At 34.9% G+C, this 144,179-nt stretch overlaps 13 protein-coding genes and 1 long non-coding RNA gene across 14 annotated transcripts; 8 read left to right on the forward strand and 6 right to left on the reverse strand.

Annotated features, from left to right (window-relative positions):
- Positions 1-18,445: 18,445 nt before the first annotated feature.
- On the forward strand, positions 18,446-20,810 carry LOC122581363 (nucleoside diphosphate kinase B). Its single transcript, XM_043753584.1, has 4 exons — positions 18,446-18,566; positions 19,069-19,117; positions 20,148-20,379; positions 20,545-20,810. The coding sequence occupies exons 1-4, from the start codon at positions 18,516-18,518 to the stop codon at positions 20,657-20,659; spliced, it is 447 nt and encodes a 148-aa protein (XP_043609519.1). The 5' UTR covers positions 18,446-18,515; the 3' UTR covers positions 20,660-20,810.
- Positions 20,811-31,829: 11,019 nt separating this feature from the next.
- On the forward strand, positions 31,830-36,106 carry LOC122581863 (ELMO domain-containing protein C-like). The gene is made up of 9 exons (XM_043754173.1): positions 31,830-32,083; positions 32,419-32,528; positions 33,167-33,235; positions 33,388-33,503; positions 33,578-33,632; positions 33,982-34,102; positions 34,416-34,463; positions 34,727-34,821; positions 35,780-36,106. The coding sequence occupies exons 1-9, from the start codon at positions 31,975-31,977 to the stop codon at positions 35,876-35,878; spliced, it is 822 nt and encodes a 273-aa protein (XP_043610108.1). The 5' UTR covers positions 31,830-31,974; the 3' UTR covers positions 35,879-36,106.
- A 3,352-nt stretch (positions 36,107-39,458) lies between these two features.
- LOC122582080 lies at positions 39,459-42,344 on the forward strand. Its single transcript, XM_043754433.1, has 4 exons — positions 39,459-39,518; positions 39,687-39,727; positions 40,510-41,453; positions 42,124-42,344. Exons 3-4 carry the CDS (start codon positions 40,512-40,514, stop codon positions 42,127-42,129), a joined length of 948 nt encoding a protein of 315 aa, XP_043610368.1. The 5' UTR covers positions 39,459-39,518; positions 39,687-39,727; positions 40,510-40,511; the 3' UTR covers positions 42,130-42,344.
- Positions 42,345-45,180: 2,836 nt separating this feature from the next.
- LOC122580813 lies at positions 45,181-45,787 on the forward strand. Its single transcript, XR_006320882.1, has 2 exons — positions 45,181-45,310; positions 45,419-45,787. It is a non-coding gene; the product is annotated as an uncharacterized LOC122580813 (long non-coding RNA).
- A 5,812-nt stretch (positions 45,788-51,599) lies between these two features.
- On the forward strand, positions 51,600-53,707 carry LOC122582000 (ABC transporter G family member 5). Its single transcript, XM_043754338.1, has one exon. It carries the CDS (start codon positions 51,677-51,679, stop codon positions 53,636-53,638), a length of 1,962 nt encoding a protein of 653 aa, XP_043610273.1. The 5' UTR covers positions 51,600-51,676; the 3' UTR covers positions 53,639-53,707.
- A 3,530-nt stretch (positions 53,708-57,237) lies between these two features.
- On the reverse strand, positions 57,238-57,981 carry LOC122582713 (nuclear transcription factor Y subunit B-4-like). Its single transcript, XM_043755136.1, has one exon. The coding sequence runs from the start codon at positions 57,934-57,936 to the stop codon at positions 57,364-57,366; it is 573 nt and encodes a 190-aa protein (XP_043611071.1). The 5' UTR covers positions 57,937-57,981; the 3' UTR covers positions 57,238-57,363.
- Positions 57,982-59,271: 1,290 nt separating this feature from the next.
- LOC122582591 (MACPF domain-containing protein At4g24290-like) lies at positions 59,272-63,439 on the forward strand. The gene is made up of 7 exons (XM_043755005.1): positions 59,272-59,884; positions 60,493-60,731; positions 60,818-61,010; positions 61,227-61,274; positions 61,390-61,576; positions 61,679-61,845; positions 62,617-63,439. The coding sequence occupies exons 1-7, from the start codon at positions 59,606-59,608 to the stop codon at positions 63,298-63,300; spliced, it is 1,797 nt and encodes a 598-aa protein (XP_043610940.1). The 5' UTR covers positions 59,272-59,605; the 3' UTR covers positions 63,301-63,439.
- A 4,252-nt stretch (positions 63,440-67,691) lies between these two features.
- On the forward strand, positions 67,692-76,698 carry LOC122583424 (proline--tRNA ligase, cytoplasmic-like). The gene is made up of 8 exons (XM_043755828.1): positions 67,692-67,697; positions 67,785-67,990; positions 68,139-68,205; positions 68,313-68,435; positions 68,828-68,980; positions 69,059-69,343; positions 73,321-73,536; positions 76,663-76,698. Exons 1-8 carry the CDS (start codon positions 67,692-67,694, stop codon positions 76,696-76,698), a joined length of 1,092 nt encoding a protein of 363 aa, XP_043611763.1.
- A 15-nt stretch (positions 76,699-76,713) lies between these two features.
- On the reverse strand, positions 76,714-77,625 carry LOC122583425. The gene is made up of 2 exons (XM_043755829.1): positions 77,288-77,625; positions 76,714-77,176 (listed from the first exon to the last, which is right to left on the reverse strand). The coding sequence occupies exons 1-2, from the start codon at positions 77,623-77,625 to the stop codon at positions 76,714-76,716; spliced, it is 801 nt and encodes a 266-aa protein (XP_043611764.1).
- Positions 77,626-77,776: 151 nt separating this feature from the next.
- On the reverse strand, positions 77,777-79,791 carry LOC122583426 (craniofacial development protein 2-like). Its single transcript, XM_043755830.1, has 2 exons — positions 79,777-79,791; positions 77,777-78,487 (listed from the first exon to the last, which is right to left on the reverse strand). Exons 1-2 carry the CDS (start codon positions 79,789-79,791, stop codon positions 77,777-77,779), a joined length of 726 nt encoding a protein of 241 aa, XP_043611765.1.
- A 2,378-nt stretch (positions 79,792-82,169) lies between these two features.
- On the forward strand, positions 82,170-83,599 carry LOC122581741 (probable transcription factor At1g11510). Its single transcript, XM_043754010.1, has one exon. It carries the CDS (start codon positions 82,261-82,263, stop codon positions 83,347-83,349), a length of 1,089 nt encoding a protein of 362 aa, XP_043609945.1. The 5' UTR covers positions 82,170-82,260; the 3' UTR covers positions 83,350-83,599.
- A 3,462-nt stretch (positions 83,600-87,061) lies between these two features.
- On the reverse strand, positions 87,062-90,600 carry LOC122581579 (2-oxoisovalerate dehydrogenase subunit alpha 2, mitochondrial-like). Its single transcript, XM_043753813.1, has 9 exons — positions 90,343-90,600; positions 89,831-89,995; positions 89,564-89,746; positions 89,318-89,475; positions 88,737-88,836; positions 88,508-88,619; positions 88,287-88,426; positions 87,431-87,616; positions 87,062-87,300 (listed from the first exon to the last, which is right to left on the reverse strand). The coding sequence occupies exons 1-9, from the start codon at positions 90,580-90,582 to the stop codon at positions 87,133-87,135; spliced, it is 1,452 nt and encodes a 483-aa protein (XP_043609748.1). The 5' UTR covers positions 90,583-90,600; the 3' UTR covers positions 87,062-87,132.
- Positions 90,601-91,538: 938 nt separating this feature from the next.
- LOC122582201 (2-oxoisovalerate dehydrogenase subunit alpha 2, mitochondrial-like) lies at positions 91,539-96,285 on the reverse strand. The gene is made up of 9 exons (XM_043754560.1): positions 95,951-96,285; positions 94,031-94,195; positions 93,751-93,933; positions 93,410-93,567; positions 93,206-93,305; positions 92,765-92,876; positions 92,304-92,443; positions 91,993-92,178; positions 91,539-91,903 (listed from the first exon to the last, which is right to left on the reverse strand). Exons 1-9 carry the CDS (start codon positions 96,224-96,226, stop codon positions 91,736-91,738), a joined length of 1,488 nt encoding a protein of 495 aa, XP_043610495.1. The 5' UTR covers positions 96,227-96,285; the 3' UTR covers positions 91,539-91,735.
- Positions 96,286-129,709: 33,424 nt separating this feature from the next.
- LOC122581959 (dihydroorotate dehydrogenase (quinone), mitochondrial-like) lies at positions 129,710-134,934 on the reverse strand. The gene is made up of 11 exons (XM_043754290.1): positions 134,697-134,934; positions 134,305-134,381; positions 133,263-133,586; positions 132,915-133,107; positions 132,684-132,764; positions 132,490-132,597; positions 132,386-132,415; positions 131,449-131,586; positions 131,257-131,294; positions 131,057-131,156; positions 129,710-129,943 (listed from the first exon to the last, which is right to left on the reverse strand). The coding sequence occupies exons 1-11, from the start codon at positions 134,841-134,843 to the stop codon at positions 129,869-129,871; spliced, it is 1,311 nt and encodes a 436-aa protein (XP_043610225.1). The 5' UTR covers positions 134,844-134,934; the 3' UTR covers positions 129,710-129,868.
- Between the last annotated feature and the right edge of the window lie 9,245 nt (positions 134,935-144,179).

A 144,179-nucleotide genomic window follows, 5' to 3' on the forward strand; every position in this document is an offset into this window, starting at 1 on the left:
CAAAAATCCCCAAATTAGGTCACTCCAAGAACTCTAATTTTAAGAGAAAGATGAAAACTAATAAAGAGGAAATCAATACCTCAACAACAATAAGCTAATTCAAGACTTTAAATTTGAAAATCCTTCTTCCCCTTTTTCTTGAAATTTTCGACCACCACTACCCTTCACCACAAACCCCAACTTTTAAATTTTTGAACGAAGACTATAGGTGATGATGATGATTATTGTGATTTCTATCTTTTACTTGGATGAATTAATCTTTGATTTTGAAAGAAAATGAGAAGGGATGCATGAAGGGAAGAAGAGAAATAGAAGTGGGAAATGACTCATAATCAAATGGATGGTTGGCACTTCTAGGGGATGCCACGACCCAATTCTCAAATTGTGGGTATTTTACCCGCTATCCGCTAAAATTCCAACTAAATTAACCCCATATCCAAAAATAAAATACTAGGAAATTAATTTAATGTCAAAACTATAAAAAGGGGTTAATTTCTTTTACCTTAAAATCTTTGGGGTGTTACACTATCAAAAAGGGTTTTTTTTATATACTTTGTTGATATTATTATTATTATTATTATTATTATTATTATTATTATTATTATTATTATTATTATTTTTATTATTATTATTATTATTATTATTATTATTATTATTATTATTATTATTATTATTATTATTATTATTTAACATTGAATTTTTATGTTATTGTGATTATTATCTCTTTTAATTTAGTTTGTTGTCCATTATAGGTTCATTATGACTTATTCTTCAACAACAAAAAATAAGACCACATTAGTTCATCTTGAGGATCTTAAGCCAACACATGTTAACCATCATCTACGACTCTGTGTTGTGCATGTATGGATTGTTTCGGAGTGGAACAACCCGAAGAAAATCAAAAGGTTCGAGATGGTCTTTGTTGATGAATTGATATGTATTTTTTAAATTATATACTCTACACTTTTTGTTTCTCTTTTTATTTAACTAAAGTTGAAAAAAAAGGGTAAACTGGAATCAATATTTATATGGAGTTAATTTTCATATGTTTCTTCTTTAGCTTTCGTACTGATTAAGTTGTGATATTGGTCATATTTATGGTTGCTCTAATCATACCGATACTGTGTAAATTTTTAATTCGTCTATATTTGATAGAAACCAAAAAAATATTGTTTGCTCTCTAGCTTTTCGTTGCATAAGAAAAGCACTAATGAATTAGCTTTGGCAAAAAAAAAACATCAAAAGTTGTCATTTTACTAAGAATATATATAGAGACTTATGAAGCAAAAAACTTACCCATCAAGAATTAAGAAGCTTTGATTAATATATTTTGAGACTACCCATCCATTGAACGGACCTGAGTACTAGTATATTAATATATTGAAAGAAAATGAGCATTAAAAGGATATATCCCCTTTTCAAACTAAAGGAAACCACACAGGCTATGTCACTTTGGTGTTGTGTCAAGCATTGGAGGGTTCCACAATGGAACTATGACATCTTTGATGACCATTTTGGTGTGTTTTTGATAATGTAAATAGTGTGTGTTGGAGGTGGCTTGGGCGGGAGATGAGCTTATTTTCAAACTATAACTTTGGGCGGGATAAAGGGTGTGACAAAGGGACAGAAAGAAGAGACAGAGGGAGAAAGAAGAGAGACAGAAAAGAGAGAAGGCTTCTCCCATACAAATATTTATTTTCTCCCCAAATTTGATATAAACATATATCTATTCAATCTTTAAATTTATCATCATCTCTCTTAATTCACATATACAAATTCTTGGATTTATCATCGATTCATCATCAGCAGCAACAACAGTTTCTTTTTCTTTCTTTTTTTTTTGTGATTTCAACATCAGATTCATCATGCCATCATAATCGATTCGTCAAAAATGGAGTTTATTGGTAAGTTTTTACTTTTATGATTTTTCAAATAAGGGCGGAGATAAAGATTTGATTAGGATTTATGTTAATCTTTTATACATTATATATATATATTATTTCTATATCTATTTATATTTATATACACACATACACAAAAATCTGTATCTGTCTGAGTACTATTATATTTATTTTTGTAATCATTAGGATATTGATCGGTCAAAGTTAGGGTAAGGTGATGAAAGACTGATATATGAGGTATGTGTGTGTAGATATACATACATATATATGTATATAATAATATGTATATGCAAAATGTGCTTGCTTGAGGTGTTTTTTAGTTAAATAAGTGAGAAAGGAGTGTAATTTGTGGATTTTCTTTGAATATGTAAGGTGAATCAGGGCAGAGAGTAAGCGAATGTGGACTACTTCTCGATTAGTGTTGACGGAGGTGGGAATGATGAATTGCATCTTGATGATATTATGAACCAAAGAGAACATCTTTAGCATTTGAAGTTAATTTGAAACCTAGACTTATTGCTAGATCGAAAGTAATGGGGATGCAGGAACGGTTTGATTCTCAGATGAAAGAGCACATTACTTCAAGTGTGAAACTTCAGGTTTGTATGAATGTTTTCGATTGGCAAAACTGTTTTTTTTTTTTCATGTTTAAGGGTTTTGTGGCTTACTTGAATGTTGGCATGTAAAGGAGCAATTACATGAAAGGGAGAAGGTGATAATGGACTTGCAGAGGACTTTGGAAGATAAAGATAAGGAGCTACATGCAATTAGACTAGATAACTAGCATCCTTTCGGTATATATTTTAAACCCATTACGTGTCTTTCTTTCTCATTCGGTATATATTTTAAACCCATTACATGCAATTAGACTATAAACTGTTTGATTATATGTTTGAGTGGATGAAATGGTACAATTTGTTGTTAAGTTTGTTTTGACATTTGAGTTTTTGGGTTGTTGCATTTAGGAAAAAGGAAATGGGTTATGATCAAATATCTATTTATCGTAGGAAAACAGAGATAAAAGTGAAGTGAAGCCGCCTGTGAAAGATGATGACGCTGACATTAAAGTTCATCCTAATTATTCAAATGTGGAGTTTATGATCACCATCCACTCTTGGAGCTTGTCTTGGTCTCAATGGGAGAAATACAAAACCGAAGAGAAAACTCCATTGGTGATGTTTCTGGTATTGTTTTATATGTTCAGGTTTTTAGTTACTTACTGTAATGTTTAGGCCAATTTTGATGTTGCATCTCGATAGGCCGAATTTGATTAAGGAGCTCACATCAAATTTCTTTTTACCGTAGCTTGAGTCATTAGAAGTAGAAAATCCAGGCAATTGTAAACTGCCGATAGGACTATGTCACAGAAACACATAAACATAGTTGTATGGCTGCTAAGAATGAGAAAGGCGAAAATATATCGCCCATTTGAAAGTTAAAAGGCTTACCAGCATAGACGAAAAAAAGTGTGTATATTGGCTATAGCATATATAACTATTGTTGTCTATTAGAGGTGTAAAATGGGCGGGTCGGGCAAGTTGGGTAATGGGTGGGTCGGGCAAGTTGGGTAATGGGCCTGACGTGCTTGAGCCCAGTGTTGTCAAAGGCGAGCGCCTCATGCGCCTAGGCGCAAAAGGTGGGCGAGGCACACCTCCACCGCCCGAAAGCCTAGGTCCAAGTCGACCATGAAAAAGGCGGTCAACTGTGGCGGTCAACAGCGGTCAAAATGTCAAATGGGTCAAGATTTGACCAAATCATTCAAGATCCGGCCAAATCGTAGCTAGATCTAATGTTTTCCGGCCAAAATGAGTGACCATATATATATTACTTTTATATAATAAATTACGTTTTTTATATATGTTTATTAATAGTCTAATAATTTGACGTTTTTGGTTGAAAAGTTTATATTTTTATAATGATATTTGGTTTTATAAGTGAAATTTGATTTTTTTTACTATTATTTTTCACTATATATAAATATTTTATATTTATTTATTTAGTGCGCTTTTTTTGCGCCTCCCGCCTTCGCCCTACTTGGGGTCTTTGCGTTTTGAGGTCGCCTTCGCTTTTGACAACTATGCTTGAGCCATAAATAGATATGTCAGCGTTGGAGTTGTTTTTTTTTGTTACATTTGCAATTTGCGTAGGTTGCAAGTTCAGGTGCATATTTATTCAAAAGAAATGTGATATCTATGTGTTTGCACCGTGAGACTCACATGAACCACTATAAAGCTAAACTTCTTGGAAATGTGATATCTATGTAATTTGCGTAGGTTGTAATTTTTTTTTTGTTCAATTTGTCAGAGATGTTAAGTACTTATCGGTGTTCTTGGAACTATAAAGCTTCCATATCCGCCGAAATCCTTTGACATGGCTCATTGTTCTCGGTGCTTGATTCCATGGGGCATAAATAGTAATCTAATAAACTCTAATCTTTGTTTTAAATAACGGCATTAAAAATTCATATAATGATTTATATAAATAACCTGATAAAGAAATTTGTGCTAGGTGGAAAGTACAAGAATACAGGATGGAAGTCGATCGAGTTTTCAGACCGGTCTACTAGGTTCTTTTTGGTTCTCCATATAGGAAACGTGAAATCCCAATTCAAAGAGTAGGTCCTCTATTGGTATGGTCCACTTTTAATACCACAACTCGGTGTGGTCCTTTTTTTTATACAATTAGTAATTTTTACCTGACTTTCTTTTGGAGACAGGACTGATTAATGACTTGAAGTTATCATCAATTTGTTTTTGTTCAGGTGTTTATGTCTTTATCTAAGCCTAATGAAGAGACGGATTCCATTATAAAGCTTTACATACTTGGTTGATGAATGGGCATTTTCAGGAATTCTGACATCTGATGTACACACATATATGTAACTAACTAACTATCAACTTGTCAGTGGCTTTTAAAGTCAACTCTATGTGTGCGTGTGTGTATATATATATAAGTGAGAATTTAAAATTTTAGTGTCATCTCGAATATATTTGATCTTGCCGTCCATAACATACTTATGCCACAGGGAGTTGGATGTCGATGTGACAGGAAAGGAAAGATTTTTTTTTTCTATCAAGCTGTTGATCAACAATATATGTCGCGAGCATTGCTTATAGATTGGAGCTGAGAATGATTAATGGAGTTCAACCGGTGACTATAGAGTTCTTTGTAGTTTATATATTGTCTGATGGAGGGTGCAACCGTGCAGGTAATAGTTGGGCCAATGGATATGATCAGGTAAAAAATTGCAAGTTAGTTTTCATTTATTGGTTAGTCCCCTTTAGATAGAAATATAATTGTTAGCTTAGCCCACCAGTTACTTGCCCATTTGGCAACCCACGTCGTTAAATTTACTAGAAAGGATGATGTGCAAAAATCGAGCTTTAAATATATAAACTAAAACTACCCACAAACTCACTAGTACGCACTCACGGGCAGTGGGCCCGATCATTTGTAATTTAGTTAAGAGGTAAGTCTGAGTTCGTTCTCAAGGACTGTGAAATGATTAGTTGCTTGTAAAATGGTTTGGAAAACGGGTGTTGCTTCAAAATTTCCTTTTGACAATTAAATAAATTGGTTTGCAAAATGATTGCATAAATTTAAAAGAAAGTTCAGACAATATAATTAAAAGTCATCCACCTTGACTTCCCTTGACTTCAAATGTGATTGCATTTGATGAAGAACAAATTCTCTAGAGCTTTAAAGATAGTCGTGACAAGATTAAGCTACTCACGTGGTACCACCAACCGTGAACAAAGTATCAAATCACCTAACTACTAGTCGAATTACCCAAGCCGGTACCACCAAGACCAAGACAATTCTTCTAACAATCAGTTTTATTGACTATCAAATTATCAATTGAACTTATGTGACAATAACGTGGTACCACCAACCGATATCAATCACGTTGACAAAATTAATCTTTTCTTAAAATGATATTCACTATCATACCATGAACTAGTGATAATTACTTATAGACAAGTAACCGTTTTAAAATCACATACACATTCAACCGGTACCACCAACGAAGAATCATATGCAACCAATATCGAAATTAATTAATGAGAAGAATTAATATCATCAAGATCACAGAACAACGATAAGTAAATAAACCCTTTTTGAATTAAAAATATTGCAATCACATTATCCGTCTAGTTTCATCAAGGTAGATGATTAAACAGTTAGTCACTCATGATCAATTCACAATAATGAATAAAATAGAAGAGAAACATGATGTACCAATTGTTTGAAGAAAATAAAATGCAAGACAATAATGTAGATACGATCCAGATGGGTGCCCGTAATATCTTCGATGAGTCCGCCTAAGTGAAACACTTGATTGGAGAAGGAAGAATCCTGATAGAGCAGCTCCTAGAAAGAGTTTGGATACCCTAATTTTTGACTTAGGATTTTGCTTAAATACCATCTGAAAATCTGATGCAAAAACCGACCTAGGTTTCTTTTCCCCGTGCACCCACTGCGGCGCAGTGGGTCTTGACTTCTCCTCACTGCGGCGCAGTGAGGTATTGGTTGACTTGACTTTGGCTGACTGCGGCGCAGTAACTTGTGTGACCACCACTGCGGCTCAGTATGAATCCACGGCCTCTTTTCTTCTTCACTTGACTGCGGCGCGGTCCTTCTGTTTCCCTCCCCACTGCGGCGCAGTGGGGGTTTGTCCATTAATTTCCGTGGATCAGGACTGCGGCGCAGTGGGCTTGTGCATCCCCACTGTGGCGCAGTCAAGAGCTTGTATAGAACCAACTTATTTCGGTCTCGATTACTTGCTAAGCTCTGCCGTCTCATCCATTCAAATCAACTCTCATCAACATAACGTACTTTCTGGCCAATAATCACCCAAAAATGTACCAAATGGACGCGTAACCTGTTTAGAGCCTGTAAACAATAACAAACACCATAAACACGCCAAATGCATACAAAAACGACTAAAAACATATATTATAATGGCCAATAACGATGTGGGTAATGGGTATAAATTAGTCACATGAAATCCCCCCACAATTGAGCATTGCTTGTCCTCAAGCAAATCTGGAATTTAAGAAAAAGTAATCCTTGACAACCAAACTATCAAACACATGACAAGTATCAAAAAGAAGCAACACCAAGCATGTCAAATGACAGAAAATGGGTGAAGCAGTTTTAATCTTAATTGAAAACTCGAAATGTTTGACAATACCTGAACAATCCGCAAGCCACGATAATCAACTAAGCATGAATGAAAACAAAAGAACCTATCAATATCATTCTACTCCAACAAACTTACTTTCGGAGTCGAATATATGAAGAATCACTCATAGCTCAGTTGTGATGTATACTCTTTTACCATAGGCTTGAACCAGGATCGTCACTCCACCATTAAGGCGCAAGGATCAAGTACATTGTCGAAATAGGCATTAAGGATGGGTATATAGTTAAACTAAGTCTATGTATATGAATATGTAAAATTGAATTGAGGGATGAAGGTTGATGATAATTGTGAAAAAATGAAAAAGGATATAATGTATATGTTAAGTGTACAAAATAGTCTAATATAAACCCCATACCATTGATTGCCAACAAACCACCATCCCAAAGCTGCCATCCCGCGAACACAACTCCTAATTAGCCAAGCAAATCCCGACACCATTATGGTGTATCAACTTCAAACAACTTTAATCCACTAAGTCTTCCATATAAATATACAACAAATCTTCTAGACATATAAAAATTCGAGAAATACTTACTAGTAGCCCAAGTTCTTTTTCTTCCCTTATTTTTTTTTTATTTTTTTCTTGTTTTTCAATTTTTCTCTCTTTTTATTCTTTTTGAACTACTTTTACTCTACTAGCAAACACCCTCTTACAATGATGAATTATGTCTAATTACTTCACATTCTTTGTTTAAACAATCCAAGATATCTTCAATAACTCGACCAAATGACATATCCTTATAGACAAGAATAACCTTCTAGACAATTCATTGAAGCTCTCCCAAACTAACCAAACAAACCAAGGATGTGTAAGTGTATAAATGTACAAAGAAAAGTGAAAAATTGTATGTATATGTTTATAAGGTTGTATAAGGGTATGGATATACAAAGGAAAATTGAAAAGAAAGAAAGAAAAAGTATGGTCAAACCTAAATGCCAATTCGTCATCCAATGTACTCGTCACGATCACCAGGCCAAGTTCTAGAATCAACACATCACCAGTATACTCTTATCAAGAAAAGAACCCGGAAATGGCTTAGAAATACCTCAAACACGCACATTTTAGTGCAGGGCCTCAAAATGACAACCCTTACCCCTGAATAAATCCAAGAGCCTAAGAGAGGGATGTATTTACGAAGCAAACAAACCAAAACCGTCACCTGACACACTATATATGAAATTATGAAATCTCACAATTGGGTGTTTTGGATATATATGAGTATGCACGTAATGTTATCAATCCCGAAGGACTAGCTAAATAACCGTTCAGGACACACTTCACCAATTAAAAATTTTTGTCAAGGAAACAGTTTGTAGTAAAATTGCTTAATAAGTAATCCATTAAATGTCAAAAGCTCCTGGATCCTGACTGGGAGGCTCCTCAACCACATGCTCGGAAAGTAAAAACCTCCACCAACTCGCTGATGTGGGATAAACATGGCGGGAGGACGATAATCTGGAAGATCCATGGGTGGGCTAAAATCCTGCCCTCTCAACTGCGCCTCCCACATGGGCTGGTAACGGCGCGAATCATACACGACTCTCCCAAGTCCAGAGCCCATCATAGTCATATCCCCGCCAACCTACTCCCTAAAACTATCCATACGACCGTGGAAAGCCTGCTGATCAGCATACATCCTTTCTACCACAGACTGAAGAGACGTAAAATCAATACCTGCTGGAGCCCGTCTCCTAGGCTGCTCCTGTGGAGCATCCCCCATCTCAACATCCCCAGCTCCCTCCATAACTGGAGGCGGTGTAACAAACCCAGTATCATCCAGCAGCCTAGAGTTCTCCGTCTGCGTCATCTTCTTCACAATTTTGGCCCTCACTAACTCGGCCTCAGTCAAAGTGTGCTGAAAGATAGGGGGTGAATGATCGGTCTGGCACTCATCAGTGTCAAAAATGCCCATGCGCCGATAGATCATAGTAACAAAGTGCCCCAAAACCAGCTCCGCGTCGGAGTGGTTCCACATCCTATCTAACACAACAATGGGGGCCAAAGCAAACCTCCTAGGTGCCCCCTCAGCAAACAACTTCATCAACCACAGATCAGTCTGGTACGCCTTGTCCTAGTGAGTGGACCGCTGTACCAGAAACGTGACAATCATGCGATGAAGCATCCTCAACCGCACACTCCTGATCTTAGAAACACTGCTTGACCCCCCAGACGGCCAAGCTTCACCACCAGTAATCCGAGTCTAGTACTGAGGAATGGACTCACCATCAAAGGCCTGCTTAACATATAGGCCCTATCTCAACAAACCCCGAAACTCGCTGCTCTTCAACTGATCCAGAGTGTACATCCCAGTATAATAGCCAAACTGGGCAATAGATATCTTCCTCGCAACACCCGCACAGTGGAAGGTCACACAGCGCACCTCAAATATATCCTTCACCTTATTCAACTCCTTCATCACCTTCAGAGTTGAATAGAACTCCAAACACAATTCCCTATACACAGGCTCCCGGTTGTTGAACACATTCTGCCACATATCACTCACAACCAACCTATCCCCAACCTGAGCCTCTATCCTAAACCACCCATTAATGTCGGCTTGAATGCCGAAATGCTGGGCGGCAATGGGAGCAAGATATCTAGGTGGACAGACCACCTCCTTGAGAAAGTTGTTCTTGTGGGGTTGTTTAACCCTGCTAAATTCCAACCGCGTATGCTTCTCATTCAACTGTCCCGGCCAAAACTTGAGTGTTGGCGCTTCGACTGCCTCCCGAGAAGCTTTGGCTTATTTCTGGGCCGACCTGCTTCCTTGCCCCTCCTCGATTTGCTTCCTCTTGTCGATTCCTGAAGCATCTTACAAGCACAAATCATAAGACAAATAAACATGTTAAACTTGGAATACAAATCAGGAACCGTATTGAAATCAAAGAAAATTCGTTCAGGAATATGCCCCACTGCGGCGCAGTGGGCATCAATACCCCCTTACTGCGGCGCAGTGAGGCTAAGTCCCAAGTTGGCCGAGGTATACTACTGCGCCGCAGTGGTCTGAAGTAACCCTCATTGCGGCGCAGTGAGGTTCTGAACACGTGCAGGTCACAAGCTTTGGACTGCGGTGCAGTGGAACAAACCCACCACCACTGCGGCGCAGTCACCTTGAAGTTCTGGGCAAGTTCTTGGTGTTCATCACGAATTTCCAGAAAAAGTGTGTAATAATCCAACTAAATAGCAATCTTTCAACAATTTAGCATTACAAATACTTCCATTAACCTCCCCCACACTTGTTCATCAAAAAGCCCCAATTTTTTTTCAAAACCCTAGGTTTGATTTAGACTCAAATCCGGATGAACAAGTGTTAGATTCGTGAAATTGAACACTACATTATCATCCTTACCCCTTAATTAACAAAACCCACCAACTAATTCAACAATTACACACAAAAATCTAAAAATCAAAATTAAAAGATTAAAAGGAAAATAGACAAGAAAAACTTACATTCTTTCCCATAGTAGTGATGGATAGTTGATAATCTAAGAAGAGAAAGAAGAAGAATGCAAGAATTTGGTGGATAAGGGGGGAATTTTCGGAGTTTAAATGGTGTTCTTAAGGAGGGTTTGTTTGGTTTTTTTTTTTTTTTTTTTGCCTTTAAAAGAAAGAGATAAGAGATTTGGAAATTTGAATTTGTGGTGAAAAACCATACCTTCTTTCCCTTTTTACTTTAAACTCCCGATCCCTTCTGGCCAGTCAACACGCCCACTGCGGCGCAGTGGGCTAAAGCCTTCCTCACTGCGGTGCAGTGAGGCTTTGAGCAACTTATGCCGAGCATTTTGGCTGCGGCGCAGTGGATTCTTCATACCCCCACTGCAGCGCAGTGGGGTGATGGTCAATATAGGCCGTGGAAACGGACTGCGGCGTAGTCGGTTTTACCACCCCACTGCGGCGCAGTGGGATACTTTTCCAGAAAACAATATTTTTATGGTTTTAAACACTAACTTACCTCAATCCGCTTCACGCCACATTATAACCTGCACATTCTTGACGAAACAAATTAAACCTATCTAACGAAATGAAAATCAATTTGACAAAACAAAATTAGACACGGGTTGCCTCCCGAGAAGCGCTTAATTTATTTATGAGTCGTGAGCTAGACTCGATCACCATTTCAAGTTTGTGAATCAAAAATGGGGATTTCTTCAACCATCCCCTCCTCTTGCTCTTCTTCCAAATACAATTTGAGCCTATGACCATTGACAATGAAAGACCCATTTCCATCCCTTTTAAAAAGTTTGACATACCCGGACGGATACACATGTTTAATTACAAAAGGACCTATCCATCTAGAAGTTAATTTCGGTTGTTTGATTTTAAACTTTGACAAGAATAACAAAACTTTTGCACCAACCTTAAATTCCTTCCTACGGATCCTTTTATCATGGTAAATCTTGGTCTTTTCTTTGTAAAGCTGGGAATTCTCATAAGCTCCCAATCTAAGCTCATCGAGCTCATGAAGTTGCAACAGCCTAAGCTCACCGGCCTCCATCATGTCTAGGTTCAAATTCCTCAATGCCCAATACGCCTTGCGCTCTAATTCAATCGGTAAGTGACAAGTCTTACCATAGAGCAATTTGTATGGCGTAGTGCCAATAGGCGTCTCAAAGCGGTCCTAAATGCCCACAAGGCGTCATCTAACTTTTTTGACCAAACCTTGGGGTTATCCCCGACCGTTTTTTTCCAAAATTCTTTTCAAAGCCCTGTTCATGTTTTCCACTTGACCACTGGTCTGTAGATGATAAGAAGTTGAAAAGTAATGATGAACACCATACTTCTTAAGAACCTTATCTAGTTGATGATTAGCAAAATGTGTTCCATGATCACTAATTAAGGCTCTAGGGCAACCAAACCTACTAAACAACTGTTTCAAGAATTCAATGACTACCCTCGCGTCGTTTGTAGGCAAAGCCTTGGATTCGGCCCACTTAGACACGTAGTCAACAGCAACTAGGATGTACTGAAACTTGTTAGACGGTGGGAATGGTCCCATGAAGTCTATGCCCCAAATATCGAAAACCTCACATACCTGAATCCCTTGTTGTGGCATTTCATCCCTTTTTGTGATGCTTCCTTGGCGTTGGCAAATGTCACAAGTTTCAACCAATGTTTGGGCCTCTTTGAAGATTGTCGGCCAATAGAAACCTGCATCAAAAACCTTTCTACCTGTAACTGACAGACCATAGTGACCTCCGGTTGGCCCGTAATGGCAAGCATCCAAAATCTCTCTAGTTTCAGCTCTCGCAACACATCTTCTGACCATACCATCTGCACAAATTCGAAACAGATATGGATTACCCCAGAAATAATGCTTAGCATCCGAGATGAGCTTCTTCTTCTGTTGACCCGAGAAATCACTTGGTATTTCACCTGCAACCAAATAATTAGCAATGTCAGCAAACCAAGGGCCTTCATCAGAACTAGAAATGACATTCAAATATTCATCGGGGAAGTGATCCTTAATCTCCCTATCCTGAAGCTCCTCCCGGTTTGGGTCCTCCAACCGGCTCAAGTGATCAGCTGCTAAGTTCTCGGCACCTTTCTTATCCTTGATTTCGATATCAAATTCTTGCAACAATAGAATCCATCGAATCAGCCTAGGCTTTGCATCTTGCTTAAAAAACAAATACTTCAAAGCAGAGTGGTCAGTGAAAACAACAGTTTTACTTAGTACTAGATATGACCGAAACTTATCAAATGCAAAGACTACCACAAGTAACTCCTTCTCCGTAGTGGTATAGTTTTGCTAGGCGGGATTCAAGGTTTTACTAGCATAGTAAATTGGCTTGAAATGCTTATCATCCTTTTGCCCAAGCACAGCTCCAATAGCCTAGTCACTCGCGTCACACATCAGCTTATTTCGGTCTCGATTACTTGCTGAAAAGCACTTAAACAAGATTCATCAAAAACAAAAGGAACGTCCTTCTCCAACAAGTGGGTCATCGGACGAGTAATCTTAGAGAAATCCTTAATGAATCTCCGGTAGAAACCGGCATGGCCAAGGAAACTACGTACCCCTTTCACGTTGGAAGGCGGGGGCAACTTAGCTATCACATCAATCTTAGCCCTATCCACTTCTATTCCGGCTATAGACACCTTATGTCCTAGGACAATTCCCTCGGTCACCATGAAGTGACACTTCTCCCAATTCAAAACTAGACGAGCCTTTTCACACCTAGTCAACATCTTATCTAGGTTATGCAAACAAGACCTAAAGGAATCCCCGAATACCGAGAAATCATCCATGAAAACCTCCATTGAGGTTTCAAGCATGTCCTGGAAAATAGCTATCATGCACCTTTGAAAGGTGCCCGGGGCATTACATAAGCCAAAAGGCATTCGCCGGTAAGCAAAGGTACCAAATGGGAATGTAAAAGTGGTCTTTTCTTGGTCTTTCGTGTCGATGGGTATTTGGAAATACCCGGAGAACCCATCCAAGAAACAAAAATATTCATTTCCGGCAAGTCTTTCCAACATTTGATCAATAAATGGGAGGGGAAAATGATCCTTACGGGTGGCATCATTCAACTTACGGTAATCTATGCAAACCCGCCAACCCGTGACAGTCCTAGTGGCCAAAAGTTCATTATTTTCATTTTCAATGACCGTCATGCCCCCCTTTTTGGGAACACAGTGGACGGGACTTACCCAAGAACTATCAGCTATCGGGAAAATGATCCCTGCATCTAAAAGTTTGATCACTTCTTTCTTAACCACCTCCTTCATATTTGGATTAAGCCTCCTTTGTCTCTGGACAACGGGCTTAGCATCATCAACAAAATCTATCTTATGCATGCAAAAATCAGGACTAATACCTGGAATGTCGGTAGTCTTCCAAGGAAAAGCCCGCTTATGAGTTTTGAGCACGGCCAAAAGAAGATTTTTCTCGTCACTCGAAAGTGCGGATGAGATGACAACGGGTAAAGAGGATTTACCTGCCAAGTAAGCAGGCAATGGCTTGAGCTCCAGATCAGTAGGCGGTACATCAACCGAATTTGGCACCCTTGAGCTTCCATCAGCAACAACCCTTTCAAAGCTCTCATTTTCTGGAGGTGTCTCATCCATATCAAGTGCCATCACCTCTGCAAACAAATCTTCATCACCAATATCTCCAGCTCCTAAGCAAACGAGCTCCTCATCAACTTCTGTTTCCATGAATGCCTGAAATTCTTGATCCAAAGCATCATCAATTACGTCAATCCTGAAACAAGATTCATCAGTCGAGTAAGAATGCTTAATAGATCGTTCAATATTAAACATTATTCTATCCGTACCCACACCCAACGAAATTTCCTTATCTTTCACCCGGATGATAGCATCCGCGGTGTTAAGGAATGGTCTTCCTAAAATCAAGGGTACCTTAGTGTCTTCTTCCATTTCTAGGATCACAAAATCAACAAGAAAAACTATATGACCTACTTGGATAGTCATGTTCTCAGCAATCCCAATGGGATACTGAAAAGAGTGGTCAGCTAGTCTTATACTCATACGAGTAGGTCTCAAAATACCGGAAGCCAAGTTACTCCAAACCGAGTAAGGCATCAAATTGATACTTGCACCTAAATCTGCTAATGCCTTACAAGTCAAAGTACGAATGGAACAAGTTATAAGAAAACTCCCTAGATCCTCAAGCTTAGGCGGAATCTGTTGATTCTGCAAGATAGCAGAACACTCAACATTGAGATATGTCGCTTTTACCTCATCCATCTTTCCTTTGTCTGTAACAAGTTCCTTGATAAATTTCGCATAGTTGGGCATTCCCTGTATCAAATCAACTAAAGGCACATTAATATGAACATTTTTAATCATGTTAACAAATTTATCATATTGTTCCTTCAATTTGGCCTTCCTGAATCGCTGTGGAAATGGAACCTTAGGCTTATATAGCTTGGCCTCGGGTGTCATTGCCGGTTCCGGTGGGGTAACCGGAGTCTTCACAGTCGGTTGATCTTCCATCACAATCTCCTCATCAACATCTTCAACTTCTTCATTTCCTGAAAAGCATACAAAAACGCGCCAAATGCATACAAAAACGACTAAAAACATATATTAAAATGGCCAATAACGATGTGGGTAATGGGTATAAATTAGTCACATCAAAGGAATAGACCTTTGTTCAATCTATCGAGGCTAATGATATGACAACACTTCGTTTCAAATGCAAAAATAAAGCTAAGTTCGAAGTAATCGCTTTAAATGCTGATGGCTTGGAAAGTTGCAGCCACCAGCCAAGGCCAAATTCAATCCATGCTTGCTTGATTGAGGCCAATTATGAAGCATGCCATATTTAGGTTACCAACCTATTACTACATAAACAATTTCAATTTTTTCCACCTTATGACAATAACCCGGATACTAATTTTCTTGAATGCATGACATCATAGGAGTTGCCACGCCGTTTCCCCTTAGTTTTGATTAACCATGACAAGACAATTGACAGGACGACATCTAGGATCTTACTAACTAAAGAAGGTAACTTGATAATGAGAACTTAATCTTATGGGGGTTTTTATATAGCTTATTTTTATGGTTTTTAAGAATTTTTAAAGGCTGAAAAATCCGTTGCTACGACTTATGATGCTTATGAGCTCAACTTAGGAGGGGGCGTTTGGGTTAGCTTATTAGCGTATATGAATTATAAGCTTATTATGCAATTTTAGTACACAATAAGCCTCTAAACCAGAAAATAAGCCATAAAATAAGGGACCTGCTTATTTTAGATTAGTTAGCTTTTCAAAATAACTTTGTTTGCAAATGAATATTCGAAAATGGTCAGTTTGATCTGGATTTCATGGATGTCATTTGTTTATCCTTTGTACAAAAATGGCCGGGTTGAGTAACAGGCTGGAATGGGTTGGGTTGGACAGTCATATTTTTGGTCCAAAAATTTTAAACTTCTAGAAGTAGAGAGTGTGGCAGTTATGATCTTCAAAGTTAGATTTCAATGTTGTAATAATCTTAGTACTTGAATCAGAAGTTTTTGAACCATATGACGCTTCTTTTTAAGCTAAAGGATAATTCCAATCGACCCACTCATAAGTATCTAATACTTATTTCATTTTGTTTAGTAGTCCAGGTTGAAACTTGATGAAGCATGAGAAACTTGTGTAGAAGTTGAAGAGTGTGGATGGAAGTAGAATGCTCGACAAATTATGAGCCTTTACACCGAGATGGTTGATGGTTCAACAGTTGAAGATAAAGAAACGGGCCTTGTGTGTGGTTTTATGAAGATACAGACCCTGAATTTGAATATTGTCATGCTAAAGAACTTAATGATCAGCTTGAAAGTGTGTTCGCCAATGGAAATAGGGTAGAGTAATATCTAGGTCAAACCACAGCTATGATTCTGTTCAGTCTGTGCATTTGGTTGGTATATAATGAACTGGAATCGCAAATGGAATTTTATATAATTTTTTATTAGTACAAGTACTTAATTTTTGCCAATATTCACAATTCACTTAGCCTAATATTATACTTTGAACCTGAAAGAATTGGTCATGATGCTTTGATAGTCACTTGATTCAGTTTGTCTTAGTTTTGTAGGTATTGAACACGGTTGATGTGGTTCTTGATGTTCATCGGGTTTATGACTCGAGTTGAGATCGATATGATCATCACTAAAAGTATATGCAGAACTGTCATAGTTAATAAAGGAACTTAATGTAGAAATTAAATACATGCTAAATAAAGAAAAAAAAAGGTGTAAGGATAAAAGAGATTCAATTCATAATAGTTGGATAAAAGGCTAGAAAGACAAAAGAGATTCAGTCAGTTAGCATTTGGAACTAAAAGTATATAAAAAAAGAAATTACAAGTGATTTACATCATAGTAATAGGGTTAGTCAACTAGGTTCCGATTCATTAATACCAAGCCGGGTAATTAATTGCATTTGCGTGTTTGTTCATGATGCAAGAATTCAACCAGGTTGTATTGTAATTTGCATTAATCCCAACAATATCTATCTTCAATAACTGAATGTGGTAAATTATGCCTATGCACGTTAAAGCTATATATTGCTGGTTGAATCGTTAGTCATGACAAGTTTGTTGACATAAATTGACTTCATGGCTGAAGAAGAGTTAGATTACGTAGATAAGGAGCTTAGAGGCTCTTAGAATGCAATAACATGGGGATGTAGCTATTCGCCTATTCCTAGACATATAACGTATCCCTTTCATTGTTGTATTTTAATTTTGAAAGCTCATCAATTTAAGGGTTTTTTTTTCTTTCGTATTGTACATTTTTTGACTAAATAAACAGTGAATAAAAAAACTCATTTATGATCTATTCAATTTTTTTTTTTACATTTTCAAATTTTGTTGTAATTGATATTAATTTTGTAAATAAATTTGTGTTCTTAATAATTCTTTAATTTCTCCTCATATTTCATTACTTTTAATTATCTTACTTAATTGCCCCCAATTGTATTAAAACAATTATACTAAACTAAACCGCGGTTGTTCCGTGGGATAAAAATCTATATATTTGCTAAACATCTAAAATAACCTTTGCTTAATAAATAAACACATGTTTTAATTTCTTATTAGTTATAAGACGCAATTTACACAAAACTTTGGACAACTAAAATTGGTTAATTTAAATTTACAATATCGAATATAACATGAGAGGTAATCAAAATGTTATGCTTTTTACAAGTCCAAATCTGTACAAAATTTAATACACTTCTCATTTTATAACAATTTTTTTTATAACTCTATACTTTCTACTAAAATTCTATTAAACCTAATAACTTTATTTCTTACAAAATTTTATTAAACTAATTTTTTCAAAACAAAACCGCGGTTTCCCACGGGATAAAAATCTAGTATATATACAAAATAATATAAACAATATAAAATTTTGGTTCGGTTCGGTTTTTCATATGAAACCAAAACCGAACCAAAACATTTGGTTTTTAGAAAATGAAAACCGACAGCTATTGGTTTTTTCGGTTTCGGTTTTTTTGGTTCGAACTTTTTTTATTTTTATGTTTTATTCGATTTTCAGTTCGGTTTTTTCACCTCCAATAAACAATTGACCTATATGAAATTTAAGTAGTATAAGAACACAAGGTTTCACTCTTATACGGTGAGGTTTCCCTGATGTTGAATAACGACTGAATGTTTGGAAAAAAAATTTGTGAAAAAATAATAAAAAATTGTGCGGAAAAAAACAAGTTTGTGCAAAACCGTTTTACCATGGCCTAGGTAGAAATGGGTAAGAAAATTTGGGCCAAAAAACCGTAAAAAGAATATTCCTAGTATTTAGGGTTAGGGTTTAGTTTGACCCGCCGTGGACCACTTGGATATATAAATTCATCTTTTTCTCGACACACCACCGTATATCATTCATCCTTGTCAATCTCTGCAAAAAGAAAAAAAACTTAAAACAAAATAATCAAAGATGGAGCAAACTTTTATCATGATTAAGCCTGATGGAGTTCAAAGGGGCCTTGTAAGTCTTCTTCATCTCTCACTTTACTCTACTTTTTTTTTTAACTGTATTTTATTGACTTTTTTTTAATTGTTTTTATAATAGTTTTTGGGAATTTTATTGTAGTTTCTGATGAATCTGTATGTGGGTTTCTTTAAAAATTTAATCTTTTTTGATTTTAGATAGTAAATCCCAAAACCCAGATGCTATTTTCAAATATTTTCATTTACTTACACTCTGTTTCTTGTTTTTTTGGGGTACTTTCTGTGATTATATATATATATATAATGAGAAAAGTGAAAACCCATAAAAAAAATTTGAGTTTTATTTCTGGGTTATAGTTATTTAGTTGATTTCTGTTGTTCGTGTGATTTTTCTTGAAATTTAATCCAATGATTTGAATAATTGTACAAGTTTTACTGCATGATGTACAGGTTATTATGGTTCTAGATGTTGGTCTTGTTTTGAGTTAAAAAGATAATGAGTATGTATATTAATCTTGTAACTATTTTTATGTTTATAGGTTGGTGAAATCATTGGTAGATTTGAGAAGAAAGGTTTCTCTTTGAAAGGTACAATTTTTACTTGATTACATGGTCAAATATCTTTAATATCACACATTTACAATGATTAAAAGTAATTAGGGAATAATGGGCCCTGTTATAATAATGGTTATAAGATGTGATTAATTGTATATGTTATGCTTGTATAGACATTTTAATTATGTTGATTTTATTATATCATTTGAGTTTAAAAGAGATGAATATGAAATTAAGAGATTTATCAGGTCTTTTGATGTGTTTTTGAGGTGATAAAGTTACTTCACCCTTCACATTTTTGGTTTTCAGTGATAGTGATTGTAGTTAAAATAGATGCTTAAACTCACTTTTTCATAAACCGGATTCAGGTGTAACCGTGTTGGGACAATCTTACATCATTTTTTGGTCCTGGAAGTAAGAATAAGAATCACAGTCACTTTTGTGAATCTCTTTGCTTAATACTACATATTCTATTCAAACACTTTCACAATCAAAGTCCTTTACCAGGCTTGCTACTACGTATATAGCCACCCTTTAACCTTTATTTTCCACAGTTTTAGGCTAACAATACACACTTGTCTAGCCACATTGTTACACTTTTAATAACATCGGTCCTGGTTACATATTCAATTCTTTGCTTACTACATAGGAATCATTGACAACTTGAAGTCAAATAGCAATTGGATAATATTAAAATAACTGCCAACTGTTTATTAAAAACTTGGTAGTTTTTTTTATTAACTCAAGTTCATGAGAGTCTTCTGTCATTTGTCTTTGAGTTTTGTTCTTACAAGTGTAAGCTGGAGAGAAAATATATGTCTTATCTCTTAATTTATAATGTTTTGTTGTATTATTAATCTTTTGCTAACCATGAATTTAATGAGCGTTTTTTAGAAGTACCGATGTCTTCTGAAATTAGTACTTTCTTATCACATTTTCCGGAAACAGAACGGATACTGGTATTGTCATGATACATACTCAATGTGCAATATTCATGTGATATTCTGTTGATAAACCACTAAATATTACGATCGTTAACAATCTTTTGTGTGTGGCGATTTAGGATTGAAGCTTTTGACTGTGGACCAAGCTTTTGCCGAGAAGCATTATGCTGATTTGTCCTCAAAGCCTTTCTTCAATGGGCTAGTTGAGTACATTGTTTCTGGACCTGTTGTTGCCATGGTTTGGGAAGGCAAGAATGTTGTCACCACTGGACGCAAGATCATTGGTGCTACAAACCCTGCCGAGTCTGCCCCTGGTACCATCCGTGGTGACTTTGCCATCGACATTGGCAGGTATGCGTCACTTAACATTATGGTCAATGGTCAAATTTACAAAACCATGTTTGAGACCTTTATTGTTGAGGATTGTGTTAAAGCTTGGTGTTTCATCTTTTGGAAGTTGTTAATTACTTGTTTTGCACTTATCAATTTCTACACATTTTATGTTTGGATGTGCAGGAACGTGATTCACGGTAGTGATGCCGTCGAGAGTGCAAGGAAGGAGATTGCTCTGTGGTTCCCCGAGGGTGTTGCTAACTGGTCAAGCAGCCTTCACCCATGGATCTATGAATAAATGTGTGATGTAAGTGTATGTTAAGACCACCCTTTATTTGTGAACTGTGAGGGTGTAATCTATTGTGAACTGCTTTTATTTACGGATTTTATATGGCGTGAGGAACGTTTTGGAATGTTAATCAGTTATATGATCATGTTCTATTATCATACTTGTTTCTGCTTCTTTGACAAATAAGTGTTCATTTGTCAATGCATGGATCAAGATGTGTTGAGTTACGTCGCGTTTATTTTACGATTGATAGGTTAAAGTAAACTGGGCAATAGTCTTGATATTAGTATATGGGGACAGGGCAAACGGAGTTTCTGAACCAACATTATCAAATGTGGTTTGGCAATTGATAACCTTTGTATACCATTCCCAATTTTTGATCACAAGATTGGAGATGGTGATTGGTAAATGTTTGTTTTGTGCATGAGTAATGACATGTGTGATTGATTAGGTATGTCTAAAGGCATGCTTAAAATATGGTGTTGACATATACATTTTATTCTTTTTTCTATTTTAATCTTTTGATCCCCAGATTTTTAGAAATGTTTATAGGCTTTATCATGTTATCAAGTTTATCCTTTTCTTTTTCCGTCTAAAGATGCAATAGCTCTGACGATAAACTCTGATAAAGAATGCTAACTCAAAGATCGGTGGTTGATTCTTTACGGATTTCCAACTTCTGATGACCTATCTTGGAGGGAGGTGGTGCACTGGTACGTTCTATTGTCAATTATGCGGTTCAATGTCTGAATCACCCGATCATCTTATGTTCTAGTATTCGGTGGTGAGGCTTATTTGGTCAAAAGTTCATAGCTGGACTCTTGCAAGGCCTCTAAGTTAAGCTTTCCATGGGATACACATACACTAATCTCTGTTATGGCCAACGTTAGTTACCCGTTATTTTGGGGGTCTTATTATCATAAAAGTCACTCTTCCAAATATATAATAATGAAATAAACATGTTTTTTAATATAAAAATAAGAAGTAAATTATTTCTATATTTTGAGTAAAATATACGTATATTAATGTTTTAGGAAAAACTAATTTTCCTTAAATTATTTTTGAGAATTGTAATAGAAGTACGTGACCGAAAGCCATGCGCCAACAAAAAATATTTACTATCGTAACATTGCACGAGAGCTATAATAGTTGTCAATAACTGAAGTGTCGATGTATATTATACAAGTTTTTTTCAAACTATTTTGTGACATTAGCGGTTAAAGTTATAATAGAGCCTAAAATGTGAACATTTTTTCATTTTCCACTAACATCTTGCTAGCGGTTTCACATTAATAATATTTAATTGACGTTGAAAAAAAAAATATATGCCGTATACGAAGTAAGAGTAACAAATATCAAAAGAATCCACTACAAGCGTACACAAGTATACTTGGTACGAGTGAGACATCACAAGAATCCACCACTCACATACACAACTATATGTAGTAAGGGAGACACATGTAATTGTTGTGCATGAATGCATCACTCACAAAAAGCTTGTTTTGTAAGATGTCATTTCGTTAATCAAATTTGAGGGCCATGTTTAGCCTTCTATACACATTCTAACATTACCATGTTATCCTACAAGAACACATGAAAGTAGTTGAATAAAGAAAAAGTGTTCAATGAGATTGCATACACATGAATAAATGGTCTCAAAGCTAAAAGAAATTAAATCAAACCCATAATCACTTTGGCCATATTGTTTTGGAACCCCATGTTTGTAGGCCATGTAAACAACTATTACTTCAATACATTTTTAAACATCTATGTTGAATAGAAGCTGCTCTCACCATCTAAAGATGGGGGCATACATCAAACGAGGATAATCAATTCTCATAATTAAAGTGAAAGATGTAGTTATCGATTTACCAAAAATTGGCAGGATAATCAATGAAAACATGTTATATGGCCAAACCAATTTATACCAAAAACTTGTTAGGGGTGGTATACCAAAAGATATCACCAACACAAAAAAACTAGATTAATACCCGGTTTGTGACTGTGTTACTAAATAAACTTAAAAGTTTTTTACTCAAAATTAAGTTTAATATGAAATTGAGAATAATGTTATGATAAAGTCTTAAATCTTGTATACTTTTTGATATAACATACATAGAGTGCGTTTGCTATATATTAAGTTTGTCTTGGGAGGATCCACCTGGGTTTGAGTCTCACTTCTCACATTTGTGAGGGTGAATTAATAGAGTTTTTCGAGAGTCTTGGTTTCCAGGCATACGTGTATTTAGGAGTAGGAGTAGAATAGAATGCCGTTCTAAAAAAAAAGTTTGCTAATGCTCGCCCGAAATTCGACTTGAAATTGACACGGAAAACTAGGTTAGGGTTGGAAAATCTTGACCCGGTAACCCGCCAACTTATTGTTTTTGGTCTGGATCGGTTGACCTTTTGGGTTAATAGCTTAACCCGTCAACCTAAAAATATTTAAATTTATATAAAACTTTTTATTAGGTCGACTCACCAACTCATTTCATCCGACAACTCACAAACCTATTTGACTTGAAATCAACAATGCTAATTGCCAACCCATATGACCTCAGATTAACTCACCAAGACGCGTCAACCTACAAACCCATATGACATGTAATCAATCCAACAACCCATTTAACTCACCTACCCGATTTTTTTTTTCTTTTTTTTTGGGGGGGGGGGGGGGGGGGGGGTTGGTTTAGATTTAGCTTGACGGGTTGGTACACTTTGTTTGAGATTTCCAAGTCGATTTTTTTTTTTATGTTCTAAAAATATATATATATATATATATATATGTACATATTTTAGTTATTGTTCTATATAAAGTTATTTACCCGTATAGGTTTTGTTTGAGATTTCCAAGTCAATTTTTTTTTGGCCGTTCTTAGAAAAACTTATATGTATTTTAGTAAATCTGGTTTGCCTTAATGGGCTACAAAGACATTCGGGAAATTAATTATGCCATGAATGTTATCGTACACACATTTGCTTCTACTTTTAGCCAAACAATGTCGAAAATCAACCCACAAATTAGTTAGTGGCTATTTGTTTCAAGTTATATTTCATGTATCTATGTTTTTATTTCAAGCTACATCATTATTTCTTTTAAATAGACTTTATCTACAAATGCCCGGTAAATGTCGAGATATGCATTTTGTTTATATATAAATTCAATTGATAAAATGCACATTGATTTCATTAGTACTCCGTAACTGAACAAACTATGGATGGTGATAATTAAATTAAGAATTTGAAATATGGATTATATTGGACAAAGCTTCGATTGGTACTTCAATTCAAACTTCAAGTCAACTGTTTATATAATTAGCTATAACTTAAATAATAAGAAGTAATCATAATTAAGAAACTGTATTAAATATATAAAAGAGTTACCATTTATAAAATACTTAAAGTTGACTATTAATTTGAAGAGTTAAGATTTATTTGACTATTAATTTGAGTGGTCAAAATCAAAAGATAGACCTATTATTTTCTCTTTGCCATGAGAACCATAAATATATATAATATAATATAATATACACAAGAGCCGCTTTGGCACCACTAGTTCTCACCGAAGATTGCTGATATTAGATATGTTTTTTTTTTTTTTAATTTAATTTTATTATTATTATTATTATTTTTGGAATACATTAGCGGATGTTACTTGTCAATCCTTTTTCGTTTCCTCTTAATTAGGTCCTGTTACATGACTTACATCTAATATTGAGTAGACATTTAACTAAAATCAAATCAAAAGGCCCTCATCTAAAGGTTAAGATAGATCGAACCCTCACCTAGTGTGTAAAACATGATATACAATATGACGAATATCAAACAACTGAATTGATATCATTATCACGTTATTTCTATTATAATTATGAAAAAACCGTATTTATAAAGAGTGACAATATTTATTAATGTGAATAACTCACGTACTGTTATGGATGTTAATTAATGTTTTATTTCGAGATAAACCGATTTTAAAAGTTAGTACATGTAACTAAAATACTTAATAATCAACGGTCGATATTCGATAATATTCTCTTTTTAAACAAATACAGTAATAATATTTATATTTCTTTTCAGCCACTGCCCTAATAACATAATGTCAAGTATAATGACTACAAAAACAATTCATTATCATAATTCACTTATGATGTTGGTCTTTGATGAAACAATGCCCTTTTTACTTTGTAATGCCGAAAGTATATGAATTAATTAGCAAATAAACGGCCGTTTTACTTATTTTTAATCAACCCTATACTTTTATTAGAATATATTAGGGAGTGATAACTAACAACATTTTACTGTTAAAAAAAGATATATATTTTACTACATGGTATACAAATATACAATTACTTAAAGAAATGTATTATTATGAATGCTTAAATGCATTGTTATAAACTAGGCATATTTCTGTGTGATGCAACAACGAAAGTGGTAGCGATAATTGGAGGCGAAAGTGGTGTGATGGTGAATGTAAATTAATTTATGTAACATGGGTATGATGGGTTTGTATGGTTATTTAAGGGTTGAAAGATCCATGTTGTAAATTATTTCGTTAAAAGCATTATAAGTATAATAGGTGAAAAATATTTAAATTAGTAAATAAAGAAAAGGGGTAATATGGTTATTTCAAAATTAGAGTTTCATAAAGGGGTACATATAGCAACGATAAACAAAAGTTATTATGGATTTGTCAGCGTCTATCCTTTTTTAAAATTTTTAGAATTACATGAATCATTCGGTGAATATCAGGAGTCTATAGTTTTGATATATAGATAAACCTTAGTGGTATCTCAGTCCTCCTATGAGGGTCTTGACTCTTGAGACTGGAGAGACCCAGATTCGAATCTTGAGGGGACAATGTTTACTCCTATTAATTGTCGTGTCATTTGGCGGATTAATAAGAGGTTTTCCTTCTTCCGTGGTTCCCTGAAAATTCTAATGACATCCTGTCCGAAAGACGCAGGGTTTGATAAGTGTGACAAGTATACTATGACCATTCGAAGTTTCGAACATTAAAAAAAAAGCAAGCTGATTTTATTCTTTCTCTATATCCCAAATTAGAGAAAATGAAAAAATCAGAACCTAAAATTTATATGTAACACCCCACCTAAGCGGAAACATGGGGCACTAATAGCAAAGCTCAGTGTGACATGGAAATTAAGTAGAGGTGCTAAATGCATTCAAGGATTGAACAATCCATACATAATTCAAGTATAATTACAAGTTACAGATCAAATAATGCACAAGGAGCACAACACCATCAATAGTTTACAAAAGAGATAGTTCAAATGATGGCTAATGATCCTAGGCATAGCCCATGATCGGGTGCAATGAATCACGGATCCACAAAAGTCCAGGCTCAATCCTATCACATGCAAGATAATCATCCATCACATCTTTGGTTCACTTGGTTACCTGAAAAGTGTACTAAAATGCGTCAACATAAAGTTGGTGAGTTCTTAGGTTTTCACTATAAGAAACATGTGTCGGGATAACAACCGTTTAACCTTGGTACGGACATAATCAGATCATTAAATGATCATATAACCTTGAAACCTTGATTTGGATCGGTAAACGATCCCACCACCTTGAAACCTTGATTGTGTCATTAAATGATCTCATAATTGGGATCGTTTCACCAAGCCTTGAAACCTTGATTGGATCATTTAATGAACCCCATAACCTTGATACGAACGCATAACAACCATACAACCTTGATTTACAATTCAATCGAACATATAACCTTGATAACATAGCCAAACAAGCATACAACCTTGATTCACAAAGCAAACGAACACATAACCTTGATAACATAGCCAAACAAGCATACAACCTTGATTCACAAAGCAAACGAACACATAACCTTGATAACATATCCAAACAATCGTACAACCTTGATTCACAAAGCAAACGAAACACATAACCTTGATAAACTAGTCAAACAATCATACAACCTTGATTCACAAAGCAAACGAAACACATAACGATCAACAAACCAAGAAAACACGTTGTACACTTTTCACCCCAAAATCACATAAAGAAAAAGGGGCTACGAATTCACCTTGGCCTTGAGCGTTTGTAGAAAGTGACTAAGCGGGTAAGTGGGGAGCACAACGGTCACAAACCTATTATATCAACATTAAATCATCACATTATAGCTTATGTTACGTTACAAGTCATCCTAGAACAAACCAGACTTTACATATGGTTTTTAACTAGTTCATCTTGGTTCTGATTTTATTCATCTTGGTTCTGATTTTGTTCATCTTGGTTCCGATTTGTTCATCTTAGTTGTTACTAGTTCATTTTGGTTATGATTAGTTCATCTTGGTTGTGACTAGTTCATCTTGTTTATTCATCTTGGTTCTAGAGTGTAACTAACGGTCGTTAAAAACTAACAGATCTTGGTTCTAATTTGTTCATCTTGGTTTTGAACTGTTGTCAAAATCAGTCCTGAAAACTAACGGTCGTTAAAACCTGCACCAATTCGACCCAATATGCACCCAAGCTTCATTTTGACCTCAAAATCAATTAGAAGACACTTCCAAACTCATTTCTAAGTATAAATGAACATAACCCACAATACAAACTTGATATATAACATCAAAACTTGTCCAAATTCGTTTTTGACCCAAATCAAAACCCTAGAAACCTTAATTCGACCCAAAAATCGTTTTGACCATTTTGGGACCATATGGAAGTCACCAATCATATTATCAACACATTTTGGAGAAAACCCATCATCAAAAACTCTTTTATTTCACAATCCAAGACCAATTTACACCCAAATCCACCTAAAACCCTAAATTGGCTCTAATAACCCATTTTTATCTCAAATTTACTTAGGATTGACCAAAAACAAGATTAATAACACTAAATGATGATTTTGAGTTAGAAATTACTTACCAAACCTCCACCAAGTGCTAAACCCGATTTTTGAGCAAAAAGGGAAGATTCTTGCACTTTGAAGATCCAAACTTTTGATATGTGTTAAAGATGATGATAATGATGATGTTGCTACTACAAATATTGTTCAAGCAACAATTAATAATGCTAGATTTTATAGAGAGAGAGAAAGGAGGAGAAGATAGAATGAAATGAATGGATGGAAAGAGTGGAAGAATGGGAGGGGATAAGGTTGGGTGGGGTTGATCAAGGATATGGGTTTGGGTCAACCCATGGGTAATCCATTCATTTAATTTAATCTAGTTATCCTCCAACTAACAATTTAACATTTAATTTAAATCAACCAATAAGCTTGACTAGCCCACAAACATAAATTAACCACAACGATCATCAATTCACATAATATCTTGAACACAATTATATCACAAGTAATTCGATCACATACTAATTAATTAATGTTAATTAGTCGAATGTACACAAATTTAACGAGTCAACAAAAGTCAAATTTTACGAATGTTACATTATACTTTATAGAACGACAGAATAGAATTTTATTTTTGACAAATATATAACCTTGCAATTAGCTAGGAGAAAGTATATATAAGCTTGTTCTTATGTACTTATTAGCTTAACCTTATAATATTATTTTACATATTATATTACAAACACATTGCAATATCATTAAACCTCAAAGTTATGAACAGTGCCACCGCCACGTGGCACTGTTCGGTTGGTTTATATTCCGTCTCGCATCACTATTTGTATTTTGTCATATCGGATCCCGTTCGGGTTCTATTATTTAGGTTTTTATTGGTTTTTTTCACAGTTTTTTTTGCTTTGTATTCTCAACTAATATATTGGGCGCTGACACTGTTCTATTCGTCCATATTAAACCTCGCACTAATCGGATTTTGCCATATCGAATCAGATTTTTCTTCGTTTTTGCACAACTTTTGTTTTGTGTTCTTGACTAATTGCAATATCATTAAGCCTCAAAGTTATGAACAGTGCCACGGTTATATTCCGTCCCGCATCGCTATTTGTATTTTGTCATATCGGATCCCGTTCGGGTTCTATTATTTAGGTTTTTATTGGTTCTTTCACAGCTTTTTTTGCTTTGTATTCTCAACTAATATATTGGGCGCTGACACTGTTCTATTCGTCCATATTAAACCTCGCACTATTCGGATTTTGCCATATCGAATCAGATTTTTCTTCGTTTTTGCACAACTTTTGTTTTGTGTTCTTGACTAATATATTGGGTACTGACACTATTTTATTCGTTCATCTTATACCTCGCATCACTATTCGTATTTGACATATTGGATACTGTTTGAATTTTTTGTATTTGTATTTCTTGATTTCTCCGGAGTTTTTTTTCTTTTATGTTCTGAACTAATATATTAGAAACTTTTATATATTTTCACGTCATAAACTTTCGGGCATTACTCTTACATTTATTTTGAGTTTGTTTACCTTTAGTTTTTTTCTCTTTCTATATTCTTTATTTTTTACTTTATTATACAAACAAACCTATATGTTTCATATCGAATATTTTACGGCGTACCAGTAGTATTGTTCTTAAATACATATAAATTCGATATGACAAACATCGTAATAAAACATATCCATGATATAGTGCTTTTGGTGCTGCTTTTGATTTTTAGTGATTGTTATTTTTTTTACTAAACATTTTTTTACCGAATATGAAACCGCATCAATAACAAACACAAACATGATAACTGAAACCCCGCAACGCAGGATATACACTTCCTAGTTATATAATTAAATGCATCCAACAGCTACACATAGTGACATACATATCAGTGGCGACTACAATACCCAATTAGGCCGGTGCTTATAAGGAGGGGAGTTCCCCAACTTCTGTCTGCCACATCAGCATCACATCACTTAGGACTCCTCAAGACTCTCCTGTCTATAAAACAAGCTTCGTGAAGCTTGTTCGCGACACCATCAATTCTTTTATAATTTCCTATTACTTAAACATTAAATTAAATAACTGTTTATATTAATATTAAAAAACACAAATATATTAATAAAATCTAAAAAGTATAAAATAAAAATAATAAATTGAATTTAATATTTCATACATGTATTATACTATAGGGGTAGAATTGAAAATGGTTTAATTATTATATTATACAATAGTTTTTGGTAAAATAAAATAAGTATTAAAGTAAAACAAATAAAACAATAAGTTTTTCTTTACTGAAGATCACCGTGCATCATGAAAATCATCGTGCATCAATTGTATCGTGAATCTTCATGCATCAATTTAACCATGATTTAAATGTCAAAATCTTGTCTTATTTGTTTTACTTTAATATTTGTTTTACAATACCCAACCCCATTATATAATATATGCATATGTATATATGTTGTCTTCCTCGCCTACAAATTAAGACACACTGTGAGACACATACATACGCAAAAATATATCTATACCACACATACATATATATGCATATAAAGCAAAAAAGAATAAGAAAAGTAGAAGAAAACAACTGTTTGCCCTAGAAGCACGACGTCTTCCAACTTCTTGGTGGAGACGATTTTGAAGGACGCACATGTTTGGAAGCTCGTTGTTACTGGCGTCTTGTGTCTTCATAGTCTTGTACACACCTCCAAGACTTTTATAAGCACCGACCTTACAATGAGTTTTGTGAACCATACGAAAATTGCTACGCCACATCTGCCAATAAAGATTGGTCAACCATACCCAAAATAAATAACCAAACAATATAATTTCTTTTAAATTTATCGTTTCCTTTTGACAACATTTTCAACGTTGCCAACCCCAATTTTCAAAAGAAAGGCGATATATAATAAGATAAATGGTTAAAGGTGTCTTATAGTGTTTTTTAATCTAAAGAAGTAATAAAGTGATCAAAGAAAGCTAAAAAACTTTTTTGATATTGTATAACAGATATACGATTTGATAGTTTCCAAATATATAACCTTTTCATAGACCAAAAAAAAAAAAAAAAAAAAGTTTACGGTTTACACACGAGGTACCCCATCCCATCATGCTTATCGCTCTTGTTTGCCAACATTAGCATGTGGCTAAGTTTCATACATGTTTCTTTCTCCTTTTTCCAATGGGGTAAATTATGTCTCCACGAATTCAAAAAGAGTTCCTTTTTATATGATTAAAACAATGATACTAGCCTACTAGGCTTATATTTCTATTCCATAATTGTTTATAAAATGTACATTAAAAATGATTTATTAAAATAAAAATTTATTTTAGTTAACTGAACTCATTCGAGACAACCATGACTGCCATTTAGTCGAGTTTTTTTCAAGCAACTCGAGCTCGACCTTGACTCGATTATTTACCGAGCTTTTCGAGTTTTTAATATATTATGTATATATTTATATATAATTCCTAATAGTAAAACTCAAATTCTATAAGGGCTATTTGAATATTTTCAAGTTTTTTTAGTCGAGTTCCAACCATGTATATATATACAAGCCAAACTCAGCCTTTTTCAAGCTTTTCGAGCCGAGATCGGATCATATTAGTGGTATAACAAGTCGGGTTCGAACTTACACACTGAAAACTCGACGGGCTATCGAGTCAAGTTTGAGTCATGTTGAACTCAAGCTCGGCTCCGCTCAATAACACCCAAAAGACAACTATACAATAAAAACGTCGTTTTTTTAGTCTCCAAAAGAAAGAAAGTATATTTTCCATAAGTGTGACGAGAGCGCCGGTTTTTTAGGCTATACGGAGTAAGGCGTCTTTTTGTCTTTTTTTGCTACAAGAAGCCCTAGAAAGCCCAAAGAAGCCATGCACATTGCCGCAAGGGGCGTTATTGATCAAGAAACAGCGCATGGCGTGAAAAATTCGACGCCTCCATTTGAAGAAGCAAAAGATCCGTTGGTTCAGTGACCCCACCCAATTTGAAAGGCATTATAAAGAAGCCTTGCTCCATGTGAATATGGGAGAAAGCCCCTTGATGACTTGTCAAAAGATGCTCTTAGGAGGGGCATTATGAGGAAGCCTTACTTTTCTTAGTCTTAGTCTCCAAAAAAAAAAGTATATTTTCCATAAGTGTGACGAAAGCGTCATTTTTTTAGTCTCCAAAAGAAAGAAAGTATATTTTCCATAAGTGTGACGAGAGGGACCAAGCGAGGAAAAAGAGTCAACTATTGGTCAAAATTAAGTTGACCCGACTATCAATTACTCCCTATAAAATATCTCTCTCGATAAAATCACGGATCCTCTTGTTATAAATAAATACGCCTTCGGTTATTGCTTTAAAATCATTAATTAATATTTCTCCAAATATCACGAGGTGTTTGGCCGGTAAATCAGCCTCTCAATAAATAAATAATAAATTAATATAATAACATGATTAAACGATCAAACCTGAATTAGTGTGTGTGTGTAAAAAATGGGAATGGATGAAAATGGTGGATCATTTGTAGCAGTTAGACGAATCAATCCAGCAGGTCTTGATCGTAACAACACTACTACTTGTCACACTTCTTCTTCTTCTTCAGGTATATATTCAAATATATAGATATAAATAGATATTTTATAACTTTTGTATTAATATTGGATCTGTATTGTTTTTAATTCACATTTTACATCATATACATTTTAAACATATTGCCAAACTGTGATTAGCTCCGATTTAAATTTTTTATCTAACTTAGCCAAATGATAGATATACATGATTATATTGTATCTATATGTGTGTGTGCATTTAGTTAGGCGAATATTGTATTTTGTTACTTGATTGATGAAAAATGTTTTGATAGTTTGATGATATGGCATTTCTGAATTTTTGAAAACTTATAATGTACTTACTTTGGTCACCGTCTTGTTGTAATAGACGACGTTGTTGCGGGCTCAACAGCATGGCTTGGCAGAAGCCTTTCGTGTGTTTGTGTTCAGAGACGAGAAGGTGACTCTCGCCCCTCGTTTGATTTGACACCTGCCCAGGTATTTGTTTTAACGGATTAAGATATATGTTCTGTTTTTCCTTTGTATATTGTTGTGTTTTGATTGTTTTCAGTTTACGAGTTGTCGCTTACAATAGAGGTTCTTTGTTGGTCTGGACTTGATTCAATGATTTTTATTGTTTCTCGCCCACATTGCTTGTTTGTGATAACATAGTTCCAATCTAGTATTGATAGTTACTGAGAATTACAATATTGATAGTTCCCATCATATATGTTTAGAGAAGTTGTATGTGTCGTAGATCATTGATAAAGGATCATGTTTTAATATAGTACATTTGTTGTGTTTGTTTGCAATGTGTTTGCAAGTCATGTGGTGTTTTCTGTTGGTGATCAAACATTGTTAACTGTTCTTTAAGCCATTCTTAGGGAGATGGTGTGAGCATCGACGTTTGATGTTATCTAGACAGAATGAAAATTATACTTATCTACTTCGAGTTTTGGTCCATGCGTGATAGACTGATAGAGGCATGATAGCGCTTTCTCTTGATGGTGAAAGCAAATATTCTATTCACTTTAATGGTTTGGTCTTTGTGTTTTCACTATACCGTGTTCAAATATCTTCAAGCAGAATATAAGATAAATATGGACTCATGCTTACTATTTGCATGCTGCTGTTAGGAGGATTGCCTAATGAGGCTGCAAAACCGTTTAGACATTGCATATGATGGCTCAATTCCAGAACATCAGGTACTTTCCTTGGTGTGTATTAAATAATATCTATATGTATGCAATACCAGCAAAATCTGCTGATACTCTTGCTTGTGAAGACATACACGGTTACTTTATGTCTAAAACAGTGAATGGGCTGTGTTTATTTATGTTCTATTTTTATGTCGTAGGAAGCATTAAAGGCATTATGGAAAGCTGCCTTTCCTGAAGTGGAACTCCGTGATCTAATATCAGAGCAGTGGAAGGATATGGGATGGCAAGGAAAGGATCCTTCCACAGATTTTCGGTAATTGTTTCTCCTGTTTTCGATGAAGACTTTCACTATGATATATATTCATTAATCCCGAAGTCCTGTTATAGGGGTGGTGGATTTGTATCACTGGAGAACTTGCTGTATTTAGCCAGGAATTTCCCGGTACGCCCCTCTCATTCTCTGTTGTATTTGATTAATATATACACGTCTTGCATCTACAGATATCTGGAGAGATAATGTTAGTGCCTTGAAATTTACATACTATTGTTTTGAAATATTTAAATAATACTTAGAAATTTGTTAAGCATATCTTAAAGGAAGTCGAGCTTCAAGATTGTTGGTCGTTTGTGTGGAAATTAATTATCATGTGCATACATGGTGATGTAGTTCGGAATATACATTAAGGTGATTAAAATAAGGGACATACAGCTTAAAGTAGAACATAGAATGTATAGAAGTGTTCATAGGCATTAATTAAGAGTCTAGATATGAGCTTGACTTTTTTTTGCAGAAATCATTTCAAGATCTTCTTCGCAAGCAGGAAGGTGAGAGGGCCATGTGGGAATACCCTTTCGCTGTAGCTGGGGTGAACATCACGTTTATGCTTATTCAGATGCTTGATCTTGAAGCAGGTTAGATATTTTTTGTAACTTAACGTCACACTTCTGCAGACTTTTGGGTTTAGTTTTCTAAATGCATAACGAATCTTTGTGAAACATGGTTTGAATTTTTTTCTTTTCAAAATCTATTTCTGACTTATGCTATTTGGCACTTGTAAGTATATATGTTGGCGAGTTTTTGGATGAATCATGTTATCGTTCCATCAACCTTTGAGTAAAATTTTGTCACGGATTTTTTAATACTCGTATATCCGTAGTTTGATTCTAGTAGAGATGCACTTATATTTTGACCGTTTTTCATACTAATTGTGTCTCAACTGTGCAGTAAAACCACGGACTTTTGTTGGAGCAACCTTTCTGAAATTTCTTTCAGGTACATTCAGCCTCTTTAATTATTTGTCACATGATTTCTTTCTTAATGTAGGAATCCTAAAATAACTCTATATACATAATTCATGTGAGAATTAAGCACGAAGAAGGTAATTCATAGTCTGCAACCATATCCAATACTTTACTGTTTGAAAAGCTGCAATCCGTTTCTTCATTTATTCATACTTCATAGTGATATAAAGCTATTGTTGTAGCAAACTTAGTTGCTTTTTATTGATTATTTGCCATCCCTTTGTAATTTGACAGAAAATGAATCAGCATTTGACCTTCTATATTGCATCACGTTCAAGTTAATGGATCATCAATGGCTTGCCATGCACGCTTCTTACATGGATTTCAATGTACGTGCTTTTGTTAGTTGCATTTTTTGTTGAAAGTGAATATGTTCCATTATTAACTACTTAAAAATCGTCCATATAAACCTTCTAGTAGCTCTATATGACTATATGTAACAAAAGGAGCTATATATGGCCTACTACTCATGCAGAGGTGGCAAGATCGGCCTAATGACACAAGGTTGGGGAACTCACAACTTGGACTCGGCTCGGCCGGGGTATGAGTTAAGAGTACTTGTTGACTCGGGGAGTAATTGGGGACTATTGAGATCGGAATTGTTACATATAAAAATAATAACTTTTTGAAATAATTTGTAATAGAAAATTTAAAATAAACTAGGAACTTCGAACTTGAACATAGTTGTTTAAAAACATGAAAAGAATACTTTAGAGTTCAAACATTATATATAAACATAGACATAATACTTCAAAGTTCGAATATATAAACATTATTTGATAGATTCTCACTTTGCTTAATGATTTGAGTTTGTGTGGATTGGCCCAACCCTAAAAGGGTTTCAGTGTTTCACTAAAATTTCAATTTAAAAGAAGAAAGTTGACTGATCTTGACCAAAGTTTGACCTGATTTGACCTACTTTGTAGTAAGAATTGGGCCGATTCACCTCTGCTGACCTTGAGTAGCGACTACTTGCTAAGGGCATAGTAGAACGATTTTTACAACCATGTGAGTTGATCAATATGGGTCTAACGGGATAAAAGTCAAAAGTCTGTTTTTAATGCATGTCTCCCGATTTGTAATTATTAAAGTTTCTGTAGTTGTCAGATAAGCTTGTTATCATAATGATAACTTAACTATTAATAGAAGGACACAAGTCGTTGTGGAAATACTAAAAATGGACCTGTGTCAAATCTTTGACCAGTTACCCAACCCATCCATCTCGCCACCTCCATTACTTTGCCTAGCATGAAACGGGTTCCAACTGTTCCTTTTCCCATGATACAGGCTGTGATGAAATCAACGCGTCGTCAGCTGGAAAGAGAACTTTTACATGATGACGTGACCCGGCTAGAGGAACTACCTTCCTATGGTCTTCTAAGTTGATAGCATATAGTTTTATTTGATTGAAGAATTTTCACAAAAATGATATGTTGAGTGACTGATCTATAGCGAATTACCATCCCAATTAGACAATGAACCAATAGTCCTTTGTTTTTTGATAAATAGATGAGCTTTCGGCTTTTTTTTTCTTAGTCCCTAGAGAAATTGGAAGTTAAATATATTGAGTGTGTAGTTTCTTCTATGAGGTTAAACTGATGTATTTTGCCTGAGATATCTGCATTTGTCGTTCATTGTTTCATGTTTTCCCCTAGAATGATTGTTGCCATGAGATCTTACTTATTTTCAAATTCAAACACAATATTTCCACTTATTTGCTGAAAACTTTGCAAGCAATTTTACACTACTAGATATTCGAATGTAACAGTTTGCAATTTTCAAAAGTTATGTTAAAAACCTTTATTGGCTGAATGAACCTGAGATTTTAGATGTGATTGTTGTAGATTATGCAAAAAGACGGTTGTAAGTATATTCCATTTACTTGACATGATGCCCATAAATTTGAAAACAGAAAGCAAATAGGTCATTGATTTGATGTCGTAAACCAGTAGAAGGATAACGAGAAGGGAAATTTACACGGTCTTCGGTTACTTTGAAATGGTACATTTAATCGTCTATAAAGAATAATTGCAGTTCAACATCAGTCACAGATCAGCATGGGACACAGATGGTTTGACTTTGAGTCAGGTCAGTGGTTTACACGAATGTGTTTTGCACCTTGTGATTTGTTTTTGTGTTCAGCTTTAAATCCCTTAATCACCCTAAAATTGTTAACAAACTTAACAAAAGAATGCAAGCGAATGATTAAATGCTTGATGAAGCCTTTTATATGCCTTTGCAATCTTGTAATGTTAGGCCCTACAGTAATTGTTTTCATTGGTGTAATTTTCATTGCACATTATAGGTCAGGAGATAACATAGTGTATGTAGTATCGTGTACGAGTATCAAAAAATATAAATTTATACACATTCTTTGTAGTTCTATTCCAACCAGGATTTAAACTTACAATTAAATTCTGGAATATAAAATGCGTATTATTACAATATAAACCTCGTGTTACCCAAAAAATATTGGGACATGTTGTATACGAAAAGTAATCGTACCAAAGACTTGAATATAGAAAATGGTAGTTTCTTAGATCCGTTCACGAAATTGAGATCGTTTGAGTCTCCTGATTACCCAACAAGGATTCTAAATTTTTGATCGGATTTAAGCCCAAACAACGACTCGAATATATTACTCCAGTTAAAAGGAACAACTCACGAGTCACGAATACCAAAAAGGAATGGGTTTAGACTACTGATAATAGGTTAGATTTCTGTTAAACTGTTAAACTGCTCTATTGACGAATATAAGATTCCATATTATTATCCGTGTAACTAAAAATCGCATGTCGTTGGGTTGATAATGCAGTGATAAAGAGAATGACAAAGACTTGGATTCGGGGAGACCTGGGTGTTGGGTTAATCTTGATTAATAGTCGATCTAAATTATTTAATAAGTAACAAGTTTTATACTTTCATTAGAATGTGTCTAGTATCTAAGTAACTGTCGTTATTTAACTTTAGTACGGCTATTTGGCAAGTCATTTAGATTATGGTTTTATCTATTGGTAGTTGGTTTTTTATTAGGAGGAAATCTATGGGTTCATTGTGTTGGGTAGTTGTAGACTATTTATATTCTTATTTCCTTGAATGAAAAAATAGCTTTGATTTTCTCTTTACAGAAGTGTTCATCAATAATTCTCTGCATAATAATATTCATACATAAATTTTTGAGTGTGTAAAGGGCTGATCCTACATTGGGTTCGAGTCTCCAAGGGTAAAATTGTCGTGTCTCCAGACAAAGTTTTTTTTTCTCTTACTAAGGTATTGAGTGAAAAGCTCTCTAGCGTGGACCCGATTGAAACAACATAGTTTAGACCTCTCAATCTAATATTCGATATGCACCTGTTAAAAAAAATCTAAAAATTCTCCATGAATGATTAATTACTGGTTTTCATTCGCATATAAATGAAATTAAATCTATACTTTTATATTTTTAAAATACAATGTAGTAAAATAGAAATAAATAAAAAAAATAAAATCAAACTGTGTCTATTAGACTATTACATAAATAAATGTAAAACATGAAAAAATTAAATCACAATATCATCAATTTAATTCGTTAAATGTATATGATCGAGATGACCGATTCAATTGAATTTATTGAAGTTTTTTGCATGATAGATTTTTGTACGATTAAACTATGGGAAAAATTGCAATCATAGTAAAGATATAAGCTTAATTTGATGCAATCATAAAGTGTGGTTGGGTTGAAAGTACGTGTAGTCTTAAACAAACAATAGTACAATACCAAGAGTAATATTAGATAGACCCAAAACAACCATAGTATTCCAACCACACTTTTTGGTATCCCAATTGAAAAGTGTGAGCCCCCATGTTTATAATGGTATATATGATAGAATAAAAAGCGGACCCCCTGTCATTAATAATCTGGTCGGGTTACCAAAATAATGATTGGGATACCAGACGCCCAAAACAATCATGCTTGCAACATTATCATTAGTTGAGACATCACGATCATCTCTATAGTATCTGCTATCTTATGTAATTGGCATTTACTTGATACAAAAGGATATTACGTTTTGCTCAAATTTGAGTTAAAGTATATGCTTGTTTAAACAAATTAAGTCATATCCAGTTAATATGTTACATCTTACTTTCACATACCTCGTTTTAACAGTGATCTTCACATATCTCGTTTTAACAGTGATTGTGTATTGTTGTTGTAGGTTATAATCTATCATATCTCACAAGTGTAACCTTTTATACATTATAAATGCATAAAATCCGGTACAAAAATCCACAAAATTTCATACATATGTTCTTTGTTGTTAAATCTGATTTTGATTCTCATCGCATAAACAAACAACCTTACATATATTACCTACATTTGAATTCTCTTCACACAAAACTTGTAATATAGTCGCTAAGTAATCAGTGGCGAAACTAGGTTATTTTTAGTGGGGGTCGGGATCTAAATAATTTTTTTCCCTATCGCTAATTTTCGAGTAAATAGGGGGTCGAAACTGAGTATATCAAAATTTTTCTACACGAAAATAATATACCTCCTACATCGTAAAAAAAAAATTCGGGGGGTCGGGCGCCCCTCCCCGCCCCTTAATAGCTGCGCCCCTGTAAGTAATACAAGTTCTAAAAACAAAATTAGTTTAGCATAAATACTTATAAAAATCCATACCATTTTCGTATCGTTCAAAATGATCAATGATACTTGAATTTTTGACTCGAATATACTTTGATTCAAATGGATGAATTACTTGCTAGCATTTTCAAATTCTATAAAAGTTGTATTAAGTCACCATCTTCAAAACATCGTTGTGGTCACATTTTATCCACATCCGATTATCTAGTTGACATTTTAATTTAAAAGTGTCGGCTTGTCACTTGGCACTTTTTGTAATAACAAAATGGGCCGTGGATAAAGCGTGTGTAATTGATTACATGGACGGTGGATCACCGTATTAAAGGGCGGGATCATATCACACACACACTCACACAAAACTCACCTTTCAGACAAATCCATAAGACGGCAAAAAAACAGGTGTCCTTTTTCCCTCCAGTTTGTTAGATCTATACATACAATACAAATATAATTATATATATACAAATAATAATTTGATCAGATCCATTTAATTATTATTTTATCTCATTCCTTTTTTATTGTTTTTATCTACTTGATAATCTCAACTCTTTTCATCTTATTGTGCAGTTTTTTTTTTCAAATTTTAACGTTCAGCAACCAATCAGCAGGTACTATAATTTCTTTCGCCTACGATCTTTTAGTTTATAAATTTCTGATAGATTTAGCCTGTTGATCTGTAGTTTAAATCAGCCACTTGATTAAGTCAACTCTAGTCAAATGCTTCTTTTTCTTCGTTTTGATCAGATCTGCTATATATAAAAATCAGTATATTTAGAGTTAAGCTGACATGATCAGAATTTTTTTTGGCGTTTTCAAATCGTTTAATTTTTCATGATTTATAGACGTTGTTGCTTACGTATTAAGCTGATGATTAGCAAGGCTGTCTCTTGACTTTTTAGAAAAAAAAATCAAAGGGGGTAAAATTAAAAAAAAATTTGAAAAATAAATCTATAAGGGAAAAATGTTAAAAACCTATAGAGAATTTTTAAAAATCTATAAAAAATTTAAAAATACATGACAAAATCCTAATTTGGAGGGGGTCATTGGCCCCCTTTGCCCCCCATGTAGTACCGCCCATGCTTTTGCGGTCGCACTTCTCACATACCCTCGTTGACGGCCCCACAAATTAGGAAGTTTCGTTATTTATTGTATTGAGGTACAAAGCTAATTAAGAGGTAACATGATTTGACTAAAATTTGTGGTAGAAGCTGAATTGAAACAAGAATTAGGACATAAAGTTTTGTAGGACTAACAAACAAAATTAATCTTCATGTTGTTTGACCAACCCTGTTGGTGCCATTTCCTAGTGCATTGTAGTATTCTAAACTGACTGTGTAGATAAATGTCTGGAAACTGAATGATGTAACAGATAAATGTTTGTTTTTTCAAGGTATGTCGTCATACGATAAACCAGAGATAGTGGAACGAGGTACCAAGGAGAAAAAGCATGAAGAAAAAGAAGAAGAAGGTGAGGATAGCGGATTTTTAGGGAAGGTAAAGGGTTTCATTCAGGATATCGGTGAGAAGATTGAAGAGACAATTGGATTTGGAAAGCCTACTGCTGATGTTTCCGCGATTCACATTCCCAAAATAAACCTTAAGCAGGCTGATATTATTGTTGATGTGCTTGTCACAAACCCAAACCCTGTTCCTATCCCTCTTATCGACATTAACTACTTAATAGAGAGTGATGGAAGAAAACTGATTTCTGGATTGATTCCTGATGCCGGAACAATCCATGCACATGGTTCGGAAACTGTCCAAATCCCACTATGCCTCATATACGATGACATTAAAAACACGTATGCTGAGATACAGCCTGGCAGCATCATACCTTACAAAATTAAAGTTGACTTAATCGTCGATGTGCCAGTTTTCGGAAGGCTAACTCTGCCTCTTGAGAAATGTGGAGAGATCCCTGTACCTTACAAGCCTGATGTTGACATTGAAAAAATCAAGTTTGAAAAGTTCTCGTTTGAAGAAACTGTTGCAAACCTTCATTTGAAGTTGGAAAATAAGAATGACTTTGACTTGGGGCTTAATGCACTCGACTATGAGGTGTGGCTTTGTGATGTCAGCATTGGATGTGCAGAGCTGGCTAAAACTCAGAATTTGAAAAAGAATGGTATTACGTACCTTGATATTCCAATCACCTTTAGGCCTAAAGATTGTGGTTCTGCTTTATGGGACATGATTAGAGGGAAAGGCACTGGCTATTCCATGAAAGGAAACATTGATGTGGATACACCTTTTGGAGCGATGAAGCTTCCTCTTGATAAGGAAGGTGGTACGACCCGCCTTAAGAAGGAAGATGACGACGACGATGATGATGAGGTATGTGAATTCCATTTTTCTACAGCTGAGATTTTAATACATACTTACATAGTTGTGCTGTGCTCTAAGAATAGCCTTTTTTCCAGTGAATATATGGCTTACAAATTTGCATCATGGTACAATATACTTACATAAATCCCAGGGATAATTCTATTTATATAAATGGATATCTTTTTGGATTATAAGTATTGGAAGCTTATTTTTGATTGTATGTGCTGTATAGCAGAATGCATATTGTTTCACTGTGTAATTAACTAATAGTGAGTCTATTACTAAATTATAGTTTTATGCAAGGATTTTGCTATACGTAGCTTAGAGCTATGAATAACACACAGTAGAATGTTGTACATAAATATAAATATTTTCTTAAGAATTGACTATGTTCTTAAGAATTGAATTTTTGAGAACACCCAAATTACTAATGTGCTACTTGACTTAACAATTATCAATATGGTAAAGTCCATTAATATGTAACAAATTAACGTTAATTAAATTTGTTAACAATAAAAATACAATAATCTCTTCGATAGTTAAAGGCCACTCTTTTAAACCACTCCACACACTTCACGCGTACAATTCTAGTCTATCGAGTTAAAGGCCATTGTATTTGTATTCTGAAAATGCATATTTTGTGTGGCTCTCATATTAACCTCAATTTGTATTTTTGCAGGAGTAGAGAATGCATTTGCATGAAGGATTGGTGTTGTGTTTATGAGGTCAAGTTTGCATTCTTTATGTATGAGTTTTATTAAGGTTGGTTGTGTTAAAGAATGAGAACATAATATATATAACTTCCATCTAGATGATGTTTACCTTCCATTTTTATGGTTCATCATTTATGGATATTATTAAACTTTACTGAATTGTAGTTGATATATGTTCCCAGTATTATATCCTTTGTATGGACGGTATGTCTATGATCATTCTAGGTGTGATTTGATTAGAATCAAAACTTTGAGCTTTTATTTGAGTTTTCATGTGGCAGTCATTAATCAAATTGTATATCGATAACGGGCCTGTGCTCATGACCAGTTATGAGCTCTCCTGCCAGGATTTCAATTAATTGTCCTAGTTTTGTGGCTGTTCTTGTATGAGAACCTAGTTGGGTTCAAAACCTGGTTACAGCGGTAGAGTTGGTTGATGAAAACATGTTATCAATTATCAAATGAAAATTTAGGACCATTGTGCCTGTATGGATGCTGTCATTTGAGATTGCACACTGGTTGTAACCAGTACCAGTTTTAAAGAAAATTGAGAATCTGTAGAGACATCTATGAAAATATATGTTTCGGGCCATAGTAGGATGGATCTAATATGACCGCTAACTTTACATATGCATTGCAAAGATCCGTTTCACAAGCAGCCCTTTTTTCAGTCAGTAATTGGTTAAGTTGGTGATCCACTAACTAGTACTTTTCCTATGTCTGATTTTTGGTACTTGTGTCGTTGAAATTGTTCCGAATTTGTATCCAAATTGACTTTGCCTTTGGTCCATTGCAACCCTCTTATCTTTGGACACTTGAATTTCTGTTAACATTCATCACTATCACACCACATAATGCTAACATTTTTTTTTATTGTTGGCTGTTTGGGAATGGAATGGAATGGAATGTTGGACATAATCTTAGATTAGAATAGTGAAAAATTTAGTTGAAGTTGTTTTAACATTTGGAAACGAAGTTACTTTGCGTTATCAAATAGTGGTGGTGAGAAAATTAGATGTTTGGTACTTGGTAGTGAACAGTGAAGTACTTACCTATATGGATGTATCCAAATTGGGCTATCTGAATTAGACATTTTGGTCTACCAAATTGGGTTTTTGCATTGGATTGGACAAGCCGAATAAATATACCGGTTTATGAATCGATTTTTGGTTAATGTATTGTATTGGATTGGTCAATATCGTAATGAACAATCAAATTGCAAATATTCAAAGGTCTGTTGCGATTTTAACATTCTTGTTGGGGTTTATGATTTTTTTTTATTGAGATTTTCAATATTTTGTTGTGGACTTCATTACTATTTTATTGTATTTTTTATTACAATTTTATTAGTAATTTTCAAAAGTTTAAACATAATATGATTAAAATACTCGTAGTATATTTTGAAAATGTGGACACTGTAAGTAAGTATTAAAATATGGAAATTTATTGAAATTTCATAAACATCACATAAGTCAATAAAAAATAATTAGAAAGAATAACACGGTTCCCACACAATGTGTGGTGGTGGTGAAAATGCTCTGGTGATGAGGGCGACAAATATTGATGACAACGACTATTGGTGGTGACACTGTCAAGTGGTATAGGTCGAAATATTTTAAAAGATAAAAACTGAAAGTGTAAACTAGTATGATCAGAGTTTATGGTGTAAATTAATAACTATTTTCATTAAAAAATGTTCAATAAGGGAAATTGAGTCAATTCCAATTTAACTTTTTTATAAATACTTTAAAAATGAGAGAGACCTAGACTTTCAATAAATGAGTGTTTGGTAGGATGAAATAAAAAGAGTGAAAATGGAATGAGAATCACTTATCTTGTTTAGTTAAATAAGAGAATGAAAATAAATAGATAGAAGAGGAAATCATTTCCATTCTCATAATTCCACTCAAAATAGTGAAGAATGGTGAGAATGAAATCAAGTTACATGCTTTTCTTTTTTTCTGATGTATTTAACTATTAATTTTAATTATTTATATCATGATATTATAACTAGTTTTTGATAAAAAAAATTTTATATTTATTTGTTTAATTTTTTATAATTCTTTTATGTTCAGTCTCTGTTGTTACCAAATAATGTAATATATTTTCTTTCTAAATAATCATTCTCTTTCCTACTATATCCTTTCTTTATTACATTTTCATTCTTTATGATTCTCTCCTATCAAGCGCTTCCTAAAGAAGTAGAGAACAATTCTAATGCTAATAGGGTTATTGGATCATTGGTAAGGTTTTGAGTCTCATTCCGCATATTTGTGAGGATGATTAATAAATGTAAGAGTATGATAATATGCAATTTTAAATTTAAAATGATGTTAACAACAACAACAACAACAACAAAAATAATAATAATTCGATAAAAAGGCCATGAACACACTTCACGTATTAAGTCTATTTCTAGTATTCACTCAAATAATGTTAGGAGTGGTACTTATATTTTTCATAGGTTATGCTTTTGTATTAAAAAAAGGAGTGGGAGCACAACTTGTATCTAGGCTCCCATCCAACTTCATGTAAAAAAAAGTAACTACTCAGTGCTGTCTTCCGCGGGTTTTGAGCCCCAATACCTCGACGGTGTATTGGGGAGGTTAAGATGTAGGCAGACCTTACCTCTACCTAAGTAGAGAGACTGCTTCCAGTATCTACCTAAATGGTAAAAAAGACCCTCCAACCTTTGCATGGGATGAGGATCGAACCCATGACCTTTGTTTCCAAAAACAAGGCTGTTTACCACTTGATCCAACCATGCTGCTTTATCCAACTTCATGTAAAAGGTTTCTTTATATGGAATGAAATTAAATAAAATAATAATAATAATAATAATAATAATAATAATAATAATAATAATAATAATAATAATAATAATAATAATAATAATAATAAGCAAAAGGGTAAGGGGTTGACAACCACAAATAAAGATATAGGTTTTGGCCATTTGTGATGAATTGGAAGGCATAAATAGGCCTACGTCACGGGCTTTGAACCACAGCCACGAATTACTAATACACACTTCCATTGATGTTCTTCACTCTTATTATCAAAAATATTGTCGTACTCTAGTGGATGGATGATTTCCATGTAGGGGTCACGGGTGTCAAATAGTTCCAACTTGAAAAATCGGCTTTAACTTACTTAGTTAATTGGCAAAGAAAAATGAAGATAAAGATTTGATATTAAATTTTATGTAACAATATATTCAGCCCGGCCCGTTCTAATTTTCTTTTATTATTCTTTTTTTCATAGGAAACAGCTCATTGGTGTTGAGGTACCCTCGATTGTTTAGGCTGGAACTAAGCCGAGTTGCCTTCTCCATGATCGATGGAAGGTTATTCCCACAATAGCGAAGATTTGTGCCTATGACTCGACAGTGAGTAGGGATGAACAAGATTACCGAAATACCAAAACTGTACCGGTATTGAAATTCGGTACCGATAGGGATTCGGTATCGATATTGGTATTTAGTTTTGGTTATTTTTGATTTCAGTACCAATCGGTTCGGTACGGTTTTTTCCGACTATCAATACCGAAAATATAGTTTTGTTCAAAACATGTTATAATCTTGCTGGTTGTTCTTATTGGATGTTAGTTTGCAATTAAACTTTGAACTCAAAATATCTCAAAGTACCATGAATTCTATTTATTCACTTGAATAGCAATCCTTTCACTATATTACATGAAGAAATTTCGCTACCTAAACGGTTTAAGTTGGCATGAAAATATCAATGTATAATAAATATATACAAAGAAACAAAGATAAATCATAAGTTAAAGTAAAAAGTTTGATACTGATTACTGGAACAACCAAATGAAATTTCATAAAAAAGGTATAACCAAAATGAAATTAATAAAGTAAAGTAACTCCCAATGTCGTCTTCCACGGGTTTTGGGTCTCAATACCGTTTTCGACGGTGTATGGGGAGGTTGATATGTAGACAGCCTTATCCCTACCAAAGGTAGAGAGACTGCTTCCAGGTTCTACCATAGGTAGAAAAGGACCTCCAGCCTTGCTGGGCATGAGAACCAAACCCATGACCTGTGTTTCCAAAGGCATGAGCTCCAACCACTGATCCAACCTAGTTGAGATTATTCTCTTGACATATCTAACATCATTTTGCCAAAGTTTTCTTTATTAACCAAAATGAAATTAATACGATGAAGATATTATAATGTACATGTGTTTGTACTCTTAATTTGTAAACCCAAAAAACCTACTGCTTCTACTCGTTCAACTATTGGCCTATTGCAGCCATAATTTAATTAAGGAAGTGGAGATTATTCTCTTGACATATCTAACATCATTTTGCCAAAGTTTTATTTATGTTCGGTATTATTCGGTTTTGGTACCCAAAAACCGGTACCGGTGTAATCGGTACGATATTCGGTTCTTATTATAGATTCCTTTCGGTTTCGATATTAGTCGGTTTCGGTACGGTTTCGTACCAAAAACCATCCCTATTTTTTGTATGTGTCTAGATGTAAAAGGTTTAAAATGTCTACCATATAAATTGGATGATGAATCTATTAAAATTAAAATTTAATTACTTAAATTGTAACACAACCCCACCCCCCACCCCCCCCCACACACACCTGTGACTTGCATGTGTGAGTCTATTAAAATTAAGAGTTAATTACTTAAATGGTACCTAACATTTGCACGATATTGTTTGTTTGATACCTTTCATTTCGAAATTACGCAGATCATACCTAACGTCTCCAAAAGTCCAGTCGGACCGTGCATACTGGAACCAAACGCCGTTTGATTTCCGATAAACCCCCCCCCCCCTCACGTGACTGGCGTGAGGGGTAAAGATGTAAAATCGCATTTCCTAGTTACTTAAATGATACCTAACGTTTGCACGATATTGTTGGTTTCATATATACCTAATGTTTAGTTATTGATTTTTTTTTAAGTTTATTTGTTTTTTTTTTGAAAGGTAAATTACGCTTTAGCCAATGTTTTAAAAACCGGTATTTTAGTCATAATGGTGTGAAAAAATTCCCGATATTATCAGTATTACCGAGAATACCCGATAGTATGAATATTTTTTTGTTTGTTTTATTTTTGTAAAAATTCTCCAAAACTTGTTATAACTTTACGAAAATAGTCAAAATGCACTTATAATCCACTAAAAAATAATACAAAATAGATATTTTTATAACAAAATATAAGTTTTAAAGTTCACAAATAACTAAAAATAGCAATAGAGAATAATAAAAATAAAAAAATAAAAATTTCAAGTTTTCTTTTTTGAAAATATCGGATCTACCGCAACGGTAATACCGAAATATACAAGGAATACCATAAATACCGGCCGGTATTTACCGGTATTTAAAACATTGCTTTAAGTTTTGTGTCGCGATTCGACAGCCGAAGATCTAGTATACATTATCGTTAGAAAAAGACAACATATGTCAGACCTATCGCAACACGAAGTTTCAAACGAAATTCATCTTTTAAAAAAAAATACAAAAAAAAATAATAACTAAACATTAGGTATGGAACCAACAATATCGTGCAAACGTTAGGTACCATTTAAGTAATTAAGAAACACGATATTACATTTTTACCCCTCCTGTGCAAGTCACGTGGGAGGTTTTTAACGGCCATCAAACGGCGTTTGGTTTCAGTATGGTCCGAGTAGAGTTTTGGAAACGCTAGGTATGATCCGCGTAATTTCGAAAGGAAATATATCAAACTTGCAATATCACGCAAACGTTAGCTACCATTTAAGTAATTAACTCTAAAATTAATGTAATGTCTTATTTTTACCGGATGAATTGTTTTCATCCATTTTAATTTTTCTTAACAAAACAATTGTTTAATAACGATAAACGTATATAGTTTTTTCCCTTACCACACTTGAATGTGATAGAAAGCATAATTCTACTAATTGGATTGAATATAAAATCTTTGCATTCATCAAGTATAATTTGTCTCTTACGGTCTTACCTGTATTACATAATTAACATGTAAATGAAAAAGAGTATGAGATCATTAACATGTTAAATGAAAAAGAGTATGAGATCCTTCTAATGTTACTACTACATGCTAAACAAACATATTAATTTTTAAAAAAAATTATACTAAATGTAATGATATATAAATTATTTTTTAACATGAAAAATATGTAGGACTCTGAGTAATTTCCAGCCACATACTTGAGTACCATGTGACCCCAAGTCCCAACTCACGGGTTTTCTCAATCACTCATTCGGAATTCTCTTTATGATAATGACAAACTTCCTTTCCATTTTACTAGTTTTTAACTTCACAAAATCTACTATTTAAATAATTTGAATCTTCTCAAGACTTAATTTGTTTATTTTCTCACTGATTATTCCTATATATTGAATGTATAGGACAAAAATCTGATGTTAGTTAGCTTTCACACACATATGCTGTTATCAGTAAAATACGAATTCTGGGTCAGAGAGAGTCCCTGTTATCTACTCATATTAATTAATCTAAAACTGTGTTTTTATAATCTTTGTGTATGAGTTGTAGATGAAGATAGTTTAATATGCCCCACGTTTCATTTAAATTCGTACAGTCTGGCTCATACGGAATATATGCATACCGATGAATAATTTCTTTAATAAGTAAAATAAGATGGTCTAATTTATGGTCAATCAAGGTCTTAATTAATCTCTTCACAAAAATAAAATGTAACCTCAAACTCAGTTTTTCACGGGTTTAAGTCTCAATACCTCGACGGTGTATAAGGAAGGTTGAGATATAGACACCCTTACCTATACCTAGGTACAAATGTTGCCTTCAGGTTCTATCTAAATGATAGAAATTGACCTTCGATTTTTGCATGAGGTGAAAATTAGACCTTTTTGACCTCTGTCTCCATAGGTAAAGTGTTAACCATTTAATCTATCCGGCCGATCATTCCGCTGGCATCTCGCATTCACGCCCCCGTTTGACTGCCGCTCGGGGATGTAGTTGTAGATACGTTAGTCTTAGTGGGTCGTTGGCTCCACTTGTTATCTCCACAAGATATTTCAATATCCAACTTTATTAGTAAGCATCTAGGAGTGGCCATTAAAAGGGTTGTGAAATATATGGTCCCAATAATATCATGGTTAGGCTGCATAATCCAACTTTATGTTTTCTACAATGATCATACGACTATTCAGAGTAGTATTACTTAGTAATTGTTATATGTCATATGTGATCAACTAATTTCATGTTGCATTCATAACAATTTACTATGTATGTATAAAGCTATAAATTCATATATATGTGCAAATTCATTTATATGTATAATAAGTTAACCTTTAATTGTCACATATAAGACGGAAATCCTTGCTACTAATTGGTCTATCTGTAGGTTTATCATATTATTGTTGGGTATTGTGAGAACTCTGTTTTGCTCGTGAATATTGATACAAGAGTTGTGTGTTTCATGTGACAATGATTTGTTCAATTTACATAATGGGTTGTGCTCTATATATGCGATGTTTTCTCTATATGACAGAAATGAGATTAATGCATAGAAGAATGTGAAGAGAAAAGGTTACAAGCAAGAAAACCAAGGAGTATTTCATGTGAGTTTTTGTTTTTGCATGGGTGGCTTGAATACACTATATATATGGTCTTACTTACAAAGAAGTTCCATGTGAACCATGCAATAACTTCCAAGGATTTGGTTGTCATTTTGACCTTAATCTCTTCCACACTCAAAGTTTTCACTATTTGACAAATTTTAGTTATTGTTTACCCAACTTAATGAATGAACATGTATATAAGAAAGTATCAACAATGATTTGAGATTTACTACTATTAACATCCCACCATAATATTGTGCTTTTTCATATTAATGAAGGATGTTGGTTTCAAATTAGTGGAAAACCTATTATGTTGCGAGCTAAATGAAACTTAAATAAACATTGATATATGAGTCTTGGTTTATCTCTAACTGACATAATTAGCTTCTTTTCGATCATTTTGCAAGTAATTTGTAGATGGATTCAGATTGTGTGCATTTTGTATTTCAAGATTTTTGTATTTGATGATCACTAGTGTGTCTTGATGGTCGATCTTTCCGCTATTAATTAATAATGTTATTCCATCCGTCCAAATTTAAATGTCATATTGGACATTGGACTTTCATGGTTAACTTTGACCGTATAGAATTTTATTTTGTTATGTAATACTGGATGTAATATATTTGAATCGATTAAGTTTTCAATGTATTTTATAATGATATAACTTTTGCTAATTATTATAAAACACAAATAATAATATTAATAGTTAAAACTCTTCTCACGAATTGGATTCGAACCAAGTTACGAAAGAAAAGATTCAAACTTGCACAATTTATATTGAGACGGAGTAACATTTATGCCGTTAACAAAAGCCTTGGCGTATGTTCCACACTATATATGTTCTATGCTATTCATTAAATGGTTCGGCAACCACTGCAAGTAAAAAACATTTTAGGAGACTGAAACTTAAAATTTTGCGACGACACATAACCAAACAACGAATCATGTTCACCTTTTGACTTTGAAAGTCAAACTTAATTTAGGAATGACAATGTGGTCGTGAAATGTACTTATTTCCTTTAAGTTTTGAATATTATTCCTTGCAAGAAAAGAATATAATAATATTTTACATTGTTGTGCAAAATGCGTTGGTAATTTATTTTCTTTTGAATTTGTTTATCTTCTCATGGTTGGGTCCGAATTATGTCACAAAATTTAAGTTGGACAATAGATGCAGAGGCGGAGTAGTATTTAATGTTGTATAAAATAAATATAATGTGAAACACATAACTATTTAATAAAATATTAGTAAAATAATATCTATTATGATGGTTTACTTTTTGAGTTCAATCTAAAGGTTTTACTTGCACTGTCCAGGCTAAAAATCAATCATTTATAGCTTGGGGGTGGCTCAGTTAAAAAAAAAAAATCTTTGAACTAGTCGGTTATGAGCTATCGTTGCAGTGGAAAACATGGACGTTTTGCGGGGCTAAGCACCCGTTAGTCCCTTACTGGCTCCGCCCCTGAATAGACGAAAATTCAGGGGTGATGTGAGTCGTTACAAAGTTTCGCCACGGAAAGTATTTGTTGACGACAAAGGAGAGGCATACAGCGACGAAGGTAGTCGTCTACGAAACTCGATTTTTTTGTAGTGAACCACGACACAAGTGATAGTGGATTCTAAGTTTTCGCTTAGACAAGTATTACATAATATATTATTAGATCATATATATCTCTTAATTTGTCATTCTAAAACATAGCTCAAAAACACGAAAATTAGAATAAATATTGCATGTTAATTACTAGTGGTATATATGATGCATTTTAATTTGAATAAATTTAAATTAAAAGCCGATGCTCTTATTATATATAGGTGCAAACAAGAGTACGGACAAAGGATCCCTTTGATGTGAAAACCTCCAAAGAAACCTTACAAGTACTCATAAAACCACAAGCAAATATATCAATTACAAAAACACACACCACAAAATAGATTTGTCAATCCAAATGAATAGAAAGGGTTGTGACATTGAAGCAACAGGCATCAATTACACAATCTATACTCAAAAACCACAACCCCCTTTTAAGATCTTCAACAAAGACCAACAATTCATTGAATTACAACCTCAACAACAACAACAACATCATCAAGAACAACGACCCGTTTCCAATAACGACCCGGATCCAAGAGCACGTCGGGTTCTTCGTGATGTAACATGCCATGCAAAGCCATGGGAGGTCCTTGCCATTGTGGGTCCAAGTGGTGCTGGGAAGTCATCACTTCTTGAGATACTTGCCGGCAAAATCACCCCACAAACGGCATCTATTTATGTTAACCGAAAACCGGTTGACAAATCAAGATTTAAAAGGATTTCGGGCTATGTAACTCAAAAGGATACCTTGTTTCCACTTCTCACTGTTGAAGAAACCCTAGCTTTTACAGCTAAGCTCCGCCTGAACCTTCCCAAACCTGAGCTGAGTTCCAGGGTCAAGTCATTGATCCAGGAACTCGGTTTAACCCATGTGGCAAATGCACGGGTTGGGAATGATCAGGTTCGGGGGATTTCAGGCGGAGAGAGACGTAGAGTCTCTATTGGTGTTGCAGTTGTTCATGACCCGGGAGTGGTGATTCTGGATGAACCCACTTCCGGGTTAGACAGCAACTGCGCTTTTCAAATCATAGATATGGTCAAGACAATGGCTGAGACACGTGGCAAGACGGTGATTCTTAGTATTCACCAGCCAGGATTTAGAATTATCAAGCTTTTTAACTCTATATTACTATTAGCAAATGGGACCGTTTTGCACCAAGGAAGTGTTGATGAGCTTAGCTGCTCTTTACGCCTCATTGGGCTTGTACCACCTCTCCATGTTAACATAGTTGAGTTTGCTATAGATTCAATTGATTCAATACAACAACAAAAGAAGCAAAAGACTACGAATAATCATGAACAAGAAATTAGTCCTTCAACTAACAAAATCACTCAAGGTAAGTTCACTTTACAACAACTCTTTCAACAATCAAAAGTAATAGATATTGATCATGATCAAGAAGATAATGAACAAGAACATGATTACGAACACAAACAACAAATTCGAGATGACTTTGTGAATTCTAGATTTTATGAAACAGTAATCTTGACTCATCGATTTTGGAAGAACATTTTTCGGACAAAAGAGCTTTTTGCTTGTCGAACCCTTCAAATGCTTATATCGGGTTTGGTTCTAGGCTCGATTTTTTACAATCTAGACATGGACTTAATCGGAGCCGAAGAAAGGGTTGGTTTATTTGCCTTTATATTAACATTTTTGTTATCAACTACCGTGGAAGCTTTACCGGTTTTCTTGCAAGAAAGGGAAATACTAATGAAGGAAACTTCATGTGGAAGTTATCGAGTCTCATCATATGCAATAGCAAATGGGCTAGTATACTTACCATTTTTGCTACTACTCGCTTTCTTATTTGGCACACCTTTATATTGGTTAGTTGGGTTAAACTCTAGTTTATTGGCATTTTCGCGGTTTCTCCTCTTGATTTGGTTAATTCTCTACACTGCAAATTCGGTAGTGGTGTGTTTTAGCACACTGGTACCGAATTTCATAGTAGGGAATTCAGTGATATCGGGCGTAATGGGTTCATTTTTCTTATTTTCGGGTTATTTTGTGTCCAAGCAAGGCATGCCAAAGTATTGGATATTCATGCATTATATCTCATTGTTCAAGTATCCATTTGAAGGGTTGTTGATGAATGAGTTCTCTAATGATGAAGGGAGATGTTTAGAGTACTTGTTTGGAAAGTGTTTGGTGAGTGGTGAAGATTTGTTAAAGGAACAAGGAGGATATGGGAAGGAAGGTAAGTGGAAAAATATTGTGATTATGGTGTGTTTTATTTTGGTTTATAGGTTTATTGCATATGTGATTCTTAGGGTTAGATGTTCCCAAAAGGGACTTAAAGGTGCCCTTCTTTGATTCTTGAACGTTTTTAGTCTTTTATATCTTGAAAATTTGGATGTCATATATTGAGTTTGTGTTGGTTTATACTTACTATTTTAATTTCTTTGTTTGTTATTCCGGGTTAAGTGAATATATATGAAATGTATGTATTAATTTCTATATGTGTGCAATCGAAATGTATGTAATTGATGATCACCTATATATTTTTACGGCATGGTTTTATACTTGAAAATATTGATGCTATTTTCTATTGACATATATTCTTAGAAATGTGCATTTGTAAAAAATGTAACATCGGTTTAAAAAGTGGCAATCGATTCATTCAATGTTCATTTTATCGAAATTTTTGTTAGCTATAGTATAAATAATAAACTTACTCTTAGAAATGCTGGAAAATCAGTTATAATAATCATAGATGACTTTTAGAAGCATTAATAACAGGAATTAGTCGAGTTTTATTTTATATATTCATACAATTTATAAACTATTTTCTACCAAATGATGCACAAACATCTATATCACCAAGTCCATATGTTATTTCCTTACACTGATAACCACAACATTTTATAATTCTTTATCTATAGTTCGTTAGCTAAGTGTACCATATGAAATTTTGATCACATATTATTTAAAAACATATTATAATTTGTTGTTTTGACATGCGTCCTGTTATTGTACTATAGTGGATGAATGATATCGATGTGAGGGTCACGGGTGTCAAATAGTTCCAAAGCTCTTGAAAAACCAAGTATATACAATAGTATATTTTATATTACCTGCTTAAAGAATGTGATATATATTTGTTTTTCAACCATATATGAACTCATTATACTCTTGTTCTTTGTTTAATGCTAACTATAATTTAGTCTGTGTGAATTTCTTCCTTACTTTGATTAATGAAAGAATATAATATTTTCTCAAACTATATAGCAAATCGATATGTATATGTTCGGTATTGTTTATGAATTAACGAAACCATAAGTATAACGTAATTAACCCTTTTTGTTCTTAATTGAAAGACTGATAAGATTATAACCGCATTAGGGGTCGTTTTTGCCTTGCCCTCTTGATAACAAGTACAAGGTTCAATCCCTCACATAGAAACTATTGGGGATTTGGGGTAGCTTAGGGGTAAAAGTAGAACATGAAATAAGAGCCGTTCCAAAAAATAAACTAGCATTAGGAATGACGCACACTATCGTCACATAAAATAGCATTATTTCTATTTTCATTTTCCTTTTACAGTCGGTCCTTGAGGTGATGGTCATTTGAAACACTAAAAAAAATTTTCAATCGTTCACGCTTGCTTATAAAAATATTTAAAAAATTTATAAATTTAATCACATATAAAATTGTGTAAAAAAAAAATTACATTTAAAAGTATAAATAAATTTTAAAAATTATAATTTTTTCATAATTATAAATGTGTAAACAAAATGGTAACACTTAAAAGTGTGAACAAGTGTCAAATGTTTTCACATTTAAAAGTATGAAAGTCAATTTGTAACACATGATTTCTTCACATTCTCCATATATGAAGAAAATTGAAGTTACAAATTAACTTTCACACTCTTTAAGTGTAAATAATTGATATATTTTTATACACTTGAAATTGTGAACATTTCTTTTTCACATGTGTAAGTGTGTAAATATTGTGATTTTTTAAATTTCTTCACATTTTTAAATGTGAATTATTTCTACACACTTTTAAATGTCATTAAATTAACATAATTCATCATATTTTTTAAAATTATGAAAAAAAAAATGTGAGGAAATGAAATATTTGTTGTAGTGAAAGCTTCAAATAGATTTAGTGATAGAATCATGTCAATCAAAGTTGGTGAATGAAGAAGAAATGTGAATGTCATCAGCGCATACACAACCAAAATCTTTTGCAAAAGTTACTAACAAGTTTTCATCGAATGTGTCGTTGCAAAAGGATTTCCTAGTTGACACAAAACACTTTCAGCCACGCCCCTTCTGTAACGACCTTTGTGGCTTTGTGAGACAACTTGTCGTCGCAAATGAGTTTTAACGACCACATTTGTCATAGCAAAGTGATATCATCCTTTTGTATAGTGAAAACTTTTAGACTTAAATTTAAAACCATTTAAATGACAAGTTCAAATGTGCATGATCAATTATAGCAACAAGTATACACGATAATCTTAATGAGATTAGGAGATAGCCAATAATCTATTATGAAACGTCTCATAAAATTGTATAACCTCAATGATATGGCCATATGGGCAAGCTTACAATGCTGCATGAGTAATCATGCAAGCCCATAAAAGACTCGTGTTTATTAGGCTAGCGCTAGTCCATGCAACTAAATGGGCCTGGATTGAAGAATTCAACATTAGCAATTATGTACTTATTTTTTTAGAACAGAACATTATGTACTTATGTAATTTGCAATTATGAGATTTTATTTTTTATTTTTTGAAGTTAGTTTCGATTCAGACGTGTTGGAGGCAATTGTAACCAGTGATTTGTTGGATCTCCAACCCCATTCTCAGGGAAAATACCTTGAGATGAGAAACCCAAGACTCGATCCCGAGACCTTGGGAAAAACTCACCTCCGGGGGCCTACATAATGGATTTAAAAGATATCTCTGGTCAACCCACCTAAGTGATAATTTATCTTTTTAACATCAACTTTTTACATATAAATACTCTGAATAATCATATACTAAATCATTACTAAGAATAAAACTCTGGTCTTTACTTCAAAAGAAAATCTTTATCAAGTGAACCTTACATTGGCCATTGACTATAGTAGATAATACATGTCTTTTTGTAGACTTTAGTTATCCATAATGAATATACATTTTTAATGTACAATATACATTTATGTACTATTCTGGATGGTTAAAAATCGTTAGATTTATTGATAACCTTTTGCATAGGGTTGTCCTATAGGCGCGGTGGAGATTGACAAATTTTGGTTCGTGGGATAACATATAGCAACATGAGTCTGCAAAAGAGCTCATAAGGACTTAGACCAATACCAAATAGCCTAAAACAAGCAGTCCAAAATGATCCTAGCTCGCATCGCGGTCATGATTAAATGCTTATGTACTCTATATTGAGAAAGAGGAGTGATATTATCACAACACCAAATAACCATTCATAACAATTTATGTTTAACATACAGTTGTATGTTATGTAATAAAATACATGCATTTGTTATTGATGGCTTAATAATAATAAGAATCAATTAAGCTTCTCTGATTAATAATTATGATAGTCGATATTAAATCTCCCAATTTATTGTTGTAGTGTTCTACTTGCGCAAACAAATTCTGAAAGTTGTTTTTGTTATGGTCATTGTTAAAATATAGGCTTGCCTCTAAAGGTGTGGCTTTTCACGGGTTTCACCAATATCTCCATCGTATTCACCGTCTTACTCGTCGTCTCGCTCACCCTCACTCATATTCAATAAACAAGTTTATTTAATCAAAATATGAGTATTTACATAGATTACATAGATATGAACTAGCAAACACATTCTATAAATTACTATTAAAACTATACAACTTGAACAAGCATATAAGTTGAAAGTTATAATATAATTAATAATCAATAATAATAATAAACCATATATGGGTAAGAAAATTATCTATTATGTCCCAAATTCCAAAATGTGGTTAAAAAAAATTAAACACAAAAAAATTACAACTTCGATCCACATTCAAGGAATAAGAAGATGAAGAAGAAGACGAAGAAGAGGCATGAAGTTACCATTGCTCAATGGAATCGACGCTTTCTTGTTGATGATGCAATTGTGGTTCAATTGAATTCGACGAAAATGGCAACATAAATGTTTGATCACCAAACGTTGCAAAAGGTTGTTGCGTGTTCATATTCGTTGTTGGCAATGAATAAACACTTTTGTAAGTTGAGAAACTATCTTGATGTTGTTGATCAATGCATTGTTGTTGCTTAGGTAAATTGTTATTTACTTTGTCACCTTCTAGTTGTTTATACTTGACAAGATAAAGTTTGAGTGGCTCTACATATTCCTCGAACCCTAATGTTGTTATTGCCCAAATTATATCCTCACCATTTACGGTTTTCCTCTTTTCCCTTTGACATTTATCCGAGGCTTCTCCCGTGACAAAGCTTATAAACTCTGAAACGCATTCTTGAACGGTTTCCTTTGCCTCTTTTGATATCTTGCCGTTACCAGGAACGACCTTTTTCATAATCCGGCCTACATTGGCTATTGGAAGGAATCGATCTTGTTCTCTGTTGTTATTTCTCGGGCTTTCTGGGCTTCTTTTACCGTGCTTTACGTCTACATTTTCCATTTTATTTAAGAGGGGATCACGTTTTTTTTTGTTGTTGTTGGTATTGTTTTTGGGCAAGAGATTATATGGCATGAGAAGCATAAAACTAGGCAAGTAAAGAGGTTGACCAACCTTACAATTTTGGTAAATTGGACTCCTTCCTTAGGGTAATTAGGTAATATGACTGTAAGAAGATCTAACAATAACATAACAATATCTATATATATATGTAGAGTAATATGCTTGAATAACGGTCATAATGTAGAAAATGTAAATCTTATGAATTAGTTATGTCGATGCATTTAGTACAAAGAACTTGAAATCAGGGCATGTGATTAGAGTCAAGATATATGTACGAAAGTACGAGTATGAAAAATTGTGTTAACAGGGTAAATTAAATCTTTAAATAATATTTTCCTTGCTACTTATATACAAATAAAATTTTAAATACAAAAGTCTGACATATAATTTTCCTTTTTATTATACGTCGACGTATTTGGTGTTTCTAAGTACCACAAGCCGAAGCCAGGAAGTATGAAGAAGTGAAAATTTTATAAAGGCTCGTTGTTTATAAAGTCAATCATCAATAAGTTAATCTTGAAATTTTCAGTTAGACCATGAACAAGATAAGCCTTCAAGTAATCATAATGATAACGACCTACAAATTTGAAAGGAAAGAAAACACCTAAATAGACTAATAATACAAATATCAAAACAAGAGATCACACTCACTAAGACAACGACAACATAACTTATTGATTACCCATCTTTGTCACTTGATAAAACTTAAATATTACCTAAGATTTAAGAGGCACACTTATTATAATACATATTTGATGAGCTCTATACCCAAAAAAAAAAAAAAACCTAATCTAGATGATGTTTATTTTGAATTTGCTCCTTCACTTCTGTGATCCACAAACCTTTGGTGATGTGCATTTAGGATGTGTTTGGTATTGATGTTCGGGAACAAAAGATCGGATTGAAAATGTTTGGTTAATTAAAGACTAGAATGGAAAAATTCTTTCATGGGACTACTAAAGGATTTCGGAACATTTCAAATCCATCATACTAGGTGGGTTTAGGTTTTCATTCCCATTCCTTTACGGCCTTACCTTAACCCATCAAAACCATGTATACATATAGTAATAGTAAAACCGAAAAGATAAACTAAATGCTCCCTTAGTGTATTGTTTAACTTAAATTAATAACGCTAAAAAAAAAAAACTGTATCATTACATAAATCCGTGGTTAAAGTTTTGCTTGTTACAATCTAGATTCTAGAAACTTCATGTTCAATTCGATATATTTGCAATGAAATGGTACATGTATGACTGAATGCATTTTATTATTTATGTTCAATTCAATGCCAATTGACTGCTTTCCCGCCACCAGCAGCCTAATATAGGCACATATATATAACCAACCCACTACTTTTGACGTTTTCTAGTTAAGCATTTCAATATTGACTTTTTTTTTATTTTCAACATGATTCTGTTACACGCATTATACAAACGTTTCACACGACAATGACAATGATTCCTAATAAAATAAAACCAAAACCATAATTTGATTTTATAATTTACATTTAATAATAATAATAATAGACCACTTCAAGATTTCAAACTGTAGTAGGTGAAATAATATTGTATCAAAAGTTTGTTTGTGGATTAAGCAAGTAGTAGTTGTGATGGGTAGTAGTAGTAATAAGGAGGTTGCGTTACGCCTAAAGGCGGTGGCTGAGACTGCGATCGGGGCTATTGGGTTAGGATATGATGTGACTGAGGATTTGAGGCTTAAATATTGTAAAGGGAAGTCACCCGGGGCGAGGTTGATTGGTATAGATGATGAACAAGTTAGAGATGTGTTTATTCCTGGTGGGATTTTGATTCAAAATGTATCAAAATCGATTAGTTGTGATAAAGGTGAAAGGATGCGATTTAGTTCGGATATTTTATCATTTCAGCAGGTATGTTTACATTTTACATGATTTTGTATATGCGTGTTTTTAGGATTTAATTTGTTTTCTATAGTAGAATGATTTCGTGTGTTGTTAATCCTGGGAGGTAGGTCAGGTTGGGTAAATGTCAAAATGGGTTTGGGTTGAAATGAGTCAATGTTTTATGAAACGGGCCGAGATGGGTTAGGTTGACCACTTGACCTGCAGACACGTTTTTTTTTTGTTTCATTTTGAAGTGTTTTTTTTAAATTAGTTAATCTTTTAGTTATGATCACAAAAGCAATATCGTTGTAATGATGAAAACCAGAAATTTTTTTAGTGTAACGATTTATGAGCTTGCATACCTAAATCAGACTTTGGGCAACCTTGAACTCCTGTCAGCCCGTTCCTCTTCTTAGATAAGTTCTACTCATTAAACCTATTATACACAGCCGGATTGTCTCTGTATAATGAAATACGATCAAAGTAGCAAGGTCGATAATTACATATGGTATTTATCAATTATCATGAATTTGTGGAAGTTCTTTTGTAAAACATGACAGAATTACCATACCAGCATAACATTGAAGTTGTTCTGTTTCTATATTATCTAACATGATATTTTCATTTTGATGTAGATGTCGGAACAATTTAACAAGGAGGTTTCACTGTCTGGAAGAATCCCAACTGGACAATTTAATGCTGCATTCGAGTTCACGGGATCTTGGCAAAAAGACGCAGCCAACACAAAAGCACTTGCTATGGATGGCGTTTTCATAACACTTTACAACGTCACACTTAAAAAGTCCCAAATTGCATTAACTGATCATGTCAAAAATGCCGTTCCATCCTCGTGGGAACCTGCAGCATTGGCCAAGTAATACATTTATCATCAACTAGGCATTATTTGCAAAGACTTGAATTACTTGAGCATGATCCAGTTATTTGTCACGTGTTTTTTAGGTTCATTGAAAAATTTGGTACCCATGTGATTGCTGGTGTCAAAATGGGAGGTAAAGAGACTGTGTATATGAAGCAACAACATTCGTCAGCTCTTACATCCGACGAGGTGCAAAGAAAGCTGAAAGATGTAGCAGAAAAGAGATTCAGTGGACATCACAATGATAACCCTAGAAAAGTCCGTGATCTGGAGCCGGTACTAACATCTTTGCTTATCCTTCTTCTGCACATATGTATTTTAATTTCTCAGTTTTTTTAGTTAACTATTCATTTAAATTGTTCAAGCATTCACCTCGGTGTATTTTGGTTCATTTTATAATGAACATAAGTTATATCAACCATAAGACGTAGAAGGCAAGATGTTTATGCTTGTATGTACTTTCTGAGCTTGAATTACCCATTTCTGTTTCAGCTTGAAAGAAATGACTATGGGTTAATAACCTTGAATCCTGCAATCGAGGTTAGAGGTTTGACTATTGTTAATTTGTTACTGCATATACTTCCGATATGTCTTATAAAGCAGTGATTTGACTGAGACTCTCTACCATACTACGCATATGATTGTACTGTTGCAGGATATAACTTTTTTCTGGAGGAGGAGAGGAGGAAATTATGGAAAAAACCTTGACCACCGCACATGGAGTCAAACGGTTCAACTTGAGCCTGAAGTGATCTCAATGACATTTATTCCGATCACATCTTTATTAAGTGGAATTGATGGCAATGGATTTTTGACTCATGCCATCAATCTATATATACGCTGTGAGCAAAAGCAAAAGCATCTGCATCTTTTGTTTAAACAAAAATATGAAATGCCCATAAAACTATTTCATAATGACATAATGGGTTTTATATGATATGCAGATAAACCTCCAATTGAAGAGCTTCAGCAGTTCTTAGAGTTTCAGCTTCCAACTAGATGGGCACCTGAGTATGGTGTGCTTGCAGTTGGCCCTGAGGGGAAGCGGCATCACAGTGCATCGTTACAGTTCAGATTTATGGGCCCTAAGCTATACGTTAACACAAATCAGGCAATGACTTATAGTTTATTACTTGAATAATTGTTTGTGGTTTGTAAGGGTATCAAAGGTGGCAATTTCAACTCACTTCATTGCGGATGAGTTGATTCAGATTATGTGTAAATCTAACCAGTGACCTAAAAAATGAAGTTACATAAAAAGGAAACCAGTCATACGAGTCTAACGGGCTGAGAATAACCTGAAGTGTTATTTTTAACCAGAAAACCTTCTAAATCTTTTTATTCAATAGACCTTAACTTAAGTTTTGCAATCATCTGATTCTACTTCTTGTCTGACACAAAAAGTTTATTGGTTGATTACTTAGTGAAAAAGTGTTTCGAGTCAACTAGACCCGACTTTTATCAAAATTGACTGTTCTGAACTTTACCTGACCCATTCACTTTTCCACCCAGTATAATTGGGTTGATTTGGATTATTTTCTATCTGACGGGTCAAACAGGCAAAATAAAAAGTTGTAGATATAAGGAAACGAGTCAAATGTGTTGAACCAGTCGAAAATCTCCTATAGTGTATTTTTAATACTATAGAACCTCCTAAAGCATTATATTGAAGAATATTATTGCAATACAATACTTTGTAATCATATTTGTTGAAATATTAATGAAAGTTGAAAATTTACCAACAATGTAATGGGTCAACCCCATACGACCTGTTTTAAGTCTATAACAAAACTGCGCACTTTCACAAGTCACCAAACCCGACCATTTACCCATCTCTAGTGTAATTTAGTACTAATTTGCTTTACTGATGATAAACTTACAGGTGGATGTTGGTAACAATCCAGTAACAGGTCTTCGGCTTTATTTAGAAGGAAAAAGAAATGACTGTTTAGCCATCCATTTACAGCATCTTTCGTCGACTCCAAAAAGTTTTAAACTCATGCTTGAACCCAACACGAACTTGGCTCCAAACTATCATGACAGAAGGTACCACGAAAAAGTCCAATGGAAAAGTTTTTCGCATATATGCACTGCCCCAGTGGAGTCTGATGATGAACTTTCAATAGTAACTGGCGCTGAGTTTGAAGTGAGTGATTCTGGTGAAAAACGAGTACTTTTCTTACGTCTACGTTTTGCTAAAGTCATGGGAGCCACAGTGGTGAGGAAACCCGAATGGGATGGGTCACCTGTCCTCTCTCAAAAATCTGGGATTGTTTCAGCATTAATATCCACACGGTTTTCAAATGCTCAAAAACCGCCACCTCAGCCTAAAGACATTATGGTAAACTCTGCATTACCTATCGGGCCACCCATTTCAGCTCAAGGGAAGAAGCTTTTAAAGTTGGTTGATACAACAGAATTAGTTAGAGGACCTCAGGATCTGCCCGGTTATTGGGCTGTTTCCGGGGCTAGGCTCATGGTTGATAAGAGTAAAATATCGTTGCGTGCAAAGTTCTCTCTTTTAGCTGTGATTTCAAGCAATGATCAGGAGACATATTCCGGATAGTTGGATGGGGAACTAGAAAAAACTTCGAATTATCAAATTTGTGTGCACTGTTGCTGGTGTGAATGATTTACAAATGTCATTTGTTTTGTAAATGAACTCAAGTATGTATTTAGTGTTTTGTTTCAAACAATTTTGTTGATTTTAGATTACTTTGATCCGCTAGAGGAAAGAAACTATTAAAGTTTGTTGATACAACAGAATTAGTCAGAGGGCCTCAGGATTTGCCCGTTTATCTGGCTGTTTCCCTGGGCTAGGCTCCTTGTTGATAAGAGTAAAATATCGATAATTGCATACGAAATTCTCGTTTTTAGCTGTGATTTCTGGTAATGAGGAGACATTCTTTTTAGTAATGAGGAAACATGGCTGATGTTGGAACTAGTCGTTTTTCATATTTCGGTTTATTGTTGGATAATAGGATGGAGAACTCGAAAACTTCGCAATTTGATTTTTCAAATTTTTATACTTTCTTGGTAGGGCGACTGACGTACAAAGTTCACATACATTTTGTGTTGTATAAAGGAAGTGATGTATATAATTACTGTTTTATTATAAAGAAATTTGTTCGATCTTGAATTACTTTGCTCTTAATCACTGTGGCAAAAACTTTAGTGGTATCCAAGTTTTTTCATGAGGGTTTTGAGCCTTTGAAAACCAGTTTAAGGTTTACTCCTATTAATCGTCATGTTGTTTTGCGGATTAATAAGAAGTTTTTCTTCTGTAGTTTTCTAAAAATTCGATTGACATCCTGCCCGAAATATGTAGATGCCAATAAGTGGGATTAATAGGCTCTGGCCATTCGAACATTCAAAAGAAAAAAAAAAAACTTTGCTCTAAAAGTTAAAAGTTATGATACATCACATATGGCTATCTCCAATGGGAGCTTTCACTGTATGGAAGGATCCGAACCGGACAATTTAATGTTGCATTCGAGTTCACGGGATCATGGCAAAAAGATGCAGCCAACACCAAAGCACTTGCTATGGATGGCGTTTTCATAACACTTATTTACAGCGTCACACTTAAGAAGTCTCAAATTGCATTAACTGATCATGTCAAAAATGTTGTTCCATCCTCGTGGGAACTGCTGCATTGGCCAAGTAATACTTTAACCATCAAATAGACATTCATCTGCAAAATTACTTGAATTATTTGAGCGTTATCCATTTATTTATCACGTGTTTTCTAGGTTTATTGAAAATTTTGGTACCCATGTGATTGCTGGTGTCAAAATGGGAAGTAAAGACACTTTGTGCATCAAGCAACAACATTCGTCAACTCTTACATCCGACGAGGTGCAAAGAAAGCTAAAAGATGTAGCGGAAAGAGGTTCAGTGCACATCACAATCGCAATGATAACCGTAGAAAAGCCCGTGATCTGGAGCCGGTAGTAACATCTTTGCCTTTCCTCCTTCTGCACATATGTATTTTAATTTCTCACTTTTGATAGTTAAAGTATTCACTTAAATGAATTGAGCCATGGCCATAGCACTACAGTGCTGCACCCTTGGTCATGAGCCAAACTGTCCTCGGTGTATTTAAGTTCCTTTTATAACCAACAATAAGATGAAGAAGACAATGTATGAACTTTTGGAACTTGTTATTGCCCTTTTCTGTTTCAGCATGAAATGACAATGTAATCGAGGTTAGAGGTTTGATATTTGTTACTGCATACACTTCTGATATTTATAACGCGTGTGGAAACAAGATATAAGTTGATTATCTTAATACATTTACCAAAGTATTACATATTCGATATCTTTATGTCATAAGCTTCCGGTCTATCTCCAAATTTGTAATAAAATGATCAAAAGTACATATATAACATACAAAATAATGTAATCATAAATATATCATATACATATACATTATAATATATAATTAGAGTATCAAACTACAATAATCATAAGTTTGTGACTCGTATTAACTCGGTCTAAGAACACATCATGACTCGTAAGAGTCGGGGAAAAAAAGTCACTTACCACAATCGCCTCTTTTTCGGTGTTATCAACCTGACTTGTAAGAAGTGACGTGACTCGTAAGTCATAAGAGTCTAAGAAGTATGGGTATGATACATATAACACCATAATATGGCTATAACATAGATTCTATACACTTTTAAAATATAATTTGTGATGTACCATTAAATATTAGTGGTGTCTAAATCATTACCCACTAGAGTGAAGTGAAAATTGAGACACAAGTATAACTCAAGACCCTAAAACATATTTTGTTTGACAACATTCAAAAAGGATGATTCTTAACCCTTTGCCTTTATTTTGAAAAAACGTTTACTTTAAATTTAAAAGATGCATTATTTATTTTAACAAAATTTTACGACAACAGTTATTAATCATGCAATGCATGAATCTAATCTAGTTTACATATATAAGATTAAATCATTAAATCAATTACTTGAAATTATAAAAAATAAAAAAGATAATTGTCATTTACATATTGTGTCTAGGGCTCTTAATGGTTCGGGTTGACAGGTCGAAAATATTTGACCATAACATAACCCACTAAAAACTTTAGATCAGAAATTTTAACCTTGACCCATAACTTGTCAACTCGAAACCAACCTGAAAAAATCGGGTTGGTTGGTTGACGGGTCGAATTTTGGGTTGACAGGTTGATTTTTCAGGTTATATGGGTTGTGGGTTGGTGGGTAGATTTTAGATCAAATGGGTCATGGGTTGGTAGACCAAATGGGTCATGGGTTGGTAGACCAAATGGGTTGGTGGGTCAACCTATTAAAATAGTTATATAAATTTAAATTATTTTCAGGTTGGTGGATCGACATGTTGGTCAACCCGATCCCAACTTTGAAAAAATCAAGTTAGTGGGTAGCGGGTTGACAAGTTTAAATGTCGAGATTTCATAACCCCGAACTGATTTTCTTCTTTTGGATTGAGTTTCGGTTCGGGTCGGGTCAAAATTTACTGTCTTAATTTGTGTCCATGTAATTACATGATTTTTTATATCATAGTGACACGTAGATAAATTAATAATTTGTAAGAGTGGTTCTTTCTCATTATTTTTCAAACATGAACAAAACTTAAAATAAAATAAAATAAAATAATTATGATTAAAAATTACAATTGTTGAAAGGATGCCGTAATTTAATAAATTAGGGAACCCAATCATAAGAAGCGGCTGCGGTAAGAAAAAAACCTCCATATTTAAAAAACCGCCATTTTTGCTGAAGATGGATCCAAGCAACCACCACGACGTTATGTTCCGCATCCTGAAAGGCTTTGATTTACCGGAGCTCCTCAAAACAGTCAGGTGCACGAGTAACTCTTTTAATCACAAAAACCCACATTTTATACAGGATTATAACAATCTTGAGAATCCCTCGTCATGGGTTTTTCTGATAAAGATTGTGAATTTGGGAAAGTAGGTGGGTATAGGCTAGAAGATGGGAGGACAGTCTTCATTTGGGAGGATTATTTTCCCCGAATGCCGTACTCAAACTTCTAGATTGTGTAAATAGTTTAATTTTGTTTGGAGTCCTGAATGGAAATTGTGTTGTTGTTGTTGTGGACCCATTTAATGGGCGAACATCAATGATGGACCTAGATAAGCGAACAGCCATTTGAAGGCGATTGTTATTTTGGTATCTCGACCACGAATGCCGAAGGTGTTGAGTTTAGAAGGGCATGTGAATCCACACAAGAATATCGTTCTCCAAGATGGTAATTTGTGTTATACCATTTTTTGTCATTTTTATGACTGACTTTCTCTATGACGAGCCTGGTGATGATTTTGACCCACAATTCGATTTTGCATCATCAAAGTGGTATTTTTTCGGCCAATGGGGAATTGAGTTAAGATATATGGATTCGAGCACTGATACTGCACTTGTGGATATGCGATCAGTATACATCGTCTGGGTGATAACAACCGCTATGAACGTCTTCTACTTCTACAGACCTCATCTATTATGACATCCATCTCCCAAGTGTCTCCTTGACACAAATGAATGGAGAAATTTTAGTTGCAGCCTATGCGTTTGATAGGAGGAAAAATAGGAGGTTCCTTTGGCGTAACTATGTGACATCGATTCATGTTTAAATATTACTCTCTCTCTTCTCTTTATAGGTTGTTACAAAAACTGACATTTTTGCATATTATGTGACATCCTCCTTTCATGGGCAAAGCACATCTGGGATACTTTTCAAGTAAGCTCGATTGGAGCAATAAGCTTACTTTCTCTTTTCTTTTCGTTGTTGTCAACAGGCCAGTCAACTTCTTTTTGTGTGCAGAACTTTTTTACTCCAGAAATTCAGAAGATGAACATTAAAGATTACTGCTTCCCAGTTGTTGTGTCTACCGAAACTCTAAAAAAAGAGAGAGGGTTTTTTTCCTTTGGTATATGATATTTTACATATATGGTGGTTTTATAGCTTATGGCTTCCTGTCGTGCATATCGTTATTGTTCTGCAGTATATACAATTTAAACATTTCACAAAAATATTTTTCAGGTTGGTCGTATCACAATATCTGATGCACCTGTATTGGAAACTCCTATTTCTCTTCACCCGACTAGTGAAACTCTCATATACCCCTATTTTTCTAAAATGATTCGTGGACGCCATGCCTTGCCCTTAAAATATATTCGATGGTGCAATTATAACCAATGGTGCAATAGTATCTCAATGGAGTTTACTAACCCTATGCTGTTTATCAGGTACTTTCCGGTGCATGGTCATATCCCTGATTATTTTGCATCCCTACTCGTACCATCATATAAATTCTGATTTTAGTCTACCTGCTCATCTATTATGCTATTAATTTGCTTTTGTCTCAAGTCAATTCTAAATATTCCATTATGGTAGGAGTCGTGTGTTTCTTTGGCAAGAAGGTCACACTGCTCATGCCACAAAAGAGGAGGCAGGCGTTGAGGTATTATACACTAGTAATTTATTGATACATTTGTTCCAAGCATGAACAAGTAGAAATTGTTTCTTGGTAAGATGGATCTTCTGATTGTGACTAATGATGTATTGTAGGTTCTTGAAATCCTTGAACTTTATAGGCGTCTATATGAAAAGTATATGGCTGTCCCTGTTGTCAAAGGGAAGAAAAGTGAGCTTGAAAAGCTTGTGGGTGGTCTATACACAACCAGCGTTGAGGTACTTATAAATCATACGAGTGATTTATGAAACTTAATGCTTGCAGTATCAACTCATTTCTTAAAGACTGGGGTGATTTGGTTTTTTGTTTAATCCCCGCTCTATATAAAAAAGTTAGATGAAAGGAAATGAAGGGCAAAGCGATAGAAAGGTTATATCCAAAAGTTAAGTTTTAGTGATACAACTTGTTAATATGTTTTTTTCAAAAGATTTGGATTGTTATCATTTACGTGATTTTCTAAAAAGTAACTTAAAAAGTGAAGTACTTGTGTAGCAACACACAATATGACTTGTTTTAACTCATACTAAAAAATGACCGGTATTAATCCAATCCATTGAATCTGTTATCTTATCGCTTTTATGAATGATAGAGTCTGCCTCCATGGTTGCAGGCCTTTATTCCAAATACAGGCCGTGGCGTACAAGGTGCAACTTCCCATTGCCTGGGCCTGAATTTTGCTGAGATCTTTGGCATAAATTTCAAGGATAAAAAGGGTGACAAAGCAATGGTCTGGCAAAAATTTTGGGGATTCAGTACCAAAGTGGTAACTAAGTAGTTTTTATTCATTAACCTTTACCTGTATAATTAAATCTAAGTGCTTATTAGGTGTAATATTTTGCAGATTGGGGTGTTAATGATGGTTCACGGTGATGACAGAGGTCTGGTTCTGCCTCCAAAGGTTTCAAAAGTTCAAGTTATCGTGATCCCTATGCCTTACGAGGGTGCAGGTGCTAAAGAGTTACCGAATACATGCTTAAATACTGTTCAAACCTTATTGGACATGGGTATTCGTGCTGAAGCAGACCTCAGAGAGAATTATTCAACTAAACAAAAGTGTTCTCACTGGGAAATGAAAGGAGTTCCGTTGAGAATTGAAATAGGACTAGATGATCTGGGGAATAAACAGGTAAAACGATGTTCGTTCTTTATAAATGCTAGTGCTTTAGTTAACATGCAGCGAATGTTTTTTTTAGGTGTGGATGTTCGTTCTTTATAAATGCAAGTTGTTAACTTTATATTTTAGTGTTTAATTGTAATTATCTAAGTGTGGAAGGGGTATTAGTGATATTAGGATAATGTATAAATACCCCTTTCCACCTCCTTTGTATCTTTTTCCTTTCCCCCATTTTCTATACATATACATATTGATATATCTATCTAATCTACCTTTTCCACCTTAATTCCCACACGAATCTTGATAAAAACATAACGAAAACAGAAATTTATACATTACAATTGGTACCAGAGCCCATGGCGCAAAATCCAGACCGTTTTTCATAATTTTTACAAGTTTCTGTTTTTATTCTGTTGTAATACCGGTTTTCCTACCGGTATTCCTACCGGTTTTCACTTCTTCTTTGAATTTCTGTTCTAATACCGGTATTCATACTGGGTTTCCTACCGGGATTCCTACCGGCTTTCATCAAAAATTGAGTAGTTTGTGTTTGCTTGTAAAAGTACCTGGTTTACACCAAAACCGGTCTTAGTAATGAATTCTTTAATTTTATAAAAAGAAACTATGCCCAATTTTTTATTCGAAAACCGGTATTACTTGTGCATTCTGAATACCGACATTACTTCTTCATTTCAACATTAGCTTTGAAACCCGGTATCAATAATTGTAAAATCGAAAACCGGTATTTGTTCATCAATTTCAATCTATTTTTATTCTTCACTAAAACCAGCTTTCATTTAACTCTTCCCTAATACCGGCTTTGTTCGAATACCGGTATTAGTTCATCAAAACTCAAAGACTCTTTTTCAATTCATACCCAAGCCCGACTCATAACCCATATAAAAACAAATCATTTCATTTTCAAAACCCATTACATTATTTCAATTACAAATGAAACAATTACCTAAATCTTCAAACCCTATCTTTCTCCCACTCGATCTTGATCTATTTAACTTGTTTCTTTGAGCCTCTTTCTTCAATTTGTTCATTTTGCACCAAATATCTTTTATCTCATCTATCTCGAACCTTAAATTTCGTAATTGATAGTCGTCACCTTTCACAAGAAATCCATCCTGTCGCAAAACCCGAACTTGCTTGCTGATAGTTGGTTGTTCATTTGTTGTCTTTGCTTTTGATTGAATGAATCTTCTTTTTGGTATGTGTTTGCAAGAAACTGAAAGAAAATTTGTTGTTTGATAAAAGAGATTTTTCATAAAGCATTGATTGAGTTTTTGAGCAAGTGATAATAGAAGAAAGAGAAAAGAACGAACATTTTTAGTTTACTTTGTAAAGCGAATTGTTTTGAGGAGTTATATTGTGAGTTGTTGGTTGCGTGTATTGTAGATCGGGTAGTGTGGTGTCAGGAATCATATTCACGTGAAAGGTAAAAGTATACGCATGGTGCTTTGTTTGTATCAAACCATGTATTGGTTTTATAAATTTACATGTTTTTAATTCCAAGACAAAAGCATCAATTCATGTTTTTCATTTTGATAGTGCATTACAGCTGTCGAATTTTAAGTAGTTAAAACCGTGTAGTCTGAAGAATAGTTCAACGCGTGCTAAAGTGGTCAAACGTGTGTCAGTCACTAATTTCACGCGTGGCCTGATTGGATTTAATTCATGTTTTATTGGGCTATGTCTTATCACTAGGTGCATGTTGGGCCTACATTTTTCTTTAATTGGACTAGTCATTTGTTGGGATTAAATATCTTTTGGGTTGAATATTATTTTAGGCTGGGTTTTGTGATTGGGCTAAGGACTAGTACCAAGTATTAGTTGTTGGACTAAGTATATCTCTTCATTTGGGTTCTTTAATCGGCTGCCATTTTGATTCCTAGATGATGACCCATACATCACAAGACATTTTTACAAATGATCCCATTTTGAGAGAGCTTTTTTCATACACGACTACAAAATCTACTTTTGATCAAGAGAAACGCCATAAAGATATGATATGTTCATGTTGTTCAACTACAATAATTCAACCTCATATCACTCCTTGCATCGCAAAGATTTACTCAAGCAAACAACATGCGTTTAACAAAATTCATTTAATTGAGCTTGAGAATGAGAAACTCAAATTGGAAAACAAAGAGCTCAAGTCGACTAATGATCTCATTTTGGGAAAGTTTGAAAACACCAAAAAGGAAAATGATCTTCTGGAAACAAAGTTTAATCGGTTATATGATCGACTTAGAGAAGCTCATTCCAAAATCGCCGATCGAATCACAGGGAGTCATTTGAACGAACTTGCTTCGCTTGAAAAGATATCTCAACTTCGCAACGAATTTCAAAACAAGTCCATTTTGTTTGTGAGTAAAGAGAGAAAATTTCTGAAGATAATCGAACAACTTCAAGCTTATTCTCGGTCTTTAGAAACTCAACTTGCAACTCTGTCAACTCAAGTGAATTCTTCATCGCCCCTTAATCCCGATTCCCTTTCGCCAAATCAACTGAAACAACCAGAAAACAACTCTTTTTCCACCAAACCAAAAGTCCAGTCAAGTGACTCAATACAAATCAAATATTCAATTTCAGAACTTTTAAATCTTGCACCAAAACCTCCTCAACCACCACAAAAGACCGAATCAACCACTATTGAACCACCAAAGAGATATCCCCCACCACTTCAAAAGTCAAAACCAACCTTTCCAAAATCTGTGCCTAACTTTCCTAAGACTCCTACAGTCCCTCGATACAACACTTGTCGATTTTTTAAGGATCCTACTACCAAAACCGTTCGATTTAGAGATCAATATGGTTGGTTTTCACATATGCCACCAAAGTCCAAACCTCAAACTCCAACTCCCACCCTCAAATCACCATTGTTTCCACAAAAACTATTTTTAAATGAAACCCCATTGTGGAATTCAGTCTGTGTGGATCAAATTGACACAACTTACCATTATTTCTCGAAAGTATGTAAGAATTTTGGACCCGTACTAAAATGGGTTCCCAAAATTCTCTTAAAGTAAGTTGTTGTGGAAATGGCTTGTACACATTTTAGTGTACAACCCGTTCAAAATCTGTTTTGTTCAATACTAAAACTTCATAATAAACCTTTCCATTCACCTTTTGTGCTAACTATTACTGATACATGATGAACGTGGTTCTCACATTCATCATGAGGGGGAGCACAATGAAAGTTTTGAAGTTTAATTCTTTGCTCTGAAGACTATGCTCAGATTGAGGGGGAGAAAAAAGATTTAAAGATTGATTATCCTTTTTGAAGGGGGGCATAATGGATTGCCCATCTGAGGGGAGCACAATGCATAAGTTAATTCGTTGTTTTGAAGATTATGCTCAACTTGAGGGGGAGCTAAATGACAAATCATTTTTGGATCTTTTAGTATGTTTTTTATTGTATATTTTGAATAGAGTGATTGATTGAGTGGGAGCAAGATTTTGAGAAGTTTTTGTACATATGACAAGTTGGGGGGAGCTAAAGTGACAAATCATTTAATACCAAATCTACACTAAAAGCCAAGTCAAGCTTCCGCACGTCACACCAAGCCTAGCTTCCGCATTTATACCAAGCTTCCACATTTTACAAGAAACTCAAGTTTTCGAATCCACAGAATGTTTAAAGTTCCATCACCAAGTTTTAAAGATCGATGACGATGCACCATTTACAATTCAACACCAAGGGGCAGATTGTTAACTTTATATTTTAGTGGTGTTTAATTGTAATTATCTAAGTGTGGAAGGGGTATTAGTGATATTAGGATAATGTATAAATACCCCTTCCCACCTCTTTTGTATCTTCTTCCTTTCCCCCATTTTCTATACATATACATATTGATAATCTATCTAATCTACCTTTTCCAACTTAGTTCCCACACGAATCTTTATAAAAACATAACGAAAACAGAAATTTGTACATTACACAAGTGCTTTAGTTAACATGTAGCGAATGTTTTTTTCAGGTGTGGACTGTTCGTCGTGATAATGGAGAAAAAGTTGATGTGCCTTTGGCTGAGTTGGCTGATAGAGTAAAGGTTATGCTCGATAATATTCAACAAACGATGTTTGATTTGGCCAAGCAAAAACGGGATGCATGTACTATAGTAAACAAAACTTGGGATGAATTCATAATTGCTTTGGACCAAAAGAAGTTGATCTTGGCTCCATGGTGCGATGATGTAACACCCCGAGCTAGGGTCGAAATACTACCGAAAAGATATAGCGTATGCATGGGATTATCGTAGAACGTGAACTATATGAAAATTAAAGGGATTCGGTGAATCCATCATCAACAAACAAGTACCTAAAGCATAATGCAGATGGGGGAAAATGAATCCTTGATCCATGTAAGACCAAGCCCAAACTCTAGCGCAAGCATCCATCAAGCATCACATCTTGGATTCACAAGGTTACCTGAAAAGTGTACTACACAAGGTCAACACTAGGTTGGTGAGTTCGTAGGGGCAAATGACGAGGATCTAATGCCAAAGCCATTCACAATATGAACTAAGCTAATGAACAAGGAACACACTTACAGTAAGTCCTTAAAAGACGCAAGTACTCAATATAGGTTGGCTCGTAGCGCAACCTGGACCCACATGTATCCATTGCACAATCATACCATAACTAGAACACACATAATGCACAAGAACACAGAATGTCGACATCAACAAATATCCATCAAGTTCTAAAATGCCAGACATGTCCATCAATGTCCCTCAATTGTTCTCATGTCATCCAATTGTCATCAAGTACGTATAGCACCCGTTTATTGCACATGCACACATTGTCCCTCTATTGTCATCGATATTGTCATCAAGTACATAAGTACCCGTTTAATGTCATCAAGTACATAAGTACCCGTTTAATGTCATCAAGTACATAAGTACCCGTTTATTTGTACATGCACACATTGTCCCTCTATTGTCATCGATATTGTCATCAAGTACATAAGTACCCGTTTAATGTCATCATGTCCATCAACTCAACCATGCACAATGCACATACATTTCATACGACTTTACATTTAAGGAATCTTAGATGTTTGTATACAGGGTCACCCGCAGCCTTCCCACCACATCTCCAACTCATTAAATGTATCATCGTCTTCCATGTATGTACAACTACCCTAATCATAAATAAATCAATCATACTCAAACAATACCTAATCAATCAATGTCCGTCAATGACCCTCACATATGTACTCACATAATGAACTACACAAGGTATTTAGAATACGCATAGTAAACAAGAACAAGTAATAATGATATCAAGAAGTATCTAACAAGTTCTATAATGCCCAACATGTCTATCAATGTCCCTTAATTGCACTCAATTACACGTAATGTACCTCATTGTACTCAATTGCGCGTAATGTACTTCATTGTACTCAATTGCACCATGACCATCAATGTCCACCCAGAAACAAACACTATGTGTATATACTTCGTATGATACTACTTTTGAAAGGCCTTTGATGCTTATATATAGGGTCACCCGCAGCCTTCCCACCACATCTCCAACCTTTCGAAGGTATTATCGTCTTCCATATATACACAACTAACCTAAAAGTCAACCAAACACGCACATACAATAATCATATAACAACCATGTATTTACACGTTAACAATTCCATCAATCAAACAATGTCATCACTTAAGACACTCAACATATGCACAATCAAGTCATGTCATCATCAAGGAAATCAAACGTATGCTCAATTGAACTATATCATCAATCAAGGCAACACATAATTGCACGAACAACAAGTTAACACACAAAGGTTGTACACTTTTCAGCCCGAATCTCAAACGAGTAGGGAGCTACGAACTCACCTTGATCGGCAATGGCAAGTTAATATCAAGCTACGAATGCCCAATGGTCGTCCAAAGCCCACAACCTAACAATATATGTCACAATACAAGACATGGTCAATACTAGTTATACTATACCACAATTTCCCCTAAAGATGTTTTATAAGTCATTCGAAAACGTTTAAATGACAAATGAAGAGTTTTGGTTAGACACGGTTCAATGACTTAGCACCAAAATTCCACTTGAAAATCAAAGTGTTAGAAATGTGTTTAACCAATTTTGTTAACCTTAGTATGTTAATATAAGACCAATAAACAAGTTTTGGATCATCAAAAGTCGACCGATAACCGAACGAAAAAGTTGGGGAAGGAACAGAAATACTGCGGCCGCTCGCACGGTCGGCCGTGTGAGAGTCTGCAGTACGAGAAGAACTGGGCACATAGCACGACCACAAGCACGGTGCGTCTATCTGAGCGGCCGTGCTCCGACTAGGCAGATTCTTGACTTCAAGATCGACTAAGGAAGCTCCAAGACACATTTTTATGCATAAATCACCATATTTTAACATCATTGAACATAACCCATATCATAATTTTGATTCATAACATCAAATCCTTGCTCAAATCCATTTTGACCCATGTCAAAACCCTAATTGAACCCTAATTCGTTTTGACCCGATTTGTGACCCGAATTTACTTGAAATCAACTAGAACAAGTTAATAAACATAAAATGATGATTTTAAGTCAAGTTTAACTTACCAAAACTTTCACTAAGTGATAAATCCGAATTTTGAGCTAAAGAAGAAGTTTCTTGCACTTTGATAACCCAAATCTTTGCTAGATGATGATGATAATGATAATAACCCTTGAATCTACTAACACTTTCACTAATAACAATGTTTGGATGCAAGAATTTTAGAGAGAGATATATGTGTTTGTGTGTGTTTTTCTTGCAAGAGAAAAGAAAGAGAGAAATGATAAGAAATGAAATGGGTGGAGGAGGAAATGGAAGGGGGGAGGCCGTCCTAAGTTCCAAAAAGGGTAGGCTCCCGCTCCGCCAAATTCAAAGAATAGCAAATCGTCAATCCTTCAAATGGCAAAACGAACCCACAACATAACTTAACTTAATGACCTCGACTAACACATACGTCCCAAATTGCATGACAAATTGATCTATATGTACACATTGCACTTAATGAACTTCAAATTGCACTTGAACTATATTAACCAACTCGATAGTTAGTTAAATTGTACATATGGTCAAAAGGTCAGGAACCACGGTTGTTACAGATGAAGAGGTAATAGTTTCTACTATGTAATGGGCGTTTGGGTAATGTGTAATATCCCGTTGAGGTGAAAAGAATTAATTTTGGTATGCTATGGGCCATAAACACTTTTTATCTGAAAAATGTAATTTTTCCCGAAGTATTAAAAATTAATCAGCATGGTTTTTAACAAGACTAATCTTATTATTGGACTGAAAAATTCAGGTCGGGACATGTCATTTTATAAGATCAATCTTATAGTCACGTCGTATACTTTTATCTTTGAAGCATTTTGTTTAAGGTTTCTGTTTCCCTATAGTTGCTACAACTCTGCACGTCCCCCTTGTTCTTATAGATAGGTATGACCTCGCTAAGTCTCCATTCTTCTAGCATTTTTGCACTTGTCCAAATCTTGTTGAAAAGGCTTGTCAGCAAGCTTATCCCCACATCTCCCAAGCATCTCCATGCCTCGATAGGAATTTGGTCTGGACCTGTTGCTTTGTTTCTCCTCATCTTCTTTAGGGTGAGCCTTACTTCCTCTTGGCTGATCCTCGGAGTATCGTCGTCGTCGCAACATATATCTGAGTGAGTACCGTGATCGATTCCTCCTTCACTTCGCCCCGACTCTCTCCTATTAAACAGGTTGGCGAAGTACTCTTCCCATCTTTTCCTAATGTCTTCCACCTTCACAATGCTCCGTCCGCTTTCATCCTTAATATAGATGACGTCTCCTAAATCCCTACGTTTTTCTCTCCCTTGCTTTAGCAATTTTGAATATATTGTTTTTGCCTTCCTTTGAGTCTAGTTTCTTATACAGTTCTTCGTACGCTCTTTCTTTTGCTATAGCTACAATCTTCTTTGCCTCTTTCTTGGCTTCGTAGTATCTCTGCCTAGCCAAGGACCAGTCCTCATTTGTCCCGTTTTGCTTGCTCTTGATAAGTTCTTTAAAGCAACTAAGTTTTGTCGCAACCTTGGTTTGACCTCTTCACTGATCCACCAAGATTCCCTACCCCCTTTCCGCTGACTACCTGTCCCTCTTGTTTCCCCTAGTACCGCCTTTGCCGTATCCCTCATACCCTTTGCCAAGTGTGTCCACAACTGATCAGCATCTATATGCTCGCCGTTTTGAATCTCTAATGAGAACCTCGCGTTGGTCGTCGATCTAAACGCCTCTGCTGCTTCACCCATAAGGTTTTTCCAAAGGATTCTTGGTTGCTCGTCTAATCAAGAATAAATCCAAAATTAGCAGTTTATGTTGGGAGTAGCAACCCTCTTTAGGGAGGACCTTGCAATCTTTACAAGCCCTGAAGTCTCCTTTACGCACCAGGAAGTAGTCGATCTACGGTTCATTGCCGCCGCTCTGGAAGGTAATCAACTGAGATTTCCTCTTTCGGAAGAACGAGTTTGCTATAATCAGGTCATGCGCAAAAGCGAAATCCAATATCCTGCGTCCCTCATCATTCCTCCGACCAAATCCTAGACCCCCGTGTACACCCGGGTAGCCGTCTGACTGTACTCCTATATGCCCATTTAAGTCTCCTCCTAAAACTAGTCGTTGGTCATCCGGGCAACTCCTTACGAGCTCATCCAGTGAGTCCCAAAATCTCTTCTTCTCTCCCTCACTCCGGCCCGATTGTGGGGCATACGCGCTGATCACATTTATCGTCTCCTCTTGTATCACTAATCTCACCAACATCAACCTATCCTCGTGTCTTTCCACATGTACTACAAAGTCTTTAAGTTGATCTGTTATGATGATCCCTACTCCATTTATCGACTTAGGCGCTCCAGAATACCAAAGCTTGAATCCATTCCCATCTCTAGTGCTTTTACCTGTCCACTTAGTTTCCTGAAAACACGCAATGTCTATTTTACACCTAGCCAAAGCGTCTTCTAGCTCTAAAAGCTTTCCCTTAAGTGTACCTACATTCCAGCTCCCTAATCTAAGCCTAAAGGTTCTCTTTACTCTAGCATTAACCCCCCTATGCCTGCCCGTCCCCGAATCAGAAGGACATGACCTCACGTAACCATTTGCAAGAGTCAGCTTAAACTAAAACTCTACAAGTAAATATACTAATCAAGTAAACAACAACAACAACAACAACAACAGATTAATAATATATCAAGAGAACCTTAAATTAAATTTCCCCTTGAAATCAGGGATTTCTAAGATCTAACAAAGCTTAAACAAAAATAATATATCAAGAAATTATCCTAAATAATAACAATAATATTATTAATAACAATAATAATCTATCTATATAATAATCTATCTATATATCTAAATAACAATATTATTAAATATATATATATATATAGGGGACAATCAAATAAGAACAGTTTTAAAATAAGAACGGTGAAAACACTTAAAGAATATCATTTTGATGTATTAAAAGTCCATAAAACTAACATAGTGCTTAACTAATTATCATTATTTAACTGTTTAATAACACATTGATCCGTCAAAATCGAAAAAATCACGTTTTTTGGTGGATGTATTATTTTGAAGAATATGTATCCAAGATGGATGCACAAAACAAAAAACATGATTTTCTTGATTTTTACAGGCCAATGTGTTGTTATACACTTAAATAATGATAATTAGTTAAGCACTATGTTAGTTTTATGAACTTTTAATACATCAAAATGATGTTTTTTAAGTGTTCTCACCGTTCTTATTTTAAGACTGTTCTCACTGGAGTGTTACCCTATATATATATATACATATATACATACTAGGTTTTTGCCCCGTGCGTTGCACGAACTGACATTAAATTTATAACAATTAATTTAACAATTAGAAAAAAGATTTCCATTAAAGTACATATATATTCTTTTTGAAATTCTTGTAACCTAAAATATAACCTGCAAAGATTTTCAAGAAAGAATTGTTACTTCTATTAGTGAAAGACGTATATTAAGACACTTACACCTTTACATCATATGGTTAATTACAACAATACTCATGTTAGCAAGGAAGAAATGTTTTATCTTAAGTATTTTCACTATCACCTTTACCTCAATTACATGTATATTAACATACAACACTCGATGCCCCTACAACCACCGATAGTTGTCACAATCGCCACCAGTCTCAGTCCCTACCAAACCATAGTTTTTGCTACCGCCGTTACAACGCGCAGATATCGTGTTAATATTAATGAAGTTCTAATAGACACCATGTGTTGATACACAAGGGTTAAATGGCATCCTCTTTATCTTCTAAATGTCGTCACTACCACATTTACATCAATTGTATTTACATTAACATACAACACTCGACGCCGTCGCCACCACCAATAATCATTGTCGTCACCACCTGCACCGTCACTACCAGACCGCAGCTATCACCATCGTAGTTGCAACACGCAAATACTATGTTAGCGTTATGAAATTTGTTTAGACAACCCGTGTTAGATATAAAATATATGATATATCTAAATTAAAAGTTGTTCACGTATTATACAACTATAAAATAAAAAATTTTATATCTTAAAAGTTATACAAAACTAAGAATTATGATTTTTTTTTATAAAGTAAATTATGCAAAATCTTTTAAAATACATAAATTTTTTTGAATTTGGAACATGCTTCTAAAATATATTTGTAGTGAATTCTTATTAACCGATTTATGTCATAATATTAATATTATATATTTCCGGTAAGAAACTATTATTATATATTTCTTTTTAAATATACATGTTCATTGTAATATAACTATATAAATGATAATATAAAAAAAATTAATTTAAGAATTTGATAAAGCTTTAATTAAATATTTTATACTCTATAATTTAATTCAAACTAAATACAATTTTTGTGTGAAAAAAAGATAGCGGTGGGAATTTGTTAGTGAAAGAAAGATTGACTTTCCATACGGCCATACTCGTAGCGATATTAATTTGACGTGATATATTTCGTTTTGTATTATATTTATTTAATGTTTGAAAAAGTTAATAAATGTTAAATTAGATTAAGTGGTTTGTGTTTGAATTTAGTAGTTAGAGGTAATGAGTTCTAATCTTACTTAAAGCTTTTTAATTTGATATTTAAAATTGATAAAAATTAATGATTATGTGGATGATGATTTGTCAAGTTATAGTAGACGAACAACATATGAATGCCACGTAGGAAAAAGATGACGTGGCGAACAAAGAAGTACGCCACATAATTAATTGAAGATAGAGAATTATATATATATAGAGATTCTAATAAAAAGTTTCAAAAATAATTATTATTTTTTTTTAAAAATGGAAAAATAAAAGATCTTATGTCAAATCCTTATAAAGTGTCTAATCAAGGGTCCAATTGAAAAAACTAAAAATAAAAATATTAAATAGAAATATTGAAGGAAAGTTTTTTTTTTTTTTTTTTAAAAAAGAATATGTATTATGTTATCGTGTTGAACTAAATGCTAAAAGCCCAGATGAGGGAATCAAGTGTTTTGTTCATTTGAGGCCTAAATTTTCTTTGGAAACTAGGGGACAAATCTTGACCATTGGATTATTCCCTAAAAAATAAATCCCAACCCTTGATATCTCCCCTTCCCGTCGTCTCCTTCCTCCCACCACACACACACACACACAAACACAAACACACACATAGATTCTCTCTTTCTCCCCCGTTTTTCCGACAACGGCTCCGGCGACGGGATCTTGAACCACGACCATCTCCACCTTTATCTCTAACCGGCGATGACGACCAACTCCTCCTTCTTCTTCTCAGGCGATACAACCGCTGGAAAATGCAACAACTTCGCCGGAAAACTTCAAACGCCGATAAAACCTTCGTTCCTTCGAATTAGAACATCAAACTTACACCAAAACACTCACAATGACACCGTGAACAAACCCTGACCAGAAATTAATCCGATCTACACTCGCCGGAAAACTTGAAAAACTCACCGGAAAACTTAAAAACGCTATAGCTTTGTTGTGTTCTTCGAATTAACGCATGAAACTTGTACCAAATCACTCAGAAACACATTCCGCACAAACCCTAGCCAATAAACACTGTTTTCGAGCTCGCCGGAAAAATCACAGTGTCGCCGGAGAAGATTCGACGACGTTAGTGTCTTAGTGATTACCAATCAAGCTTTGAAAGATGTGACCATCATATCTTACACATAGCAAAGTGGATTCCAGTGAAAAATACCCACCAGAAAATGCCCGACACAGAGGCTCGAAGTCTGAGCATACCCATCGTCTTAATTAAGTATACGTTATAGCATAGTGGATTCTCGTGAAAATACCCACTAGAAAACTGTCCAACACAGGGGCTCGAAGTCAAGTTCTAGGTTAAAAATTCGATGCCTTTGACTAGGCCAGAACTTTAATGGCTATTGACTTATTGAGTCAATGTTTTAAGGACCCTATTTAATCAGAATCCTAAATTAGTCGCTCATCTCAATCTTCTATATATCTATATATGAGACAGATCGATGGTTATTTATTTACTATATTTTAAAGGATAGGAAGGTTGAATATGTTAAAAATAACCACGTTTAACCCCGACATCTATGAATTATATGATATATTGAAATATTGAGAGTTATTTCAAATTAACCCCGAAATTTACCGATTATGTGATTTGAAATTTAACGTTTTCCTCATAATGTAATTTCAATACACAGATAGTATATGGTGCCTAAATGCCATTAACAGTAAATTCAAGGACTTAATTATGTACAAATCAAATATACTTACAACCTATATATACACAATCAACAAAGGAATCTGCCAATAGATACATACATCAGCTAGCAGCTCTTTTCTTCTTTCCGAACCCTAATTTCCAAAACCCTTAAATTCTTTCCTAAAATCAATGGCCCCAAAACAACCTGAATCAAACCCTAATCATTCTTCATCATCTGAAGAAGAAGATGAAGAAGAAGAAGAAGCTACCGGCTCAGAAGACTCACAATCTGAATCACAAGAAGCCTCCGATTCCGATTCCGGCGAAAATAAACAAACCCCAGATCAAAAAACGTTAATTTCACAAACCCCATCAAAACCCACCAACAATTTGCAAAACCCAGATCAAAATATGTCAGAATCTGAAGAAGAATCAGGTTCTGACACAGATTCCGACGATTCTCCGCCTAAAACAACCGCCACCGCCGCCGGAAAGGCTGTTTCGGCGAAACCCATTTCGATGAAGAGGCCTGCGCCGGTAACGGAGAAGTCCCCGGTGCTGGAAGTTAAGAAAGCTAAGAAAGATGGAAGTGGGGATGATGATAGTAAAAAACAGCTGTTTCAGAGGCTGTGGAGTGAAGAAGATGAGATTGTGATATTGAAAGGTATGATTGATTATAACAAAGAGAATGGTGAGAGTCCTGTTAATGATATTGGTGCATTTCATGATTTAATTAAGAAATCGTTATCTGTAGATGTTAAACAAACACAATTGTCTGATAAAATTAGGAGGTTGAAAAAGAAGTTTGTTAATAATGTTGGTAAGGAAAAAGATGGTAAAGATAGAAGCTTTTCCAAGAGTCATGACCAGAAATGTTATGATTTGTCGAAATTGATTTGGGGCGGTGGGATGGAGAGTAAAAAGAAGGCTGTGTCGAAAAATGGTGGTAGTGTTGTTAAGGTTAATGTTGCTAGTGGGAGTGGTAGTGTTGCGAAGTTGAATGGTGGTGTTGATAGGAAGGGACATGGGGTTGTGAAGGTGGAGGAGGGTATGGATGTGAATCGGTTTGTTAGGTATGGGGGTAACGAGGGGCCGGTTTTGGTAGAGGAGATTGTGAAGGGTGGAATGGAGTTAGTTGGAGGGTCGAAACGGAAGGAGTTGGAGGAGAAATGGAAGGCGTTGAAAAGGCAGGAACTTGTGCTTTGTGTGAAACGGATGGATTTGTTTAAAGAACAGGCGTTGGTAGTTATTGACGCTGTTAATTCGTCCGATAATTGAGGTAATCTAAAGTTTTCTGTTGATGGAAGGTGATGCCCTCAAGTTGGAGCATATCAAATGTGGTATTCAATAAGAACTCGTAGTTATCTTAGAAATATGTGTTTGCTAGTAATTTTTTATACTTTTTTTTACTTGAAATTGTGAACTTGATATTAGTTTTTTGATTTTTGAGAAAATAACTTGTTTCATGATTTTGTCAATGGTTAAGCTTGTATATTTCATTCCGTAGCTGGATGAGTTTTGTGTTTTATAGTTTATCAGTAGTTACGTTCATTTTCTGCATTAATGGTATTTGCTATGCATGTCCCTGTTTAATACAGAGTATTCGATTCTGCGTATCTTGCATTAATTTTTATTCCTTATGTGCTATCTTATGGTTCACATTGTGTCCCCATGATTTCCGTTAAGAATCTTAATTCTAGAGATATGTTGACGTTGAAGCCATACATATCAGTTAGTTTGGGTATTCTTTTATCAGTTCCAATAAGGTCAATGGTGGGTGCCAATAACTGATAGCTTTGTACAATAAATGAGTGCTGCTCAGCAGAGTGAAATACAATAAATGAATTTCTGATAGCTTTGTATCTCATAGAATTGTGGTTGAGACAAGTCTCTGTCTTTAGAACCGATGAACAAATTGCATCTATTTTAGCGTGGGCAGAGTTGTCAACATGGGCGGGCGAGGGATCTCTTTTGGCAGTAGGTCTTTTGTTAGGATTTTGTGAAACAGATTAGTTTTACTGTCAAAATCTTTTGCCTATTTTTTAACTGTAATATACAGAGTATAAATTTGATTTGTCAGTTGTGATTATAAAAAGTAAGAGAGTTTGGGGACCAAATAGCGGGTACAAGTAGAAGAGGTAGAGGCACAAAACACGTGAGTCGGTGCCAGGACAAGATTTCTAGAAATCTCGACACCTAAAAGAAAGAGCGCACTAGATGGGTGTAGTTGGCTTCGAGAAACTATATAGAGGTTGTATGTGCCAAAGATAAAGTTCAATCGAACGTCAATCTGTTTGACGCGTTCTTCTAGCTTAATACTTTTAATTTGGCCATTTGAGATAACACAGTACCCAAATTGTTCCATCTATAAGTAAATGTTATCCGGCTTGTGTTTGACATATTTTTTGTTGTGGTGTGGTTGGCTTGTAATTTACTCTTCAGTAGGAACCAAAATGAGCAACTCTGGAGCATATGACTACTTTCATGGCTTACTTTCAAGCTCCAGTGGCGTACGTATGTACGAGTAGCCTGAGCTTGAATCCAAGCCTTGTAGATTAGTGTGACATGAGCTCATGATGTATTTTGAACGATTTTGAATGGTTAGAGTTCAGGACGCTTGTAATTCTGCAGCATACTTTGATAAGTTTGATTATGTCATGATGGCTTAACTTCAGGTTATATCTGAATGCGTCAATGGTTTAAAGGCAACTGAGGTGTGAAGCAACATAATCTATCACATGTGTTCAAATAGCTTATAATGTCCGGCATTTATACGAGTCTTCTCTGATTTATCAAACATGACATCAGGTGTTGCATGTTTGAATTGGATCCTCCTCTAGATGATCTTGTTGTTGGTTTTGCAATCACGAGTAAGCAGTTTTGAACCTTGAGGTTGTGCAGAAGGTATAAACATATCAGCCTTTTCTTAAATTCCAAAAACTAGCCTCCAGCAATTAGCCTTCGGTCAGTGGATTGGCGTACTCTTTTTCTGCTACATCATAATCCTAATTCTTTTCCCTTTGCCCTTGAAGTTCTGTCTCACACTCCGGCCTGCCTTTCACTTGACTTTTTTAATGCTGCATTTCTTTTAAGATCTGCTTGAGATCTCAAGAGTTGTTTGTTTTAGATCCTCTCCTGGGGTCAACTTTTGTTTCAACGTTTGTTTCTGTTGTCAAAGTATATCCTCTTCCTAAACCATATCAATTTTGTTGTATTTCCTTTTAACTTTTCTTTTCCTTCTATTTTTGATAGATCAACATTTTATATTAGTTTTTCTTTTAGCCTCGGCCTTAAGACGGATCTAAAGTTCTTCTTTCGAATCGCGTGGAATAGATATCATATGAATGCGATATTCTATTCTGGTACGTCACATTCTATCTAGTTTCCAGTAGTGTGAAACCTGATACATGTCTTGAAGTCTATTTGTTGTATAACAGCAACATTCAAGTCTCGGAGATTTCTTTCCTTTTTCCTGCCTTTCAGAATCACCAACAAATAGATAGTCGTTACAAGTAGTGGGATCGTACAATGAGTGATACATCTTCAAACATATAGTGATCGAATAATAATACTCCAATTATGTTTTGATCTGATTTTACACTTTTAATGTTAATGAATAACTTTTAACAAACTACAATTCTAAGATGTTGATATAACAATATGACGCATCGAGTTTGTAGCTATAGTGTGCCATATCGTTATACTAACAGTTTTTATAGCTATAAATGTATTGAATTTATATAATCATATATGAACTACGGATATATTTGATGAAAAGCTCAATTACTTACGAGTTGGGTGTGGCAAGAGAGGCCAGCCTGTCGGCAACTAATAGACAAAAAGTTGGTGATATCTTCCAAGGTATTGCAGCGGAGATATAAAGATAAAAGTTTGTGATGTGGATATAAAAGAACTCACGACTATGTGAATGTTGAAAAAATTTTGTTCTAAAATGTCTATGCTTTCATATTACTCATATTCTCCATTGATCTTCACAATCGTCTTCTGAGCACATATTATTGTTTTAGCTATATATATCTATAGTTAACTCATATTAGTAAAGGTGAGGTAAGTATTGATGGCAAAGCAAAGAGGGGAACGAGACAAAAATGACATTGAGAAGTATGGTAAGTCCATGGGGGCATTTGCGTCTTCAAGTAACATGAGGAACAAGTGTGTTTGGCGAATCATTAAAAATAGCCAAAAATCTTAAAAAATCGTAACAATTTAGTCGGTATCGTTATTTTACGTCGATATAAGGTTATCAATAAAAAAAATTGTGTTACCCGTCCCTATGAATCCTGGGTCCGCCACTGGTGTATGCGTCTTCAAGTAACATGGGGAACAAGAGTGTGCAAGATTATGGACGTGATTATAAATAAACTCAAATACTTCAAAGTAACTGCTTCTGATATCCATGTTCAAGATGGTGCTCTTAATGGAACTGCAGCTAGTTATGGTGGTGGTAGTGGTGTCGGTAGATTTAACAATACTTATGGCACTATTGCTTCTCAAAACTCATCAATTATGACCATTTCACGTAAAGAAAAAACACGTCCACGTGAACATATTTATTGATATTTGATTATTTCATTTATTTTACGCATCACCCCTGAAGAAGGCTGGTACTGCTACTAAGACGCTGTAAAAATTGGTTGTTGAGATGGTCCTCACGAGTTACTTGATGTATAACCGTACTTGTGGTACTTTACAAACAGGGAGATACACTCGATTTTGTCACTTCTTGCAGAAGTCATATAAATTCATCTTGAGATCAAATTTATCATCTTAATTCAATGATGGGATCCCAGATTTTAGGGATTTGCTATGCTAAATAATACATTCCTTGATCTTAGGAATTTATTCTTAAACTTGGGTTTATTTTCTTTCCATGTTTCATGTTTGAGGATCACGAATTATGAAGATGTCATGCTCTAAGTATTCCCATTTGGTAAAATGCTCTACCTTTTTAACCTAATAACGTAACAAATTGACAAATACCATAGTTTATCTAATTCATTCAATCATATATTTTGTGATGCATAAATGATGAAGATTTCTTTACAACGGAACATCGGAGGGATACTCTTGTCCATGTTTCTTGACAGTTTTTCTTAGAATAGCTTCTTGCTCGGTTAGGTTCTTAGAGGGGATATCGTAAACGTCGGTGAACATATCTGCAACTGGAGGCTTTTCTATCTTTTCTGCAACCTGAATCGCTTGTGCTAACTACAAAAAGCATAATCAGTTCAACAAGTTAAATGGATGATTATTATGTTATTAATCTAATGAATATGAATAACTCCACATCAAGATGCGCGTTGCAAAAGAAAGTCAAACATAAAGTCATGACTTTTACCTGTTTCCTTATGCTGCTTTGATGTTTGGAATCGGCCTCAGCAGTCCACCAGCCTTTGCCTTCAATCCATTTCCTATACCTCTTTATAGGGTTTTGATCACCTCGCCACCACTTTATTTCATCAACTGGGCGGTACCTGGTTGAATCATCTGACGTTGTGTGGTGTCCTGCTCTATATGTGAGGGCCTAATTATTAGCACACAATTGCAAGATTAGCCCAACAAAAGAACTCTAGTATCCCAATCCTTTTGAACTTATCATAATCTTATCTTTATAGGGCCGTATAGTGAATTTTCTATGTTCAGAAACCCCACCGGGTAGCTTGAACCTACATATGGTGAGTAAAATCTAAGTCATCTTGCACGTATTCAACTAACATGAGATGCATCCTGATGGGAGGTGGCAAAATTGGCGGGTCAGGTCAGATTGGCCTAACCAGATGCACTCAGTCCATTTTCTAAAAAGTGTTTGGTCAATTAGGTAAGATTATAGAAATCACATTAACCTATTTCATTCAATAACAATGTACTATGGCGACTTCCAAACCATTTGACCCAGTCAGGCCATTTTTGTATTAGCTGAGTTCTTTTGGTTATACCCATTTGACACATTAGATTACAAATAAACCCTATGTAAGTTAATATGGATTGAAATTATCACCTGCAAAACTTAGTATTCAGATTAGTTGCACAAATTTTATGTATTAAGAACCACATTGTCCTCGTAGTAAATGTTACTTATACTGAACAAATCAAACCTGTATTCAAATCCAAAGAGTAAATAGTCTGACCTCAAAAGTGATTGTGTACCTAGTTACCTAAATGGAAATTTATGATACGAAAAGGAAAGAACAAACCTCAATTAAAACAGGTGTGTTGTCTTTAATAGCCATTTTACGCGCCTCAGAAACAGCATTATAGATAGCAAGAGCATCATTACCATCTACTCTAATACTAGGAATTCCATACGCCTTCCCTTTAACGACAACACCATCACCTACCACCGACCATTTAACCAAAAAGTCAATAATTTAACAAAAGTAGGAATATAACAAATCGGATGAAAAGATTTTCATACTTCGAAATTGTTCATGGACTGGTGTGCTAATGGCCCATCCATTGTTTCGGCAGAAGAAAATCACTGGGACTTCCAAAACGGCAGCAAAGTTCAAAGCAGCATGGAAATCTCCCTGTGATTATTTGGAATAACAAAGTTAGAACAATCAAATGCTAACTTCATAAATGTACAATTTATGATCCATTAACTTAAAATGTAGCAATTTTAAAATTTAATATTCTGTGTTTACCTCACTGGTGCCACCATCACCAAAATAAGTAATTGCACATGAACCTTTTTTTTCCATCTTCATAGAATATGCAGCACCGACTGCATGTGGGATTTGTGATCTGGAGTAGACAGAAATTGAATAACAGTCAAGCATCAACCTATTCAGTATTATTTAACAGAGCACAAACTCCTTTTGCTGAAAAGTATCAACTGCTTGAGCGTAAACTACTAACTATATATGGCAAACTGGGTGGGTAACAGATCAAATTTGGTACTTTTTGTACGGGTCAAAGTGAGTAACCTGAAATACTTTTGGTAGAAAACTTTCACATTTATCTACAAATCATTAAATGTGACATGAATGCATGTATTATTTCAACAGAACCATACTTTGAATAAACTGATATACAAGGTTTTATGTTATATAAAGTACAGTTTGTCCGTTCAACCCATTTAAGCTATTTCTGTTTACACAATTTTAATGTGTGACCCATTAGAGATATAACATAAGCTGGATCGACAACGTCATAAGCAGATTGATTGAAATTGCCAAATTGGCATCTACTACAAGGTATGCATAAACAAAAGTTGATTACTTACGCTACTGTTGATGCCACTGTAAAATAATTGAGCTTTTTAGATCCATAATGGATAGGCATCTGCCTTCCTTTACCATAATCATATTTGTTTCCGAGCAACTGATTTGCAAACTCTTGTATAGTAAATCCTCTCCAAAGTAGAACCCCGGGCTCCCTGTACTGCATTATAACAAGATTTTTCATATCATTATTGGCTCCACTTTAAGCTGAAGTGACAAATTACACAGAAAGATAGAACGAAACTGACCTGAGGAAAAACAGAATCATCGTTATCAAGAGCGGCTGCAGATGCAATATTGATTGCTTCCTCCCCTGTTGTGGTTGCATAAAACGATATCCTTCCTTGTCTTTGCGCCTCGTAGAAGATTGTATCCATAACCTCAAGTGTTAGCATGTCGGTATACATCTTGACAGCCAATTCTTTACTGATCTATATACCCAAACACAACAAGATCATAAAAATACACGTTTTGAAACGAAAAAAACAAAAAGGTAACAAAATTTAGTTGTTTACGTTAAGTGAATCGATGTTGGACAACAATTGACCATTGTCATCGAGAACGCGGTAACAACGGACCCTTTCGTCAGTAGAACCGGATACAAATGTCAGTTTCGGGGTAAAGTTGACTTTTCCACCTGGAAAATCTAGGACTTGCTGGGATGGAGCTTCATCAGGCAACTGCATTTAAATCAAAATATTCATATTTAACGATATCTCAACTAAAAGGCGATTTCGATGAAGGTTGACTTTTTTGGTCCAATAAGTCAAACTTAGGATTCAAATTTAATATAGACAGAGGTAGACTAAATTTAAACTTGCTTCTACTGCCTAACTAACATTAAAAAAAGAGCAATACTGGCATATGTAATCACAAATGTAACCTATTGTTATTGTGTGTATATATATATGTGTGTGTGTGTATATATATCCTATATATATAATGATGGATAACTTAAATGAAAAACAACATGTAACAAAAAAAAAAACATTAATTTATTAATATGATAAATATATGAAATACTGACCTGATCAAGACTAGTGGTAGAATGCAGTCTTTTGGGAACATAGAAGGATCCGAAATAACGATATAAAACATTAATATTGTTAGAAGAATGATTATGATTTACATGTTTTGGAAATTGTGATAATGGGGTATGGTGGTGAGGAAACGGTGATTTATTATTTTGAACAAGTGGTAATTTTTTGGAAATGTTTTGATTGTGAGAAATGAAAAATTTTGATTTTGTTAAGAGACAAGAAGCCATCAGAGAGAAGCAGATTGATTGAAGGAAAACACAACAACAACAATTCAAGTGAAGTGAGAGTGTTATATATAATCCAAATCTAGTCCGTTTCTCCTATTTAGAGTTTGTTCTTTGTCGTTTTGTTATTTTTCTAAAATGATAATGACAGCCCTAAGGGTTGTCATTAACAGCTTATTATATGCATTGTCATCAATAACTTATTACATGCATAAAAAGTAGTACTCTATAGATCAATAATCGCCCCTGAATTTTCGCAAGACAAAGTACAATTTTTAAAGCATCAAGTTAATTAATACTGCGGCCCTTAGGGCTGTCATTAACAAAACTCTTTAGCTTTTACTTGGTATTTTAAATTTTAAATAATAATAATATTATACGCACTAAATAGCTATATATTTACAATAAAATTAAACAGTAAACTTTTGATATAAAAAATATAATTTTTTATACACGTTAAATGTAGTATTAAGGGTTGGTATTTTACATTTCCTTGAAAAATAAATCGAATATATCAATGGATGATACACGAATGTTGTTTCTTTATTCTTCTCAATCTTACTTTTTGATTTGCAGGAGCAACAAATCAGATTTTATAGATGTTTATAGTCTTATTATATTAATTGCATATATCATTTTTCTTCAAATAATCATATATGTTTTTGTCAACGTTGATTGTGTCATAAGAAATTTGATAAAATCATTATTTAAGTTGGTTAGCTAGGTAGGAAGATGTAACGTAAAAAGAAAACGCAAGTGATTGGTTGAATTGGTCAATGAATGAAATTTTGACTAGGTAAACTAGTATTATTTTAATCGTAATTGTGATGAATTTAAACTTTAAACTTGTAGTTGTGCTCGATAAGAGTTACGAGGAACGGACAATAATACATGTAATCTTGAATCCAAATAAGTCAAGGTATCGATTGTGGTCCACTGGGAGCCATTAGCAAGTAGTGTTCGTATGAACCTATAATTTTTCATTTTCTCTTTCAAACACACATTCTGGTATGTAACGTTGACAAGTGCTAACTATCGTGTACATAAGATCCGAGTTACTAATAGATTTCAACTGGAGAAGTAAATGACTACGTAAATATGGATTACAAGTTGATTATAATATAATTAGTAAGACGCGTTCATGATAGACATCTCGTTACACCGGAACGTCAGATGGATATTCCTGCGCATGTTTTTTGATGGTTTGTCTAAGAAACGCCTCCTGTTCAGTAAGATTTTGTGGTACAACATCATATACGTCGGTAAACATGTCCCTAACCGGAGGTTTTTCTACTCTCTCTGCATTTTGAATTGCTTGTGACAACTAAGTACAAAACAAGTTGCAAAAGTTAGATAACGCAAATCAAAAACAGAATAAAACTTCATTGGATTTTGTTACAACCAATTGTTTACCTGCTTCCTTATGCTGCTACGATGTTCTGATTCAGCCTCATCGCTCCACCAGCCTTTAGTATCGATCCATTTTCTAAACCTTTTTACAGGGTTTTGATCAGTTTTCCATGATTCTATTTCCTCAACTGGACGGTACTTGGTTGAGTCGTCTGATGTTGAATGGTGTCCTGCTCTGTATGTGAGGGCCTGTTATTAAAAAGAACAAAAAATAGGTTTTACTTTTCAGAATTAGATATCAATATATCAAAGATTCAAAGTCATAGTTCAAACTGACAATATAAGTACAAGGAAAACTTTGATATGGATCAAACCTCGATCAAAACTGGTGTTTGTTGTTCAATAGCCATTTTACGTGCCTCAAAAACAGCAGAATAGACAGCAAGAGCATCATTTCCATCTACACGGATGCTAGGAATTCCATATGCTTTTCCTCTTACAACAATACCATCACCTACGATTGACCAAATGCAACAAAAGTCAACATTTTGATTACTGTACTAATTAAAGGGTTGAAGGAAGTGACCTTGACCCCAATATCCCTTAGCTTGGATACCCACCTATACCACCCCGTAAGGCTTTGGGTTCCGGTGAAGCACCTCCACTTAATTCCCACAGGATATGGGCATCCCCAAGGATCGAACCCTCGTCATTTAAGACTTCCCCTATGGGCCCTAAGCATCATGGCGGGTACCACTGGGCTATCGCCACATTGGTCATTTTGAGTACTACTTAAGATGTGGTAAAGAGCATAGAGATGCATAATATTACATACTTCTAAGCTGATCATTGATTGGGGTACTAATGGCCCATCCATTGTTTCTGCAGAAGAAAATTACAGGGGCCTCCATGACCGCAGCAAAGTTCAAAGCAGCATGGAAATCTCCCTGTGATCAGTTGTAATATGATTTGAATAAGAACAGCTATTTCAATAAACATATATTATAATTGACAGTAATTATGACATGAAACCAACGTGCTGGTAACTTTGACCAAGTTGATTTTAGTTTGCGCTTGTGATGATGTGGTGCCTGGTGACTGGCTAACTTAGACTACTACTCATGATGAAAAGTTTTCAACATTTGAGTTGTTTGATGACTTCAAACACACTTATATACAGTAGTTTGTTATCTTTTTATGCATTTAATTAGCGAACAATTAAACAATGAACATGATTTCTTGTTTCAAAATGCAGCATTATGAGGTTCATATTTACCGTACTAGTGCCACCATCACCAAAATAAGTGATAGCACATGAATCTTGTTTTCCAATCTTCATGGAATATGCAGCACCGACTGCCTGAGATATCTGTGTTCTGTAGTCATTAAAATTGGAATATGTCATTTAACAAATTCAGAAATATAGACGGTTTTAAGTTATAGGTGAAAATCGGCATATGAAAGTAAGGTAATATCTTACGCGACAGTTGATGACACTGTAACGTAATTGAGCTTCTTAGAACCATAATGGATAGGCATCTGCCTTCCTTTTCCATAATCATATTTGTTTCCAAACAACTGATTTGCAAACTCTTGTAAAGTAAATCCTCTCCACAACAGAACTCCAGGCTCCCTATACTGCATACCGGAGTCACATTTTGAATCTTAGTTCAAACATCATAAACCTTTTAAACGCTATTTCTGATACTTGGCATGTCACAATAATGTTACTTTTATGAACACACATACTGAGTAGGCGATTAAGCGACAGGAAAAACAAAAAATTGATAAACTTTTTCAAGTATTTTAGAAGTAAGTAACCTGAGGGAAGATAAAATCGTTCATGTTAAGAGCAGCTGCTGATGCAATATTGATTGCTTCCTCCCCTATTGTGGTCAGATAGAAAGATATTCTTCCTTGTCTTTGAGCCTCGTAGAAGATAGTATCCATAACTTGAAGTGTTACCATATCCGTATACATCTTGACCGCAAGTTCTTTGCTGATCTTTACGTTTTAAATCCACAGGATCATTTCTCTGTTACTTTAGGAAAAAAGAGAGAAAAGCAGAACTTTTGGTTAAATAAGTGACTTTGCGGTTTACCTTAAGTGATTTACTATCGATGATTGGTTGGCCACTTTCATTAAGCACTCGATAACAACGGGTCCTTTCATCATTACTACCAGCTATGAATGTCAGGTTTGGAGTGAACTGAACTTTTCCACCTGGAAATTCTAGGTGTTGGGATGAAGGTCCTTCACTAGATAACTGCTTCAAAATAGTCAGGAATCAGGATATATTAATATGGACTAAATGTACATCAAACGCAAAATAATGCCCAATATCGCAGACATACTTCTGCAGATTTAAGTTTAGGTATGTGTCCGTAAATAAATAAAACATGCCAGTTGCAAAGGTTTAAAAATGTGTTGATTAATAAGTCCTTATTTTGTAACAAATGTACAATTCAGAGAGTCATTCAGTTGTAAAAGGAGTTCTGAAGCAATGCTCAAATGCCAACAAGGCCTTTAAAACACCTATATTTACTCATGAACAAATACTTATGAGTTGTCCCAAAACTACAGTCATTCATAGGACAAGGAGCGGCTCGATACTCAACCTTGTTAGGTATTTTAACACAAAAACGGCCGAACCTGCCAGGCCCTACACGGCATCAAGAAGGTTGTTAGATAGGGAAATGTTAGCTGAACAACATGTGTTCTATTTCCTAAAGTTGGTTTCATAACTTCAAAGTAGGTATGCATCCAATTCAAGTCTGACTTTGATTTTATTAATTAGCTATTGACATATTGTTAGATACTTAGATTTAGATTCATGGAAAATATAATGACTTGTTAAGCAGAAGAAAAAGGATTACCCAAAACAAAGTCTTAATCATTAAAAAGAAGGAACCATATTGGCTCCCTAATTCGTCAAAATTCTTCCCACTTGATGTAAAAAGTCAACCTATAAAATCTTTACTTTGAAAAGCTTTGGTTTACAGTTTTAAAATAACCAAAATCTGTCTCCATTTTTTATCTTGTTTCACAACTAGTTTGACCTAAAAAGTCAAAAACTTCCTTTAATTTCACATATGTAGATATGTGAAAGCGAGTTAGTTTATTATTCACTACACTATTTTAATACGATATGTTTCCAAATAACAGTCAAACTTCTATATAGATAAAGCATAACTTATAACTATAATATTCATATGTTCATATTATGCATGTTTCAAATTAGTATTAGTAATAACCTTTTATAATAATTATATAATTCTTTTAAACTTTGATATCTTTGTATAACGGACAGTTATTTTGGTACGATAAAAGTAATTAAACTTTCTAATAAACATCACAGGATGGTACGGACAATTATTTTGGTACGATAAAAGTAATTAAACTTTCTAATAAACATCACAGATGGTACTAATCAGAAACAACATTTAATAATAAGCCAATAGAGATCATAAACAAATACAATTTCATGAAACTATTATAATAAAGATTAATTATTACTTAGAATATAGAAGGATACTTTTTTTTTATAGTAATGTGATACCAAAACATATGTACAGTTTGTTACCTGTCATATCAATATAGTAAGCTTCCTTTTTTTTACTAATAATAACAACATTTTTAAGTTGATATTGTTACATTCTCTACTATTATTAATAGATAAAAAATTGCGGAAAATGATCGATTTTATAGTAGATGTTGTTGAAGCTATTAAAAAGTAAAATTCGGTTTGCCCCTTGAAGTTTAATAAAAATAAGTATGACCAAAAGTAGGTGCTGCTCTGGCTAAAATTTTCCAAATTAAATTTGTATTTGTAATATGTAAAACATGACAATCATAAATAATCCACAAAACAAATAGATAGTTGTCTATTGTGCATTATGATCCTTAAAACTAATGACTAGTATTAAAGTTTATCTTCTAACCAACATAATCATCCAAACCAAATAAGATAGTAATATATATCATATCATAAAAAAAAAAAAAAAAGTAGCCGAAAACCGACCTGATCATCATCGTGCCTTACACTACTAGTAGCAGTATGCGAACCTCTTCCACCATAAACAAAATCGAAAGAACGCGTTAAGGCAATTGAAGAATTTGCATAGTTTTTAGCAGCAAGTAATGGTGAATTAGAAGAGATAGTATGTAGCATTTGGCGCGAAAACGGAGAATTACTAGCAAAAGAAGTATGCTTATTAATGCCCAACATGAGAAACTTACTAGATTTTAAATTTTGCATGATCATATTCTTGGATTTTGATAAATATGATGAAGCCATGATGGAAAAACAGAGGTGTGTTTTTTAGAAGTAAGAAGAGAAAATGAACAAGTATGTTATAATGGTGATTGTACTAATATATTGAAAGAAAATGCTATTTATGGTGAGTGGTAATTACCAAACTCATAATAGATAAGAATTAAATAGAAAGTGCACAAGATGGGTTTCTGGTGTAGGTGGAAATGAGTCAAAATAGATGATAAAAACAAGTGTTGGGTGTTTGGTTGGTGTTGCATGGGCCATATTATGGACAAATAATTTCTGAAATACTCCATCTCTCCAAGTTCAATGTTTTTCATTTTTTTTTTCCGAGTAAGCTAATACGTACTCGTACGATGTATAATGTTTTATAAAATATACAAGCTAATCAACCCGTATATTATGCGGGCATTTGAATAGAATTTGATTTTATAATGATACACCTTAATGGACGTGTTTAACTTTTTATTAAGTTGAATACTATCATATTGTATATTTTGAGTAAGATTATATTATAATAATCAATTTCGATCTACATATATGTTTCTCATTTCAATAGAAACTTTTCATGATCATTTATTAAAAATATTTTAAACTCATAATATATTATAATAAACTTTCATTATTCTTTTTATTGTCTACTTTTAATTATTATTGGATGATGTCATAAAAAGTCAAAATTATATATTAAAAAGTCGTCTTTAATATAAAATGACATCATCACAATCTTGTTATATTAATATAAGAGATATGTTACTAAAATTTATATTAAATTCTTCAAATTTTAAATCATAATCTAACTATATATTTCGTCATCGAGGAGAAACTTCAATGGCAAGGCAGTCTCCCAATGAAGAAATTTGGACCTGGGTTGTTCGAATTTTGAAAGAAATACGAATTTACCCTATTAAGCGTCGTGCTTTCGTGCAGATTAGTATGAGATTTTCTTTCAAAGGGTATTTGAAATAAACTATTTTACTTCGAGAGAGCTCTCTAGCACGGACCCAGTTAGAACAATGTATGCTAGACTTTCCGCTGTCGAATCGCGACATGAAGTTTCAAGCGAAATTCACCTTTAAAAAAAATAATTTAACGATTTTAGTAATAATTGGATTAATAACTGTAACACCCGTCGTTTAAAAACTTGGATTTTTAAAAAAACTTTGCCAAATGGCTTTAAAAATAAGCAGAAAGGATCACTTTTGAAATCTGCCCCATCCGTAACTGATGGTACCTTTAAAATTTGGTGTTACTAATAAGCATCATCAAAACACTAAAAGTAAATCCAAGTATTGTGTAACACCCCGGCTAGGCTCGAAATACTACCGAAAAGATATAGCGTATACATGGGATTATCGTAGAACATGAACTATATGAAAATAAAGGGATTCGGTGAATCCATCATCAACAAACAAGTACATAAAGCATAATGCAAATAGGGGCAAATGAATCCTTGATCCATGTAAGACTAAGCCCAAACTCTAGCGCAAGCATCCATCAACCATCACGTCTTGGATTCACAAGGTTACCTGAAAAGTGTACTAAACAAGGTCAACACTAGGTTGTGAGTTCGTAGGGGCAAATGACAAGGATCTAATGCCAAAGCCATTCACAATATGAACTAAGCTAATGAACGAGGAACACACTTACAGTAAGCCCTTAAAAGGCACAAGTACTCAATATAGGTTGGCTCATAGCGCAACCTGGACCCACATGTATCCGTTGCACAATCATACCATAACTAGAACACACATAATGCACAAGAACACGAAATGCCGATATCAACAAATATCCATCAAGTTCTAAAATGTCAAACATGTCCATCAATGTCCCTCATTTGTTCTCATGTCATCCAATTGTCATCAAGTACGTATAGCACCCGTTTATTGCACATGCACACATTGTCCCTCTATTGTTATCGATATTGTCATCAAGTGCATAAGTATCCGTTTAATGTCATCAAGTACATAAGTACCCGTTTAATGTCATCAAGTACGTAAGTACCCGTTTATTTGTACATGCACACATTGTCCCTCTATTGTCATCAATATTGTCATCAACTACGTAAGTACCCGTTTATTGTCATCATGTCCATCAACTCAACCATGCACAATGCACATACATTTCATACGACTTTAAATTTAAGGAATCTTAGATGTTTGTATACAAGGTCACCCGCAGCCTTCCCACCACATCTCCAACTCATTAAATGTATCATCGTCTTCCATGTATGTACAACTACCCTAATCATAAATAAATCAATCATACTCAAACAATACATAATCAATCAATGTCCATCAATGACCCTCACATATGTACTCACATAATGAACTACGCAAGGTATTTAGAATACGCATTGTAAACAAGAACAAGTAATAATGATATCAAGAAGTATCTAACAAGTTCTATAATGCCCAACATGTCTATCAATGTCCCTCAATTGCACTCAATTACACGTAATATACCTGATTATACTCAATTGCGCGTAATGTACTTCATTGTACTCGATTGCACCATGACCATCAATGTCCACCCAGAAACAAACACTATGTGTAGATACTTCGTACGATACTACTTTTAAAAGGCCTTTGATGCTTATATATAGGGTCACCCGCAGCCTTCCTACCACATCTCCAACCTTTCGAAGGTATTATTGTCTTCCATATATACACAACTAACCTAAAAGTCAACCAAACACGTACATACAATAATCATATAACAACCACGTATTTACACGTTAACAATTCCATCAATCAAACAATGTCATCACTCAAGACACTCAACATATGCACAATCAAGTCATGTCATCATCAAGGAAATCAAACGTATGCTCAATTGAACTATGTCATCAATCAAGGCAACACATAATTGCACAAACAACAAGTTAACACACAAAGGTTGTATACTTTTCAGCCCAAATCTCAAACGAGTAGGGAGCTATGAACTCACCTTGATCGGCAATAACAAGTTAATATCAAGCTACGAATGCCCAATGGTCGTCAAAAGTCCACAACCTAACAATATATGTCACAATACAAGACATGGTCAATACTAGTTATACTATACCACAATTTCCCTAAAGATCTTTTATAAGTCATTCGAGAATGTTTAAATGACAAATGAAGAGTTTTGGTTAGACACGGTTCAATGACTTAGCCCCAAAATTTCACTTGAGAATCAAAGTGTTTAGAATTGTGTTTAACCAATTTCGTTAACCTTAGTATGTTAATATAAGACCAATAAACAAGTTTTGGATCATTAAAAGTCGACCGATAACCGAACGAAAAAGTTGGAGAAGAACAGAAAAACTGCGGCCACTCGCATGGTCGCCCGTGTGAGCATCTGTATTATGGGAAAACTGCAGCCACAAGCACTGAGCGTCTGTCTGAGCGGCCGTGCTCCTATTGGCAGATTTTTGACTCCAAGATCGACTAAGGAAGCTCCAAAACACATTTTTATGCATAAATCACCATATTTTAACATCATTGAACATAATCCACATCATAATTTCAATCCATAACATCAAATCCTTGCTCAAATCCAATTTGACCCATTTCAAAACCCTAATTGAACCCTAATTCGTTTTGGAACCCAAAATTGACCAAGAACTCATGGGTTTGTTTTAGAAACATGATTATTAACATAAAATGATGAATTTGAGATGAGTTAACTTACCAAATCTTCTCCCAAGTGTCAAAAACCCGTTTTTGAGCTATGATGGAAGGTTTCTTGCACTTTAAATTCCAATTTTTTTGTATATGATGAAGAAATGATGATAATGATGATGATTCTTGTATAAATCTTGCTCAAACAACACTAATTGAAGAAGAAATTTAGAGATTGAGAGAGATGAGTATGTGTGTGTGTTCTTGGGTGTGTTTAGAGAGAAAGAGTGAAAGAGAAATGAATGGATGGGGAAAGATAAGAGTATGGTGAGTTGGGTAGGTCATAGGTTGGGTGAAACCCATGTAGGATCCATTTCAAGTTTCTAACTAGATTAAATGTCGTCTAACACCGCAAAGCCAATTAATCTAAACGTCATCTCAAGATGTTAATTCGATTAGCATGACTAATTACCTCAACTAGAACATAAGTCCCGAGTTGAACGATAAATTGATCTATATGAACACATTGCACTTAAATGAACTCCAAAAGACTTAAATTATATTACTAACTAAATTGTTAGCCAAGTTGCACAAATAGTCAACGGGTCAAAAGTCACGGTTGTTACATCATTCCCCCGTTAAAGGAATTTCGTCCCGAAATTCGACAAAACCCTAGTTAATGAACAAATGTGGTTACTTAGATCTCATATGGTCCTCTTGTTCGCAAATGAACTCGGTTTCACGTCTTGCACTCCGCCTAACTTTGACAATCGTGTGATATTTGTTCTTTAGCCTCTTGGTCCTCGGTCTAAAATCTCTACCGGCTCTTCAACAAAATTGAGCTTCTTGTCTACTTGAATCTCGTTCATAAGCACATGTAATGTAGGACCCGCCAAGCACTTCCCTAGGTTACAATTATGGAACACGTCATGCGCACCATTATGTTCTCAAGGTAGCCTCAATTGGTAAGCCACTTGCCCACTCGTTCAATGATCTCAAGGGTCCAATGTACCTTGATCTAAGTTTGCCTCTCTTTACAAAACGAACCACACCTTCCGACGGGAAGACTTTCAAAAGCACATAACCACCCACATTGAACTCCAATGGTCTACGCCTCGCATAGGCGTATTTCCTTTGTCTCTCACGACCAATTGTAATCTCTCCTTGATTTGAGAAATCGCCTTTATTGTCTCGACTACTATTATTGGACCGATAAGTTGGCTTCCCTCAATCTCCACTCAAGCAAGTGGAGAACGACACTTTCTACCATAAAGTGCCCTAGATGGAGCCATTTGAACACTCGCATGGTAAATATCATTATACGAGAACCCAAATAAAGTAAATGATCTTCCCAAGTTCCACCAATGTCAATAGCACAAGCCCTCAACATGTCTTCAAGCATTTGAATGGTCCTCTCGGTTTGTCCATCCGTTCGAGAAGGAAACGTCGTACTCATGTCAAATTGAGTACCCATTGCTCGTCGAAAGGCTTTCCAAAAAAATTGAGTTATACCGGATATTACCTTCAACAACAATAGGACCCGTACTCCTTACTTAGACACCACTTCTTCAATGTACAAATGCGCCATGGTGTAAAATTTATCGGTCTCGCGAATGGCTAAGAAATGAGCCGACTTCTTCAACCGATCCATAATCACCCGAATAGTATCATGAACCTTGCTTGTCTTCGGCAACTTCTTGATGAAGTTCATTGAAATTCTTGCCCATTTTCTCAAACGAGTTTTATGTCATCTCCAAGTGATTCATTTTATTCAACCAGTCATATCGCGGTTAAGTCTTTTCCACTCTGATTAATATTAGGTTCTATTAGTTGTAGACATGTAACACTTATTATGACGATTTGACATATAGTCAGCGCACTCGTGACGTGTTGCACCCATTGTTTCGCGGCTCATTCATTGAAGCTAACCGTTTGCTCTCATTTCCGGTCTTCCCTTTGACAATGGAAGGGTTCATGTCCACGGCATCCAATCCTGACGGTACCCCATTCGTGTGACAGGCAACGATATAGCAATCCATTTAAATTTCTATAAGTTTTGAGAATCTCACACTATAAGGACTCGAGCTTCCCGCATCTCACGTGTGGCTCGCACCATGGCACTTAATTGGCTCATCGTTCCCCTATTTATGAGCTCTCGATTGCGCATTAAGCTAGGCGTTCAATTAGATCAACATTAATTCCATCTTTGCTCACCACATGACCGAGGAAATGAGCTTCTTCTAGCCAACTTTCATTTAGAGAACTTCGCCTACAAATTCTCTTTTCTAAGCAATTCTAGCACTTCGCGTAAATGTTCGGCAAGATCTTCCTTCATCCTCGATTAAACAAGTATATCATTACTAAGGGCAATGACAAACTTGTCCAAGTTGGGCCGCCACACCCGCTTCACCAAGCCCATGAACACAGTCGTTGCATTAGTCAACCCAAACGGCACACAACGGTGTATTCTAAATGCACATACCTTGTAGGAAACGTCGTCTTGAGATGTCATCTTTATGGACGCGCAGTTGGCTCTAACCTGAACGAAGGTAAATCTTGGAGGAGGGATTTACACCCTTCTAGTTGATCAAATAAGTTCTCATTTATCAAAAATGGCACTGGTTCTTCATCGTGAGCTTGTTCAATGCCCGGAAATCGATACACATCATAAAAGATCCATCCTTCTTCCTGATAGAAGCTCCCCATGGCGATTGGCTAGGATAGATGAACTCTTTCTCTTGAAGCTCTTTAAGTTGATGTTCCATTTCTTGCATCTCCGTTAAGGCGAGTTAATAAGGAGCTTTGGCTACCGATGCGACGTTAGGAGTTCGTTTGATACAAAATCAAGTTGTCAAGACGTGGTAAACCAGATAAATTGTCTAGAAGCACATCGGGAAGGTCATGAACAATATGAATGGTCTTCAACCTCAACCATTGTAGCGGTAGCACTAAATACTTTTGAACTAGAAGGATCCGATGTTTCACCTTGAACTCTTAAGACCTTACCGTTAGACAATGGTATCTTGACCACTCTTTCATCACAATCAGTAACCGCATTAATCGTCAACATCCAATCTAAACCCGTAATGACGCCAAAACTTCCCATATCGAATGACACAGAATCAATGAATAAATCAAAGTCGTTTAAAGTCAAGATACAATCACGAAGTACTTCACTAAGTCTAGTTAGAGTACCATTGACCATTTCAATATCAAGCACAAGGTTTAAGGCACGAGGATGAATATCTATCGAATGAATGAAGCTATGCCCAGCATCAGGAATCAAATAACACCGTGGCGTAATTATTGTTAAGAGTAAATGTACGCGATACCACATTAGGATCATTGCGAACTTTAGTAGTACCCGCCTCAAAAGTTTACTTAACCCCCTTTTCTCTGGTTTCGTCGTTTTGCACAACATCCCGCTTGTCATCATAATTGCTTGGCAACACCCACCAGTACGTTTAATTGTATCCACCATAGTAATGATCTTAAAGTTTATGAACCGAAGGTTAGTCTCAAATCTCTTACATGTTAGTCACACTAGTAGTCAATGCTCTCATACCGACATGTCACACATAAATCATATCTTTACACTAAGGAAAAAGTACTAATGTTCTAGGGGAATCATTATGTATCATGCCATCTTACCAAGTTAACAATAATTGTTCCTCATCAAGCCACATACTTATGTTCAATACAACACACAACTACACAACTAAAATAAGTGGTCCAAGGTATAATCCGAATTCGATATGCTCTCTAGTTATCGTCTGGGTATGTATACAGGGTGTACCAGCGGCTAACCCTCCACCCATCCAACTCCCATTAAGCATATCAGTTCCTTATTATACTCTAGGCCAACATGTGCAATCCATGATGTCATTAACTTGTTATAATATCGGGTAACCATAAAATAGTTGATCAGGCTCTTTTAGGGTTGCCACAATATTATATCATGTTAATGCCATGACTTCATCTTGCCCTATACCATCAAACAATATCAATTCAATCATCTCAATCCAACAAGATGCACATGACCTCATTGACTTCAAATAGCCACATTGACCTCACGCACTTGACCATCACACAACAACACATTGTTCGTATCAACTCAGTTGTACTCATGTTATCACATTCATCACACTGAACTTGCCACAACATAACACATTGTTCACATTGTACTCGTCACAAAACAACACGTTGATCACATAGTACTCATCTTAAACCAACACATTGATCACATAGTATCCATATCAAAACAGCACATTGTCCAATTGTACTCATGTCATTATGTATACGATCCTGCCTACGAACTCTTAGTGTACACTTACAAGGTTCATACAATTCACATTGCATTCAAAATTCCTAACCATGCATGCTATATGAAGAGTTTTAACTTAAGCCGTAGTCTAGGTCAAACCGCCTAATTCTCTACGACCATGCATGGGCCACCATTCTGTAACACCCCGAGCTAGGCTCGAAATACTACCGAAAAGATATAGCGTATACATGGGATTATCGTAGAACATGAACTATATGAAAATAAAGGGATTCGGTGAATCCATCATCAACAAACAAGTACATAAAGCATAATGCAAATAGGGGCAAATGAATCCTTGATCCATGTAAGACTAAGCCCAAACTCTAGCGCAAGCATCCATTAACCATCATGTCTTGGATTCACAAGGTTACCTGAAAAGTGTACTAAACAAGGTCAACACTAGGTTGGTGAGTTCGTAGGGGCAAATGACGAGGATCTAATGCCAAAGCCATTCACAATATGAACTAAGCTAATGAACAAGGAACACACTTACAGTAAGCCCTTAAAAGGCACAAGTACTCAATATAGGTTGGCTCGTAGCGCAACCTAGAACCACATGTATCCATTGCACAATCATACCATAGCTAGAACACACATAATGCACAAGAACACAGAATGTCGACATCAACAAATATCCATCAAGTTCTAAAATGTCAAACATGTTCATCAATGTCCCTCAATTATTCTCATGTCATCCAATTGTCATCAAGTACGTATAGCACCCGTTTATTGCACATTCACACATTGTCCCTCTATTATCATCGATATTGTCATCAAGTGCATAAGTACCCGTTTAATGTCATCAAGTACATACGTACCCGTTTAATGTCATCAAGTACGTAAGTACCCGTTTATTTGTACATGCACACATTGTCCCTCTATTGTCATCGATATTGTCATCAAGTACATAAGTACCCGTTTAATGTCATCAAGTACGTAAGTACCCGTTTATTGTCATCATGTCCATCATGTCCATCAACTCAACCATGCACAATGCACATACATTTCATACGACTTTACATTTAAGGAATCTTAGATGTTTGTATACAAGGTCACCCGCAACCTTCCCACCACATCTCCAACTCATTAAATGTATCATCGTCTTCCATGTATGTACAACTACCCTAATCATAAATAAATCAATCATACTCAAACAATACATAATCAAACAATGTCCATCAATGACCCTCACATATGTACTCACATAATGAACTACGCAAGGTATTTAGAATACGCATAGTAAACAAGAACAAGTAATAATGATATCAAGAAGTATCTAACAAGTTCTATAATGCCTAACATATCTATCAATGTCCCTCAATTGCACTCAATTACACGTAATGTACCTGATTATACTCAATTGCGCGTAATGTACTTCATTGTACTCGATTGCACCATGACCATCAATGTCCACCCAGAAACAAACACTATGTGTATATACTTCGTACGATACTACTTTTGAAAGGCCTTTGATGCTTATATATAGGGTCACCCGCAGTCTTCCCACCACATCTCCAACCTTTCAAAGGTATTATTGTCTTCCATATATACACAACTAACCTAAAAGTCAACCAAACACGTACATACAATAATCATATAACAAACACGTATTTACACGTTAACAATTCCATCAATCAAACAATGTCATCACTCAAGACACTCAACATATGCACAATCAAGTCATGTCATCATCAAGGAAATCAAACGTGTTCTCAATTGAACTATGTCATCAATCAAGGCAACACATAATTGCACAAACAACAAGTTAACACACAAAAGTTGTATACTTTTCAGCCCGAATCTCAAACGAGTAGAGAGCTACGAACTCACCTTGATCGGCAATAACAAGTTAATATCAAGCTACGAATGCCCAATGGTCGTCAAAAGTCCACAACCTAACAATATATGTCACAATACAAGACATGGTCAATATTAGTTATACTATACCACACTTTCCCCTAAAGATCTTTTATAAGTCATTCGAGAACGTTTAAATGACAAATGAAGAGTTTTGGTTAGACACGGTTCAATGACTTAGCACCAAAATTCCACTTGAAAATCAAAGTGTTTAGAATTGTGTTTAACCAATTTTGTTAACCTTAGTATGTTAGTATAAGACCAATAAACTGACCGAGAACTCGAAATTGAACCCTAATTCGTTTTTGAACCCGAAATTGACCGAGAACTCATGGGTTTGTTTTAGAAACATGATTATTAACATAAAATGATGAATTTGAGATGAGTTAACTTACCAAATCTTCTCCCAAGTGTCAAAAACCCGTTTTTGAGCTATGATGGAAGGTTTCTTGCACTTTAAATTCCAAATTTTTTTCATATGATGAAGAAATGATGATAATGATGATGATTCTTGTATAAATCTTGCTCAAACAACACTAATTGAAGAAGAAATTTAGAGATTGAGAGATATGAGTATGTGTGTGTGTTCTTGGGTGTGTTTAGAGAGAAAGAGTGAAAGAGAAATGAATGGATGGGGAAAGATAAGAGTATGGTGAGTTGGGTAGGTCATGGGTTGGGTGGAACCCATGGAGGATCCATTTCAAGTTTCTAACTAGATTAAATGTCGTCTAACACTGCAAAGCCAATTAATCTAAACGTCATCTCAAGATATAAATTCGATTAGCATGACTAATGACCTCAACTAGAACATAAGTCCCGAGTTGAACGATAAATTGATCTATATGAACACATTGCACTTAAATGAACTCCAAAAGACTTAAATTATATTACTAACTAAATTGTTAGCCAAGTTGCACAAATAGTCAACGGGTCAAAAGTCACGGTTGTCACATATTGCACCAACATAAGTGCCCATTATTACAAATCTTAAACATAAACAAAATAGCCGAAACATAAGGCTATATAGAAGTCTAAGCATTAAATGTCTTTGATAAGCTTTTTTATTCTTTCTACCCAAGCCTCACCAAGCTAACTTTCGCCTAGCTCAATCTTGAGTATCCTGAAGGCACAACATTTTCAAAGAACAAGTGTTAGATAATAAAATTAGCTAAGTAAGATAACATGGATTTGAAAACATTTGCCAATTAAATATATTAACAAAATCTGCATTTTAAGTTAATATCACATACATACATAACAACATAACATACACTTTAGGTTCATCATATCCTAAAATGTGCCTACACTTTCTTTCTTTATTTCTTTGCAAAGACGTAGGCTAAGTGACATATGTCACTTACATAGGGATGTGGGGTTGTGTGTAGGCAGTCATAGACCATACATGGTATACTCAAACGTAACTATGCCACGGGAGGTATCATGATTCCCAAACCACATGACCATGTGCGCACCAACTCCGAGGAGTTAGCACGGGTTAAGCTTAACACAAGACTTTACATATTGCTCGAGACTTTTAATCTTTATATTAGTTTAGGCTACACTTTCACCTAAGCTAATCACATATCATCTTTTGCTTTAGGGCCCTTAACGTGCACGTGACATGGCAATCCTAACATAAGTCTAGTGACTACGTGTTCAAGCCATGTATACACACATATAGCATCATCATTTCATCTTATCATGATCACATAACATAAACATTTCATCATTTCATATCATGTATACTTACCTCACACCTTTGCAACCTGCATAAGTATGTCATACATCATGAATGGTAAGTATAATATCCCTTAGTAACCTCTCATAGTCACCTATAAACATAATACGTGCATACATGTTCAATTGGAAGGTTTAACTTATGAAAACGTGTTTTGTTGTACCATCGGGTGACAAAAGATGTTATCTTACCTCGGTACAGATTACCAACCCGTTATGCGTATCTTACAGTGCTTGTTAAGTGCTCCCGACTACCTAGAATCAACATAGGACCGATTTATGAGTATAACGAGACTAAACTGACCTATAGTCTAAATACGTGTCGCATACCCTTTAATTACCATCATTCCAAATAATAGTCTCTTTTGACTATTACCCCATGAATTACTCTCCTTTGGTCTATTCTCAAATTTTGTCTATTTTTAAACTATTACCCCAGGAATTAGTCTCCGTTTTGACTATTACCCCAGAAATTAGTCTCCTTTGATCTATTCTCAACTTTTGTCTACTTCTAGACTATTACCCAAAATTAGTCTCCTTTTTTACTATTACCCCATAAATTAGTCTCCTTTTTTACTATTACCCCATAAATTAGTCTCCTTTTTGACAATTACCCCAGAAACGGGTTCCACACAAGAAAAGACTCTTTTAATACGTAATTGATGATTTTGCCCAATCAATTGCCCCTTGAGCAAATTGTTAACAAAAAGGATCATTAGGTCACATTAAACAACCAATCCTAACATCGAAACTCAATGACTTAACCACAAATGATTGTCATCAACCCCCATATATTCTCCAAACCCTAAGACCTGAATTAAATCCATATAATTGATTCATATGATCACAAATCAAAGGGAAATCATCTATATTACCTGCACTTGACGTAGAGGACTCAAGATCTAAACAATCCTTGATCAAAACGACACGAAACGATTGAATCTTTGCTTGGAGAGGGGAGGAGATCGGCTAGGGATTTTCTCACACACACGTTACAGCAACTTTGTGGCAATTAGGGCTGCCTAATTGCCCTCTAATACCTGGCCATCCACTACTAATCTTACACTTAGGACCCCCCCCCCCCCCCAACTTCTAAACTTAACTTTCTCAGCTTATCTTTCTACCGGGAGTCTTAACACACTAACAATCACTTAACTTTCATAGTTTACTTTAAATTAGGTTCATTTAACATACTTTAATCATATAATATTAAACACATAAGCATTTAATCACATAATCTCATATAGGGCACATAAACTTAACGAACCTAACGTGGACTAACGGAAAGTCAAATAGTCAAACATAAAACGTTTGGGATGTTACAATAACCCAATGGTAAGGAAGTTTCTCCATGAGGGTTTGAATTTGAGGAGACTCAGGTTCAAGTCTTAAAGTGCAAGGTTTTTTTTCTAATATCTTGTCGTGCCTTTGGGTGGACTATTCGGAAGTTTTCCTTCTACTAAGTATTGAGTGTGGGGACTCTCTAGTTAATACAACATATCTAGATCTTTCGTTGTAATATTTAATCCGTACGTGTAAAAAAATAAATAAAAAAAAAACTATCTCTAAATTAAAATTTACCCAAGTAAACTTTATACACGTTAGTGATAACATTTTAATCTTATCTACCAATATATATATATATAACAAGGTGTTAAATTTATTCCTAAAAAACAAGAACCTTTGGATGAATTCCATCTTTGATTTAGAGCCATTAGATCAAATTTAATTATTTTATCTTTCTTAAATGACAATATTAATACTTACACTTTTTATAATTATACAAAAAATACCCCTTTAAAAATAATTTAAACTTTTTGTTTTTCCATCACAAATTTACACTTTTTTCCCAATATTTTTAATCAATAAATCAAAAATAATACTCGTAGCTAACATATATACCCTTTTAAATTTAATTTACACTTGTTGGTTTTCCATCACAAATTTATAATTTTTACCCAATAATTTTAATCAAGAAATCAAAAAATAGTAGCTATTATATATATATATATATAATAGAATAATAGTTAATATTATTTTTTAAATATATTATTATATTAATAGCTAATATATATCCTAACTAGATTAATACTCGCGTAATACGTAGGAAACATATATAATTAATAACATGTTAAATTTTTATAATATTATAAGTTGACAAATACTTAACCAGGTAATAACTAAACTACTAGAAAACATGAAGTTATATTAGTCTTCGATTAGATTCTGCTTAACAGTATCCAAACCATTCGCTTTTAGGCATGAAGTTCGCTTTTGTAACAAACCTTAGTCATTCGCGACCCCTACTCTAATCAAAAGACTAAAGGCTTAAAATAAATCCAAAAAAGTTAAATAAGGTATATGCCATCATCATTTGATCTAATGTCTCTAAATAAAAGTTAAAACTCATCTAAGGGTCCATATTTTTTCAATTATAAATTAAGGTTTCTCTTTAATATATATTTAATGATAATAAAATAATACTCTTTATCTTATGTCTTATCCAATAAAATAATTGTTGATATCATATAAAAAAACATATCATATTTTAATTAAAATATTTGAGATATGTTTCATTTAAAATATATAGATCAATTTTCTATTGATAAAAATAGTAAGCTATATTTTAAACCAAAATAAGGAAAAATTGAATATTAATAATATCGTAACATCCTGTATCTACAAATCTACCAATATATATATCACAAGGTGCTAAATTCATTCCTAAACAAACAAGAACTCTTGGATGAATTTCATCTTTGATTTAGAGTCTTTAGATCAAATTTAATTATTTTATCTTTCTTAAATGACAATATTAATACTTACACTTTTTATGATTATACAAAAAATACCCCTATAAAAATAATTTACACTTTTTTCCCATTATTTTTAATTAAGAAATCAAAAATAATACTCATAGCTAATATATATATACCCTTTTAAATTTAATTTACACTCTTTGGTTTTCTATCACACATTAACACTTTTTATCCAATAATTTTAATCAAGAAATCAAAAATAGTAGCTAATATATATATATATATATATATATATATATATATAGGGTAGAGATCCTGGAAGAAGGTGTCTTAAGGAGAGAAGGGAGAGAAGGTCTTGTGAACTAATCAGAACGCGACATGTGTCAAAATGAAAAAAATGAGCGGTGGCATTTTGGTGCGCATTTTTGTAAATAAATCAAACTTTTCTGAAGTGATCAGCCTGAGTTCCGATCAGCTTGGGTCTGGGTCAGCTTGGGTTCTGATCAGCTTGGTTAGTCAGCTTGGGTCAGCCTGGGTTCTGATCAGCTTGGTTCTGGTTCAGGTTGGGTCAGGTTGGGGTCTGTTCAGGTTAGGTCAGCTTGACACAATTTACACATAATCTACACAAATGTAGATTATGGGTTTTGGGTCAGTTTGGGTCAGGTTTGGGTCAGCTTGGGTTCTAATTAGCTTGGTTGGTTAACATGATCAGTTTGCTCAGATTGGGGTCAGGGTCTGATTGGTTCAGGTTGGGTTAGGTTTGGTTAGCTTGGGGTTGGGGTTGGGTCAGCTTGGGGTTGGGTTGGGTCAGTTTGGGGTCTGGGTCAGGTTGGGTCAGCTTAGTTAGCTTGGGTTGGGTCAGGTTGACACAATCTACACAAATGTAGATTAATCTACACAAATGTAGATTATGGGTTTTAGGTCAGTTTGGGGTTAGGTTGGGTCAGCTTGGGGTCTGGTTCAGGTTGGGTCAGCTTGGTTAGCTTGGGTTGGGTCAGCTTGACACAATCTACACAAATGTAGATTAATCTACACAAATGTAGATAATGGGTTTTGGATCAACTTAGGGTTGGGTTGGGTCAGCTTGGGGTCTGGGTCAGGTTGGGTCAGCTTGGTTAGCTTGGGCTGGGTCAGATTGACACAAAACTACACATAATCTACACAAATGTAGATCCCAAGCTGACCCAGATTCCAGGCTGACCAAGCTGACCCATAACCCAGGCTGACTAATCTGACCTAACCAAGCTGACCAAGCTGACTAACCAAGCTGATGAGAACCCAAGCTGATCAGAACCCAAGCTGACCGAGAACCTAAACTGACCAACCAAGCTGACCAAACTTACCCAACCAAGCTGATCATAACCCAAACTAACCCAGACCCAGACTGATCCAGAACCATGCTGACAAAAGTTTGATTTATTTACAAAAATGCCACCGCGTTTTTTTTAAATCCACATGTCACGTTCTGATTGGTTCATAAGACCTTCTCTCCCTTCTCTCCTTAAGACACCTTCTTATTTGATCTCTCTCCTATATATATATATATATAATAGAATAATAGTTAATATTATTTTTTAATATATTATTATATTAATAGCTAATATATATCCTAACTAGATTAATACTTGCGTAATACGCAGAAAACATATATAATTAATAACATGTTAAATTTTTATAATATCATAAGTTGACAAATATTTAACCAGGTAATAATTAAACCATTAGAAAACATGAAGTTACATTGGTCGTCGATTAGATTCCTCTTAAAAGTGTCCTGACCGTTCACTTTTAGGCATGAAGTTTGCTTTTGTATCAAACCTTAGTCATTCGCGACCCCTACTCTAATCAAAAGACTAAAGGCTTAAAATAAATCCAAAAAAGTTAAATAAGGTATATGTCATCATCATTTGATCTAATGACTGTAAATAAAAGTTAAAACTCATTTAAGGATCAATATTTTTTCAATTATAAATTAAGGTTTTTCTTTAATATATATTTAATGATAATAAAATAATATTCTTTATCTTATGTCTTATCCAATAGAATAATTGTAATATCATATAAAAAAACATATCATATTTTAATTAAAATATTTAAGATATGTTTCATTTAAAATATATAGATCAATTTTCTATTAATAAAAATAGTAAGATATATTTTAAACCATAATAAAGAAAAATTGAATATTAATAATGTCATAACACCATGTATCTACAATATTATATATATATATATGTCCGGTTTAGTCAAATTATCAACGGCGGTGTTGAGAAGGCCGAGTTTAGCTTAGGTGAGTAACAACTTTGAGAACATCAACCTTTAACATTGATCTGCAATTTTGGAGCATGTGGTGACAGAGAAGTTGCGCTCCATTAAACAAAATAAAATAAATTATCGAAATTAATGATATATAATTTAGCTTATAAATATGTGTGACTATTGTGATTATTATTATAAAAGAATTTAAAAACAAATAATGTTTTTACATACAACTATATTAGTAATGTACTTTACATTTACCAAAATAAAAATAAAAATAAAAATTTTCCAACCTCTTAATCTTTTCTTTTTTTCCTATTCTTTTTTCTGAACAACAGTGGTGATTGGACTCAGCGTCATATCTCTTTATCGTCCAGTGGAGATAGATGACGTCACCAGCACAGTCAATCCGAGGGCACGACTGGCAGTGGAAGTCCCACTACCGTTCTAGAGAAAACCAACTACATGCTAGAGAAAACCCCCATGCCCCACCTCTTTGGCAAGGACTTCCCAATATGTCTTTTAAAGGTTTCGAACCCGTGACCAACATTTTGCTGAAAGACATAAGGGGCTTTGAATGTCAAGTTGGGTTACCAATAGAGAAGTTTATGTTAAGACTAATATTTCCAACCAAGTGATGAACTTTTAAAAAAGAGACTTATGACAACAAAGTCAATGTTTGTATGTATTCTTTATTTATTAATATTTTGTATGAACAAAATTATAAATATACCCTTAAAAAGTTTACATTGTACAAAAATTGAAGTCGGACTCCATCCATTGTTATATTTGATAAATTTTATAAAGTTATTATAGAATAAAATCTAAACTTAATACTAATGTGTTGCCTATGATGAATTTTAACTCGACAATTTAAAGTATTTAGGATACATTATTTTTCTTTATTTCGATTGATAAAGATCACAATTTCATTTTATTTATTTTTTTGTACAAAAGGGGCAAGGGGGGAGGGGGGTCGAACTCGAAAAATGAAATGTAATGGATTGATTGGAAGGCAAGCGTCTAGGGTAAAAAAGTAGGTGGAGGTTTTGGTGCTCCGGAGGCTCAAAATTTAGCATTGATATGTACAAATGGATATGACATGTGGTTCAAAACTTGGATGCCGTGAGGTTTAAAATCATCCATGTGATTCATGGTTCTGAAATTGCGTTCCTATGTAAAACAAATGGTAATAATATATGGACAAATATATCTTCCTCATTATCTGAGGGACACTCGATTGCTAGCTCTTTAATATGTTATTAAAGATCAGTTGGGAGTGAAGATAAGACAAGATTCTGGAATAATCATTGGCTTAATGGTGGTAATCTTGCAACTAGGTTTAGAAGGTTGTATGCCTTGACACCATCTAAAGAACGTGTCATGTATAATATTTTTTATGATATTACATGGAAATCCGAATGACATTTGTGATGACATTTATAAGCAATAACTTTTGGCATTGAATAATTTATTGAATCTGTTAGCTTTTGTAATAATTAGTGCTAGTTTTGTATTGTCCTTGTATTTAATTAAGTGTGGTTGGAGGGTTGTTTTGATAATTAATTAAGGGCTTGTATTGAAATTAGCAAGGGTGCTAAGTGTAATTGCTAGGTCTATATAAACCCTCCACCACTCCACAATTTGTAACCTTTTGCATAATATTAAATATAGTTCTAATACCTACATTCCCTCCAATACCTACTTTCCTTTATTTCCCTAAAGGTTCACTACACATTTAGCATACTTTACACTTGGTATCAGAGCCAGGTTCAAAACTTGTGAAAGATCCATGGATTGATTTTGTTCATCTTGTGTGCTATTTGGTGTTTTTATCCCAAAACCGAAAGCTTTGATCTTTATCCTCTAAACATGTTAAAGTAATCGAATTTCTTTCATTAACCCACTCCTTTCCTTCCTAAAACATCACCCATAAAGTTTCAAATCCTAACTCAAAACACAATGTCTTGAAATCGAAAAACAAACATTCTGTTCTGAATACCGGGTTTCTTACCGGTTTTCAGATTTCTTGATTCGTAGGTCTAATACCGGGTTTCCTCAGAGAGTTTCATAGTTCTAATACCGGGTTTTATACCGGAATTCGTACCGATTTTCCTTCGAAATTTTCATTTTTCTTTTACTTTCAATACCTGGTTTACACCAAAACTGGTATTAGTTTACCTTTTCATAAATTTAATAACTCGTCATAATTTTCGTCTTTATCTTCGAAAACCGGTTTTCCTACTTCCATTGTAGAAAACCGGCATTAGTTCATAATTTTTAGTTTTGGCTATTATAATACCTGGTTTACTCCAAAACCGGTATTTGTTCTCTTGTTCACCAATTTTCTTACCCGTTATAATCTTCAAGGTTTTCAACGAAAACCGGTATTAGTGAATACTTCACTGATTACCGGTATTTGTAAAGGATTGCTGTAAGGTTGTGTTTGAATGCTTTAATACCTGGTTTCCACCAAAACCGGTATTTGTTCTTCTATTGAACATTTATTAAGCCGAAATTCTGACCTTCTCTTCAGTTGAAAACCGGTTTTTGTTCTTCCAAAAACAAAAACTGGTATTAGTAAGTCTATTACTAAAAACCGATTTCTGTTGTGATTCACTGTGTGGTGGTTGTTGAAATACCTGGTTTACACCAAAATCGGTATTTGTTCTTTAATTCACTACTTTTGTGAAAACGTTACTTTGCTCAACTTCAGTCTTCAAAACCGGTTTTTGTACTATCAATGACTACTTTGGACTCTTTAATCATCGGTTCTGAGACTCGCCCACCGGTGTTGTATCGTGACTGCTATCCACAATGGAGAAATCGTTTTATGAACTGGGTCTCCAAACAACCTCTTGGAGCTCAAGTGAAGGAATCATACAAGAATGGGCCAGTTGAACACACTAATCCAGTTACCAAGGAACCGCTACCTCCTGAAAGCTGGAGCGCTACTCAGAAAAACCGCTCTCAAGCCGATGATTTTGCTGTTTCTTATCTCTACCATGCTCTTCCAAATGAAATCTATCGAAATGTTTACTTCTATGTCACTGGTAAGGAAATATGGGATGAACTTGAAAAACAATTCCAAGGTTCTGAGGTTTCCACTGCCATTCGTCTGTCATTTGTTCTTGACTTGTATGTAACCTTTAAGCAGGAGAAAGGTGAATCTCTTGAAAGTACTTATGACTATTTTTGTAATGTCATCAATGATCTGAGAAAGGAAAAAGTCAATTAAACACAAATGGAACTAAATATCAAGTTCATCAGAAGCCTAAAAGATGTTTGGCAAACTTTTGGTACTCACATCAACACCCAATCAGATTTTCACAAACTAGACATCCATAGTTTGTATGAGAAGTTGAAATTGAATGCAAGAGAAGTTATGAAGAAACAACAATCCAAAGCTCCTGAAAACTCCAGAATAGACCCACTTGCTTTACTTGCTGAGAAAAAGTCTTATCGATCCTCCAACATTACAATTGAAGAAATGAATTCTGATGATGAACCATTTGTTGAAAGTGATCCAGAAATGGATGATAAAGAGAAACAAATGTCTCGTGACTTAGCCTACTTTACTCAATCCTTCAAACGTAAGTACTTCAAGCGTCGACCGACAAACAATCAATTTTGCACTTCATCCGTGTCTTCATATGCCAGAAGTTCTAATGCTCCAAAGTTTGACTCTAATGACAACTCTGCTCCCACTAACAAGAAGGTTGAGAATCCTAGAAAGTTTGAAAAGAAGGAGACTGAGCCAAAGCCTGAGTCAAAGAAATGTTATAACTGCGGTGCTCCTAGTCATTTTGCCATACACTGCCCAAATCCCACTCTAAAGAACAAAGAATATTATCAAAACAAGTTGATGCTTGTCAACAAGAATGTGGCATGGCTCTCCTTGTAGAGAATGAATAGTGGCTCCATCTGACTGATGAAGAAACCGAAGAATTGAAGGCGAATGTTTGCTTCATGACCAAGATAAAGAAATCCAAAGCTCTTGATGAAGAATCTGCCAGCTCGGAGACAGAGGATGACGAGGTAAAATCTAATCTTCATTATGATATTCCTCATTCTGAAATCACCCGTCTTCTATCTGAATGTGATAAAACTGTTGCTCAAAACAACTCTTTAACACTAGACATGTCTATCTTAAATGAAGCTTTGATTGAAAAAGACAACCTTTCATCTTAAACATGAAAAACTTCAAATGGATTTCGATGATCTTCAGAAAACTAAAGCTTCAGTTTCTTTCACTCCTTCATCTGAATTGCTTCTTGAAAAACAAAACCTTGAATTAAAAGTCCATGAGCTAACTAAGACTGTTAAAGAAGCACAAATTGCCAAATCTAATGAGTCATTCCGTGTTGATGCCTTGTCTGAGGATCTTGTTACCTTGCAACAAAAACTTCTCGAAACCAAACCTACACTCAAAGAGTTGGAAGATAAAATCTCGGACTTAAATTATGCTTGTCGCATCAAAGATTCTTTAAACCAAAAGCTTGACAGTAAAATCGATGAATTAAAAGAACAAATCAAATTTTACCAAGTCAAAGTTTACAAACTTGATCGGTCTAACAAGCAAATTTTCTTACATAAACCTCGGGATTTTGATTCTAACTTTACTCAAGGGTTGGGTTTCGAGAATCCCAATAACTTGCTCACTGGCAAAACTGAAGTCCCATCATTGTACGATGCTGATCTTATGCGATATGGTCTAACCATTCAATATGTTCGACCAAGTTATGGCGACTTTGAGACTGGCGAGCATCTATCCAAAGGTTGTAGAATTAACATGAATTATGATCAAATCAATGATTTTATCGATCTTTTCAATCTTCCACTTTATCCTAAAAACAAAACAAATTATATCATCATTGAGGAAATTGATGAAAAGTCTGAGGATAACAAGCTTGCTATTGTTTTAAATAACCAAACACCCAAGGTAGATATTCCCGCTCCTAAACCAGCTCCACCAAGACCTTATATCCCTCAAAGTGTTTTAGCAAACCAAGTTGCCGACTTGAAACAAACCATTTTGGAACAACAACGTGTGATAGATGCTCTGGTGTCTCAAGGCCATTGTAACTCAAGAATGCATAATCAACCTGCTACCTCTTTTGATAGTTCTTCTGATTGTATTGATCCAAATTGTATAGTCTGTGATGTGCTGAAAAATTCTTCTACTTTCTCTTCTATAATCAAGTCTATTTGTGAATTAGTTGATGTTACTTTAGCTACTGATAGTGACTCTGACCCTTTGACTAATGTGGATAGTCCCATAAAGTCCCGCAGTATTTCCATCCAAACTGACCATGATAATGAATTTGATGAACCAAAAAGCGAGAACAATGACCCATTACTTGATGTTTATAGTCCTATTGAGACCTGTAGCATTGCCATCCAAACTGACAATGACAATGACTTTGATGAATTCAACAGTGAGACCCGTGACCCATTGGTTGAGTTTGAGTCTGAGAAGAGTGTCAACCAAAATGCTTCATATGATCATTTCTTTCCAAATATTGATGAACCAGTCAAGTTTTCTGAAGAAACTCAAGCTTATTTAAGTGAACTTGATACTTTAACAAAGAAGTTTGAAAATGAAAGAGATAAACGGTTGACCTTGCTTTTAGATTTCAACAAACTTAAAATGGAAATGGAGTATAAAAACATCATACCTCAAGCTTTTGTTGACAATAACTGTGAAAAAGCTTCCAATTTGCTCAAATCATGTAATTTTCCAATAAAGCAAAATGTTGAAAGTAAACCAATGTCTTCCAATCCTTCAAACTCAACCAAAGCTTCTCCTTCACCTTCTATCCCAATAATCCCCACTAATGACAATTCTTGTCCTTCTACTTCTGCTGTCCCCAATGTAAACTTGGAATCAAAGTCGAGGCCTAAATATGTCAAAATGGATTTCTCGACCCTGCCAAATCTGAATAACTTTCTTGAAGAAGATATTGTTTTTGATCCTGCTTTCGAAAAACATTTTGAACAAATAAAAGAAAAGGTTCATCCTTCCAAACAAAAGCAATATGGTTGGTTTACAACTACCACGAAGAACCCTGTTAGAAAGACACCTGTAGCTAATTCTCATAAGAAAACCCCTACTAATGACAAACATTTTCATGTTTCAGGTGACCTGCGCCTAGACACTATGAGTAGGTGGCTTCCTAAAGATAGACTTTTGCATGCTACTAGGACAGTCAAGACTAATGGGAAAACCACCTCTGTGAAACAAGAATGAATTGATCGTGGACCTTATGTTTCTAGTTCTAGATCTGATAGGACTAGTTTTTCTAAACAATAAGAATTTTAGATGGTTGCAATTTGTCTTTTAAATTTGAACTTGTTTGTGTGATGTTTCCTTTATTTTCAATAAATGTACTCTTGTGCTTAGGTGTTTTCTCTTTTCTTGTTTGTGTGCTTGCTTTTATTCTGTGCGTTCTCTCGTGTTCCATCTCTTTCTTAATAAATGCTTTGCATGTGATTCCCTAACCTTCATGGACCCAATTTATTGTGGGTACCTAAAACCATATTCTCAAACTATTCAGGAATACTTTATATGTGTTTGGTACGTCGATTCCGGATGTTCAAGACACATGACTGGAAACCGATCCATCCTAAGGAACTTTGTTGAAAAATTCGTGGGAACAGTTCGATTTGGTAATGATAACATTGCTCCTATTCTTGGGTATGGAGATATTGTTCAAAATGGTATTACCATCAAACATGTTTCTTATGTTGAAGGACTTGGACACAACTTGTTTAGTGTCGGCCAGTTCTGTGATAATGAATGCAAAGTCCAAACCGAAGATGGTGTTGATATTCTTACCGGAATCCGTGATGAAAACTTGTTCACCATTGATCTAAACTCACTCCCCACTCCTTCAACCGATATTTGTCCTGTGTCAAAAGCTTCTGCTCAACAAACCTGGTTATGGCACTGTCGTTTATCTCATCTCAACTTTCACACCATAAATGCTCTTGCTAGTAAACAATTGGTTGATGGCCTTCCTGATGCTAAATTTGAAACCAACACCGTTTGTTCCGCCTGTGCCATTGGTAAGATGAAGAAAGCATCACATCGTCCAAATCGCATCGTCCAAAGAAACACTTAAGCACTGAAGCCCCCCTACATCTTCTTCATATGGATCTTTGTGGCCCGATGCACATTCAGAGCATTCATGCAAAGCGCTACATTCTTGTCATTGTCGATGATTATTCTCGTTATACATGGGTCTTCTTCCTTCGAGAAAAGAGTGAAACTCCACAAGTAATCATCGACTTCATAAAAAAGACTCAAGTCAACATCCAATTAAACGTTCGAATAATCCGCTCTGATAATGGTACTGAATTTAAGAATGCCACTCTTGAAGCTTACTGTTCCTCCGTTGGCATTACTCATCATTTTTCTGCCACCAGAACTCCACAACAAAACGGAGTTGTTGAAAGACGTAATCGAACCCTTGTTGAAGCTGCCCGTACTATGCTCGCTTACTCTAAGTTACCACAAAATCTATGGGCTGAAGCAATTGCTACCGCATGTTTTACACAAAACCGCTCAATCATCAACAAGCGGTTCGACAAAACTCCTTACAAAGTGATCAACAATCGGAAGCCTAATGTGAATTTTCTGCATATTTTTGGATGTGTATGTTATGTATTGAATGATCGTGAAAATCTTGGTAAATTTGAACCCAAAGGGAACGAGGCCTACTTCATTGGATACTCAAAAGAATCCATTGCCTACCGAGTCTACTTTCGTCAAACAAAGCATATCATGGAAAGCATGAATGTCAAATTTGATGAACTAACTGATATGGTTTTTGAACAACATGGTTCTGACTCTTCCCACAACTGTCCATCGAATTCCGCATCTTCCACTCCAACAGTTCCTCATAGATCTTTCCCTACTCCTACACCTGCTGAATTAGATATTGTGTTTGATGAATTTTATCACGATCATCCTCAAATTCAACCAACAAATTTGGTCACTCCTGAGAATTCCATCTCGACCACCTCTCAATCAGATTCATCCAGCTTCCATCAGCAAAATCCGTCAACATCTTCATCGTCTGAATCATCTCCACCATCTTCAAGTGGGTCTCCTCCTGAATCCCCTGCACCAGCTAGTTCGTCTCATGTTTCCTCCCAACAAAGTTCCTCCAGCTATTCTCATCATTTGTCTGACAATAACATTAATCCTGATGCTGATTATGTCCTTCCTACTGAACCTTTATTTGAACAAATTGTTGACCAACACTCTGCAGGATTTTTGAATACTGATGAAAATAATGAACCTGCTACACCTCATCCCCACTCTGGTAAATGGTCCCGCTCTATGCTTCCACATCCTCTATCTCAAATCATTGGTGACCTAAACGCCAAAATGACAACCCGCTCAACTTCCGCCAACGAATGTTTATTTGTCAATTTCCTAAGTATTGCTGAACCAAAAACCGTTAACAATGCTTTGAAAGACCCTGACTGGGTTCGTGCAATGCAAGAGGAATTAACTCAATTCAATCGACTAGAGGTGTGGAAACTGGTCCCCAATCCAAATGTCAACAAAGCTCCAATTCCAACAAAGTGGATATTCAAATAAAAGAAGGATGAAAACGGAATAGTTGTTCGGAATAAGGCTAGATTGGTAGCTAAAGGTTATTCTCAACAAGACGGCATTGACTATGACGAAGCCTTTGCTCCAGTTGCTCGTATAGAAGCCATTCGCATCTTTCTTGCTTACGCGGCATTCAAATACTTTACAGTTTACCAAATGGATGTCAAGTCTGCCTTCCTTAATGGCGTTCTAAAAGAAGAGGTTTGTGTCGGTCAACCAGAGGGTTTCGTGGATCCCAAACGTCCGAATCATGTCTACCGATTGGATAAAGCATTATATGGTCTAAAACAAGCCCCACGTGCCTGGTATGATGCTCTATCTACTTACCTTTTGCGGTATGGCTTCACAAAAGGTACAATCGACACGACCTTGTTTATCAAACGACAATGAAGTGACATCATTCTCATACAAATTTATGTTGATGACATCATCTTCGGGTCTACCAATCCCAAATATTGGAAAAACTTTTCTGCCCTTATGGTTGACAAATTTGAAATGAGCATGATGGAGGAATTAAACTTTTTCTTGGGTTTACAAGTAAAACAACTTTCCAATGGTATTTTTATTTGTCAAAACAAATACATACAAGATATGTTGAAAAAGTTTGATATGCTTAATTGTCAACCAATTGGTACACCCATGGAAGCCAGAACTAAAATTCATGCTAACTTCAATGGTAAACCCTTTGACCAAAAACTTTATCGTAGCATGATTGGCTCATTAATGTACTTAATTGCAAGTCGTCCTGACATTATGTTTTCCACCTGCATGTGTGCAAGATTTCAAACGGACCCTAAGAATAGTCATGCCCAGGCTGTCAAGCACATCTTTTGGTATCTTAAGGGCACCATGAATCTTGGTTTATGGTATCCAAAAGATACTGGATTTGAACTAACAGCTTACTCAAATGCAGATCATGCAAGATACAAACTTGATAGGAAAAGCACTTCTGGTAGTGTACAGTTCTTGGGAGATAAGCTAGTCGGATGGTCTTCCAAGAAACAAAATTGTGTTTCCATTTCAACCGCAGAGGCTGAGTATGTAGCAGCTGCCAGTTGTTGCTCTCAAGTTCTGTGGATGAAAACACAACTGTCTGACTTCGGCTTCAACTATGATCGTATTCCCATATACTGTGATTCCAAAAGTGCTATTGCTATTTCCTGCAATCCAGTTCAACATAGCCGGACGAAGCATATCGATGTGAGGTACCATTTTATCAAAGATCATGTTGAGAAAGGTAACATCGAATTATACTTTGTCCCGACTGACTACCAGCTTGCTGACCTTCTCACTAAACCTTTGGACAAACAAAGGTTCAATCTGTTAAAAACCAAGCTGGGTATGTTGAACTTAGTAACTTAACTGCTTCTGTACCATACATTCTGTGTTTATTTTGCTTGTCAAACAATTGATGTATGCTTCTGTGATCCTACATGCAATGTTTGAGGGGGAGAAAAAGGGTAGAATGCATGAATTTAGGGGGAGTTAGCTACTTTTTCTTTCTTGTCTGCATGCTTCTGTCTAGGGGGAGTTTGTTACCATGAATGTCTTCCTTTGTCATTATTCCAAAACACTTTGGTTTGCTTTCTTATTTCCATTTCCCCTTCCAACACTTAACCATTATTCTAAAAAAAAAAAAAAACGGGTTTCAAACCAATACCGGATTTCAAACCCGGTAGTCAAAACCCGGTTTTGACCACTATATATACCCGACCTTGACCCCTATAAAACCTTTCTAAAAATTTTCTAACTTTTTCTCTTTTCTTCACTAATACCGGCTTTCTCTCAAAAATTGGCTTTCTTACCGGCATTCCCTTAACCTTTGTAAAAAACTGTTTGATTACCGGCATTAGTTCTTTTTTTCTCAAAAACTGGCTTTCAGGTATTTCCTTCGTTCATAGTGTTAATACCGGTTTTCATCCCCAAAAACCGGCATTCCCATATTTATAGTGATAATACCGGTTTTCATTCCCAAAAACCGGCTTTCCCATATTTATAGTGTTAATACCGGTTTTCACTTACACATGTTTAGAACTTGTAATTTTTACTTTCAGGGATGATTACGTGTCTTTATCGTGTGCCTTTACCTGTCTTATTCACGTATTCGGAATGGATTTCCTTGTGGATGGTGCCACCGTACGTATGCAGAATAATCTTCAGTTGATGATACCATTCTCCTGTCAACATGGTATCATCCCAGTGATGATCACACATCATCCATTACATCATGTCTTCACCATCACTGCTTCTGGAATCGAAGAGCAACTACTATTTGAATTATGGCGCACGATTCAATTTGTTCCAGGATGAGGCAGAGCTGTTCCATTCTTTAAATTCTCACTGCTCACAACTAATGGTGACCAACAAGAGTTCACCTTCAATCTTGAAGATTTCAGACAAATCCTCCAATTTCCCACTGCAGATTCTAGGGAGGACTTCACAGAATTCATCCCCATTCCACCAATGAATGAAATACATCAACGGATCCAAGAGCTGGGCTATGATGGTCATATTACTGCTTTAAGAGATGTGAAAAAGAAGAAATTCCACCCATTATGGCATACCCTTTGCTCGATCATTAATAATTGCCTATCTCCATCAAGAAAAGGACAAGATGACTTCACAAAGGCAACACTCATATATTTCTTTGGAATTGCATACGATATACATATTGATTTTGCCACTGTAGTCTTTGAACATCTTCGTCTCCAAGTGAATGGGAAGTTTACTGCAAACAAGAAGTACATTGCTTTCCTTCGATTCTTAACTGTTATCTTGCAGCATTTCATCAACAACAATCCTAACATTTAGAGATTCCCCGCTTCTTCTCGCATTGCAATCTCAAGCTTCCAATCTGTTTATGCAAACGATCGCCTTTCTCATCTTCCTTTCATGCCAATTCATGAATCTCTTCTTCGCCGGGTGCCCCTAGATGATCCTGACCTTAGGATTTATAGAGTGTATTTAGAAGGGCGTATGGCCGCTCAACACCGAGTTGTGCCTTCCCCACGCCCCCATAGGTCGCCTCGTGAGGACCATAGGTCAAGAAAAAGAAAAGAGGGGTTTGTTGATGTTTCGGCACCTGGCACTTCCGCTCCATCTTCTTCCACCGATATTCCTGAATCAACTGAGCCTCAACAAAAGAAGCATAAAACTCACTACCGATCAAAATCAAAAACAAAATCAAAATCAAAATCAAGATCTCATTCTGCTACCTTCACTGCTCCTTCTCCTCTAACTCCATCTTCTTCATCCTCTGAAACTCATATTTCTCCTTCTTCCTCGTCATCATCTGCCGCTCGCCCGCCAATTCCAAAAATCACCCTACGGGTCAGGACTCCTCTTCATCCAATTCCTGAGGATGTTCCCGAAGTTATTCCTTCCACACGTCATGATGATACTCACGACGATAATCCTTTTGATGACGTTATGTTTGATATTCCGGAGAGACAAGGTCGTCCTGAGGGAGGGGTTGAAAAAAAAAATGGAGAGGATGTGAGGTCTGGGCTAAGTATAGGGCAAAATGAAAATGATGGCCCTCCGATAGTTGAAACAACTAGCCGGGAAGACACCACTAGGGTAGAAGCCGAGGATTCCCCACCGGCATATTTCACCTTCTCGCCACTCTGGATTCTCTCTACAGGATCCAGTTTCATCTTTGCACAGGCACCAACCACGTCCACTATCAATTCCTCACTCGGAGGATGTCGATAATGAAGCAGCGGAGACTCTTGCCTCTCTCCCACTTTCATTTGATCACACGATTGAGTCTAGATCGCCAGTAGGACCACGTATTTCTGAGCACGCACATTCTTTGAATGTTGCACCAACAGACCGAGAGTTGGTGATCTCACCTTCTCAAGGAGTGTCTAGAAGTCCTGTTCATGTTAACATGTCAGGCGCTGAGGATCCAATCCACAGCACAACGGGCAATCTTGGAGATCCCGGCAGTCCCACCAACCGAAACATTGTGCCTGACACTTGTGTCGAGCCAATCAGTTCTGAAACAACCAATGTCGAGCATCTGCTTCATAAATCATTGGGAAGTCCTGATGACCAACACCATTCAGGCCACACTGTAAACCCATTGGAGCCTACATGTGTGCAAACGACATCTACGTCGGCCATTCCTGTCGTTCCATCTCAACCGTCACCAACCGAAGTGCTCCGTCTACCTATTGATAAAGGTAAAGCACCAGTCACATCCCCATCATCATCATCAAGTGATAGTCCTCCTCCTAATCCTGATGGCATTAGACTAAGAGCAAATCCAGAAGAAAGACAAACCTTTATGGATCTAGAAGTTGTTGGACTTCTTCCTCATACAAATCCTCAACCATCACCACCACACGCTTCACCTTCCGTCTCATCCTCACATCATAACCATACTCCTCAACATTCAACTCCACATCATGATTCATCCCTTCGCTCCAATGTCAATACCTTGTATGGTGACTTATATGCAGCTCTCATCTCTCTCGATAATCAAACCGATACCTTTGACAAAGCCATTCTTGCAATTCTTCAAGCTCGATTTGACCATCAGCAACAACTACTACTTCAAAAACAAGAAGCCGAACAGCAACAGTTTCTTAATAATGCACAACTTGAAGCAGCACTGAAAAGAATTGTTGACTTAGAAGACTCTTGTAAACGAGCTACAGTCGTCCATCGCAGACGTGATGACCCTGATGATCAGGATCAACACGAGGGGGAGAACAGAGACATTGAGACGACTGAAGCTAGAGCCAGTGCTACCACTGAAGTTGTTGGTGACAATTTAGATGCTGGAGATGAAGCACAGACACGACATGCCCCTCATGATGCTCAACAAGATGTCGATGAAAATGTGGCCATTGATGAAGCTGGAAATGATGATGTTGTGATGACAGAGGAATTGAATATAGAAACCACTGAGAATCAAGCAAGGAATGCCACTAAAGTTGTAGAAGATGTGGACTTAAGAGATGATGCTCAATCTCAGGGGTTTAATCTTGGCTCATCAATAATTGTTGAAGATGCGAATGATAATGATGAATTTGATGTTTTTGACATTGGTGGCAACGATATTGATCCAAATGATGATGACAATTCTTCTGATAATGATGATCTTTCCCCTCCTAGCTATGATAACTATCCATCTGTCCCTCAACCAAATCCTTCCTTAAGCCATTTGAACCTATACCAACTCGCTCATCACCTCAATCATCCTCGTATTCAAAACACCACCAGTGCACCCAGAATCAATGAAGGAGGCTTCAGAACAAATGAAAGAAGCAGAATCGATTATCTGGCCATTCCTTCTCAATTGTTCAGACTTACAAGATTTCTAGAAGAAAAATCATCTCAGATCTTCTCAAATCAAGAGGAACTAGAAAGGATTGACATTGATGAACTAAGAGCAAGAAGGGCATATGATCTCGAGCATCAGCGTGAGAAGTACTTGAAAGATCTTGTTGATGCCAAAATTAAAAAAAGCAAACAAAGAATGGAAGAAACAGTTTAAGCTAAAGATTGTTGATGTTGTTGGTATTCATTTCAAGGAATGGAAGGAACCGGGGTTTGCAAGACCTCCAGGCTTGATTTGGTTAGTCGTTAAGAGAGAAGATGGTCGGCAATACATGTTTACAGAGGCTCGTTTCTATCTATTGTCTGCAAAAGATCTCATTTTTCTTCTCCACTACTTTGCCCGAAAACTCCTTCAGCCAGATCCAGAAAACCAAGAGGCCTACTATGCTATCAAAAGATATATGGACAGTCTTATCCTCAGCCAAACACAAAAAGACTTCCAACTGGCCATCGAAAAGAGAAGGAAGAGAGTCAACCTGACCACTCCAAATCAAAGGATAATAGGCATCAACCTCGATAACTTCCACATCGGTGCAGTGTTTGACAACCCGAGAGGTTTTGTTTTCATCAGCGATCAGGGACATAAGATATTCATCCGACTAGACGAGCTGTGCAAGTATTCTGACAGCACCCTCAGACAATGCTTGAGAGTCATTGAAAGTCTACATGAATTTGAAGAGTCGGATAAAGAAAAGAGGAGATTGTTGAAGGTGATCAAAAGGATCAAATCTAGGCTTGAACATAGAGAAAGATCGAGGACAATCATTGCTGCAAGGCTCCCCAAAGAACAAACAGGGGTCATTCACTTACCAGAAGGGTCTTGGGTCATTTATTCGCCAAACAATAAGCCTGGTCTACACAACATGCCTCCAGTCAACTTCGCCGACAACATCATCGAACCTCCCAACTGACCTGCTGATCCAAGATACCATTTTGTCCCAAGAAAGTACTGGAAGGAAGCCAAGAGCCGATACGAAAAAAAAGCATTCAAACCTCAAACCTTCTTCAAAGACAAACCCGAATACTCCACCAAGAAAAGAAACCGAAGGCAGAGGAAAAAGAAGAAAACCCAACAAGGACCAACTCCAAAACCGCACTAAAGGGGGAGATTGTTAGCTTTTGTAATAATTAGTGCTAGTTTTGTATTTCCTATTTGTATTGTCCTTGTATTTAATTAAGTGTGGTTGGAGGGTTGTTTTGATAATTAATTAAGGGCTTGTATTGAAATTAGCAAGGGTGCTAAGTGTAATTGCTAGGTCTATATAAACCCTCCACCACTCCACAATTTGTAACCTTTTGCACAATATTAAATATAGTTCTAATACCTACATTCCCTCCAATACCTACTTTCCTTTATTTCCCTAAAGGTTCACTACACATTTAGCATATTTTACAGAATCAATAAGACTTAATGAACAACATAATAAATTTTTGTGAAATAATCAAGGTCAAAAACACAAATGTTAATAAAGTGAAATTGAAAATTTTAATTCGTTAATCATTACTAATTTGTTAACTATTACTTAAGAAAATTATATTTTGATATATATAAATATAACAATATACTTACTCGCGTATTACGCAGGACAATAATCTAATAAAATATACAACAAGTTATCAATGTCACAACCCATAAAACTATTATTACAAACTTATGTATGGTATGTATTTATTATTTACTGTAGCCTAGAAGATATTAATGTTTTTACGCCTAGAGAAAAAGGCTAAATATAATAGATATAAGATGTATAGGATGGCTATATGCCTATATCACATTTTGATAAATACGTTAGCAATATAAATAATATAAAGTATATAAAAAATATTAATTATTTAAGGTACCTCAAAGATAATTTTAGGTGACTAATTAAATACCAAGGTTGTTAGATACTTAGACCAACTGTCGATATAACTAAAACATTTGTCATTTTATATTTCTTACATATATAAATTTTTGAAGTGAATAGATATACTGACTGTAATGTGGTACTTTATGGTTATTTGGTACGAGGTTCCGAGCTCATTGTTTTCACTTTTTTCTTATTCAATTTTACTAAACGAATAGAATTAAAAATTCATCAAAGAAAAGACCAATAGCGATTCAAAACCTTAGATGCTATAAAAGTCATTGATTTCCTGGCAGTTGACCTTATAACACCTTTATTTACCAACTTTCGTAAACCCTTTAGACTCCTAGAGGGTGGATTGCAAGTTAAAGTCATTGTGACATGCCAGTGAGCTTTAGTTTAATTGACCTGGAAGTCTCATTGTTCACATCCGATCCAAAGACGACTGAGTGAGCCTTCGATTAACAGGTTTTTCCTGGAACTGTTGGTTTTGGTGGGCTTTGACTACCCTGGTTGTTTGCAAGTGTATGGGGTTGCTTTTGTTATTTTTGTGAAGGTAGATTAATAGGGATTTTTGGAAAGTGCTGACTTTCAAGCATACGTGTAATTTAAGAGTAGAAATAGAATAAAATGTCATTAAAAAAAATAAACATCCAACGTGACACTTGGTCAACACTTCTAAAGATGTCAAAAGATTTTGTTGTTGAAAAGCTTGTTTTATATATAGTTGATTGATAGTTGACACATTCAAAGATCAAAATATATATGTCAAAATCGCCAAAAATGGTATTGACTAGTTTTTCCTTACCAACTCCGTTATATGTTTATAAAATTTAAAAGAACTTATGTTATGACTGAACACCTCGTTCCCATTACCGGAAATTAAGGAAGATCACATTAAACTGAACTCTACAGAATCTAAATAAGATTGTCATAACGTTTCCTTTAAACCAGAAAACTTCATTCAAACACCATTTTAGATAAGTATGTGATTCGATACCTTTTTAACTATGTACGAAAGAATGTTGAGCACACTTTCATTGATTCAAAAACAATATACATGCAGGAGCAGGGACAGGGGCGGCACGGATCTACTACTGATTCTTTAACTTTTCTCTGTTGTTATTTTTCAACATGATACTTCAAGTCAACCCAAAGTATAATTTATCAAGTCAAAAATGCAAAAAAGAAAGGTAAAACTTTTGCAGTCTTTAAATAAGTAGGTGTAAAAATCGGACATATGAATTCTCCCAGTTATTTGTGTTTACAACATCATGAAAAGATTAACACTTTGGCACATCTATCGGCAGTCTGCACCAACTGCGTCATAGATGGACTTGAACCCATCTCTTTCTAAGCAGTGTGCAAGTTCAGCCTGCTAAGCGAAAAGTGTAAACAGATTGTTATAGACCCATTGAAAGATAATAGATACATGCAAACAGAGATAGACCTTTTTGATGTAACTACAGCCCATTTACTTGTCAATGAGTCAATTTGAGTTATTTCTTATCCTTCACGGATCACGGATTAAGTAAAGATTAGCTAAATGGGCAATTCTATCATCGTTGTAGCTAATTAAACCTTATGGACAAAAAGCCTTCCAGGACAACCCAATCCAAATAATTTCGGCCTGTTTCACAAAACTTCTTGTTTTGAAGCATTACCCAACTTACCACCCTGCCCATCTCTAATTGGTCACCTCTACCCTTTTTGCACCTCCTCATATTGTAATGTTCAAGGTGTGTTTGGATGGAGGGTTTTTGGGAAAGGGTTTTAGTAATAGTTCTGAGGATGTATTGTAGGAATTGAGTATAGTTTCGACTTCCGTTTGATACAAAAATTCCAAAGCCAATACGGAAAAGGGGATACGGAAAAGGGGAGAGGAACTATAGTGGATACGTAAAGAGTATGTGGAATGTGTGTACCAGATGGCCCAAAAAAGGCAAATCTAACCAACGACCAAGTCTCTCTCCACATAATAGTATAAATAGGTCACTTATGTGTTCATCTGAAACTACTGTTACTTGAATACGCACAAGCTTATCCAAAAACTATCTCCATACAGTATATTAATAAAACCATCACAGTTGAAGAAGCAATTCACCTATATTCCAATCAAGTAACATTAGATATCATAACATGTGTTTAGTTTATGGTGTTGGGTAAAAAAGTGTATTATTATTTCAAAAACATAATTTTGTGGAAATTAATTGTCTGGATTTCCTGAAGAGTGAAGACACATTATTGTCGTTTAATTTTTAAATTGGGTTATCGGCTATTCTGTCCTGCAATTCAGCAATCAATATGATCAATTGATCATAAAGTAACCCACAAGTTATAAGTAAACATCTTGAGCGCATTTCATTTCAGAGAAAATTGATGTATCGACATGCACATAAGTAATGGAATCAGAAGGCATATGCCTTGATTAATGATTTGTCACAATACTTAGTGCAGCATATGAGCAAGAAAACACTCAAAAGCATACCTTTATCTGAGGTATAAGGGCCGGACCACCATAGGCAAATGCTGAATATATCTGAACAAGAGTTGCCCCTGCTCTTATCTTTTTGTAAGCATCCTCTCCACTTAATCATGTACACATTTGGTAAAAAAAAAAATTTATCATGTAATGTATAATAAGAGCTAGAACTTATTGAAAAAATGATATGCAAATCAGACACAAACCTGCTCACACCACCACAGCCAACCAAAGGGATCTTTCCCTGAAAAAAAGCAGATACAATTGACTCGTTTAAGAATATAGATGTATAGGCTAGTATGAGAGATGGATAAAATTTTATTTGCAGATAGCCATACAACCTATAAAGTTTGTCGAAAAAAATAAACGGTGAACATTCAATAAAAAGATTAATGTACCTTTGTTAGAATATACATGTCACTTAGGATGCTATTTGACAAACTGAAAAGAGGCTTCCCACTCAGTCCACCACTTTCCTGTGATACAGGATTGCCCTGCACTACCTCTGGCCTTGAAATGGTAGTGTTTGATATAATCTACAAGAAACAGAAAACAAAATGGTGAGGATCCTTAATTATGGTTTAAATCTTTGGTATGATTGAAGCGAAAACTATAAGTCATTATCCTTATGAAACTTACTAACATCTATTTTTTTAATAGATAAGCAGCTATTGTTTTTAGCAGCGTTTTATTTAACTATATGTTTCCGGGTTGACATGTATATTTAACTAAATGAATAGTTACTTCATTGGTCAAAATGAATATCTACAACCATATAAATCAAAGTTAAATTTCATCAAGAGGCCTTGGAACTCCTCAAAACAATAGAGCCACTAACATGTTTCAGCCATAGGAAACAGTCAATCATAGAAAACAAACCACAAACAAAAGAGGCACTTGTCCTGCAACTTCTCGTCCAATATAAAAATGCATACATACAAAGAAAATAGTACCAGGGAAGCTGCTAAATGGAGGCGGTAAATGAGATGGTTGGTTAAAAGGCTCAATATGAGAAATCTTAGGGTGTAACTCAAGCCAAGTTATTTGTAGTTAATTACGGTGTCAAATATGACTACAGACATAGTAGTATATATCTTGGAAAAAAATTATTTAAAAGGCTTTGCGCATTAAAGTACAGTTAGTGCAAATTTCGTCCCATTTGACATATTTCCTTTTAGCCTTCCCTTTTTACTTTACCTGATCCCTGTCAGAGATAAAAACATAGCCTGAATCAACCCATTCATAAGTAGAATGGCCAAAATTGCCACCTCCAATGCTAATCATCCAAAAACTGAAAGAAAAAAGAATTGTATTTTGCAGTATTGAGAAACATACCAAACCATCCAAGCTGAGATCAAGAGCAACCTACAGTGTCAAAGTGGAGCATGTAAGAACCCCAAATTTTGACAGAGTAAGTTTTGTGTTGCAAATATAAATACCGCTGCAATATCTTCAAGGTCTTGCTTAGACAAGTCTGGAGCAATTTTGACTAGCAATGGAGGGGGGCCTTCTTTACCCCATTTCATTCCGTCACGAGCTGCTTGAACCTTAACGAGAACAAAAGTGGGATGAATTTATATACTCTCTAAACTAACAAAAAGTTTATAACAAGAATTTCGACTTAATCTCAAACCTTCTTAACAAGTTCCTTTAACTGCTTTCTTCCTTGAAGCTGGCGGAGTCCAGGTGTATTAGGCGATGATACGTTAATTACCTATAACTTGAACAAAACTTATTCAGTTACAGTGTTACAAATATGTTCATAGGTTTAATTATCAAAAACACAGAGAAACTCCTAAATGAACCAATTAGATGTAACTATAAGAGAAGCAAATAATATTTCCAGTTAAAGCAAAGAAGTTACCAAGTAGTCAGCATACTGGGCTAATGCATTTACACCTTGTACATAATCTGCAGCAGCATCTTCACTGGTTTTGTTCTTTCCAATATTGACCCCGAGAATTCCAGGACCAGCTTTCCGTTCATGTAAAGCAGCCAACCTTTTTGAAGCAACAGCTATTCCTTCTCCATTAAAGCCACACCTGTTAATAATGGCACTGCCCACAAACAAAGCATGATGAATGGTTATTGGCAGAAACAGAGTTATCCAGGATGCAAGCTTTTAGTGTACAAAAGGTATGGGTGGTATGTGCTACAAGACAATATTAACAATTGGAATTGTAACTAACAACAGAAAACATTTGATTATTACCCTTGGTCTCTCAATCTGAACATACGAGGCTTTGGATTTCCCTCCTGTGGAAGGGGAGTTATTGATCCAACTTCTACAAAGCCAAAACCTAATCCAAGTAAACCTTCAACAGCCTCTGCATTTTTATCAAAGCCAGCAGAGAGCCCTATTGGATTGGAAAACCTCCTTCCCCAAACTTCAAGTCCTAGTATCGGCTGATCTTGCCTCTTTTCTCTAGGTACCAATCCACTAGCTGCAGCAGAAATAGCAAGGCGATGAGCGACCTCTGGATCCAGCAACGCAAAAAATGGATTGGCAGCTTTTGATGCAGTAAATAGCCAGCCACTGCAGAAGTATCCACCATGAAAAAAAATAACCAAGAGATGTAATGACATAAAGAATGTGTACAAGGTGGCCAGTAATTATAAGCCATAAATTCACTTGGCATAGTCTACTCTATTATATATGCACTAAAAGAACACTATGGATAAATAACACATATATATACTCCTTTCTAAACCCCCGCCTGAAACTTTATATGTTACAACTCACAAAAATGGATGGAATTCGGTTACTCTTAATACGATAACTCATTTATCCTATTCAATATCTATATAGTGTATAGAACATAAATAATATATATGCAATTTGGAGCAGCGTCTCGATCTTCTAGAATGTCTAGATCCTTGTCAACATATCATGCACCCATATCTTACAATAGAGGTAGCCAGCCAACCCGCATAATGCTTTAGGTACTTTCCATATTAGCTTGAAGTGTTGACAATACCATTCATATCTAGATGAATCTTGAAAGTTAAATCCATTACGGGAATAGTTAAACTCTAGGAGTTGACTAGTTGAAAAGGGCCACTTAGGCATACAAATGTACCAGAATAACAGCTACTATACACATGTAATAGCTTATCATATCAGATTGATTTAACAAGACATCGGGTCCAGCAAGACATGGACCGCACGACAAACTGCAAATCATAACTAAAGTTACATACAGTGATACCAGAAGTCTCTTTTTCCCTTAAGAAGACGCAGATCAATTAAGTACCTGAATGTTTCTCCATCCATAGTGCTCACATAAGCTCCTCCAACCAGACCAATGACTGCTCCTGTAAGTAATCTTTCCTGTAAATTAAGAAAACTACAGCTCAGAACCATATAACATGAACTTTTCAAAATAGTTCCTGGTGAGTAACTTTCAGATAAATCATACGTGGCAATGTGGCACAGTGGACAAAAATATATAAATTCGGATCCACCTGGGCCGTATTAAAATAAAATTGGATCGCATTGGGTTGTATATAAGTTTCAAGAGGGTCCTAAATCTCAGAATATTTATGAAGGAATAGGAATTTGAAGGAATTGGAAGTTAACAACAATAATTGTAAAGTTAGATAAATATATATATATATATATTCCAAATATATATATAGAAGTTACCATTCTAGAAGAACGAGAGAGGTTGGGTTTAGCTGCAGGGCCATTAGTGGAAGAGGAAGAAGAACAGTAATGCCTGAGATTCCCTATCGATTTCAGCTTCTGATTTAGAGAATCTTTCATGAATCTTAATCCAATCCTTCCCGCCATATCTTTTATATATGTTGTGAGGTTTTCAGATTTTTTTAGAAAGTCAAGTGATGCGGTACTAGAATTTGAATGTGTTTTTGACGCTACGTTTGTCGGCTTAACACTGTGTGAAGTAAACCCTTGTTCAAACCTTCACATATATATGACTTTTGTTTTTGCTAATTTTGGTCCTTATGTTTAGTTTTTTTTCTTTTTTCTTTTAAACTTAAAAATAAAAAATAAAAAAAAATTTGTTTACTACTAGTATATGTTTGTGTTTAAAAAAAAAAGGGTAAACGAACTTGGTAAGTTCAATCCTTTTAGTTTTTCTGGTTTTGATTGATGTTTTTCAAAAGATAGTGAAATCCATCGGCTTAATTATCAAATGGATTAGTTCGCTTTATTGGTATCTCTAACAAGTTATACAGATCAAATTAAGAAAAATCACTTATAAGAAAAATCACTTAACAAAAATGGGTCAAACGGATCAAGAAAGTCACCCTAAGCATTTCAATTGGCATATAATCTTCTAAATTATTTAAATTAGAAACTTAAATATAACTTATGATATAATGCGATCTAATGACATTGTAATGTTGTAAATCAAGGTTGGTGTAAAGTAGAACGAGTATAGTACCCGCGCGTTGCAGCGGCTAGAAGATGAGGACAATATAAAATGAAGGCGGTGGTGGTGATCGAAGAATGCGAAGGAGAAGGATGTTGTGTGTTTTGTGGGTTTAAATTTTTTATAAGGGTACTTTCGGTAGATACTTGAGAAGGTGTAAAAAACAATAGAAGTAAGAAGGGTATTATGGGAATGAAAAAATTGCTTAATTTCTTAAAATCAATACCCTTTATAAGGGTTTATAGATATAGATATGTCACAAGTATTACAAAGACCTGAATAATGTTAAGTTGTCGCCATTTATGTAGATGTAAATCTGAATAATAGAAGGCATTGACAAATCACGTTGCGAATAAACCTAAATCTTAAGCCCAAAAGGCCTAGACAAAAACAAATTTGATACCCTATATTTTCATTTTATTTTATTTTGAACCATATTGATCTTATTTTCACTTAGAACATGCAATTAATCTTGTTTTGTATACTTAAAAGGCACAATTTTTAAATATATAGTAATATGTCAGCGTGATGTGACAGTGTAGTGGTGCGGTGGTGGTGGCACGCATCTGTAGTGGCGGTATTGGTGGTGGCAATTGGTAGTGGTGGCAGTAGCAAGTAGTGTAGTTATTTTATAAATTAAAAGTAGATGTTTAAATTAAATTTCATTAAAAATTTTATAGGTATTTCAAGTAGATATTATAGATATTTAAAGTGAAGATAATTAAAATAATTGATAAAAATCATTTTAAGATTATCAACAACTTAAATGAAAAAAATGGAGGGAACCAAATGCATTATGATGTTGTATAGATATAAATCTATATAAGTTGAGGTGTTTCTAGTTCAGGTTAATCGAAGGAGTTTTCACCTTCAGTTTGGTAAGATTATTATAAATGGATTTTATACAAATATACAATTATATTAGGGAGTGATATATCTATATCACTTAGTAATACAACAACTGTATGTGTTTTAGTGCATGTATTGTTGCGATTGGTTAAAAGTAGTTGTAGATATATGATATATCACTTCCCAATACTAAAACATAACTAAAAAGTTTAGGGATTCAGATTCTCTAAAGTTGATCCAACTTTATAGGTATAGTTGGATCAACTTTAACAATTAAATTAAATCTAATGGTCAAGATTTAAAAATCAAATTTTTGTTTTGACCATTGAATTTAATCAAATGGTTAAAGTTGATAACTTTAGCTATAAAATTAAATAAACTTTAGAAGATCCAAAGTTCAGTTAATAAAGCGATTTTTATTTCTCTTTTTTGGTTCGTGTTTTGATCTTTGTCAGTTCTTTAAATTTTTTGGTTCGTTTTTTTCACCTCTACGCTATTAAAGATCCAAATTCCAAAGTATCTCGAGATAGGATGCTTTCAGAATTTTTGAGGCCTGGGTTTAGCTTGGGCCAGCCTAGCCGTTCATAAAACTTGTAAAACCAGGCTGGGCTTTTCCATCCACAATTCAGGTAGACCTAGGCCCGAGTTTGGGTTTAAATGTATAATGTTATCCCCCAAAATATGTAGACATGTAACTATGTAAGTACTCTAGCGATAAATAAAAGCAAATAAAAGTTGTTTTTGACTTCCAAGCTTGTTTGAAAAAATCTCTACATGCAAATTAGAAGACTAAGTCGTACAGAAATGAAGCTTTGTAAAAAGGTAAGAATTTACATTTATTTAGCTATATGCATATCTAACGAACAATGAAGTCTTGATTGAGCAGTTTAAGAACCTAAAGCAAGTTTATGAAATACGATTTTACCGATTAGACATTAACCTATTAATGTTCAACTAAACGAGCGGTTAAATACATTTTTGACTTGATTTTTTAAAAGTCGCTTACAAAAATAGACACTTATATACAGGCTTAGTTTCTATTTTAGTGTAAACAAGCACTTATATGTACATCGCAAATCCTATTTATTTACTTTGAGTCTTTACTCATATGGTATGTGAGTGACTGTGAGAATCTATAAGATATTGCTGTGAGTTCTAGTTTTACGGTGGACATTTTATAAATCTAGGATGAATTTGTGTAGAATTATTTTGTTGTTTTAAAGATAAAACAATGCTAATTTGAAATACCGATAAACAAAATATGATTTAGACAGAAAAAGACATGAATGAATCAACACATCTAATCACCTCCATTTTTAATTGCGATCAATGGCCCTCGATTCCCTACCGTGTGCCTATACCAATATTGAATTGAAGTCACCCGGCCAATTCACACCCCCGGTCCTCATGTGTATTTGTTTTGGTGGCATCAACATCTCATTATGATATTTCTATGTTTATTGGGACTTGCTACATGAAGTCACATTTGAATTTCCTTATTTTAGTACCCCATATGGCCCATGTCGGCCAGTTACGTCTATATATCTAAAATCGTGGATGATTCATACATTATTTTTTTAACTCTATATCATCAAACAGATTTTATTTGAAGTGATATTTGTAACAATAAATTTGATAAGTTAATCATTGTTGTGCATTTGCATATTTGTATAGTATGCTATTAAATATGTACAGTATGATAAATGCATTAAAAAATGTGGTACGATAACACTTTCCATATTCTATAATATTACATCAGTGGCGGACCCAGGATTGATAGGGACGAGTAGCACAAATTTTTTTGTTGTTAACCTTATATCGATATAAAATAACAATAACGACTAAATTGTTACGAGTTTTTAGGGTTTTTGTCTATTTTTAATGATAGTTAAGAGTTTTTGACACTTTGGTAGTTTCCATTTATCATTTAATTGCACAAGTACGTCTTTATGAGTTTTATTATTAGGATAATCTTTTGAAAGTTTTGAATTAGTTACATTGACGGGTATCTCATATTTGTTTGACCTGTAACACCAATAAATAATACATCGTTTTCCAAAAAAAATTACACTACATAGATCTAGCGGACCCGTAGACCGGGCTACTCCTAAATTCTATGTAGGTCCGCCTATATATTACATCCATAATAAAGGAATAAAATGTGAATAGTGCTTTTTTTTTTTCTCTAAACATATATATTGAATTTGACAAATATTAAAAACAAAAGTGGTACTTGGTGTAAATGTGAAGCAAATTTAATAGTATTTATACTTATATATAAAAGAAATAGCCTATTTTATTTATGGAAATATTACTCTATGCGATATGACTAATATATCCCTTATTCTTTATTTAAATCATCTTTTTTTTTTTACTAATTTAACTATTTCTACTAATATACCTAAACTACCCTTAATGAAATAAATTATACCACCAGTCCCTCAACTATGAAAATAAATACACTAACCATTATACCCTTAATGAAATAAATTATACCACCAGTCCATATCATTCGCTGCCGTCACCAGTCATCGCCGCATTGCCGCCGCCGCCGCTACATTTGCGCGGGTACCATGCTAGTATAATTAAAAGAAAAATGTATGACGGATAACATTCCATAAAAGAAAAAATAAAGAAAAATCTACAAGTATATGATTGGGATGAGCGAAAAAACCGAAAAACTGAAACCGAACCAGTACTAGTCCGAAAATCGGTACCGATGGGTACTCGGTTTTGGTATCGGTTATTGATTTAGGACAAGTTCGGTATCGGTACTATTCGGTTCGGTACCGGTTCGGTACGGGGAAACAGAATATGAATATCGATTTGCTTCGTAAACATCTAGTACGAGTATTAGACTGTATTGGTTTTCTTACATGTACTAATTTATTTATTGTTATATTTATATACTATTACATCTCTTTAAAAGCATACTCATTCATGATATGTAATACTACAAGTTATTGAATTGATGCACTCGTGAGTTATGTGTTAACTGTTAAGTCTTCTACTCCTCATTATTGCGTTCACTTTTTAAAATATAGCAATGATATGTTGCAAGAAACTAATGAAGTTAATAAGTATCTCAAAGTACAATATACTAATTTATATTTACGTAGCAAAATCAATTGAGTATTATTACTATTATATTAGTCCAGAAAGTAGATATAAGAACAAAGAAACTAATGTTTTCTTCAACAAATTTTTGTTGTATTGAAATTTGCTCACAATGTGTTTAACTCAAAATTTTGCATCTTTCGAATTTCTTATGGTACTACCATTTCATTGTGCATCAAAGTGGTTGAACATTCGGTTAAACTTAGTTTTTGGGAAAAATCGGTACTAATTCGGTACAAAACCGATATACCGAGACCGGTACCGTACCTATATATTCGGTACGGTATTCGGTTCTTAGTTTTGATTGTTTTCGGTTTCGGTACGGTTCCGTACCGAAAACCATCCCTAGTATATGGTAAAGAAGTTACTGATTAAGTTGGTGAAACTTAGGAACGGAAGTATATCCCAATGGCGATGGCGTTGTAATATTAGAGGGGGTATCGAAGAATTTCAACTTCATAATCTTACTGATCTTATTAAACAAGTGACTATTACAACCGCTTGAGATCAATGGAAATGGTACTTCGAAGGTATGACTGAGTTTTCTGTTAAGGGATTAAGATCATTCATTGATCAATCCTCATTACCGTCTCATTATTTGGCTACTAGTTGGAATAAAATCGTACCAAGGAAAGTTAATATACATGCTTGGAGGGTTGTTAAAAACCGACTTCCTACTAGATTTAATCTTTGGTTTAAAGGTGTTCATCACAATTCTTTGATTTGTCCTTGCTGTGGAAATGGTATTGAAACGTTGTTTCATATCATATCAGATTGTCATATTGCTAGATGGTTTAACCATCTGTAAATGGCTTAATATGGATATTCCTTTTCATTTTGCCAATCTCATTCAGTTTGTGAACGACATGAATAAATCTAAGGTTACTAAGGATATTGTGATTACAATTAGACGGTTTGGAAAGCCATATGTAAATGGCTTAATATGGATATTCCTTTTCACTTTGATCCCGCCAGTCTCATTCAGTTTGTGAACGACATGAATAAATCTAAGGTTACTAAGGATATTGTGATTACAATCATATTTACCATTTGGGTGGAGCTTTGGAAATTTAGGAATGATGTTGTATTTAATCAATCTACAAGAAGGAACAACGTACTAGTTGAAACCATAATTAGTCTCTCCTACTTTTGGTTCCGTTATAGACGCAAGAAGACTACAATTGAATGGAATGTTTAGATCAACAATCATTTACTTGCTTTTTAAGCTTGTGGTTAGCTTGGTTGCAATTCTCAATAGTTTATAGGTAGTTTCTTTTCCTGTACACTATATTTGTACTCTTGTATCTTGACCTCTAGTATTTTGCTAGTAGGATTTTTATATAATATATTTCTACCGTTCAAAAAAAAAAAAACAGTTGTTATGAAAATTGTTTTTACCTCTAAAAAACATATAAAAAGTTTGAAAACGCGTTCAAAATTAGATTATGTTATTTTACTTTCTATTTTAAAAAACATAGTCAAATATATTTGGTTAAGTGAAAGGTGGAGGCGGGGGTGGCGGGGGCTAGGGCGAGGAGGGACAGGGGCAAGGGCAGGGGCGAGGAGTGACGGGGGGCATAGGGGGTGAGTTAATATAATTTAAGGTTTTAAAATTTTGAAAAATGAAAAACAATATGAGAAAAATGTTTTTAAATTAGGAACAATATTTTCTGTTTGCTTTTAGAAAATGAAAAACAGTGTTTTCTATTTTTTTGAAAAACTTTTTTTATAAATTAAGATTTGATCGCTTTTCATGTGATCTATGTTTTTTGAAAAACAAAAATAGAAACAAGGAGTGTTTTTCCCAACTAAACACCCCTTAAAGTTCTAGCAAAGTTCCTAAGCCCTCATCATATGTGTCGTCCGCCGTATTGACTTGGACCATAAGTGCACAATGTTAGATGTGACTAGTGGTTGGACCATATAGAGGCCATGAATGAGCCTTCCATGGGTTCATATTATCTTGAATGAATTACTTAAATGGTACTTCATGTTTGTACGATATTACTAGTTTGATGTCTTTCTTTTTGATATTATGCGGATCATATCCAACATTTTCAAAACTCCACTCGGACTATACTAGAACCAAACATCGTTTGTTGGCCCTTAAAAACCCCCCACATGATTTACACGTGAGGGGTGATGTATTTTTCGCGTTTATAAATTACTTAAAGGGTACCTAACATTTCCACAATATTGTTGGTTTCATACCTAATGTTTAGTTATTTATTTTATTTTATTTTTTGTATTTTTATAATTTTGAAAGGCTTTAAGCTTCGTTTCTCGATTCGATAGCAAGAGGTCTAGTATACGTTGTCTTTTTTTAACGACATTTATTAATAATTAAACAAATAAAATGTTAATCTTGGACTACCGGTATCGAATCTTAGAGGAGTTAATTCTGTTTCGAATGAGCTCTTTAGTGCGGATCCGGTTAAAACAACGTATGCTATGTTGGTCCATCAACAAACGAGGATTTGAATGCTGAAAAATTTTATTACTCTAGAGACCCGACTCGGAAAAGTCATGTGTCGTTCTCACCCGCTCAGTTACATAAGTGGAGCGAATATCTCCTCATCGGTTTAAGTTGGATCCGATTGTGTAATCTTCTGTATAAGCTAGTTTCTCACTAGCATTTTATTTGTTTAATTAGTATTTAATGTCGTTGGAAAAAAAAACATATTAGACCTATTGTGACACGAAGCTTAAAGCGAAATTCATATTTTAAAATTAAAAAAATACAAAAATATGTAAAAGAAAAAATTATAATTATGGTTTGAAACCAGCCATATTGTACAAACGTTAGATATCATTTAAATAATTTAGAAACGCAAAAAGAGATTTTTACCCCTTACGTGCAAGTCACGTGGGAGGTTTTTAACGGGCATCAAACGGCGTTTGGTTCCAGTATGGTGTGAGTGGAGTTTTAAAAACGTTGGGTATAATTTGCGTACTACGAAAAGAAAGGTATCAAACCAGCAATATCACGAAAACGTTAAATATAAGTAATTAACTCTATTATCTTATGTTACCAATTTATATAACCGTTTTTACATATCTTGCACTAATCAAAACAGTTGTATACATGACTTCTCTTTATGATTGTAAACGTTGTTGATGAAGTCCCACTACAAACAATATTGCATTTGTTTACACTTTTAGGTGAGTGTGAACAAATTAAAATTTTTGTCACGCTTTTTAGTGTGTAGAAATATATTGAATTAAAAGTGTACGGAAATTTCTCCACACTAAAAAGTGTGTATAAATAAAAGTTCACACTTTATAGTGTGAACTTTCAAAATTATTTTGTCACACTCCATTTGTACTTACCGTGGACAAATGGAGTGTGGCAAAATAATTTTGAAAGTTCACACTAAAAAGTGTGAACTTTTATTTATACACACTTTTTAGTGTGGAGAAATTTCCGTACACTTTTAATTCAATATATTTCTACACACTAAAAAGCATGACAAAAATTTTAATTTGTTCACACTCACTTAAAAGTGTGAACAAATGCAATATGATTTGTAGTGTCCCTTCACTAAAAGACATGTTACAGCTTTTGGGATTATACAACTAACATTGCGGTGTTAATGATCAGATTGTACGAGACAATCAAGTTCACGTTCTGAAAAATGTCACCATCTATTGTGAATTCAATTCTATAAATTAAGAAATATATTTCAATTATAGATTTCAATATGAGTTACGTGATATCTTTCAATACAACAATTCGTTTCAATATAGTCTGGACTCTGGATTACACGAATTTTATAGTAAGATAAAAAGTGTTGTAATGATCTAGATTTTATATTGCAAAAATCAGATCCAAGTGCAAGGGATATAATGTATTTCCAGTAAGTTTTGATCCATCAAATGTGACACGAACGATGCATTTGTTATTTTATGTTTCCCAATAAATTTGGATTCTAACGGTATTGTTTTTGTCTATACGTATTTGATTATTTTCGGAAAAACTTATGTCTCCAGCCCGGAGAGCATTTTGCTCGTACTCGAATTTGAACTCTAAATCTCAAAGTGTTACGTTTTCCAAATACCAATCTATCTATTCATGGTTGATGAGATGCAAAATGATAAAATATATATCACATAAAAGTAAAAGACTATAAAACGAGCAATGCGGAGTGTCCATAAGATCCCGCAATGGGGCTTCAATCCATGTAGATTTTAAGAGTATGCAAATATAATTAGTCCACGAAAAAAAAAAAAAAACAACTAGTGACAAAAGTTATTTAGTAAAATACTAAAGCTTCATATTCTCGATACATAAACGGGATGCGTAACCCCACAAGGGAAAAATGGGTAACCCCACCACAGAGAGTATTAGTGGCGACGTCGCTGCTAATACTGTGGGCCCCTATGTCTGTAATGGTAAATCTGAACGAGAAATTAGCAAGCCCCTTGTCAGTGTCAGAGTATTGACGGCGACGTCGCTGCTAATACCTTGGTCGGGTTGACTTTTGTCTGGTAGTGTTACCCTCTGCCTATATAAATAGCAGGCTTCAGTGTTCGTGCCACACACATCACACACAATGTTAGTCTTTGTCGTTAAATATCTTGCAATCATAGTCCTTGTCATTAATAAAGATTAAAAAAAAACTCTAACAAAAGCCAACGAACGTTAAGTTATGCAGCATTAATTTTTGTTGCTAAACACGTTGCACACAAAAATTGGTGCAATTAAATAATCTATCTACTATTTCTATATAGTGATTGTTTTTTATAAGTATTTATAGACAATTTTT

Source organism: Erigeron canadensis, chromosome 9 (assembly GCF_010389155.1).
Source record: "Erigeron canadensis isolate Cc75 chromosome 9, C_canadensis_v1, whole genome shotgun sequence".
In the NCBI taxonomy this organism is placed as follows: Eukaryota; Viridiplantae; Streptophyta; class Magnoliopsida; order Asterales; family Asteraceae; genus Erigeron; species Erigeron canadensis.

Excerpts from the sequence above, each read along its gene's own strand:
- LOC122583425 (XM_043755829.1), bottom strand. The coding sequence starts at position 77,625 with ATGGGTGAAGCAGCAGAGGCGTTTAGATCGACGACCAACGCGAGGTTC. Across the intron at positions 77,177-77,287 it reads AGAAAGAGGCAAAGAAGATT|GGATTTAGGAGACGTCATCT; the intron begins GTAGCTATAGCA and ends AGAAAAACGTAG.
- LOC122581863 (XM_043754173.1), top strand. The coding sequence starts at position 31,975 with ATGGGAATGGATGAAAATGGTGGATCATTTGTAGCAGTTAGACGAATC. Across the intron at positions 34,464-34,726 it reads CTTTCTGAAATTTCTTTCAG|AAAATGAATCAGCATTTGAC; the intron begins GTACATTCAGCC and ends GTAATTTGACAG. Across the intron at positions 34,822-35,779 it reads CTTCTTACATGGATTTCAAT|GCTGTGATGAAATCAACGCG; the intron begins GTACGTGCTTTT and ends CCCATGATACAG.
- LOC122582713 (XM_043755136.1), bottom strand. The coding sequence starts at position 57,936 with ATGGAAAATGTAGACGTAAAGCACGGTAAAAGAAGCCCAGAAAGCCCG.
- LOC122581741 (XM_043754010.1), top strand. The coding sequence starts at position 82,261 with ATGGCCCCAAAACAACCTGAATCAAACCCTAATCATTCTTCATCATCT.
- LOC122582000 (XM_043754338.1), top strand. The coding sequence starts at position 51,677 with ATGAATAGAAAGGGTTGTGACATTGAAGCAACAGGCATCAATTACACA.
- LOC122582591 (XM_043755005.1), top strand. The coding sequence starts at position 59,606 with ATGGGTAGTAGTAGTAATAAGGAGGTTGCGTTACGCCTAAAGGCGGTG. Across the intron at positions 60,732-60,817 it reads GAACCTGCAGCATTGGCCAA|GTTCATTGAAAAATTTGGTA; the intron begins GTAATACATTTA and ends CGTGTTTTTTAG. Across the intron at positions 61,011-61,226 it reads AAGTCCGTGATCTGGAGCCG|CTTGAAAGAAATGACTATGG; the intron begins GTACTAACATCT and ends TTTCTGTTTCAG.
- LOC122582080 (XM_043754433.1), top strand. The coding sequence starts at position 40,512 with ATGTCGTCATACGATAAACCAGAGATAGTGGAACGAGGTACCAAGGAG.
- LOC122581959 (XM_043754290.1), bottom strand. The coding sequence starts at position 134,843 with ATGGCGGGAAGGATTGGATTAAGATTCATGAAAGATTCTCTAAATCAG. Across the intron at positions 132,765-132,914 it reads CCCAGTATGCTGACTACTTG|GTAATTAACGTATCATCGCC; the intron begins GTAACTTCTTTG and ends TTCAAGTTATAG. Across the intron at positions 129,944-131,056 it reads CCCTTATACCTCAGATAAAG|GCTGAACTTGCACACTGCTT; the intron begins GTATGCTTTTGA and ends TTCGCTTAGCAG.
- LOC122581579 (XM_043753813.1), bottom strand. The coding sequence starts at position 90,582 with ATGGCTTCTTGTCTCTTAACAAAATCAAAATTTTTCATTTCTCACAAT. Across the intron at positions 89,476-89,563 it reads ATGATTCTGTTTTTCCTCAG|TACAGGGAGCCCGGGGTTCT; the intron begins GTCAGTTTCGTT and ends GTTATAATGCAG. Across the intron at positions 87,301-87,430 it reads AAAGCAGCATAAGGAAACAG|TTAGCACAAGCGATTCAGGT; the intron begins GTAAAAGTCATG and ends TGCTTTTTGTAG.
- LOC122582201 (XM_043754560.1), bottom strand. The coding sequence starts at position 96,226 with ATGGCTTCATCATATTTATCAAAATCCAAGAATATGATCATGCAAAAT. Across the intron at positions 93,568-93,750 it reads ACGATTTTATCTTCCCTCAG|TATAGGGAGCCTGGAGTTCT; the intron begins GTTACTTACTTC and ends TCCGGTATGCAG. Across the intron at positions 93,306-93,409 it reads ACAGTGTCATCAACTGTCGC|AACACAGATATCTCAGGCAG; the intron begins GTAAGATATTAC and ends TAATGACTACAG.
- LOC122581363 (XM_043753584.1), top strand. The coding sequence starts at position 18,516 with ATGGAGCAAACTTTTATCATGATTAAGCCTGATGGAGTTCAAAGGGGC. Across the intron at positions 18,567-19,068 it reads ATGGAGTTCAAAGGGGCCTT|GTTGGTGAAATCATTGGTAG; the intron begins GTAAGTCTTCTT and ends TTATGTTTATAG. Across the intron at positions 19,118-20,147 it reads GAAAGGTTTCTCTTTGAAAG|GATTGAAGCTTTTGACTGTG; the intron begins GTACAATTTTTA and ends GTGGCGATTTAG.
- LOC122583424 (XM_043755828.1), top strand. Across the intron at positions 68,206-68,312 it reads AAGAGGAGGCAGGCGTTGAG|GTTCTTGAAATCCTTGAACT; the intron begins GTATTATACACT and ends GATGTATTGTAG. Across the intron at positions 73,537-76,662 it reads TGGCTCCATGGTGCGATGAT|GTCGGGACATGTCATTTTAT; the intron begins GTAACACCCCGA and ends TGAAAAATTCAG.